We start from the raw sequence: 140,870 nt of genomic DNA, 5'->3' as shown, positions 1-140,870 counted from the left end.
GAGTTATTTTAGTTTTTTAAATGTTTATTCATTTTTATTTATTTGAAAGGCAGAGCATCAGAGAGGGCAAGAGAGAGAGAGAAATCTTCTATCTACTGGTTCACTCTCCAAATGTCTCCAACAACTGGGCCTGGACCATGCCGAAACCAGGAGCCAGAAACTCCACTCAGGTCTCCCTCACAGGTGGCAGGTATTCAGGATTCCATCCACCATTTGCTGTCTCCTAGGGCATTAGCAGGAAGCTGTCCTGGAAGTGGGCAGCCAGGACTTACATCAGGTACTCCAGTATGGAACCAAAGGTGCCCCAAGCAGTGGCTTAATCGGCTGTATCACAAGATCCATTCCTTCCAAGAGTTGGTAAAAGATCAAATGGGGGGGGGGGGCGTGCTGTTGTGCAGTGGGTTAAAGCCCCAGCCTGCAGTGCTGGCATCCCATATGGGCACTGGTTCGTGTCCTGGCTGCTCCTCTTCTGATCCAGTTCTATGCTATGGCCTGGGAAAGCAGTAGAGGATGGCCCAAGTCCTCGGGTCTCTGCACCCACGTGGAAGACCTGGAAGAAACTCTTGTCTCCTGGCTTTGGATCAGCTCAGCTCTGCCACTGCGGATTTTTGGTGAGTGAACCAATGGAAGGAATGGATTCGCTCTCTCGCTGACTCTACTTCTAACTCTTACCAAAAAAAAAAAAAAAAAAAGATCAAATGAGGAAGTATATAGAGAACATTTACCCCACAGCCTGGACATAATCAATGTTCAAAAGTAGTAGTTATTTTTATTTTTACTAAGGTAGTATCTACACTACATCTAGATAATTACAGGGGGCAGGTGTTACGGGGTACCAGGTGGAGCCACCATCTGTGAAGCCACCATCCCATTATGGGCACCGGTTCATTTCCAGGCTGCTCTACTTCCAATCCAGCTCCCTGTTGATGGCCTAGGAAAAGCAGCAGAACGTAGCCCAAGTGCTTGGGCCACTGCTACCAACATGGGAGACCCAGATGGAGCTCCCAGATTCCACCTGGCCCAGAACCAGCCATTGTGGCCATCTGGGGGTAAGCCAGTAGATAGAAGATATTTCTCTCTCTCTCTCTCTCTGTAACTCTGACTTTCAAATAAAAAACTTACAAGGATAAAGTACAATATAGCAGTTCTAAAACTATTCACATAAAAAATACTTAATGAGCTTTTCTTTTTTAACAAATATTAGATTTCTAATAAGATAAAGTCAAATAACTGAAGAGAAATATCAATCTAAAATAACAGGTAAATCAGTCTCTCTGCACACACACACAATAAACACTAAAGATACCCAACTTTGCAAGTGAAAAAATGCAAGTTAAAACAAGAGATCATGTTCACCAGGCAAACAAGCAGAAATTAAAAAGCCTAGTAACAGGGCCGGTGCTGTGGTGCAGCAGGTAAAGCCACTGCCTGCAGTGCTGGCATCACATATGTGTGTCAGTTCAAGTCCCGGCTGCTCCTCTTCCAATCCAGCTCTCTGCTATGGTCTGGGAAAGCAGTAGAAGATGGCCCAAGTCCTTGGGCCCCTGCACCCATGTGGGAAGACCTGGGGGAAGCTCCTGGCTCCTGGCTTCGGATCGGCACAGCTCTGGCCATTGCAGCCAACTGGGGAGTGAACCAGCGGGTGGAAGACCTCTTTCTCTCTGCCTCTCCTCTGTGTAACTCCTTCAAGTAGATAAATAAAATCTTTTTTTTTTTTTTAAAAAAGACTATTAATGAGGTTGCATAGGAAAAGAAACCCCAATAATGATAGTATAAATTGCTATAATCTTTCTGGAAGGATATCTGACAAATCTGTCAAAAACTGTAATACACATTAAGAAAACTATTCTTAATAACATGTGAGTGCAAAGGCATCACCTGCCAAAGATGACAATGAAAACCCAGTAAGAAAAGTTCCTCTTGGGGCCGGCACCATGGCGTGGCTGGTTAAGCTGCTGCCTGCAACGCCAGCATCCCAAATGGGTGCCCGTTTAAGTCCTGGCTGCTCCACTTCCAATCCAGTTAATGCTCCTGGGAAAGCAGTGGAAGATGGACCAAATCCTTGGGCCCTGCCACCCGTTTGGGAAACTAGATGGAGGTCCAGGCTCCGGGCTTCAGCCTGGCTCAGTCTCAACCATCACAGCCATCTAAGGAGGAAACCAGCAAATGGAAGATCTCTCCCCCTTTCTTTTCAACTCTTCAAGAAAAATCCTTGGAAATTAAAAAAAAAAAACTTACTCTTAAGTCCTCCACCTACCCCAGGGGTATCCTGAGGGTGGAAAAGACCCCAGAGTCCTGGAAAGGGGGTCAGTAGGAAGGGGGTGAGAAGGACAGGAAACGGGTTGCCCCAGGGGTAGCTGGGTAGCACAAGCTGCTGCCCAAACCACACCTGGATGGCCTGCAGCTGGCTGCTCTGCGAGAGGAACAGCACAGGGGCTGCAGAGCAGGATGCCAGAGAGCAGCCGAGCAGGACACACGGACCCAAGCAGAGACAAGCTGGCTTACTGGAGCATACTACTCTGAGGCTGGTCCCAAGAGTGATGCACTCACCTCCCAAGGGAACTGTGGTGATGGGCATGGTGGGGCGTGGAGCACGAGGTCTCCAAAGGGGCCACAGAGCAGAGGTAACTTCCGAGTTCAGGGCGCACAGTGCACCAGTACCAGCTTATGCAAATAGAGACAGGACTGGGCTGCTCCCTATACAGCCTTTCTTCTGTTAACACCACAGTCTGGGAAGTGAGAGACAGAGGAGCTCCAGGTGAGAGTGGCTGCCCCACAGACTACAGAAACAGAAATCCAGCCCTCAGTAGTGCTCCTTAAAGAGCAGAGATCACAGGCACACCGTGCAGAATACAGCCTGGTGCAGGGGCCCACTCTAGGGAACCATCACACAGTAACCACACACCAGGAAGAAGGAGCCGTGACAGGGATGTAAGTTACGTGGATGTACCCACATTCTTATGGGAACACACAGCACAAAATGGCTTGAAAATCTAGCTGGCTGTCAAGAAGAAACTGGTTAAATCCAATAACCACATCAGTCATAGTCACCCATGAAAAAGACTCAAAGTGGTTAGGAGAGGGATATGGATTGGCAAAGAACCTCCACAGCTACTCCTAAGCTAATTCTGCAAACAAGACAGCCTGTTCTCTTCCTAAGAAAGTCCATGCCCAGAGAGGTGTCTAACCTCATGGACAGAGGGTAGGATCCAGGCTCAAGGGGGTGTAAGTGCAGACAGAGGGCGGATCCAGGCTCACAGGGGTGTGTAAGTGCACCGACAGAGGGCGGGATCCAGGCTCAAGGGGGTGTAAGTGCACTAACAGAGGGCAGGATCCAGGCGCACAGGGGTGTGTAAGTGCACTGACAGAGGGCGAGATCCAGGCGCACAGGGGTGTGTAAGTGCACTGACAGAGGGCAGGACCCACGATCACATGGGTATGTAAGTGCACCAATGGAGGGTGGGAAGGTCACAGCCCACAGAGGCCTCCAGGAGGAAAGACGTGGGACAGAGGCAGGCATGTGGTCAACTTTTTTTTAATGCTCCAGCAGTTTTATTTCAAGAAAGCTTTTCTTTAGAATTACTCTACTACTTTTTATAAGTTGTTTTTTTAAGTCAAAAGGCACAGAGCTCAGGCCCGGGAGGGGGTGCCTGAGAATTCTACTCACAGCCAGTTTGACCAGCACCAACTCAGAGGCTGCCTCCTGCAGAACCCAGACCTTCAAAACCTGCTCGCGGGTAACTGATGGCACATAAATGCAGACACGAACTGAAGGCGTTTACTCATGATTCCTGTGACTTCAGAACCTGTACTTACACAATCTCGGCGCTGTCTTCACAGAAGTCAATGTGCAATGTAACAGGCTTCATGCAGTACAACCGGAACTTTTTGCTCTGTAGGGAAGCTGCATAAATGATTCCACTGCAACTCGGATGCTGACAAATGAAGCAGAGAGAGTTCCATTATAAAACACACAACACAGAACAGACTCCTTTATAGCTCACCTAGGTCAGTAACATGCTTGCCGTAAAACAAAGTAAAGGACATCCCTTTCTGATTCTAACACAGCCTCCAACAGATGCTTGGAGACATCTGGCCAAGGGGACAAAACTGCTTCTTGGAGGGTGGAAAAAATCTTTCTGTAAAAGCAGAGAGATCCTACATAGTGATTCAGTGTATCTGTGGCATCAAAATTTCATGGCACAGGGGCAGGAATTCAGGGAGAGTGTATCTGGTGAGGCTCCTCAGGTTAAGACACACTGTGCAGCTGGCACTGTGGCGCAGGTGAAGGCGCCACCCACGGCGCCAGTGTCCATGCGAGTGCCAGCTTGGGCCCAGATCCACTGCCGATCCAGCTCCTTGCTAATGCGCCTGGGACATCAGTGAAGACAATTCAAGTACTTGGGTCCCTGTGCCCACATGGGAAACTCAGATAGAGTTCTGGGTTCCTGGTTTCGGCTTGGCTGTGGTGGGTATTTGCAGGAGTAAACCAAAGGATGAAAGATACACTTCTCTTTCTTTCTCTCCTTTTCTGTCACTCTGCCTTTCATACCACAAATCAGAAGGAAGGGAGGGAAGGAGGGAGGAAGGGAGGGAAGGAGGGAAAGAAGGAACAGAAATACTGCACAGGGGCAGGCATGTGGCCTACCTGCTGGGATGCTGCTTGGGATGCCCTGATCTCGTGTCAGAACACCTGGGCTCCAGTTCTTGTTCCACACCCAATCAGCCTCCTGCTGGTGCAGGCCCTGGGAGGCAGCAGGTGGCTGGGTCTCTGCCACCCACAGGAGAGACCACATTGAGTTTCCAGTTCCTGGCTCCAGCATGGCCTACCCAGGGCTGTTGTAGGTATTTTAGAAGTGAAACAAGAAGGCACGCACGTTCTCGTGCGCGCACGCTCTCTCGTCTCTCTGTCTCTGTCTCTCTCTCTCTCATCTCTCTGCCTTTCAAATACATAAAAAGTGAAAAATAAAAGGAAACACTGAATAACAATGAATAAGCCTGTGAAATAAATTCCACTTACTACGTGACCAGAATTACTCCAACAGTGCTGTCTATGAACAGATGTTTTAATAATTAGTATTTGCCAACTTTGCACAAAACAGCTGATGGACGGCGAGGTGACAAGTAAGGCAAGCAACAGACATGTCAACATATTTCCTCACCATCAAGCAGCTCTCTTCCCTGAAGCCCTACCCTTTGTCTTAGACAGGTTAGAGCTCTACTTAATCGTTTGATTTTCTTGCCAAAAATAAACTCAAAACACCAAATACAAAAGGAAAAGCTCCCCAGATGGCTAAACACAGTAAGTACTTTAAAAAAAAAAGATTTATTTATTTGAAAGAGTTGCACAGAGGGAGAGGGGGAGGGAGAGGGGGAGGGGGAGGGGGAGGAGGAGAGGGAGGGGGAGAGGGGGAGAGAGAGAGAGAGAGAGAGAGAGAAGGAGGGAGGAAGGGAGGGAGGGAGGGAGAGGTCTTCCATCCACAGGTTCACTCTCCAATTGGTCACACTGGCTGGAGCTGTGCGGATCTGCAGCCAGGAGCCAGGAACTTCTTCCAGGTCCTCCTGCACACGGGTGCAGGGGCCCAAGGACTCGGCTTTCCCAGGCCATAGCAGAGAGCTGGGTCAGAAGTGAAGCAGCCTGGGCTTTTTAACCGGCACCTATATGGGATGCCGGCACTGCAGTTGGTGACTGTACTGCTATGCCACAGCGCTGACCCCAAGTACTTTTATAACAATTATGGTCACAGAGGTGCAGAATCTCAAGCTGGGGAGGCACCTACTTTTCCCTTGAGTATCTGCAAATCCTCCATGTCTGATGAGCCCTTCTGCCACGAAACTCCTCTACGTGAGAGACACCTCTTACTGCACCGAAGGCTAGCTGGCTCTGCTCTTTTTGCACTGGAATAAGAGTCCTTGTGTTTGCCTATTAAATGGACATCCTTTTACTCTGGGACAAACCATGGGACAATTATCACTAAACACCAACAGTGACTTGTGCTGGCTTTTTCTTAACATTTATTTATTTGAGAGGTAAAGTTATAGACAGAGAGAGGGAAAGACAGAGAGGTTGGTCTTCCATTCTCTGGCTCACTCCCCAAATAGCTACAATGGCCAGAGCTGGGCCAATCCGAAGCCAGGGGCTTCTTTGGGTCTCCCACGTGGGTGCAAGGGCCCAAGCACTTGGGTCATCTTCTGCTGTTCTCCAAGGCCATGAGTAGGGAGCTGGATTCAAAGTGGAGCAGCTGGGATCTGAACGGGTGCCCATATAGGATGCTGGCACGGCAGGCAGAGACTTAACCTACTATACCACAGCACCAGCCTCGTGTGCTGGCATGTTCCCTCCCCCCTCCCCACCCAGAAACCATTTATTAAAACTTCATGCATTTTACCAATACAACTTTAGGAACACAGTGATGTGCTAATGTTTTCTAGTGAGCTGTGACATGCAGTCCCACAGTCAATGAAGGTTACTGTCAGGACGAGCCTGAACTGTCTCCGCACCCTACGTGATAGCCACACCTTTACTCTGTGACGCAGAACAACCAGGAATACGCACTTGAGTATATAATCTGCTCTCTGCAACCTGAGGGTGGCCATCAATTTCCTCCTCTGTGGAGACACGGAGAGTTTCTCTCTACCTCCTGGTGGTGAGGCAAACCGCACTGAAGGACCCACCCCATCTCACGTGCAAACTAAGAGGACAGGCCAGAGAGCAGCTGGCACAGGGCACCCAGGAGACGAGAAGGGAACAGCCTGAACCTGCCCTGCCCCACCCTAGGCAGGCAAGTGGAGAAAGGCCACAGTCACTCTCTCTGTCCTCATTAGGACCATTTGCTCCTCTAGTCATGGATGCAGAATGGAAACCTGCAGTCTTCCTTCATCATTTATCTGAAAGTCAGAGACAGAGAGACAAACAAAGATGCCTGTCCCCTGGTTGATTCATTTCTCAAATGCGGCAACAGCCAGGCTGACACCAGGAGTCCAGAACTCAGTCTCCCGTGTGGGTGGCAGGGGTCAACTTGAGCCCTCATGTGCTGCCTCCCGGGGGTGCACTGGCAGAAAACCAGAGTGGAGAGTGGAGCTGAGATTTAAGTGCAGGCACTCTGATGTGATGCACAGGCATCCAAGTCGTGACTTCATCACCGCGTCAAATGCCTGTCCCAAGTTTTCATTTCTTAAGGCACAAAAATGCTCAATGTCTTCTTTTCACAAAAGGTAATCCCCTTACTTTAAAAACTGACATTCTCCTTTAAAATTCATCATTATCTCCTTAAAGAGAGTAAGGCAAACAGACATAAAACCACACATACGTACTTTTTAGATTTTACTGGAATGTACCTGGCGAAGTCTACAAGGAAACACTCTGCCAGGTAATGGTCTGCTGAAGACATGACTGACTTAATGACGGCCCTGCACCAGCACCGTAGCTCCGGACAATACACCACACAGACCTGCAAAACAGAAGGCAGGCTTTATTACGTTCAGCAGTAAAACCTCTAGTCACGTGATGACAGCCCTAAAGGCTCCTCTCAACATCGTCTCAGCCTGTACCCAACTTACAGGAGATGACACAGGTGTAGGAGGCTGCCCAAACTGAGCACTGTCTCCCAGGAAAAGGCCCCCCAGGAAACAGGGATCAGCTGAAAGGAAAGTGCTAAACGGGAAGAATTCCAGCTCACCAATACAGAAGGAGTGGGAGAAATCACCATATTGACAACTAATGGGCTGGCGCCGCGGCTCACTAGGCTAATCCTCCGCCTTGCAGCACCAGCACACCGGGTTCTAGTCCCGGTCAGGGCGCCGGAGTCTGTCCCGATTGCCCCTCTTCCAGGCCAGCTCTCTGCTATGGCCCGGGAAGGCAGTGGAGGATGGCCCAAGTGCTTGGGCCCTGCACCCCATGGGAGACCAGGAGAAGCACCTGGCTCCTGGCTTCGGATCAGTGCGATGCGCCAGCCACAGCGCAGTGGGAGCAGCGGCCACTGGAGGGTGAACCAACGGCAAGGAAGACCTTTCTCTCTGTCTCTCTCTCTCACACTATCCACTCTGCCTGTCAAAAAATAAAAAAAAAAAAAAGAAAAAGAAAAGAAAACAAATGAGGGGCCCATGCTTTGGCATAGTAAAACCACTACCTGCAGTGCGGGCATCCTATATTGGTGCCGGTTCGAGCCCTGGCTGCTCCACTTCCAATCCAGCTCTCTGCTATGGCCTGGGAACACCGTAGAAGATCGGCCAAGTCCCTGGACCCCTGCACCTGGCGTGGGAGACCAGGAGGAAGCTCCTGGTTCCTGGCTTCGGATCGGCACAGCTCTGGTTGTCGCGGCCAACTGGGCAGTGTACCAGGGAGTAGAAGACCTCCTCTCTCTCTCTCTGCCTCTCCTCTCTGCATAACTCTGACTTTCAAATAAATAAATCACTCTTTAAAAAAAAGAAAACAAATGAAAGTGGATTCGGGCAGTGACAGCCACTGAATGGAGAGAGCATGAAGTGAAACACTCACAGCAGTGCCACGAAGGAGGGGTCATCCTAGCATGGCTTGCAAGTGGCGCTCTCTCCCATGTTAAACCCACGTGAAGGTAACAGCACACCTGTTCTTCAAAACAAGTGACCCCGAATCTATTCACAGTGTCCTGTTTAACCACCTCTCCACAAAAGGACAGGGAGAAAGCGCTCACCTCCTGGGTAAATGCTCACTGTGAGGAGGCCATCATGCTTTCCCAAACAAGACTGCACTTAAAGGACCACTGACCCCGTTCCATCCCTCCAGTAAGTCACTGCTATGGAAAAATAACAAATTGGTCACTAAGGACATTTGTGGGCACGAGGGAAGGAATTCAGATGAGGTCTTGTCTCCCTCCTAACGAGTGTTCATGTCCTTCCCCTCCATGCTATTACCGAAGTTCACACTTGGAACATGGCTGACCCAAGAGAAAATCAGACCACAGCAATGGTGGCTGAGGCTGCACGAAAGCAAAGAAGCCCTGATGTGGAGCACAGAGCAGAAACAATCCCAAGTCAGTCAAATCCATGAGCAACCAAAGAGGGAGGCACTGGCCCAGAACCGAAAACCCCAGGTCCTCTTTGCCAAGGTCCGTATACCTGCCCTGGCTCCCACCGCCAGGAAGACGGCCCTAACACCTGGATCTGGATGGCATCTATCCCAAGGCCCCACTTGGACCTACACAAGCACCACCCCCTGCCACCATCAGCCTGAGTCTCATGCAACCCAAAAACCTAACACAAGGCAACAACCATGAACGTTAAAATACTCTAATCACATTCATCATTCTAAGCTCCTGAAATATTTTTAACAATTATCTGGTAGACAGAGCACTCCTACCCAATGATTCACTCCCCAAGGCCCACAACAGCTGGGGGGGAGAGGGTGAAGGCTATGAGCTAGGAACTCAATCCAGGTCTCTCAGGTGGGTAACAGGGACCTAATTACTGGAGCTATCTATCATCTGGTGCTTCCCAGGGTCTGTGTATTAGCAGGAAGCTAGAATCAGGAACCGAATGCAAACACTCTAACATGGTGGTGTTTCAACTACCTGGCCAAACACCCACCCCTACATCCTGATTAGTGTTTCAAGATAGGATAATTAAAGGCTGGTGCTGGTTCCAGTTCCGGCTGCTCCACTTCCAGTCTGGTTCCCTGCTAATGAGCCTGCGAAAGCAAAGCAAGATGGTCTGAGTCCTTGGGTCCCTGCACCCACGTGGGAGATCCTGATGGAACTCCTGACTCCTGGCTTCGGCCTGGCCAAGTCCTGGTCATTAAGGCCATTTGGGGATTGACCTAGAGGATGGAAGATCTATCTGTCCCTCTAACTTTGCCTTTCAACTAAATAAATCATTAAACAATAATAAAGATACAATAAATAAAGTGCATTCAGATACATACCTGTCCTTCTTCCAACATTAATGGTTTTATTTCTGTATCTTTACACATGCTGTTATAGAAGTCATTCATGGCGCTATTTAGTTTTTGATAGTCGACTTCATGATCCAAAAAGGGACTACATCCTTTTATAATAACCCAGAAGCAATCTGGATCTTCAACCTGCAGAATTTTTAGAAGATTATAAAATAATGCATGATTTCTTTTAAAACCAAATAAACCTCAGAACCATGTAACTTTCTAATTTAAGTGATCTATCATTTTTGACAACTACCTTTCTCTTAAATGGTCATACCAAAGAGCCAAAGATAAAATTTAAAACATGTAATCAATAATATGCAATTCTCAATTATGTAGTACAACTCAAAAAGCAATCAGTTCTATTTGGTCTCCTGTAGCTTAAAAATATAAATATTAAACATATTCTTCTTATTAAAATACCTATTAAAACATCCATATATACAAAAGGTTCAGAACATTTTTAGTATTCTTTTTGTGTAAGAAAAATAAGTATGAATATATATACAGCCTGCTCATATTTTTTTAAATGACAGCAGATGAACCAAAACAAATACAGATTACCTCCTACAGGAGAAAAGAATGGAGTGGAAAGAATAAGGATGAAACTTAGACTTCTCTGAATGGGTCTTATCTACTATTGTTATTAGAAACCAAGATTTTTATTGTTAGGGGAAAGAATTATAAAATGGAAAATTAAATTTTTTAAAAGATTTTATTTGTTTGAGAGGTAGAGTTACAGAGAGAGGGAGAGACAGAGAAAAAGGTCTTTCATCCGCTAGTTCGCTTCCAAAATGCCCACAATGGCCAGAGCTGGGCAGATCCAAGACCAGGAGCCAGGAGCTCCTTCTGGGACTCCCATGCAGGTGCAGGGGCCCAAATACTTGGGCCATGTTTTACTGCTTTTCCAGGCCATACAATAGAGCTGGATAGAAGAGGAGTAGCTAAGACATGAACTGGCGCCCATAAGGGATGCCGGCACCACAGGCAAAGGCTTAGCCTATTATTCCACAGCACCAGCCCCCCAAAATTAAGTTTGATTGACAACATCACTAAGAACTCATGATTTGGGGCCGATGCTGTGGTGCAGTGGGTTAAAGCCCTGGCCTGAAGCGCCAGCATTCCATATGGGTGCCGGTTCGAGTCCCGGCTGCTCCACTTCCGATCCAGCTCTCTGCTGTGGCCTGTCAAAAAAAAAAAATCGTGAGTTTTTTTTTTTTAATTTAATTGTATTTATTTGAAAGAGTTACAGAGAGAGGTAGCAGTAGAAGATGGCCCAAGTCCTTGGGCCCCTGCACCCACGTGGGAGACCTGGAGGAAGCTCCTGGCTTCGGATTGGCACAGCTCCGGCCGTTGCAGCCATCTGGGGAATGAACCAGCAGATGGAAGATCTCTCTTTCTGTCTCTACCTCTCTCTGTAACTCTTTCAAATAAATAAAATTAAATTTTAAAAAAGAACTCACGATTTTTTTCTTTTGACAGGCAGAGTTAGTGATAGAGAAAGGTCTTCCTTCTGTTGGCTCACCCCCCAAATGGCCGCTACAGCCAGCATGCTGCACCAATCTGAAGCCAGGAGCCAGGTGCTTCCTCCTGGTCTCCCATGCAGGTGCAGGGCCCAAGGACATAGGCCATCCTCCACTGCCTTCCCGGGCCACAGCAGAGAGCTAGACTGGAAGAGGAGCAACCAGGACAGAATCCAGCGCCCCAACTGGGACTAGAACCTGGGGTGCCGGCGCCACAGGCGGAGGATTAGCTAAGTGAACCATGGCACCGGCCAGAACTCATGATTTTTCAGAGGTTTTTCCTAACTCTGTCTACTGAAAAGGTATGGAAGCAGAAACACCCAGAGATATGGAGTCTAAGTTACCAGTGGCAGGAATAGAAGAGTTCACCTTAGTAATCGTATTATTTTTCTGAATGTTTGACTATTCTGATAATAAATAACTGGAAAATGAATAGCAGTCATTCTGGCAAGGGCAAAATAGTGTATAAGTTACACACACAGCACAATTATGAACCCTGAAAAAACACAAAATAAATGAAGAGCTAGCAAAAGCAACAGACACTGGAGAGCTGACCCTCGAAAGAAGGAACTTCACTGGGCACTTCCCAGAACACCTCCCAGTTGTACAGAGTGGCAACAACTCAACACAAAGTCACACTGTGGCTCGGGGAATCAGAGCTGTCGGTGCCAGTGAGGATTAGGGGGAGAAATCCTGAAACAGCCATAGAGGGAGCCCTGATGTCTGCACATCAACACCCCTCCCACCCTTGCCAAGTCCTGAACGGCAATGGGGGAGACAGCAAGGAGTACTGAGTAAGTGAGCAGTGCAGGGCTCAGAGGAGCACGCAGTTACAGCTGCTGCCCCTAGAAACAGCACTCCGGGCATGTGGCTCCATTCAGTCCTTCGCACTCAGAGACAACCAGATTCCAGCTTCCAGCAGCACAAGGCCACAACCCTGGGATGACTGCAATTATTCATTAAAGTGCTCACTTGAGTGGTGAGCATGTGGCCTAACAGTCATGACACTCACTGAATCCCCCCGCCAGAGTGCTAAAGATTCAATATTCAGTTCCAGCTCCTGACTCCAGCTTCCTGCTAATGCAGAGCCTGGGAGGCAGCAGTGATGGCCCAACTGGGTTCCTGCTACCCATGCAGGAGACCTGGAATGGGTTCCCTACTGCCAGCTTTGGCTTCAGTCCAGTCCTGGCCATGGCAGGCGTTTGGGAAGTATATCAGTAGATAAGAGCTATTTCTCTCCCCCGCCCCCTGTTACTCTTAAATAAAATGGATAAATAAATAAGCAAGCCTGCCTGCCTGCCAGCCTGAGAAAGCTCCACAATGCCAGAAGAACTGACTGTTCAGGCTATCATCTGAGGCAGGCCCCAACCTTCCGTTCTTAGAGACTTCACTCAAAAAAGCTTACAAATCTGTAAGTGTGTCCCTGCTCAGTAGCCACTCCTATGAGGCCAGGGCCGCCATGCCAGTTTCTGCAAGATGACAGCGTGCTAACTTCCATAACTTCCAGCTAGCACACACAGCTGGGATCACCGCATTTACCCTGAATGACCTCTTCTCACTCTTCCCTTGAGCTGTGCCAACCCCAGCCCTCCCTTTAAAACACCCAGGCACCTCCGCACCACTGGTGATGGAGCTCAGCTCTCCTCAGGAGGTACTGAATAAAATCTGTTTTCACTGCTTTAACTAGTCTCTGGCCAAGTCAAAACTGTGCTTCTTAGTGAAATAATAAAGAAAGGACATGGATTGTAAGATTGGAATGGAAAAGATAAAACGGTTTAGGTAAGCTGCAAAAGGTGTGTGGAAGTCTTAAATGCTTATAAAATTTTCTTGTTAGCTACAAAAGTTATCAATCTGTTTTTTTTTTTTTGACGTAAGATTAAAATCTGATCCTCTGTAAAAGCAATGAGGTTGATGAAATACATAAGTGTTAATAGATATTTGGGAAAATAGTCTTTTTGTATCCTACTGAGATAATCTTTGTCTCATTAAGTTCTACTTGTTTAAAAACAGCTGAGCTTTAAAAGTTTTAAAGTTTTAAAAGTCTGTTTAAATATGGACTTGTTTTACATGTCAAGCATAGAAAGCCAAGACACTGTGGCAAAAAATGTTTTACATGAAGGATCTCCGTGAGGCCCCAGTGAAAAGAAGCAGCCATCAAAAGAGGATGTACTTTTCTCTAAAGGGAGGAGAGAACTTCCACTTTGCTTCTGGCCTTGTCCAAATACTGAGAGTTGTGGACTCAAAGGCTTCCTTAGTCTAGGCAGCTCATGTCAAGAGCCTCGGGGGGTCACTGACATCATAGATTTAAAAAAATTAACACTCTTAAGATTTCTTTATTTGAAAGTCAGAGTTAGAGAGAGAGGTCTTCCATCTGCTGGTTCACTCTCCAATTGGCCGCAATGGCTGGAGCTGTGCCAATCTGAAGCCAGGAGCCGGCGCCCACATGAGATGTCGGCACTTCAGGCCAGGGCGTTAACCCTTTGCACCACAGCTAGCCCCATTAATTTTTTTTTCCTCTTTTCTTTTTTTTTTCTTCCGACAGGCAGAGTGGACAGTGAGAGAGAGAGAGAGAGAGAGAAAGGTCTTCCTTTTTGCTGTTGGTTCAACCTCCAATGGCTGCTGTGGCTGGCGCACCGTGCTGATCCGATGGCAGGAGCCAGGTACTTATGTGCAGATTGTATGTCTATATAAAAATTATTAAAAACGGTTTTGATTGCTTATGGATAAAAAACACTCATATAATGCCGGCGCCGCGGCTCACTAGGCTAATCCTCCGCCTAGCGGCGCTGGCACACCGGGTTCTAGTCCCGGTTGGGGTGCCGGATTCTGTCCCGGTTGCCCCTCTTCCAGGACAGCTCTCTGCTGTGGCCAGGGAGTGCAGTGGAGGATGGCCCAGGTGCTTGGGCCCTGCACCCCATGGGAGACCAGGAAAAGCACCTGGCTCCTGGCTCCTGCCATCGGATCAGCGCGGTGCGCCGGCCGCAGCGCGCCGACCGCGGCGGCCGTTGGAGGGTGAACCAACGGCAAAGGAAGACCTTTCTCTCTGTCTCTCTCTCTCACTGTCCACTCTGCCTGTCAAAAAAAAAAAAAAAAAAAAAAAACCACTCATATAATACTGCTAAATTAACACAAATTACCTTTCTGGTGCACCTGACTTAAATAAATATGATAAATAGGCTGTTCTCAATTTGTTGGTACAGAAAAACTAAAAAAAAATTTTTTTAAGTCATTGACATGTTTGCATTTGGGTCTGCTGGTCAAACAAGTTGCACTTGTGTTAGGTATTTGCAACCATAAAGGTATACTATTTATCTAAAAACAATATAGTTAGAGGTATAATACAGTGCTCATTGCTCCCTAAAGTCCAATTTAAAGTTGTTCTTTGGCAAATTAATAACAAAATTTATAGACAAATTAGGTAAATGATCTTCATGTTTTGATCGTACTTAAAGAACATAGCTCTCCTCATGGGCATTGCATTGTTTCAAAAAAAAAAAAAAAACTGTCAAAACATGCCTGTGACTACAGACTTCTAGCTCAGCCACCAAAGATTAAGGACAGAACTCAACAACCCCTTAACTGACATCCTAGAGGATGCCTCTGTGGTCTGCTTTAGCAGGAGGAATGTAAAGATAGGTGTCAAGCCAACTAATAGCTACTTTACACAGTGTTCTGCCATCAAAGAGACCCAGTGAGGCCAGTCTACCCCAAATGGCATCAGGCTTCAATTTGGAAAGCCAGGAGATGGGGCAAACAGCCATCCTGAAAAAAAGCCAGCCTCTACCAAATTCTGTCAAGAGCTGGGTGAATGGAATTGCCTTGGGGCTGAAGGGATCCCAGGTTAGAACCACAGATCCTACTGGCTCCAAGCTCAAAGAGCCCTTTACTCTGCCAGCTTCCAAGATAACTACTGCCATTGAGGGCAAGGCCTCGGGTCAGGACAGGCAGGACTGCAATCTTCCTTTCAGAAGTGCCGCCTGTTCTGTACTACCCTCCTGTTCAAGCCAGCTCTTCTCCCAGGCCGCCTAGGTAATGGAGTCAACAGGGCGTCTTCCCTCATGAGGTTCACACCTTTCTTATGATGTCTCTTCCACTATCCCATGTAAAGACAGAGAGAGGTTGGGCCTCATACGTACCTGGCCAGGCCTACATGCCTCTCTCTGTGAGAAAACCTGCTCCTGGTTTAGAGAACACATTTCCTAGGTACTCTAATAATGATTCAATCTTTTTGTTTTAGATCCTGTTGTATCTAATTTGCTTGTTAGACCTGCAAATTCCAGACTTAGAAAGCCACAAAGTGGGGAAAAAGTCCTCTATTTTAAAAAAGACTTCTCGGGGCTGGCGCTATGGTGCAGCGGGTTAACACCCTGGCCTGAAGTGCTGGCATCCCAGATGGGCGCTGGTTCGAGTCCCAGCTGCTCCACTTCCGATCCAGCTCTCTGCTATGGCCTGGGAAAGCAATAGAAGATGGCCCAAGCCCTTGGGCCCCTGTACCCACGTGGGAGACCAGGAAGAAGCTCCTGGCTCCTGGCTTCAGATCGGCGTAGCTTTGGCCATTGTGGCAAATTGGGGAGTGAAACAACGGAAGGAATACCTTTATCTCTGTCTTTCCCTCTCACTGTCTAACTCTACCTCTCAAATAAATGAAATCTTTAAATCAAATAAAAAAGCCTTCAAACAGATAAAACAAATTCTTAGAAATAAACAGACCCTTGTTCCATCCACCCCTACTACAGTCAAAGTCCTCAAGATAGCTCCCTGGACCCACCACAACACAGACAGGCAGGTGGCCTGAAACTGGAGTGCAGCTCAAATCCAGCAATACTGTACAAGCTGAGCCTCTGACACAGGAGGGTCAGCCCTAAAGAGACCAGCAGGGCCGGTGGCTGCAGAGAAACTCCGGAAGTGGACTGACTTACCCAGGGCCGAAGCTTGAGGGAACAGCTGCCCAATAAAATAAATGCAGCGATCCTTTAGTTTTTGTCTCTTTAGATTGGTTTTAAAATTTTAAGCAACTTTTGTATACAAATAGGTGATGAGGACAAGATCATAAAAACAATTACTGATCAAACGAAAAAGGTCACCCTTGGGGCAGGGGTTGCCCATCCACCTCAGCAGAGGGCCCAACTGGACCCTCAGCACCATGGGCTATGCGCCTTGAGGGGTGGCTGACAGTAATGGAGGCTGTTCATGAGATGCTGCGCAGTGCTGGGGGTGGGATGCCCCCTAGCACCTGTGGGGGCCATAATTAAGAAACGGCTGTTTTCCCCTGAAGTGCTCTAGAAACACAACGCAATTCCAACAGGTTTTACTGGTTGATTTTTGCAGGGAAGGGGTGGTTACAAATCAGCATGCTAATAATGAGCTCCTCCTTGGAAAGACAAAGGAATTAGGGACTGGTGCTGTGGCACAGCGGGTTAAAGCCACAGCCTGCAGCAATGGCAAACCATATAGGCATCAGTTTGAGTCCTGGCTGCTCCACTTCCGATCCAGCTCTCTGCTATGGCCTGGGAAAGCAGCAGAAGATGGCCCAAGTCCTTGGGGCCCTGCACCTGCGTGGGAGACCTGGAAGAAGCTCCTGGCTTCAGATCAGATAAGCTCTAGGCATTGCAGTCATTTGGGGAGTGAACCAGCAGAGGGAAGACCTCTCTCTCTGGCTCTACCTCTCTCTGTAACTCTCACTTTCAAATAAATAAAAATAAATCTTTGGTTAAATAAAATCAAAGGAATTCAAACAGCCTAAATAATCATGAGAAAGAAGAACACAACTGGAGGACTCACTATCTGACCTCAAGTCCCAGTCTCAGCTGTGAGACTACAGCCATCAGGCGAGGGTGGCGCTGGAGAAAGCACAGGTGCTGAGCTCCATAGGACACACACACACAAAGGGACACACGCGAACATGGTCAGCTCCTGTTTGATAAAGGCACACAGGAAAGCAATGTACACAGTATACTCTTTTCAACAAATGGTCCTGCAGCAATTAAATACCCACATGCAAATAAAACAAAACCTCCATCCATTCCTGACCCCAAACAAAAAATTAAGTCAGATGGATCACATAGCTAAATGTGAAACTCCTAAAAGAATAGGAGGCAACCTTTGTGGCTAAATTAGACAAAGATAACATTACCAAAAGTATAATTCATAGAAGCAAAGACTGATAAATTAAAGTCCATCCAAATTAAAACCTTCTGCTCCTTGAAAAACATAAGAGAAAGGAAACTGGGAGGAAGTATTCACACATCATACATCTAACAAAGAACTTTGTAATATATAAAGAACGTTAAGGAGTTCATAATTATTAGAAGAATGTACAAATCTTAACATATACCTCACCAAAGATGGCAAACAAGCTGGTGACAAGGAAATGCAAATTAGTACCACAATGAGATACCATTGCCCACCTACTAGAATGGCTACAATTTGGCATTTTGACTGTTGGGGTGATTTCACGATGCTATGCATTTTTCAAAATACAGAAGTCTACACAAAAAGGAATGAATTTTTCTGTAAATAAATTATACATCAATTAAAAAATAGGGGTGGGCTTTTGTCATAGCAGTGAATCCTCAGGCAGGGTCTGCGTTCCACATGGGAGTGCTTAGGTTTCCGTGCACGTTCTGATGCCGATTCCAGCTTGCTGCTAATCAGTGCACACTCTAGGAGGCCTCTTGACCATGGCTTGAGTGACTGGGTCCCTGTCCTCAGTGTGGGGGACTCAGGTTGAGTTCCCAGCTCCAAGCTTTGGCCTGGCCCCGCCTTGGCTACTGTGGGCATCTGGGGTGTGAACAAAGGGATGGGAGAGCTCTGTCTCTCCTTGTGTCTCTACCTTTCAAATAAATAAGAGTTTGGTGGGTGTCCCAATATTGATACTATTTTCCACACTTTTCTGCATCTCCAATGCATTTTCTAATAAAAAGTTAAAATTTTTAAATTAATCTGAATTTTTAAAAAAGATTTACTTATTTATTTCAAACGCAGAGTTAGAGAGGGAGGGAGGCAGAGAGGGGGGCAGAGAGAGATCTTCCACCCACCAATTCACTCACTCCCCAAATGGTTGCAATGACCAGGGCTGGACCAGGCTGAAGCCAAGAGCTTCATCTGGGTCTCCCACATGGGTGGCAGAGGCCCAAGCACTTGTGTCATCTTCTGTTGCTTTCCCAGGCACATTAGCAGGGAGCTAGATCTTAAGTGGAGCAGACGAGATTTGAACAGGTGCCCATATGGGGTCCTGACATCACAGGTGGTAGCTTACCTTGCTATACCACAATGCTGGCCCCAGCATCAATTTTTTTTTTAAAACATCTTGTCCTCTGACGTGGCATAACTTATGTAGCATTTTTACTAAAAATGTCTAACCTAAATATATTAATATAATTATAATTATTGAGGAATACTTTGCAAAGTGACTGCCCTTAGTCTTCAGAAATTTCAGTATCATCAAAGATAGACCAATGTACTGCCTGCATGAACTCTACAAGGCCATGACAATTAAATGCATGTGTAGTTCTGGGTTCTTTATCAGAAAAAACAAGCTACAGTAGACCTTATGAGGACAAAGGGAGTACAGACTGTGTATCAGGTAACAGTGTTGCACCAACATTAAATTTCTCAAGTGTGATGATTACATTATAGTTCTATAAGAGGAAGTCTTTGTTCCTAGAAAAATCACTTAAGTGCTCTGAGTTCTAGACTCATTCTCAAATGGCTCAACCAAAAAAGAAAAAGTAATTTTTACATACACATATTTCTGAAGTGCAAACGCAGCAAAGCGTTACCAACCAGTTAGTGTGGGTGTAGTACACACAGGCATTCATGATGCTGTTTTGTGTTTGAAAATTTTCCAAAGAGTAATTTAGGAAAGACGTTTACAAAGCATTCTTAGGGGTGGGCGTTTGGGGCAGCAGTCAGGTCACGGCTTGGGATACTCAGAGTGCCTGGTTCACATCAAGGCCACACAACCACCAATCCAGCTTCCTGCCAACATGCCTACTGGTCAGGCAGCAGATGATGGCTCAAGCACTGTGGCGCTGTCACCCACGTGGGAGACCAGGACTGAGCTCTAGGCTCCCAGCTTTGGCCTGGCCCAGCCCTGGCTGCTGTGGGCAGTCTGGAGTAAACCAGCAGATGGAAGAACTCTGCTGACCTGTCTTCCCAATGAAAATACATAAATAATTTTTTTTATTGTTAAATGTTGAGGCTGCTAGAATTTTTTTTTTTTTAAATGAAATCTGCTCCTAAAACCTGTAAAATGCAAGCCAGGCCCAGTTTTTGCAGACAGCAACATACAGAGTTCTAGTTGCCAGTTCCTCCAGGAGCTTCCCAGGGAAGGCCGAGGACTACTGCTTTCTGCCACTCTCCAAGGCCACGTGCCCAGCCATCAGGGTGCTACGGCCTCCCAGATTTCAAACACAGAAGTGTGTGGCCCGGGCTGCTTTCCTCATATATGCTGTGTGTACTTATGTATTTGAAAAGCAGAGTGACAGAGAGAGACGGACAGCAAGAGCAAGGTGGGGGATGGGGAGAGAGCTCTTCCATCTGCTGGTTCACTCCCCAAATGCCCACAACAGCCAAGTCTGGGAGGAGGGAAGGAACTCCACTCTGACCTCCTACACAGGGGCAGGGGTCAAAGTCCTTGGGCCATCATACGCTGCCTTCCCATGTGAGCACACAGGAAGCTGGACCAGAAGCTGAGCGGTCAGATCTGAACAGGCACCCTGAGGTGCGATGCAGACATCACACGCGGCACCTAACCAGCTGGGGCGTGCGAGCCCTCCTCCCATTCCTGGCAGCCAACAGCTCTTCTCTGCCCTCCTTAGCCAGGAGAGGTCTCGGCCCCGCCAGATGTGGCAGAGTCTCCTGCAGGCCGGACTCTTCAGGAACAGCACAGCTGCCCTGCTACAGGGCTCCTGGTGATGCGGCTCTCCAGGTACAGCTCTCGCCTCTGTCTGCGTCACCCAGGGAGGCCGCTGTCTTCTGGGTCGCTGCTTCTCTTCTCTGCCGGGTTCCTGTCTCATGACCACCAAGAACCAGTTTGAGTCCCACCTGTTCCACTTCTGATCCAGCTCCCTGGGAATGTGCCTCGGGGTCCCAGTGCTTGGTCCCCTGCCACCCACATGATAGGCCCGGATGGAGCTCCTGGTTCCTGGCTTCAGACTCTGCCAGATCTGGCTGTTGCGGCCATTTGAGGAATGAACCAGTGGATGGAAGACCTCCCTCTCTGTTGGTCTCTTGTCATTCTGTTCTTCAAATAAGTTAATCTTTTTAAAAAGTCGTGGCAAACTCCAGATAAAATTCATCCTTTTGGGCAATTTTAAGTGTACAGTTCAGTAGCATTACGTAGACTGGCACTGTTGTGCAACCATGAGCACCAGCCATCTCCAGAATTCCTCACCTTGCAAAACTGAATCTGCCCTGTACGCACAAACCCAACCTCTGGCAGCTGCCATTCAACTCGCCCACAGAATCATACAGCACGTGGGCCTTTCTGCTTGGCTCACCTCACTTCATATGACATCCTCATGTGTAAGAGGACACCTCAAAACTAAACAATGTGAAAGCTAAATAATTTCCCATCCTCCATGCACACCACCCTGAGGGTACCCCATCACCTGTTGATGGGCACAGGGTGGGAGGGGGCACCGTATCCATGGAAATGCCACATCAATCTGGATCAGGACAGCCGGAACCTGGACCTCACTGGGGCACATACTCCTATAAGGGGCAGAAGATTTGCTCCAAGGGTGAGCCAGGTCGCAGTCATAAGTGGAGGCCGGGCAGAGCTGAGGGGGGACATAAGCTGGTTCCAGGGCCCAACACACACACGGGTTCCCAAGCAGGAGGGCACGAGTCCAGCACTTCTTGCCCAAGTCCTGCACCCACGGGCGTGCACGTGGCAGGATGGGTGAGAGCCCTTTCACAGGAAGGAATTGGGACTGACATATTTAGGACTGATGGAGAACATTGACTAGTGCAGAGGAGCCTCCCAGGGAGACCTGAAATCCCTTCAAAGTCTGAGAGCCGAGGCCGACGCCATGGCTCACTTGGTTCATCCTCTGCCTGGGGCGCCAGCGAACCATATGGGCGCCGGGTTCTAGTCCCAGTTGCTCCTCTTCTAGTCTAGCTCTCTGCTGTGGCCCGGGAGGGCAGTGGAGGATGGCCCAAGTGCTTGGGCCCTGCACCCGCATGGGAGACCAGGAGGAAGCACCTGGCTCCTGGTTTCTGATCGGCGCAGCACGCCGGCCGTGGCGGCCATTTGTGGGGGGGGGGGGGGTAGTGAACCAACGGAAGGAAGACCTTTCTGTCTGTCTGTCTGTGTCTCTCACTGTCTCTAACTCTGTGAAATAAATAAAACAAATTGAAAAGTCTGAGCCAGGCCTCCTTGCAAGGAGTCAGCGGCTTCGGGGGTGTGTGACGCTCTGGTCGGGTGAACCCACAGAACACAGACACCACCCATCCCCCTCCTTCGCGGCGCCCCTCCCCATCCCACACCCTGGCTCCGGTTTGTAAACTCCCTCCTCCAGCGCCTCCCCTCCGGCTTCCTCGGGAGCCCTCCCGGCACCTCAAGTCTCCAAGGTGGCGGCCCATGCCCGCCCCGGGGACCAGGACACCCGCGTGAGGAGAGGGCGGCGGGGGGGGGGGGGTCCCGGAAGCCGAGCCCCGAGGGCGGCGGGGGAAGGGCGGGAGCCAGGTCCACGGTTCCCCGCGAGGGCCCTAACCTAGGGCGGACGTGGGCTGGGGTGTGCGGGGCACCGACACACCTGCCAACGTGCCCGAGTCAGGAACGCACACCTAGTGCGAGACAGCTCGCAGCAACCGCCCTCCGGGGTCGTCGGGAACAGCGCACGCGCCCCCTTCTGAAGCGACCCCCACCCGCACTCCAGCCTCCCGCCTGCACAGACCCGGGCCCGACCGTCCCTGCGCGGGCCGCTTGCTCACCTGGAGCACCAGGACCTCGAGCATCTTCGCCGCGCCTCTGGCCCGCTTGCCCTGGACGACGCGCCCGGCGGCGAGCATGGCGGGCGTGGCGAGCCGCGCGGCCCCTCCCGCCGCCCCGGGGGCGGCCCCTGCCGTCGCGCCGGAAGCCTCAGGCCTCTGCGGGGGCCGTGCCCACCAGCTCGACGGGGACTCCAGCTTCCTGCCCTGGACGCGCCCCCGCCTGCAGGCCGGCCGCCACGCCCCCCAGTGCCGCGCCTCGTCTTCCCACCCGACGCCGCCGCCGCGGGCGCGCTCTGGGCTCCTCGTCGGCTCCACCCCGCGCCCCCCGGCCTCTCGTAATGGCGCCCGCCCCCGCGCCGGCCTCCAGGCGTCCAGAAGCCACGTGGGCGCCCAACGGCCCCGGACAACGGCCGGCCTTGCGCAGCGCCGCCGTGCGGTGGGGAGGGGCGTGGGGGCCCCGCGGTCCTGGGCGCGCGGCTCGCTTCCTGGGCCGCGGGGCGCCCGGGGGCTTGGGGACCTGGGCTGGCCTCCCCGCCGGGAGCGCGCGGGGCCTGCTGGGCTGTCCACCCCCAGCGTCCAGCGGGCCGCGCTCCCCAGGTCTCTGTGCGGGGCTTGCTTGTCTTAGCGGAAGTGTGCACGACCCCGTCCTCTGAGTGGGCCGGGGTCTGCAGCTCCTGTGACTGAAGCAGCCACCAGAGTTCTCACTTGGAAGGCTCTGTCCCCGCACCCAGAAGAAGCTCCTGGCTTCTGATTGGCCCAGCTCTGGCCATCTGCGGAGTGAACCAGCTGATGGAAGACCTTTCTCTCTGTCTTTCCCTCTCTCTCTAACTAGCACTCAAATAAATAAATAATATTTTTTTAAAAAATGAAAGAAACCTCGACACCCCCCCCCCCCCAGGAAGCTTTTACAGCTGAATTCCTTAGTATTTCAATGGGGGGTGGGGGTGGGCGCAAGGTTTCTTAAGCTCTATGTGGAAATAACAAAATAGTGGAAGACCAGATTAGAGAGAGCATGGGAATTGTTAGGTTCTGTACTGGGAGAGCAAGATGTTCAGGTAAGCCTCCAGTTTTAAAAAAATAAGCTCGGCTCTCTCGGTAACTGACTTTCAAGTAAACCTTTAAAAAAAATAAAAATTCAAGGAAAAAAAAAAAGCTTGATTCTACAGGGCCCACAGGTGTGTGGTGTGCGCCTGCGAGTTAGGCAGGAAGCTGCTGATGGGGAGCGTGGTGTTCACCTGGTGCTGGGGGGGGGGCGAGGAAGCAGGCTACATACCTGGCAGGCCAGCACACCTGTCGACAGGTGAGACGTGGAAGGTCCCGAGCCTGAAAGGAGGTGGAGAACACGGGCAGGCGATGTGCCAGCGCGGTGGCTGGAGCCCCTGCGTGGGGTGTCCGTCTGCACTTGGGTTCAGTTTCCTGCGATGTGCATGAGAAGCAGCAGGGGAAGGCCCAGGTGCTGGGTTCCTGCCACCCACGTGGGAGATGCAGCTGTATTTCCTGCTTTCAGCCCAACTCGGCCCTGCTACTGAGGGCACTTGGGGAATGAACCAGTGGATGAAAGATCTCTCTCTCCCTCCCTGCCTCCCTCCCTCCCTCCTTCCTGCTCTCTCTCTCTCTCTCATTTTGCATTTCAAATATATAAAATTTTTTTAATGAAGAATGCAAAGGACAACCTTTGTCTTTTTTTCTTTGATTAACTCATGCTGCAAAAGGTGATCCTGAAACATTGTCACAAACCTGCTTCCAGAAAGTGGAACTATTTGTACATCACAGTGGCCTTACCAAGCCCAGGATCTTTGGCTCACTTGCAGATAGAAATTGACAAGGGGCCAATATGCAACCCAGAAGGGTTTATGGGGCGCTCATGCTCCAACACACGGACAGCACAGCAGGGTGAGCTTCCATCAACTTGCTGTCCTATGGGAGCCGAACAGGTGCTTTCATGGGGGTGGGAAGGCGTGCCTGTTCCCCCAGTGCACACGGCACTTCAATCTGGCTCAAACCCCTGGGCACAGGACACCATGTTGCACCCAGCTAGGTGATCTGCACAGGCACCGCTGATTTGGCTTTCACTGTTTTTGCACACGACACACCACAGCAATGGTGCTTGATACCATCACCCCGGAAAGTTCACATGAGGCCATTTTGGGCATGCTTGAACGTTCAGGAGTCCCTACCAGGGCAGCAGGGGTCACTGCCGGTTAGGATCTGACACTCCTCGCTCCTGATTGGTTTGGAGCTAGAAATGGACACGTGTCCAGTTGTGAGGAGCTTGATATTTTTCTAAATGAGTCCTGTTTCTCTCCTGTTGCACTGGGATGGATACTCAAAATGAGGCTGCAGCCACCCAGTCTCTTAAGACTGCAGAGTTTCAGAATCTGTACCTGTAACCTGCTCCCCCCTCCCCCAACTCTGATGCTAATGGGCAGATTTTTTGTTTGTTTTTTAAAAGACCTTGCACCATTGTTTTGGACATTTGGTGCAGCAGTGAAGACACAGCTTGGTATGCTGGTAGCCCCTATCAGAGTGCCTGGATCTGAGTCCTGGCTCCACTTTGAATTCCAGCTTCCTGCTCGCCTACACCCTGGGAGGAAGTAAGTGATAGCCCAAATATTTGGATCCCTGTCACCCACACAGGAGACCCAAATTGAGTTTGGGGCTCCTGGCTTCAGCCTGGCCCAGCCCTGGCTGTTGCAGACATTTGGGGAATGGATCAGTGGCCAGGAGATCTCTGTCTCTCTGCCTTTCAAATAAACAAATGTAAATAAAAATTCTAAAACTTTACAACATAAAAAGGTAGAAAGAGAACAAGGTTGTGGAAAAAAGGAAGACTTAGTATGGTGCTGCCATATCGTCCCCATTGGGTGTCTGGGCCACTTTGGAGCAGAGCAGCTGGGGTTCAGGCTCTGTGGTCTGTAGGAACCCCAGAAGAGCCCAGGGAAGAGTTGGCCACGTTAAGTGGAAAAAGAAAGCAATGACTGATTACAATGACTTTGCATTTTGGGTCTGGATTTGCCACTCCTTTCCTGATGCGAAGACACCTAAAGCTTAAGAAAAACATTGGGGGCAGGCCCTTGGTGCAGTGGTAAAGCCGCTGCAGCCACGTCCTATATTAGAATACCTGAGTTCAGGCCGGCATCCTGGCTCACTAGGCTATTCCTCCGCCTTGCAGTGTTGGCACACCGGGTTCTAGTCCCTGTCGGGGCACCGGATTCTGTCCCGGTTGCCCCTCTGCCAGGCCAGCTCTCTGCTGTGGCCAGGGAGTGCAGTGGAGGATGGCCCAGGTGCTTGGGCCCTGCACCCCATGGGAGACCAGGACAATTACCTGGCTCCTGCCATCGGATCAGCGTGGTACGCCAGCCGCAGCAGTCACTGGAGGGTGAACCAACGGCAAAGGAAGATCTCTCTCTCTCTCTCTCTCTCTCTCTCTCTCTCTCTCCACTCTGCCTGTCAAAAAAAAATTTTACTCTGAGATTCTTATAATAAATTTAACCCATTTTTTGTGGTTGTGGTTGGTGTGTTCTAATTTCAGTCACTCTCTTCTAAGGTTTTGGCTTACGTTTCATGGCTACTTTCAGTGCTCTCCCTTTTGCATGAGGAGTTACACTCTTGTTTCTGACTGATTTGTAACATCACACGCTGTCTTTAATTCTACCAGCTACTCTTGCACTGAAAAGCACTTGAACAGATATTTCTCTATTATCTCAGGTATTTACTCTGTCCTCTCATGTTTTTTCCTATTCTTTCTAGCACTACCCCTATATGTGAGAATATAGTCTGGAATAATTGAACAAAAACCACGTTATTTTTATCTTTAAAAGGTTGTTTTTAACAAAACAGGTTAAATTTTAATTTTTAACATTTGCAATGTCTTGTTTAAAAAAGATTTATTTATTTATTTGAGAGTCGGAGTTACACAGAGAAGAAGCAGAGGCAGGGAGAGAGAGGTCTTCCATCTGCTGGTTCGCTCCCCAGTTGGCCGCAACAGCCAGAGCTGTGCCAATCTGAAGCCAGGAGCCAAGAGCTTCTTACCAGTCTCCTGTCGCTGCCCCTCTTTGTGGAGGAACGACACAGGACCCTGCGCTGTTCTTTTGTCTGCTCGGCCCTCCCCGGGTTTGCTGCTGGTTCTTCCCGGGTTGGCTACCGTCCCTTCCACCTCTGTGGAAGGGCAGTTCCCCCTGCCACCTTCCCCACTTCCGCGGGGGAGCGGCACACCGCCGGCCGGCTCTCTCGGGGGCTGCACAGGTGTTCCTTCAGATAGATGTTCCTGGTGCATGTTGTCTCTCTCCTCCTTCATAGTCCTTTTCCGCCAATCCCAACTCTGCTACCCACACGCTGAGTACGCTGCTCTCCTCCAATCAGGAGCAGGTCCTACAGTTTATTGGTTGAACTGGAGGCAGCTGCGTAGAAGCTGTTTCTCCCTTCTCAGCGCCATATTGTGGGAGAGCAGATGCATAGAATAAGTCTTAATTCCAGTAACAGTCTAGTCCGAGTTGCTCCCCACAGTCTCCCATGCGGTGCAGTTTCTCAAGGGCTTGGGCCATCTTCTGCTTTCCCAGGCCACAGCAGAGGTGCTGGTTCCAGTCCCGGCTGCTCCACTGCCAATCCAGCTCTCTGCATGTTTCCATGTGGGAAACCCGGAGGAAGCTCCTATCTCCTGGCTTCGGATTGGAATAGCTCATTCTGTTGCGGCCAGTTGGGGAGTAAACCAGCAGATGGAAGACCTCTCTCTCTTTCTCTCTCTCTCTCTCCTTATCTTTCTATATAACTCTTTCAAATAAATAAATAAATCTTTAAAAAAAAAAAAAAGAGAGGAGCTGGATTGGAACCAGTGCCCGTATGGGAGGCCGGCACTGCAGGCAGCGGGTTTACTCAATACGCCACAGTGCCAGCCCCTGCAGTGTCTTTATCTAGAGCAATTATCCAGGCTGGCACCGCGGCTCACCAGGCTAATCCTCCACCTAGCGGTGCCGGCACACCGGGTTCTAGTCCCGGTCGGGGTACAGGATTCTGTCCCAGTTGCCCCTCTTCCAGGCCAGCTCTCTGCTGTGGCCCGGGAGTGCAGTGGAGGATGGCCCAAGTGCTTGGGCCCTGCACCCCATGGGAGACCAGGAGAAGCACCTGGCTCCTGCCATCGGATCAGCGTGGTGCGCCAGCCGCAGTGGCCATTGGAGAGTGAACCAACGGCAAAGGAAGACCTTTATCTCTCTCTCTCTCTTTCTCTCTCACTCTCACTGTCCACTCTGCCTGTCAAAGAAAAAAAAAAGAGTAATTTTGCAGACTCTCTCTCTCTCTCTCTTTCTCTTTCTATCTCTGCCTCTCTGTAACTACGCCTTTCAAATAAATAAATAAATAAATATTTAAAAAGGAAAACAAAAAAACCAATATGTGATAGTCACAGAAAGAATTCTCTGGATCATGGGCTCTGAAGATTCTCCTGCTCAAAATACTATAGATGAAAAAACAAACAAAAAAGAAATACTATAGGCTTCTAAAAATTAATCAGAATCAAATATTTTGAATGAGCAGTGCATGGTAGAAGTCCTGATAATAAGTGTCAAAGTCAATTAATTATAGGAAGTAAGTCTGGATAATTACTCTATTTTTTTTCTTTGACAGGCAGAGTGGACAGTGAGAGAGAGAGAGAGAGAGGTCTTCCATCCACTGATTCACTCCCCAGATGGCCGCAACAGGCAGAGCTGAGCCGATCTGAAGCAAGGAACCAGGAGCTTCTTCTGTGCCTTCCACACGGGTGCAGGGGCCCAAGGACTTGGGCCATCTTCTACTGCTTTCCCAGGCCATAGCAGAGAGCTAGATCATAAGAGGAGCAGCTGGGACTAGAACCGGTGCCCATATGGGACACCGGTCCCTAAGGCCAGGGCGTTAACCCACTGGGCCACTGCGCTGGCCCCAATAATTCCTTTTTAAACACAGTAAGCTGGGGCTGGTGCTGTGGCTCTGGCGTAGTGAGTTAAAGCCTCCTCCTGCAGTGCTGGCATCCCATATGGGAGCCAGCTTGAGTCCCAGCTGCTCCACTTCCCATCCAGCTCTCTGCTATGGCCTGGGAAGGCAGTAGAAGATAGCCCAAGTCCTTGGGCCCCTGCACCTGCGTGGGAGACCAGGAAGAAGCTCTGGCTCCTGGCTTCGGATCGGCACACCTGTGGCTATGGGGGCCAGTTGAGGAGTGAACCAGCAGATCGAAGACCTCTGTCTCTCTTTCTCTCTCTGCCTCTCCTCTCTGTGTGTAATTCTGACTTTCAAATAAATAAATGAATCTTAAAAAAAAAAAAAAACAGTAAGCTTATTTCAGTGCAAAAATTTCGAAAGTCACATGACTTTTTCATAAAATGCAGCTTCCACTACGTTTTTGAAGGTCTTTTGTGAATGTGTAGATATTGCCTCACATTAATTTTTTTAAAAAAAAGACTTATTTTATTTATTTGAAAGGCAGAGTTAGAGAGATAGAGAAAGAGAGAGAGAGAAATGTCTTCCATCTGCTGATTCACTCCCCAAATGACCAAAATGGCCGGAGCTGTGCTGATTAGAAGCCAGAAGCCAAGAGCTTCTTCTGGGTCCCCCACGCAGGTGCAGAGGCCCAAGGACTTGGGCCATCTTCTACTGCTTTCCCAGGCCATGGCAGGGAGCTGGATTGGAAGCAGAACAGCCAGACTTGGCCAGCATCCATATGGGATGCCAACACCACAGGCCTGGGCTTTAAACCCACTGAGCCACAAGCCAGCCCCTCACATTTTTAAAAGTGCAGGTTTTACATGTCACAATATGTCAAAATTAGGGTCCATGTTGTGGCTTAATGGGTAAAGCTGCTGCCTGCTGTGCCGGTATCCCATGTGGGCTCCAGTTCCAGTCCCGGCTGCTCCACTTCCCATCCAGCTCTCTGCTAATGGCCTGGGAAAGCAGTGGAAGATGACCCAAGTGCTTGGGCCCCTGCACCCAAATGGGAGACCCAGAGGAGGCCCAGCTGCCATTGCAGCCATTTGGGGAGTGAACCAATGGACTGAAATTCTTGCTCTCTCTCTCTCTCGCTCGCTCTCTCTCTCTCTGCCTCTCTGTGACTCTGCCTTCCAAGTGAATTCAAGATTAAGCACTTTTGTTTTGTTTTGGCTGGAGGCACTCTATCACCAACAATGACAGAATACGGTTTGCTGGGCATCAGAGCAGAAAAGACACACAATTATTTCGAGCCCAGGGAGAACCCTGTGCCAAACAGGATTCACATCCGGCAACTGCTTTTGGCAAAGAAGCACCCAGAGCTGAGCGCCAGCTGCCCGTTGTCCACCTGTCCTGGGGCTGGGAGCTTTCTCAGCCTGTCCTGGGTTTTCTGACCTTGCCACTCTAGGGGAGGCCTGGCCAGGGATGACCCAATGTCCCCTACACAGAGCTTGTCAGGGGCTCTTCTTGTAGTTTGGACTGGGGTTGGATAGTTTGGAAAGAAAACCAAAGAAATCAGGTCCCTTCTTGTCACCTGGCATCCAGGTGCATGACAGCTGTGGCTGACCACGGGTTATCACCAGAGGACTGTCCACATCTGTCAGGGAGGGGCAGTAGCTCCCCCTGCTGGAGCGGAGTCAGCCATTGACCACTTGGGTTCTCTCTCAGGAGTATTTGTCTCTTCTCCATCCGTCTGCTTATGCAGTTATCTGTTTGTATGAGGATGCACTCACATGTGGGGTTTTATTCATGGTTATAACCCGATATTAAGTTACTCCTCTTGCTGCTCACCGGGTTCCAGATAAGAGCACAAGCAGCTGTCTCGGGCTCGCTTCTGCTAGCGTTTCCATGGACACCCTTGTTTTGTTGGAGCCAACACACTGTGCTCCTGCATCGGAGGCTGGGGGAGCTCTCTGGAGGGTCTAGGCAGAGCAGCACCGCCCCTTGGTGACCTGGCGTGTGGGCCTGTAGAGCTGCAGCCCTCGGGGGCTGGAAGGGCTCAGGACAACTCAGTCTGGGGAGATGCCTCTCTCCTGATACCACCTGCTGGTGCTGATGGAGGCACAGGGCCCTTTAAACCGCCCAGGGGATTCAAGGCTCAAGTTCAGAAAAAAAACTCCATTGCTGTGCTTACGTAGGTTTGTAGGTCATACTTGCTGCTTGTTATGTGAGATTTCCCAAGGCAATGAAAAGGTCGATCATCTTATCTCCTGCAACTTGGCTGCCATCAGACACCTAGAACAAGCCCCTATTCTACACCAAAAACTTCATATGGCAGAAAGCAACACAAAATCACTTTTCCCAGAGCTAACAATGAGCCAATGCAAACACCTAGTGCACTCTTGCAAGAATTGTGCCCCCTCGCCCCGTCAGGCCCACTGCTACAAGCAGGAGTGAACCCGCGAGGCCTTGCTCCTAAGAAGCTCTGGCAAGTGGACTTCACCCACATGAACTCCTTTGGTCAACTTAAGTTTGTCCAAGTGGTGGGAGATACTTATTCAAAGGCTGTATTTGCAGCAGCCCAATCCGGAGAAAAGGCTAGAAATGTGATAAAGGCGGTTAAGTCAGCCCTGCTGGTCCTCGGTGTCCCCTGGACAATAAAGCCTGATAACGGGACAGTGTATACACCACAGGAATTTAATTCCTTCCTGAGGTCCTGGAACATACAGTCTGCCACAGGTATCCCATACAAGCCACAGGGGCAGGCAATCATTGAAAGAACTCATAGGACGATTAAAGATCTCTTACAAGGACAGAAAAACAACCGTATGCCCCCGGACCCACAGCTTGCTTTGACTGAGGTCCTTTTCACTATCAAGTTTCTTCCTTTTGATTCCAAGGGGTCAGCCTAACTTATAAACACTGGGGATCCTTTCCATCCCAGACCCCGGCTGGACGATGTGGAGTTGAACGGACCTGGTGGTAGATTGGAGCTACTTTGGAGGAGGGGGCTTAACATACAACTGGAAGCCTCATCTGCCTTATATATGACATCTTTGAATTTCCTATCAGCCCCATGATGACATTTGGTAGACCAGAGACCCATGAATGTGAGTCACATAGATGGTAAAATTGTCCTGAGCAACCACATTTTTTAAAAGTCCAGAAGAAACAGGTGAAGTTAATTTTGATAGTATGTTTTCATTAACTCAATATATTCCAATATTATCATATCAACCTGCAGTTCCTATAAAATTATTGAGGAGGTATTTTACTTTTATCCAAAAGAATTTAGTGTGTGGTTTTTTTTTTTTTTTACTTATAGCACACCTCAATTCAAACTAACCACATTTCAAATACTCAGTAGCCACACGTGGCTAGTGGCTGCCCTATTGGTAGCACAGTTAGAGATGAGAGAGAGGCTCCGAAAGTGTAAGTTACTTCCATGAGGTTAGAGAATCGAAACTTGAACCCTCGCTTGGCCTTGGCTTGGGGCACTGTGTCTACGCTCTGCGGCTAAGGCCTTCTTTATGTAAGCAAGTCTTACCAGATGTTTCATAGATTTTGCCCATACCATATATGTACAGAAACCATGTACAGGAACTAGCATTTTCATATATTTCCATTTTTGTTTCCAAAGGAGACCAACCCCAACTTCCTTCCTTACCCCGATGTTTGCTCTTTGTGGCAAACAGCAATCACTTCACTAGACAGATGTGAGCATTCTCTCTGCTGCTCCTTCCAGGCTTCCTGGTTGACTGTCCCATTCCAAGCCCCTGGGCACTTGGTCATCCCCTCTCCTTCTGTGGGTTCTAAGTAGCTCTTTGGTTCAGGGGGGTCATTCATTAATTCAGCAAGTGTTGATGGTTGAAGGGATATGAAGGAGAAGGATTAGGTGCAGGGTCTTTGGGATTGGACAACCCTGGATTTGAATCTGAGGGTCAGTGGATGAATGACCATGGGGACAAAGTTATTTGAGAGTTTCCTCATCAGCACACTGAAGGTCATCACGATGCTGACCTTTCTGGATTTACTGTGAGATGACACATGTGAAGTGTCACACAGGGAATCAGTATAGCAACAACAATAATGCATGTTGTTCATCGGAGCCCAGTGATATTAACCCTCCCTCCCTTTACTCTCATTATTTCTTTCTTTTTTTTTCTTTTTTTTTTGACAGGCAGAGTGGACAGTGATTGAGAGAGACAGAGAGAAAGGTCTTCCTTTGCCGTTGGTTCACCCTCCAATGGCCGCTGCGGCCGGTGCGCTGTGCTGATCCGAAGCCAGGAGCCAGGTGCTTCTCCTGGTCTCCCATGCAGGTGCAGGGCCGAAGCACTTGGGCCATCCTCCACTGCCCTCCCAGGCCACAGCAGAGAGCTGGTCTGGAAGAGGGGCAACCGGGACAGAATCCGGCGCCCCGACCGGGACTAGAACCTGATGTGCCGGCGCCACAAGGCGGAGGATTAGCCTATTGAGCCATGGCGCCGGCTACTCTCATTATTTCTTTTGGAGTCAAATTAACTAACCATTATGCCTTTTAGAAAATAAGATTTATTTATTTGAAAGTCAGAGTGAGAGAGAGAAAGAGAGAGAGAGAGAGAGAGAGAGAGAGGTCTTCCATGCACTGGTTTACTCCCCCAAGTGGCTGCAATGGCCAGGGCTGAGCTGGACTGAAGCCAGGAGCCAGGAGCTTCATCCGGGTCTCCCATGTGTGTGGCAGGGGCCCAAACACTTGGACCATCTTCTGCTGCTTTTCTCAGGTCATTAGCAGAGAGCTGGGTTGGAAATGGAGCAGCCGGGACATGAACCAATGCCCAGTTGAGACGCCAGTGTCGTAGGCAGTGGTTTTACCTGCTATGCCAAGTACCAGTCCTGTGCTTGTGTTTATTTTTGTTTACTAACCCAGTCAGTTCTGTGTTTTTTGTGGAGCCAGGAGATCTTGAGGCTTTCTGCCACTTTCCACAGCTGCTGCTTTTAACTCTCCCTTCTCTGTGTCCCTTCTGGTTTGCTCTCAGTTCTTATTTCTGTGTTACCCTTTCCTTCCCCACAGTGTGAATGTGTAACTGCAGTGGATTTTTTAAAAAATGTTTCTTTATCTGAGGAGGCAGAGAGAGACAGAGTGAAAGCAAGAGCAAGAGCAAGAGCAAGAGGGAGAGAGAGAGCGAGAGAGCGAGAGAGTGAGAGCGAGAGAGAGAGAGAGAGATGATCTACTGACTTACTCCCCGTATGCTTGCAGCAGCCAGGAGCCAGCAGCCAAGAACTCAGCCTTGGACTTCTATGTGGGTGGCAGAGACTCAACCATTTGAGCCATCACTTGCTGCCTCCCCAGGTGCACGTTAGTAGGAAGCTACTGGTAGGATCAAGGATGAAGCTGGGACTTGAACCTGGACACTTTGATAAGGGATACTTGCATCCCAAGTGGCCTCTTGGGGTGAGGCCAAATTCCTGCCCCTGATTTTTTTCCTTTTAAATGAGAAATGAGAGCCAATGTATTCTGGGAAATATGTGAGTATATTTAAGACACTAAGAAGCTAGTGAGGGAAATCTTTCTAGGATCCTTAAAATCCGATGAGCCACCACCAGATCGACTTGTAGTAAGGTGATCTGGTCTCTGCATTTATTTTGATTCCATCCTGGGCACCAGCGAGTCTGGGGAACCTGATACTGATAGCACTGACGGTAGCTGGCTCTCCATGTTCGATCACCATGTGCTGGAACTGTGCTACTATTGCATTTATTTTCTCTTTTCACCCTCAAGCCAACCTTTGAGGCAAGCATGTTATTGTTATCGTATTACAGTGGTGGAAGCTGAAGAGGTTGGCAGGTTTGTTTCAGGTCACAGAGGTGGGATTTGAATCCAGATTTTGTTCCTGGAGGGGTCCTCCAGCCACCGTCTTTGCTGTTGGTTGACATCAGCCAGGCTTTGCTGGGGGGCTCACTTTGACTCGCCCATGGATCAGTGCCTGCTTTTGAGAAAGACTTTTCCTGCCCAGATTTCTCCCTTGCTTCTGTGACTCTAGGGAACTCAGCTGTGCGGTGGAACAGGTTCCAGGCCCAGCCTGTGTGATGTTGCACAAAGCCTTCTGCTTCCCCTCCTAGCATCACTGTGAGGGGTGGCGTGCAGGATGCGAGGAGGGGAACAGAGACTGTGGTCCCAGTAGGCGGTCAGTAAATGGTTATCATGGTTGCTGCTGGCACCTGTCTCCCTTTGAGCCGCGTGTTCCGTGTGGTCCCTTCCTCTCTGACCGCAGCTCCCTGCAGACTGTTTCTCTCTGCATGCCTGTGCTGCCCGCAGGCCTCTCTGTAGCCTGACTCCATTCTCCACTGACCAACTTGGATGTTAGGAAAAGGAAGTCCTGTTTTCACCCTGGGGTCCCTGGGGCCGTGCACATCTTCCTACTCCATTCCCTTTCCAAGAGTAGCTCTGGGTCTCCAAACCCCCAGGCCCTGAGCATCTAGCAGGCAGTGCTTTGGGTGATCTCCCAGCTGGGAGTGCAGGACCTGAAGGCTAAGCACCTGTGTGTCCCTGATCTTTTTCTCTCCAGTGGGCTCCCAGCATACATTCCCATCTGGTCCTTACCTGGATCCTCCAGTTACTGCAAGAATCTGACTTGCTTTACTCTCGTGTCTCCCTTTCTCTTTAAAGCATCAGGCCTTTCTTCTCCTTATTCCCAGCCTGGTTATGGCAAAGCCTAACTAGAGGACATGGACAGGCAGGTCCTTTCTGCTAAGTGGGCTACTGTGTCCTTGGCCAAGAACCAATGTTCTCTCTAGATTCGTCGGCCTCCCGGGGTGGGTGCAGAGCCTGGGGGACTTTTGAGGTTAGGTGTGATTGGCTCAGGTGAGGGGAGCTCAGGAAATCTCTTTTGAGGGGGCCTGGTGGCTCCTGAGTTGTCAGAAGGGCCAGGCCAGGGGAGCAAACCGCCCTGTGCTAGAACATTCAGCACTGTGTTCCTTGCTGCCCCTCTGTGTTCTCCTTATCTAGTATGCTAACAGAGTGCTGCCAGCTAGCAAAACAGTGCTCAAGCATGTGCTGGTGCCAGAGAAGAGGAAGTCCTCAGAACCCACGGCTTCTGACTCAGGCATCACTGGGTTTGCTGGAGCCGCTAGTCTGTCCTCCGTGCCTCCACCACCCTCGCTGTGTCTGCCATCTCTACCACGGCCTGTCTGGCCCACCCGTGGTTGGCCTGGGTGTGGCTGTCTTTGTAAGGAGTCACTCCTTCCCCACCTGCCGAGAAGGTGCTTCTGTGTGGGATCTGGCAGTCCGTTTGAGATTACTGATGAGTGGAAGGGTCTCTCTGGTGCGCACCTCATGTCTGGTGCTGGTCTGTGGCCTTGTGCTGAAAGCCCTGGGACAGCTGTCCCACACTGGAGCTGTTGAGTGGTGGGTGACGCAGTTGGGGGGCTAAGGCTGCTGGGATGCATGCGAGACCTGCGAGTGTGTCAGTCCTTTCATACTGGCCGAGCAAGTCTAGCTCTCTTGTTTTTCTGATCAGTGCCATCATGACTGCTCATCCATCCATCCATCCATCCATCTGTCCATCCATCCATCCATCCATCTGTCCATCCATCCATCCGTCCATCCATGCACCCATGCATCCATCCACCCATCCATCCATCTGTCCATCCGTCCATCCATGCACCCATGCATGCATCCATCCATCCATGCACCCATGCATTCATGCATCCATCCATCCATCTGTCCATCCATCCACATTCCAGGGTTGATGGTTAAGAGAACAGATGTTGGAATGTTCACGGCTAGGCTTGAATTCCAGCTCTGCCACTCACTGAGTATGTGAGGTTGGTTACATTTTTAAACCTCTCCTTGCCTGAGACGTGAACTGAGATTGAAGTAAAAAATAACAAAGCCTATCTCATAGTGTTTATAAAGGGCTCTGTGTCTTCCAACTTTTTCCCCTATTGAGTGTGTGTTAATAAATATTATTTCTGGAAGAAAGGAGATACTTATATGAGGGTCAGTGGCTCTCTTGGGCATTTCCCAAAATATTTTGCCCAATTTCCTACATCGATGATGCCTGCAAGAAGTGTAGGAATTTGTTAGGAGTTATTATTTTTCCACAATTGCCAGTTCAACAATGACACTTGAGTTTTATTTATTTATTATTTCAGCTTTATTTATTTGAGAGGGAGGGAGGGAGATGGAAGAGAAAGGAAGAGAGAGAGAGAAAGAGAGATAGAGAGAGAGAGATAGAGATACATCTCCCATCTGCTGGTTTGCTCCCTAAACACCTGCAAGCAGCCTAGGAAGAGCCAGGCCAAAGCTAGGAGCCGAAAACTCAATCTGGGTCTCCCTGTGGGTGGCAGGTGCCCCAGTCCTTGAGCAATCACTTGCTGCCTGCATTCCAGGGTATGAATTAGCGGGAAACTGGAATCTGGAGTGGAGCTGGGACTTGAGCCCAGGCGCTCCAGCATGGGATGTGGGCATCCCCAAATGGGTGGCTTCAGCATAGCACCAAATGCCCGCCCCAAGGCATGACTTTCTAACAGAAAGAACTGGCCTTTGGTGATTTCAGCTCTAGATGCCAAGGCCAGTTTTCAAGGAGCTCTGAGAGATTGGCTAGGTGATGAGCATCTTCATGAAGCCATTTGTCAAAGAGGACACTTGAGTCTGCCTATCCCATTGACCCAGGAAAGGAGATTTTATCCGAGCCAGCCCAGACAATTTGCAGGCTCAGACCAGAAAGGGATTTGTCAGTGTTTAACTTGACTAACATCCCACAGCCTACCTTCGTGTGCTGTTAGAATCCTTTCCAGTGTAATGTGTGAAGAAACATAGGCCCCCTGCCTACGCTGTCCCAGAGCTGCAGCACCAACAGCCTCCAAGTGTGTGCAAATTGGGAGACAGCTGGATCCCACATCTCCCCATGACATTTGCTGAAGCAAATGCCTGTTAATAGGTGCGTGGTTCCCCTGGTCTCAGTGATAAAGATGTACCTGTTCCTGGGAGCCCTTGGGAGCAGATCTTTGGGGAGGGCCTTCGCACTCATTTTAATTGGTGGTAGACAGATGTGTTGGAAAAGCTTACAGTGTCCCCGCCACCATGTATCTCAGAAGAACATTGCGAAGTAACAGTCCCTTTGCCCTACTGTGCCTTATGTCCTGGACTTTAAAGACTGGCAACATGGTTTGTTATCAAAGCTCTGTCGCTTTGGGATGCAGTGTCCGCTGATTCGGTGGATGAAATGGTTTTAAGGTCATGAGCTTCACTTCAGTAATTCTCAAACCTTGCTTTGCAAAGCCTCAGAGCTTTTATCTCAAGGGATGAGGGTGTTATTTCCAAGACAACATTATTTCTACTTCATATTAATACAAATTGCAATGTACATTGTCATTGTAAAGTGACTTATACATTCAATGCACTCCCGTTCCCATTTATCTGGTCTTCATAGGAAACTCTGGGTGAGTGAGTAGGCAGGTTGTTTTGTTCATTAGTTTGTTCAACATGCGTTTGCTGAATGATTCAGAGAGGTAGGGTAAACTCTGACGTTTGACATCAACTTAGAGTTGGAGATAGACCATTGCCTGAGTCTTCTGATCTCAGCCAGGCATCTGTGTCAGGTCTTATCTGCTCAATACCCTGTGGATGGAGCCAGATTATTAACCTTAGAATGTGTCAGTGAGGGGCCGGCGCCGCGGCTCACTAGCCTAATCCTCCGCCTTGTGGCACCAGCACACCGGGTTCTAGTCTCGGTCGGGGAGCTGGATTCTGTCCCGGTTGCCCCTCTTCCAGGCCAGCTCTCTGCAGTGGCCAGGGAGTGCAGTGGAGGATGGCCCAAGTACTTGGGCCCTGCACCCCATGGGAGACCAGGATAAGTACCTGGCTCCTGCCATCAGATCAGTGCGGTGTGCTGGCCGCAGTGCGCTGGCCGCAGCGGCCATTGGAGGGTGAACCAACAGCAAAGGAAGACCTTTCTCTCTGTCTCTCTCTCTCACTGTCCACTCGGCCTGTCAAATAAATAAATAAAAAATTAAAAAAAAAAAGAATGTGTCAGTGAGCATCCTTTTAGCAGGATGGGAAATCCGCATCGTGTGGTCACTTAGTCTGCGGGGTGAAGAGGGGATGGGCTTGGTGCTTGTTCTCAGAGAGCAGGACTGGGCTGCTGGAGTCTCATGGAGACCTTGGATACTCTTCATCTTTGGACGCTCCCCAGATGGTCCCCTTCCTGGATCCTTTCTCTTCTCTAAATGATTCTGGGAATACCCACGTGGAGAGCCAGTAACAGGAAAAGAAGGAAGGGTACGTGAGAAGGAGAGGCTGGAGGCACAGCCTGAGGCTGGAGCGGAAGGCAGAAGCCAGGAGCCCCTCCTGGACTTGGAGCCCATGAATTGGCCGTGGTGTGAAGGCCTTTGCCAGCAATATGGCGGCATGTTCCAGTTCCTCTTCCTTCGGCTTTTCCCAGCTGCTCTGACGAACACCAAGCTTAGACTGGTTTAACAGTGATTATGTTAGGAGGATTTTCTAACATCCACGCCTGGATTACTCCTTCTCTGATTTCTTAGCAGTGGTCTTCTGTGGACTCCGAGGGTTCCAGGCTCAGCTTCCTGACCAGTTCAGTGACTGTTCATAAGCTCTGACTTTCAATCAATGCAGAAAATACAAAAAGCACAGGAAAGAAAGAGAAAGTAATCATCTGGCACTGAGAACACTTTTGTCATTCCAGTATTTTCCTGTGCATATAAATATGTGTGTTTCTCTTTGTTTTTGTTTTACAAAAATAGTCTCACACTGTAATATTGTTTTATAGCCTTCTCTTTTTGCACTGATACACTGTAAACATTTTATCATATCACATCTTTTTCTACAAGAGAATTTTTAATAGCAGCATAAATTTTCATTGAATATGCCAAAAACAACCCAAGCCAGCTTCTATTATTTAAACAGTGGTTATTGAATCATTGTTATAAATAACATATTTATATATTTATTTTAAAAGCTTTCAATTTATTTATTTGAAAGGGAGAGAAAGAGAAATAGATATTTTATCCTCTGGTTTACTCCTCAAATGCCCATGACAACTGGTACTTGGCCAGGCTGAAGCCCGGAGCTTGGAACTGAATCTGGGTCTCACACATGGGTGGCAGGGAACCAAGTATTTGAGACATCACCTGCTGCCCCCTAAGGTGCGCATTAGTAAGAAGCTGAAATTGGAAGGGGAGCCAGAACTCAAATCCAGGTATTTTGATATGGGATGTGGGCATTCCAAGTGGCGTCTTGCCTCTGTGTCAAATGCTATTCCTTTTTATCTTTATGGATGGCTCTTGATAAATACTTCCTTTTTAATTAAGGGTTTATTATTTTTACTTATTTGAAAGGCAGTGTGTTGAGAGAGAGGGAGAACAAGAGTGAGAGTGAGAGCAAGAGAGAAAGAGAGAGAGAGTGAGAGAGAGAGAGAGAGAGATCTTCCATCTGTTGGTTCACTCCCTAAATGGCTGCAACAGCCAGGGTTGGGCAAGGCTGAAGTCAGGAACTTGGAACTCTATCCAGCTCTTCCATGTAAGTGACAGGTACCCAAGTACTTGAATCATCATCCACTGTTTTCCCAGGTGCATTAGCAGGGAGCTGGGTTGGAAGTAGAGCAGCCAGAACTTGAACTGGTGCTCATATGGGATGCTGGCATTGTAGGTGGAAGTTTAATCTTGTACCAGAACGCCAGCCCCAATAAATATTTTCTATAGTTAACTTCATTTGTTAGTTAGCTTTTGCTGTGTAACAAAATATCCTACAGCTTAGTGGTGTCAGACACCAACTATTTATTTGGCTCTGCAGGTCTTCATGGTCTTCATGGTCTTCATTTTGGGCTCAGCAGTTCCTTTGGTCTGGGTTGAGATTAGTGGCTTTAGGTTTGGCTGGCTCATGCATTTGCAGCTGACTGGTGAATTGCTTGGGGAAATGTGTTATCTCATCTCCTAGCAGGCTTGGTTTGTTTCCACAGCAGCCATGGAGTTGCAAAAGCAGCAAAAAGCTAAGTCCTGATGTACAAATTTTTCCAAGTTTTTGCTTTCATCCAGTTTGCTTCTGTCCCTCCGGCCAGAGCATGTGACATGGTCAAGCCTGGAACAAGTTGGAGAGAGAATTGCTGAGGGGCATGGCTACAGAAGGCACGAAAATATAGAGCCCATTTTTTTTTGAAGATTTATTTATTTATTTGAAAGTAAGAGTTGCACAGTGGGAGGAGAGGCAGGGAGAGGCAGAGAGAGGGAGAAAGAGAGAAAGAGAGGGAGAGAGAGAGAGGTCTTTCCATCCCCTGGTTCACTCCCCAGTTGGCTGCAACGGCCAGAACTGTGCCGATCCGAAGCCAGGAGCCAGGAGCCTCCTCCAGGTCTTCTCAGGCGAGTGCAGGGGCCCAAGGACTTAGGCCATCTTCTACTGCTTTCCCAGGCTATGGCAGAGAGCTGGATCGGAAGTGGAGCAGCTGGGACTTGAACCAGTGTAGAGACCAGTATTGTAGTCGACACATGAAGATTTCTAAAATTGGAATTTCTGGGTGTGGCCATTGTTAAAATTTACAAATTCAGCTGGAGTACATGTATTTTCAAATCATCTTGGTCACTGGATCTAATCATTATTTCAATGATTAGATCTAATCTAATCATTATTTTAATCTACCCCACCCCCTGAAAATGACATTGTTGCTTTTGACAGATGCGTGCATTAGGAGGGAAGCCATCACGTATGTTCTAGATTTCAGGTGAAAGCCCCTGCAGGTGTGCCCCAGCTGATACCATGTAGAACCGAAGAACTGCCTGGCTGAGCTTAGCTAATTCATAGAATAGTTTTTGTTTTCCACTTACAAAGTAAAAGAACAGGGCTGGCTTTGTGGCACAGTAGGTTAAGCCATCACCTGCAAGGATGGCATCCCATATGGTGCCTGTTCATGTCCTGGCTGCTCCATTTCCTGTCCAGCTCCCTACTAATGGCCTAGGAAAAGCAGCAGATGATGGTCCAATTCCTGGGGCCCCTGCCACCCGCATGTGAGACCCAGATGAAGCTCCTGGCTTCTGGCTTTGGCCTGGCTGTTGTGGTCATTTGGCAAGTGAACCAGTGGATAGAAGATCTCTCTCTCTCTCTCTCTCTCTCTCTCCTCTGTCTCTGTAACTCTGCCTTTCAAATAAATAAATAAATAAATAAATAAATAAATCCTTAAAAAGTACAAGAACAGTACCTGCTCAATGTAAAAAACCAGAAACAATGCATGTGCCTAATCATTAATGTTTTCCCAATAGTTAATTTATTCGGGCACTTTTCTTGTTGTTGGGTTATTTGTGTATTTATAATATATGTAGAACCTGCGACTCTGCATTCATTAGTGAAATTTGTCCATAGTTAACTTTTTTGGTCTGCTATCTTTGACGAGTTTTTACTATTTTCATAGAAACATCTGTGAAATTCTCATATTTTGTTGTTTTCCAATGCTTAGAAAGAATCCAATTGGTAAATGACTTAAACAATGTTTTTTAAAAGTTTGAGCAGATTTGCCATACCTCCCAAATAAAACAACTTTTTGGACCTAGTACTTTTCCTTGGATTAGTTACTTGATGATTTTTTTTTCATTGTATTTCATAAATCGTCATGATATACTTTCAAGTATGTTTTCCTAAGAATAATCATTTAATTGAATTTCTAATTTATCATCCAAGGACTTTATACACATTTGTTACTTTGTAGTGATTTGAAAAATTGCTTTGCCATCTGTGCATCTCTTTTCTCATTCTTCGAGAGAAGATCCTATTTTTAATTCTTGAAGTTTTTCTTGATGAACTCTGCCAGAGCGTTACTGTTTCATTTTTCCCCACAAATATCCACCTCTGGGGCGAGCGTTTGGCCTGCCAGTTAAGATGCCTGAATCTCACCGCACAGTACCTGGGTTCAAGCCCTGGCTCCAGTTCCCACAGGTGCAGAACCTAAGTGGCAATGGCTTGGGTAATCGGGTGCCTGCTTCTGCCCAGATGGGAGACCTGGATTGAGTTCCTGGCTCCCAGTTTTGGCCCTGGCCTAGATCCAGCTGTGACGAGGTTTTAAGGACTGAACCAGTAGATGAGAATTCCATCTCTGCCTCTTAACAACAAACAAAAAACCCAAACAAGCAACAAATAAACAGCAACAACCAAAAGAAGCGTAAATCACCTCTTACATTTACCCTTCAATTCTGTTCATTTTGTTCTGTTTCCTGGTACATAAATTTCTACTTTATTCTTCATTTTTTCTGAGTTTAATTGATCCTTCCTAGTTTCTTGAGCTATATGCCTCTCTATATTTTTAATTTTATTTACTGGTTTGTCAAAGATTGGAAAATATGCTGGTCTACCTCTATGATGGTGATTTTTTCACCACCATTGTATGTTAAACAAATTGTGCTTTAGATTTTTTTTTTTTTTTTTTGACAGGCAGAGTTAGACAGTGAGAGAAAGAGACAGAGAGAAAGGTCTTTCTTCCATTGGTTCACCCCCTAAATGGCCGCTACGGCCGGCGTGCTGTGCTGATCCGAAGCCAGGAGCCAGGCGCTTCCTCCTGGTCTCCCATGTGGGTGCAGGGCCCAAGCACTTGGGCCATCCTCCACTGCACTCCTGGGCCACAGCAGAGAGCTGGCCTGGAAGAGGGCAACCGGGACAGAATCCTGCGCCCCAACCGGGACTCGAACCCTGGGTGCAGGCGCCACAGGTGGAGGATTAGTCTAGTGAGCCGCGGCGCCGGCCTCTGCTTTAGATTTTTAAATGTGTTTTTATGTTATAGGAATAAGTTTCATGATTCTCTTGTCTTCATTGTGAAGGCAGACAGATCTGAACTCTGCTGCTTAACTAAACAATTAAACAGTCTTAAATTCTCTTAAAAGCTTAGTGATCATAGTAATGTCAGTGTTACGTTTTTGGTATTTAATAGAAATGAGATAATCAATGCAAAGTGCTCAGCGTAATGCCAGGTGTATGGAATGGCCTTCATGATTGATTTCATTATTATTGATGTACATTTTATGAATATGAAAGGCCCATCTTTGTCCTGTGTAGTGTTTTTTTGACTTAAATTTTATCCAATATTGACATTTCCACTCGTGACAGTTCCCATTTCTTAATTTTCATTTTATGCCATTTATTTCAGCAAGTCTCTTGCAAATCACATATGTTTGAATCCTGATTTTTTTTCTTCCAAATTGTGAATCTTCATCTTTTAATGAGATAACAGTCCATTCCCATTTTTGCCAAAAAAGGCATTTGGCAAGTTTTTTTCCCTTCTTCCTTCGGCCAGCCCACTCTCCTGCCTGGGAGGATTTTAGAGCTAGAATTTATGAAAAAATGTAAATATATTTGATTTCCTATGAACTGTTATTGATGTATACATTATTTCACATGATTCCAGACTTTTTGAGATGTGACTACCAAAGTTCACTTGTTTCATTTTTCACCTCTTACTTTATGGACCCATTTTCCTCTTGTCAAATTAATTGATTAATTCATTATTCCAATCATTAAATATTAATTTTTTAATCAAATATTTATTAAACACATACTTTTGGTTAGAGTTAGAGTTCAATGCAGGCATCAGCATGTGCTGGGGGCAGAGTACGTGACAAAGAACCTGGTCTGTGTCTTCACTGGATCTACGTTTAGAGGATGAGAGAGGCAAAGAAGGAAGCAAATGCACAAACAGGGTGCCCGGTAGAACAAATACAAAGTCCATACGTAGGGATCCCAAGGGGAGAGTGGTGCATGTGTGTGGCACCTGGCTAGAACACTGAATGTGAGAGCTTCCTGTGAAGGTCATGTCTGTGCTGGCGCCGTCAGGAAGAGGTGGCATTGGCTGTGTGACCAGAGGAAGAAGGGCATGCTGGGGAAAAAGACCAGCGTGTGCAGAGACACCGAGAGCAAGTAGTTTTATTCCAAAGTTGCTTTCATATAAATTCATTTTTATGATCCACAGTTAAAAGGATTAATTTAAAAAAATAACTGCCAAGGCAGGCTAATCCAATTGGAGTGTTTGAGAATGGGTCTGAAGACCAATTGGAAGGCCCTCCATTCATTCCCTGCCCCCTCCCTCCCTCCATCCGTCCAACCGTCTGTCTGCCTTTCTGTCTGTCCGTCTATGCGTCCATCCACCCAATAAGCATCTACTGAGTGCCTATTGTGTATCAGGCCCTGGGCTGGTTGTTGACCGTGTAATAACACAAGCACATGCCCGAGTGTAGAGGCTGGCTGTGTGAACAGCCTGCCGGGGCCATGTGGGTAAAATTTAGCACTTCTCATGGAGTGGGCTGGAGCATGGGGCTGGGGGGAGCCACGTGTAATGTACTCTGCAGAGCCCAGAGCAAGGAGGAGGCTGGCGGGAAAGAGCTGAGAGCAACTCCTGCCAGATGGCTTCTCTCTTCCCCCAAGGAAGTGCAGACTTCATGCTGTGATATGATACACAGAACAGTGCTTCCTGTGGGGTGGCAAGGGCATTTTGAATCTAAAGACTACAGCTTGTTGATGTGTGAAAGAGTTCTTTTTTACTTCTTCAGACTTTGTGAAGGGATAATCAGACCCAATTTTATAAGCCAGGGAGGAGATACTTGGGGTGAATTTAAATGCACCCATCCTAGTGGCTGGACCCCTAATGAAATGAGCTGTCACCTGTTGGGGGCTTCTCGGATGCACCCACTTTGTATCCTGTAGCTGTCACAAAGTAGCTCAGGTCCTCTTCTAAGTGGCCAATTATCTGCAGTTGATCAGATTCTGATACTGAGTCTTGTTTTATTCGACCCTAACTTCCAGAAACCTTACAGTTTCCTTAAAAAAAAAATTTATTGATTGATTTGGAAGGCAGAGTTACAGAGATAGAGAGGGAGAGACAGAGAGAGAGAGAGAGAGAGAGAGAGAGAGAGAGAGATCTTCCACCTGCTGGTTCCCCAAACGGCTGCAAAGGCTAGGGCTGGGCCAGGCCAGAGCCAGGAGCCAGGAGCCAGGAGTCAGGAGCTAGGAGCTGCTTCCAGGTTTCCCACGTGGGTGCAGGGACCCAAGCACTTGGGCCGTCTTGAGCTGCTTTCCCGGGTGCATTTGCAGGAAGCTGGATTGGAAGTGGAGCAGTGCTGGTGTTGCAGGTGGCGTCTTAACTCGTTGTGCCGCAGTGCTGGTCCTAAACCTTATTGTTTTCAACAGTGAACTAAGGAGAGATTTAGACTACTTGATCTGTGTACACCTCTCAAGTTCAATCATTTGCTTATTTATTTATGCCCCTCTCTAGCCTTTTTCCCTCCCACCTTGCTTCCTTGCTGGCTCCCTTCCATCCATCCATCCTCCCGTCCACCTAGTATTTAATTGAGTACCCGCCGTGTGCCAGGCACTGTACGAGCTTCTCAATCAATGACAGCAGAAGAGACAGACTCTACACTTGGAGCTTATCATCTATGAGGGGAGACAGAACAGCAAACGATGACACAGATAATGTCATTGTCAGTATAAGTGCCGTAAGTGAGAAGATATATGGTGGGTGAGACTGTGTATCAAAACAGCCTCTCTTACTTTGAGACTCAGAGAAGTCTTTCTGGACAAACACTTGGTGAAGATGGTCAGGAAACCATTCCCAGCAGAGGGCACAGCCAGTGCAGTGGCTCTGAGATAGGCCAGGGCGTGGTGACATGAAAGAAGCTCATGAATTCGCCGTCAACTCACAATACCAGTAGGAATAGCAGCTACTGCTTCCTAAGAGCCGCTGTTTTCTGGGCGCTGTGCATCCTCAGCTGTGTGTTCTTAACTGAATTGTTTCCATCTGTGTCTCTGTAGGACAGGATGACAATGGTTGTACCTAATGTCACTGGGTTGTTGTGTGGATCCAGGGTGATGTCTAAGTCCTTAGCACTGTGTCTGGGCCATGGTATGTGCCTAGGAGAAATACCATGCAATTGCTGGAGTGTTTATGAATGGTGTTGGGTGGGAAGGCGTTCTTGTTGGGGCCCAGGGCTTGTCTGGCTCTTTGTTGGGGTCACTCTCAGAGCTTCTGCAGACCTGGAAGTCGGCCACTCAGCACAGCCAAGCAGGTGAAGCACCTGCTTCTCCATCTGCTCACACAGAACGAGGGGAGGGAGAGGCCAGCGCAGCATGGCCTTCGGGCAGCAGGCACATTGGAGGTTGGCGGCTGGTGTTTGCAACATTGGTTGGCGCTGTGGAGGACACAGAGGGTCAAGGGCAATCATTATCACAGGACGGCTTAGTGGAAACCGTGCGTTCCGTTCCTTATCTGTTTTTGAGGCCAGTGCCTTCCTTGTTCTTGAACCGTGGGGAAAACATCTCCTACAAGTCCCTCTCCTGAGAGCCAGAGCCATTTCCCTGCTACAAACAACAAATAGCAACATAGCCAGTGTGAACAGCGCCTTCTCAGCCAGGGGAAACCCTCATTTGTGATTATTTATCCGTAAGAACTCTTTGCATATTACTAGGCTTGGAGAGAGAAGGAAGCCAAGAATGCCCAGGTACTCCTGTCCAGGACCCGTATCTTTCACTTGAGTGAGTGGCCCCCTTGGGTGACTGGGATATTTGGCAATATCTGGAAACATTGTGTTTGTGACAGTCTGGGAAAACAAGGTTGCTGCTGGAATCCGGTGAGTAGAGACAAGGGATGGTGTTGAAGGAAGACTCCCAGGACAGCTGTCAAAAATGCCCCTGATGCTATGGGTGAGACACCCTCATCTACTACTGCCTGTCAAGTATTGTTTTTGTAAAGCCAGTTGTGGGGAGGGTCCTGATTCTTGTGCAAAATTGTGTGTGTGTGTGCATGCGTGTTTGTGTTCATCTAAACTGATGCGCTCTCTTGGATCATTTTCCCTAAGAAGTTTTAGTTATCTGCCATCAATTAAAATACTTTGTTTTTGAATATACAATGTGAAGTTTGAAATCCTATGGTTGTGATAAGGTACCCCGCGAGCAGTCACTCTCCCCACCTCCACTCCTGTCCTCAGGCCTTCAGTTCCCGCGTCTGGGGGAAAACCATGCTCTGGTTATTTAGGTATTCATAGAGAGAGATTCCACATCTGCTTCTTGCATCCTTCCTAGTACCTTATGCACAGTTTTTCCTTGCTGCTTGCGTTTCACTTGATGACCTGTCTTAGCGATGTGTCCATATTGTCCCATCCTGAATGGCTTCATTCATTCTGAGAGCTGCACAGTGTTCCTTTAAGGACAGGGATAGGAGATGTGTGGCCCACGGGCAGATAAGACCTGCAAGTCATTTGATCTGGTGCTTCCAAGGCAACCGCCAGGCTGGACTTGAAAGTCGATGAATCTTAGGCTCATTTTTAAAAAAAGATTTATTTATTTGAGAGGCAGAGTTGCAGAGAGAGAGAGAGAGGGAGTGAGAGAGATCTTCCATCTGCTGGTTCACTCCCCAAATGGCCACAACAGTCAGGGCTGGGCCAGGCTGAAGCCAGGAGTGAAGAGCTTCATCCGGGTCTTCCATGTGGGCAGCAGGGGTCCAAGCACTTGGACCATTTTCTGCTGCTTTCCCAGATGCATTAACAGGGAACTGGATTGGAAGTAGAGCAGCCGGGACTTGAAACGATGGTCTGATATGGGATGCTGGAATCACAGGTGGCGGTTTAAGCCGCTGCATCACAGCGCCAGCTCTAGCAGGCTACTTTTTTTTTTTTATCTTTTATTTAATGAATATAAATTTCCAAAGTACGACTCATGGGTTACAATGGCTTCCCCCCCCCATACCGTCCCTCCCACCCACAACCCTCCCCTTTCCCACTCCCTCTCCCCTTCCATTCACATCAAGATTCATTTTCGATTATCTTAATATACAGAAGATCAGCTTAGTATACCTTAAGTAAGGATTTCAACAGTTTGTTCCACACAGAAACATAAAGTGAAAAATAATAGATGATTTTTTTTTAAATGATGATGAAATCAGATCAGACCTATTGTCATGTTTAATCCCAGTGAGAGTCAAGTTGGGAATTGATAATTTCTTTTCTTTTTTTTTTTTTTTACAGAAGATCAGTTTAGTGTACATTAAGTAAAGATTTCAATCGTTTGCACCCCCATAGAAACACAAAGTGAAATATACTGTTTGAGTACTCGTTATAGCATTAAGCCTCAGTGTACAGCACATTAAGGACAGAGATCCTACATGAGGAGTAAGTGCACAGTGACTCCTGTTGTTGACTTTACAAATTGACACTCCTGTTTATGGCATCAGTAATCTCCCTATGCACCAGTCATGAGTTTCCAAGGCTATGGAAGCCCCTTGAGTTCTCCGACTCTTATCTTGTTTAGACACGGTCATAGTCAAAGTGGAGGTTCTCTCCTCCCTTCAGAGAAAGGCACCTCCCTCTTTGAAGACCTGTTCTTTCCACTGGGATCTCACTCACAGAGATCTTTTTGCCAGAGTGTCTTGGCTTTCCATGCCTGAAATACTCTCATGGGCTTTTCAGCCAGATCCGAGTGTAGCAGGCTACTTTTTAAGTTGATAATCTTGCATGGCCTGTGAATTATGCTATAAATATGCAAATCGTCTTTGCCAGGGAAAAAAAATGGGTTCCCCAGCCCAGCAGCATGGCCATACAGTCTCCTGCAGATCAGCACTAGGTCATTTCAAGTCTTTAGCTGTCCCAGACTGTGCTGCAGTGGACCTGCTGGGTCCTAACTGTGGACACACATGTGTGAGCACATCTCTAATGCAAGGTCTTGTGAGTGGAACTTCTGGGTTCAGCACACGTGCATGTTAAATGTGGGTAACGATTCTTGGCAGCAGTGGTTTGCTCCTGTGTGCTGTGCATGCTTTGTGTGCCCCACTTGATTGATTATACCCACTTTGGGTTATAGTCTTTGCAACTCACTCATGGTCCATACGGCACAGCAAGAGCCTCTGTCTGCAGCCAGTTCTTCAAGACCAGCTGCACCTGCCCCCCTTCCCCCATAGGCTTTCTCCTAAGGGAAAGTAGGAGGCATGGGTTCTCTTGCTTAAAGAAATTTGTTAACCCCCCAGGGGTGCCTGCTGCTGGATTGGGAGTGAGGTGGCATTTAGAGCCTGCTGGCTGTGGTCTCCCTGTGCAGACTGGAAGTTGTGGGGTGTCTTTATCTGCAGGAAGCAGCTCTGAGAGCGGAAGAGGAGTGAAAGTAGATGGAGAGCTGGGGGAATTAGAAGGGGAGGAAGTCGTGGGAGAAATGCCTTTTTTTTTTTTTTAAGGACAGACACGGCAGATTTCTCCTGCCCATCTCGTTGGAATGCCAAGCAGGAATTAAATGGGAAGTCGGGCTGCTTCTGCCAGACCGGCTCAGCAGCCAGCCCTACCAGGCTCCTGGAGTTGCAGGCTGTTGTCTGAGCTGGCGAGGGTCCCCTCCCTGGAGTCTCTTGCAGGAACTGGCTGGAAGCAGCATCTTCTTTGAAGGAAGATGTAAGAAGCCACAAAGACACCATGCACTGGCTGAAGCCATGCAAGTAACTCTGGCCTGGCAAATCCATCCCCTAAGTTTGTACCAGGGCTGGTGCAAAAAGCTAAGGTACCTGGATATGTGTGTCTCGCGTGCTGAGGTCTCCCAGCTCCTGGAGCAGTACCTGGTACACAGAAGGCACTCAAAGAACATTCACTGAAAATAAGGAACAATGCTTGGCAGATGTAGCTCTGTGTCTGCTAGGCTTCTTCGCCCTGGGGACAGACTTGATGTTTAACTCATAGTCAGTTGACAAACACCTTCACCAAGCAGAGCAAATGCTGGCTGAGAAAACTGGGATGTGTATGGGGTGGGGCGGGGCTCTTTTATCTGGTGTGCATGATGTTAGATCTCTGAAACTTGGATTTCTCTGCAGATCAGGGAGAAGACCCAAAGAGGCAGGGAGGAAGGATTTGCCCCTGCATTTACCAAAAGTAACCTTTTTATTTTGGAATTATCCTGGACCTTCAGAAAAGTTGTGAAGTGTGTCCAGACAGTTCCCCCTGAATACCTCTCTCCTGGTTTCCCCCAATATTAACATCTTAGGTAACCACAGTACATTTGCTCCTGCTCTTCTGGCAAACGGCGGTGAGCCTGTGCTGGAGAGAGAGAGAGCAGTCACATCTCAAACAGGAGCAAAGAAAAGAAAGGGTGGCTTGGGACCAAGCTTATTCCTTTTTCAACAGCCCTCATGCACAAACTACCAAAGAGGTGCAGAAGAACTATCACCCAGGGGTTAGCAGCCCATGAAGCTCTCACACAGCCCCAGCTCTCAGCACTACCCTGAGGTTGAAGCCTTTAATCATGGGTCTTTGGGGGACACCAAACCATGTCTAAGCTGTACCATAGGGTCATCAGAAATCCTGAGAATCCATGATGGTGATAGCAGAATGGAAATACCAGCTGTGGTAATGATAGGAGTAAGTGATTAAGGTGGTACTTATTCTGTGCTAAGTCCTTCTCCTGGAGTAACTTATTTGATGCTTTCAGCGTCCTGTGCAGTGCAGGTACAGTTGGAACAATTCCCATTTTACAGATGAGTAAGCTGAGGCAGAGCAGTTGAGGCGGAGAGGTCACACTGCTAGCCTCTAGCTCTTACTCGAGGTCCGAGTTGTCTGGCTCCAGTCTCCCACTCTTCACGACTTTCTGCACAGTGATGGTAATAGCTGTCATCCCTTGATGATAATGTGTTTTGGACACGAAGTTTTACATAGAATATTTCTAAACCTTCTCCCTGACTCAGAGAGCTGTGAAGAGCCCTGATTTTGTTGTCCTGCTTCAGGACAAAAATGCATGACCTCAAGATTTGTGAGCAAGAGCGGGAGGGGAGCGTGCGTGTGTGTGTGTGTGTGTGTGTGTGTGTTGCTGGAGGGAGCACTTCCACTGCCTTCTGTCCTAGTTCTTTTCCCGATATATCTAGCCAGGTCTGCTCTGTGCACCTGGGCATGGTACTGCTAGGTCTTTTCTCTCCCAGCAGTGGCGAAGATTCGCGAAGCTTGGTCAGAACAAGAACAATCAGGAGTGCCTTGATTCTGAGAGCCAAACAAGATAATACTTCAGTTAATCAGCAAGCACAAGCCTTGGGCTCCAAGAGGCTAAGTGGTTTCTGCCCTAGATCTTGCAGATAGCTGGCAGGCAGGGTCCATATAAAAGCAAGGTTTGAGCGGCATGTTTTGGGTTGGGAAGAGGAGGAGCATGGCAGGGCCAACACAGCCATGGAAGGGTTCTTGGAGGTGGGAAAAGCACCTCATTTTCTTTAAAAATTTGGGGCTATTTTTAATTATTTGAAAGGGGGAGGAGGAGGGAGGGAGAGAAAGAGAAAGAGAAAGAGAAAGAGAAAGAGAAAGAGAAAGAGAAAGAGAAAGAGAGAGAGAGAGAGAGAGAGAGAGAGAGAGAATATTCCATCTGCTGGTTTACTCTCCAAATATCGACAGCATCAGGGCTGGGCTGCACTGATGCTGGGAGCCAGGAACTCGATCCGGTCTCCACCGTGGGTGGCAGGGACCCAGAAGCTTGAGCCGTCATCTGCTGCCTCCCAGAGTGAGCATTAGCAGGAAGCTGGAGTCAAGAGTGGAGCCAGGACTTGAACCCGAGCCCTCTGATAGGGGCTGCTGGTGTCCCAAGTGGTGTCTTAACCACGGCACCAAACACCTGCGTCTTGAACTCATTTTCCACCCAGGGTCTCTTTCTGTGTCCTATGAGTCCTGTTGCCTGGGATGCGTCCCCCTCTCCCTTCCAATGGTGGGCTCTGGGTCTTCGGTTTAAAGGTCCCCTTGCTGACAAGGTCTACCTTGCTGGCGGCCTGCCTGAAGCCCCTCTGGAAATTTCCCAGGCTTGTGAGCTTCATGAAGTCCAGGACCTCTGCTTTGTTCACTGCTGTGTCCTCTGGGGCCTGGAACAGTGTTAGGAACACATTGTCTCTCATGAACTGTTTTGCCGAGTAATTGAATGAGCGGTTCATGTCATGTCCTGATGTGTGTCTGTCCTAGAACGTAGCATTTTTGTCGTTAGCTTGACTGCTTCCTGGTGTGTGGTCAGATTCCCTTACGAGCCATCAGCTTGGGGAGGATGGAGAGTACCTCTGTCTCATTCACCTTCCAGCAGCCAAGGGCAGGCCTGGCGTGTGGTTAAAAGGAAGTGAGTTTTGGGGCCCGATGACCAGGATTCAAATCCCAGGTCTCCTGCTCACCTGCTAAGCCTCTCTATGCCTCAGTTTCCACATATGCACAAAGGGACAATAATAGCCTCTAAGTGTTAATATTGGTTAAAATGTTTAGGAGAGGGCCCGGGTGAGAATGTACCTTGTAAATGTCAGTGTTGTTAGTGCTGGGAAAATGTTTGGGATTTCAAGCTTGGGGGAATCTGTACGTAGAATGCAGATTTTCTCTCTGAGTGGCAAAATCCTTGCTAAGGACAGGTGGAGATGATCGGAGAGGCCCAGGAGATCTTAGAACCAGGCTGCTGAAGAAACCCGACCCCTCCTTCCCCTCTCTGTTCTCTTGGAAAAGGCCAGTTGCTAGCATGCCTAGCATTTCTGCTCTTCACAGCTTTCCACCTTTCTTTCTCTGCATTGGCCCTATTTTTTTTTTTTTCCCCACAGCACGGCTTGGAATCTCGCGGGCTAACTTGCAGCTGGGGTGTGGGAGCCAGCGCTTCCATTTAGAGAAGCAGCCGGTCCTGGAATGCCGTGGCGGGGCTGCCAGGCTTGCTCCTGGGCCGAGCCAGCCAGGAATGCACTTTGCAGCTTACACAAGGCCGGGCCTTGGGTCCATGGAATTTCTCCTTGCCAAGGTTGGGTTTGCGGTACTGGTGGACAAGAGTGAGGGTGTGAGGACGGAGTGCAGAGTGACAGGGAGAGGTATCTTCTATCCACTGATTTACTTCCCCAGTGCTTGCAACAGCCAGGACTGGGCCAGGCCAAAGCCGGGCGCCTGGAACTCCATCCGGGTATCCATGGGGGTGACAGGGACTCCAGTACTTGAGCCTCAGTGTGTGCATCAGCAGGAAGCTGGATCACAAGTGGAGGTGGGACTCATCCCAGGCCCCCAGTGTGAGATATGGGGGTCTCAAGTAGCAGCTGCAACTCCACTTTTCACTTTTTTTTTTTTTAATATTTATTTATTTGAGAGAGAGGTCTTCTGTCCACTGGTTCACTCCCCAGATGGCTGCAACGGCCAGAACTGGGCCAATCCGTGGTGCAGGGGCCCAAGGACTTGGGCCATCTTCTGCTGCTTTCCCAGGCCGTAGCAGAGAGCTGGATTGGAAGTGGAGCAGCCGGGACTGGAACCCCACTTTCACTTCAGCGCCGCCACTCTGGCCGCAGTCTGGGGGCTGGGTTATCGAGGGCTGGGCCAGGGCCCAGTGAGCAGGCGCTGGGGGCATCTGTTTGCATGAGGCTGGTGTGAGGAGGGAGGGGTGAAGTCAGGATGAGGCAGCAGAGGGCAGGCTTCATGTTCCCCGGGCCCCATGCACAGAACACAGTACCCGGATGTGTGGCCGGGAGACCTCACGTAAGAGCAGCTTTGGGGGGACCTGGGGCTGTTCCCTGGGCTATCTTGGAGGTGGAGTGATTTCTCAGGATGAGACTGGCAGAGCCCAGGCGAGTGAGGGGTGGGGAGCGCCAGGCAGGGTTGGTTTGGCCTCCACATCTAAGTTAGTGCTGAATTTCAGTCTTCAAGGAGTTCACAGACGCAGCTGGGTTTCCAGCTTTTCCTGAGACATTAGGGTCTCTGGCGGTGCTCGTGGGCCCGCCTTCCTGCCCAGGAACTGTCTGCGGAGCTGAGACGTGGCCACCACCTCTGCACTCACCGGAGTGCTCACCAGGCCTCTGTGACTTTCCTGCCTGGTTGTGAGGGCATCTGAGCTGGCCCTGCCTCCCCTGTGGGAGGCCCAGGCAGTGAGGGGAGAAGACTCAGAAAGGCAGGTGCAGGTGCAGGTGGTCCCCTGGGAGCCAGAGAGGCAGGGATGCCCCGTCCAGCAAGATCAGCGTGGCAGGTGCACAGACGTGGACAGGTAGGAGACGACCAGGTGTGCAGCAGGCTGCTTGCTTCCCTGAAGAGAGGGCTGCATGGGGTTGCTAATGCCGGAGGGCTGGAGAGACAGGTTTTATGAGGAAGGAGGTCTGGGAGAAAGGGAGGGGGCGGAGTGGGCGGCAGCTCCTAGAGCAGCTGAAGATTTAGGGTCCAGAGGGCGGGTGAAGGCCACGGGGCCTGGGAGACCCAGGCTGCTCCGTGAAGGGGACCTGTGATGTCCGGGCTGGCTGCCTGCTGGCTGTGTCCCTGGGAGTGCTGGCCAGGGAACGCCCTGGAATGGAGCCAGGCCTTCCCTGGTGTTGCTAGTCACTCCGTCCCTCCCCACCCCTCCCCCGTCTGCCGAGCACCTGCTCTCCCGCTGCAGGGTCCCCGGTTTTAGTAACCCCAGATGTCTGCAAAGCAGCATTCCTCGGGTGTCTCCTTAAGGCCTTTGCTGAAATGTCAGCCTGTTTGTGGGGCCTTCCTGGCACCCCATTTAAAGATCACATACCCTACCCCAGGGGTGGGCATTTGGCCTCCTGGTTCAGTTGCCCACTTTAGACATCACAGCGCCTGGATTCAAGAACTGGCCCTGGCTCCTGACTCGAGCAATTTGCTAACGCAGACCCTGGGAGGCTCATGTAGTTTGGTTTCTGCCACCCTCCAGCCACTCCCGTGGGAGACCTGGATTGGGTTTCCGGCTCCTGGCCCCAGTCCTCGCCACTCCTCACTGGGGGAGTGAACTGGTGGGTAGGAGCGCTCACTCTCTCAAGTGAAAAAATAAAAAGTTAAAGCCACTGCACACTCTGTGCATGTTTTTTTTTTTTTTTAAATAAAGATTTACTTGAAAGTAAAGAGTTACACAGAGAAGGAAAGGCAGAGAGAGAGAGAGAGAGATTGTCTTCCATCCACTGGTTCACTTCCCAGCTGGCCGCAATGGCCGGAGCTGTGCTGATCGGCAACCAGGAGCCAGGAGCTTCTTCTGGGTCTCCCACACAGGTGCAGGGGCCCAAGCACTTGGGCCATCTTCCACTGCCTTCCCAGGCCATAGCAGGGAGCTGGATTGGAAGCAGAGCAGCTGGAACTCAAACCAGTGTCCATATGGGATGCCGGCACTGCAGGCAGTGGCCTTACCCGCTAGGCCACAGCACCGGCCCCTCGGCCCCTCGTGTGTGTGTATGTGTGTATGTATGTGTGTGTGTGTGTGTGTGTGTGTTTTGACAAGCAGAGTGGACAGTGAGAGAGAGAGACAGAGAGAAAGGTCTTTCTTTGCCGTTGGTTCACCCTCCAATGGCCGCCGTGGCCGGTGCACTGTGGCCAGCGCACTGCGGCCGGCGCATCGTGCTGATCCGAAGCCAGGAGCCAGGTGCAGGTGGTCTCCTGTGCAGGTGCAGGGACTAGGACTTGGGCCATCCTCCACTGCACTCCTGGGCCACAGCAGAGAGCTGGCCTGGAAGAAGGGCAACCGGGACAGAATCCGGCGCCCCGACCGGGACTAGAACCCGGTGTGCCGGCGCCGCAAGATGGAGGATTAGCCTAGTGAGCCGCGGTGCCGGCCTCCCTCTTGAGTGTTTTTAATCAGCCTCACCTACCTCCGAAGCACTTGTTCACACCTGACGTGGTGTGCAGCTGCCATTGGCGGAGTGTCCGGCGTGTGGGCCCCTGAGGGCAGGGACACGCGTGCGCTGTGGACTGGCCAGGCGCCAGGCATCATTGTGGGCACTGACAGCCAAGAGTGGAGGCACCTGGTGGTGACTGCTGCAGGCTGTTTGTCATTCTGTGTGTCTGGGCCAGGAAAGATGCATTTGTTTTTTCTTTTGAAGAATATAGGACTTGGTCCACAGAGAGCAAAAAGGATTTTCCTTCAGGTTGAGAGCAGATCACAGATAAAGGGGCTTAGATTACCTTTCTCGGTCTGAATACGAGAGCGCTTCAGAAAGTGTGGGAAAATGGAAGTAGCGGTAGGTCTGGGGTGAGCGTGGTGCCGTGGCTGAGGTGCCGGCTGAGACGTCCACATCCCGCGTGGACGTCGCGGTGAGTCCCAGCTCTGCTGCTGGGTCCAGCTTCCTGCTGACGCTGCGAGGCCATGGTGGTGGCTCAAGTCCCCAGCCCCCTGCTATCTGGCGCAAAACCCAGATTGAGTGCCCAGCTCCTGCTTCCGCGTGGTCCTGCCCTGGCTGCCGTGGGCACCTGGGGAGTGAGCCAGCCGAGGGGAGATCTCTGTCCGTCTGCTTTTCGGATTTAAAACGAGATCAATTTATTTTGGCACAAAAATTTTGAAGTGCACGTGTGGTGTTTCCATCTTGCACGCGTCCCATGAGCTTTCCTGCGCGTGGATTCCGAAATTGTTTTGCACCATGACAAGCTTACCTTTCCGTTTCTTTTTTCCACAAACCTTTTGTAGCACGTTGTATGTCGGAATAGCTAAGACGTAGGGCTTCCGTTAGCTCTGACTCTGTTCTCAGTGCTCCATGAAGCTCTCCACACCCTCAGACGCCAGCCAATGGCAAACCCGAAGCAGCAGGGACCCCTGAGGGCCCATGCTGGTCATTACCCACCGAGTGACGTCAGCCTGGGGGATCAGGTGGCCTGAGTCAGGCGGGGGACAGCCTCAGCCCTGGGCACGGGCTGCACGTCTGCCTCAGCATCTAGGGCACTAACCACTGCTCCCTCCTCCTCTCCTAGGCATTTGCATCAAGTGTGGGCTTGGCATCTACGGAGCGAGGCAGGCGTGCCAGGCCATGGGGAGCCTGTACCACACCGACTGCTTCACCTGTGACTCCTGTGGTAGGTGGCCTCTACCCCAGGCCCTTTGCATGCCTTGTACTGCATTCCCACGCACAGGCACCAGGAGACCCCTGGGGCCTGGAGAGGGAGCTGCCGGGCCACTGCGGAGCCCTTAGCTGGCTGCCCCGGGGACCGGCTGCCTTGCTGGTCATCAGCTTGGGCACCTGCGTCCTGTCTCTGCAGGGTGCTGATGTCACTCGGCTGCTTGGGAGGGGTGGGAGCCGGTGAGGACCTTGTGCCTGGACACGCAGAGGGCTGGGACTCCTTTTTCCTGCAATTAGTCTTTTCCTCCCAATGTTAGACACAATGTAAGCTGAAAATGTGGTCATTTAACCTGGACAAAATAATAAAAAGTAAAGAAGCAGCCACGATCCCAAATCCCCCGTGGATTTCCCCACTGTTGCTGCAGGCCCGGCGCCCCAGGGGCGTGTTTAGCTATCTGAGTGAAGCACTGTGACGTTCTGTGCCGTGGAAGGCACCGTTGCAGGTTTCTCTCCGATACCCGGCTCTCTAATCAGCAGATCCGCACTTCCTGCTGTGTGGGTTTCAGACATCTGCTTCCCTCTGGCCCTATGGAATCCCGTGTCTCACGTGGGCCGTGACGGCGACTTTGTAAACAGTGTTCCGCGCCGGGCCAGGAATCTGCGTCATTCCGCGTTTTCCGCAGTCTGCGGCTTTCCTTTGAGTTTCCCTCCTTGCACGCCTTGCTCTGTCGTATCTTCCGGCTGCTTGCCCTCAGCTGTCCGGCTGTGTCAGGTGTTCTTCCAGGCCCCTGCGTGGGGGACAGACGATGCTGACCCTCTGTGCTGCCGCGCCTGCACCTGTAGTTTTGAATGTGAAAGTCTAATTTGTTCAGGTTTATGGTGAGAATACATCTCCTAGGGGAGTGCTTTGTCTTTGTCTTTTGCTTTTCTTCTTTTTTTTATTTGAAAAGCCAAAGTTAGAGAGAGAGAGAGAGAGAGAGAGAGGTCTTCCATTTGCTGGTTCATTCCCCAGATGAGTGCAACAGCCAGGGCTGGGCCAGGCTGAAGCCAGGAGCCTGGAACTCCATCCAGGTCTCCCATGTGGGTGCAGGGGCCCAAACACTTGGGCCATCTTCCACTGCTTTCCCAGGCGCATTAGCAGGGAGCTGGATGGGAAATGGAGCAGCCAGGACTCAAAGTGGTACTCATATGGGATGCCAGTGTCACAAGCAGAGACTTAACCCCCTGTACCACCGTGCCAGCCCCTTTCTCCCCCAGCCCCTTCCACAGTCAAAGAGAGGGAGGGGCCGGTGCTGTGGCTTAGTGGGTAAAGCTACAGTGCAGTTGAGACCCGGCTGCTCCTCTTCCGATCCAGCTCTCTGCTGTGGCCTGGAAAGCACTAGAAGATGGCCCAAGTCTTGGGCCCCTGCACCCATGTGGGAGACCCGGAAGAAGCTCCTGGCTTTGGATCAGTCCAGCTCCAGCCATTGCGGCCATCTGGGGAGTGAACCAGCAGATGGAAGACTTATCTCTCTCTCTCTGCTTCTGCCTCTCTGTAACTCTACCTTTCAAATAGATAAATAAATCTTTAAAAAAAAAAAAAAGAGGGTGGGAGAGACAAGGAATACTTTAAAAATTTTAAAGAAAGTTTTAAGTTTCTCTTAATAACAGTTAAATTGTGATAATTACATATTGTATACATGTACTGGGTTATAATATTGTAGCTCCCCCGCTAAAAATACTGTAGCCCATCAGTAAGTTCAAATAAAGTATCAGTTAGAAAATCAAAATAAAAAAATTAAATTGAGGCAATTCAGACGCTGAATGGGATCCGATATCTGTGTTCTGCGGGCGCTCCTACACGCTCGGGGCCTTGTGTCCCTGCCGCGTGTGTGGTCATCGGTGTTCTGCGGGCACTCTCACACTCTCGGGGCCTTGTGTCCCTGCCGCATGTGTGGTCATTGGTGTTCTGTGTGCTGCACACCGTGTCCCAGTTTTGTCCAGGTCAGGTCCCCTCAAGTTGACTCCTGTACCCTTCTGGTTTGCCCCCTTCAGTCTTTGAGTGCTTCTGTATTCTCGGCACAAGATGTTCCTGTTCCTGATCTGTTTTCTTTCCTTCTTTTTAAAAGACTTACTTAAACTCTATCTATGTATGTATCTATCTAATCTAAGTGACAGAGAGAGAGAGAGAACTTCCATCCACTGGTTCACTCCCTAAATGGCTGTGACAGCCAGGGCTGGCCCAGGCTCCATCCAGGTCTCCCATGTGGGTGGCAGGCACCCAGGCGCTTGGACCATCTTTTGCTGCTTTCCCAGGCGCATTAGCAGGGAGCCAGCACTTGAACCAGCAGTGCAGTATGGGATCCTGGCATCGCAAATGGTGGCTTAGCCCACTCCATGGTGCTGGCGCCTCCAGTTGCTCTTTGTCTTTAAACACTCAGGTGACACCCACCTTGCCCCCGTAAGTGGACCCCCGCCATGGCTGCCCAGCTTGCGAAGTGACTTCTCACCCTGCAGGGTCGAGTTGCCGGTTCGGGAACTTGATCTGGACGTGTTCCCTAGTCTGCTCCTTGGGGCTGGTCGGCTCTGCCCCGCGCTGCTGCAGGTGTCGGCAGCTCCCCCTCGATACTGCTGACTAGAGATGCATCCGGAGAACGGGCCGTCGTCGGGCGTGGATACTCAGATCCCAGATGGGGCTGTGAGCTTTCTTGTGGAGCTCCTCTTTGGACGCGTGTTTTCATTTCTCTTGGGTAAAGCCCGAGGAGTGGAATTTCTGGGTCAGAGGGCGAATGTATGTTTTTTTACTTTCCCGATGGGAGCGAGCGGGAGTTGAGTTGTCCCACATATTTCCCAACGATCAGTATTTCAGTCTTTTTAATTTTAGCCATTCTAATGGGTAGAAGGGGGATTGTGGTTCTAATTTGCATTTCCCTGGTGACTTGCGAGGCTAAGTGTTTCTGTTTACTTCCTGACCAGGCCTCACACATCTTCCTCTGTGAAGTCAGATGGAGGCTTTTGCCCATTTTTTTTTTTTAATTGGGGTTATTTGTCTTTCAGTTACTGAGGCGGAGGAACTTACACACACCCCTATGTCCATGCATAATTTTTCATAATTGTCATTTTCCACGAACTTTTTGAAGTTCTCTTGTATATTCTGAGTACAAATTGTCTGTCAAATGTATGTTTTGTGAATATTTTTCCCTAGTCTGATTTTAAAAAGTGTTTCTAAAGGTGAGAAATATAATTTCTTCCTTTTTTTGTTTAAAGATTTATTTAATTATTTGGAAGAGTTACAGAGAGGGAGAGGCAGAGACAGAGAGGTCTTCCATCCATTGGTCCACTCCCTGAATGGCCGCAATGGCCAGGACTGGGCAAGGCCAAAACCAGGAGCCAGGAGCTTCTTCCAGGTCTCCCATGTGGGTGCAGGGGCCCAAGCACTTGAGCCATCTTCCTCTGCTTTCCCAAGCATATTAGCAGGGAGCTAGATGGGAAGTGGAGCAGCCAGGACTCGAACCGGCGTCCATAGGGGATGCTGGCACTGCAGGCAGTGGCTTTACCCACTACACCACAGTGCTAGCCCCAATTTCTTTTTTTAAGATTATTTTTATTTGATTTTAAAGACAGAGTTGCAGAGAGAGAGAAAGAGATCTTCCGTTCGCTGGGGCTGGGCCAGGCTGGCTGAAATCAGGAGGTTTTTCCGGGTCTCCTACCTGGGTGCAGGGGCCCAAGCACATGGGCCATATTCTGCTGCTTTCCCAGGCGCATTAGCAGGGAGCTGAATTGGAGGTGGAGCAGCCGGGACTGGAACTGGCGCTGAGTCACGATGCCGGCCCCTCCGTGTCCATCTGGAAGGCAGCTCCTCCTAGATGCGCTTCCTGCCATGGTTCTCCCTTGTGTTCTCTCATGGGTCGTTGCATTGTTTCTTTGAAATGTTTATTATTATAAACACATTGCATCACACAGTTTCTCTGCCGGGGAGCGGGGAGCGTGCGGAGAGAAGGGAGCCGGGCTTCTCCCCTGGCTGCAGCTCCAGGCCCCCTCTGACCCCATCCCTGCAGGGCGCCGGCTCCGCGGGAAGGCCTTCTACAGCGTGGGCGAGAAGGTGTACTGCCAGGAGGACTTCCTGGTGAGTCCGCGCCCTGCCCGCGGGAGCAGGCCGGGGGCAGGTGCTGGCCGGGCAGCGAGAGCCCCCTGGTCACACGCCACCCCGGCTCCTGTGTCCCTCCCAGTACTCCGGGTTCCAGCAAACGGCTGACAAGTGCAGCGTGTGTGGACACCTCATCATGGAGATGGTGAGACCCTCCCCGGCCTCCCAGAGCCCCTGGGCCGCGGGCAGAGCTGGGGAGCTGAGCGGAGCCTGCCTCCCAGGCTGACCTGGCAGCGCCTCCACCCCCAGATCCTGCAGGCCCTGGGCAAGTCCTACCACCCGGGCTGCTTCCGGTGCTCCGTGTGCAACGAGTGCCTGGACGGGGTGCCCTTCACGGTGGACGCGGAGAGCAACATCTACTGCGTCAGGGACTACCACACGTGAGTCGCGGGCACCACGGCCCTGCTGTCCGTCCTGGCCTCTTCCCTCCTGCCTCCCCCGGGCACTGTGCTCGGGGCGGGGCCCAGAGCCCCTGTCTCAGGTGCTTCAGCGCCAGCCTCCTTGAGGTGGGGGCCTCCTGCCTGCCCTGCCCTGCCCTGCCCGCTCCCAGGGCCGGGCCGGGCCTCTTCTGCCTGGAGGAGGGGGTGGGGGCGATGCCTCTGCAGACCCTTTCTCTTGCCTGTCTGCTGCCCAGCTAGGCAGCTGACCCACCTCCCTGGCCGTGGCTCCGGGCTCTGATCCTGGGATGCTGTCTGGTAAAGGGTTAGAGTCAGGCACACAGCCTGGTAGTCAGGGTGGAGGCAGGTCTGGCAGGCATCGGGGGCAAGGATCACGTGGGAAGCATGAGGGAGACAGGTGGCCATCCTGGAGGAGGTGAGGGGCCCAGGTCGACAGGGAGCCAGGGGGAAGGCCAGCACCAAGAAGGCCTGGTGGAAATGGCACCTGCCCACCCACACCGGGAGAGTGGGCCTGATGCTCGGCCCTTGTCCCGGGACCACTGTGGGAGGACCTGTCCCTGTGCCCTCTGTCTCTGGTCGCTCAGCCAGTCACTGCTGGTTTCCTTTTTCTTCCAGGGTTTTCGCACCAAAATGTGCCTCCTGTGCCCGTCCTATCCTCCCTGCACAGGTAGGAAGCAGTCGCCGGCCCCAGGTTTTGGGCCACGATGGGAGGGAAGAGCGGCCGCTGTGGCTCTTTAACCTTCAGAGGCATGGGGCGTCCGTTGGGCCCATGCCCGTGGGGGCAGGTGCCCCTGGCATGAGTCAGCAGGACATGGTGGCCTCTGTCACCCAGCACTCCGCCTACCGCCCTCAGCCCCATGCTCCACCACTGGGCTGATCGCTGGGTCTGCTCAGCTGTGCAGGCCGAGGGTGGGGGGCTGCAGATGAGCACGGGGCCGCCTGGGGCTCTGGGTCTCCCCACACATGCTGGTTGTGTCCAGGGAAGCAGGCGTGGACGTAACACGCAGACGCCCACCAGCTCTCACATGGTGCTGTCGGCTGTGACCAGGGAAGGTGCCCCAGGGGCAGGTGCACGCATGGTGTGCGCCTACCAATGCCCGGTCCAGGCCCATGTCAGGGCTCACCTGAGCGTGAATGCCCAGCTGCCGTGCTGGGACCCCGTTGTGCAGCCGTGTGCTCGCACACGCCGCTCACCCCGAGTCCTGCGTGCCTGTTGTGTGTGAACCCGTGTGTCCCCACAGGGCTGTGAGACGACCATCCGTGTGGTGTCCATGGACAGGGACTACCATGTGGAGTGTTACCACTGTGAGGTAAGCCTGATGGCCCTGCCCGGCCTCCTCCCTCCGTGGCCCGGGGCTGCCGCCCTCCGCCCCAATCCTCCTCCTGCTCCATGGCATCACCTCCGTCCTGCCTTTCCCTTCCCTTCCCAGCGGGCCCTGTCCCTTCTGCCCAGAGTGTGTCCTCTCAGCCCCTGTTTCCTACTCACTGACTGCCCCGTGTGTGAGGCACCGGGACACGCAGAGAACAGACAGGCCCCGTAGTCAGGGAAAGCCATGTCCACACGGTGCTGCGTGCTGTTACGGAGGGCTGATGGAGCACAGGGGGCCTTGGAAAAGCAAGGATGGCTTTCTGGAGGAGGTGACTGACTCAAGCTGAGACTGACGGCTGAATAGGAGGTAGCTGGGGAGGCGGTGAGAAGGGCCTGACTTGGCGGTGGAAGCAGCAGGTCCTGGGGAGGTGTGGTGTCCTGTTGCTGGAGGGGCGTGTAGGAGCTGAGTGGGACTTTGCCCCGGGGGCAGGGGAGCACCGTCAGAAAACACCGCAGGATTGCATGTGGATCTCAGAAAAAGGCTCTCACTCCCTGCAGGCACTGAGTCGGAGGAGAGGGCACTGCCGGGGGGGGGGGGGGGAGGGGCGTGGTTCTGGGTCAGGGGAGGGGTTGGACAGGATCTGGTGAGTGGACGTGGGAGGTGGGGGCTAGGGGTGCCCGTGGGGGGGGTGAGGGGGAGCGGAGGAGGTGCTCGAAGCTGCAGACATCCCAGTTGGGAGGTCTGGGGCTCAGAGACTCCGCTGATGGATGCGGGAGCTTGGGGGTCGTGGGCAGGTGGGCCCCTCCCCACTGGCACTGACCCCCAGCTCTCGGCAGTCCGGGAAATCCCCGCAGGCGGCAGGTCAGGGCAGCTGCACGGCTCCTCTCATTGGCTACCTTCTCTTAAAGATGTTGTTTTAAAGATTTAGTTATTTAATGTGTTTGAAAGGGAAAACAATAGATCAGTCTTCCATCTGTTGTTTCACTCCCCAAATGGCTGCAACGGCTGGGGCTGGCCCAGACAGAAGCCAGGAGCCTGGAACTTCATCCGGGTCTCCCAGTGGGTCATCCTCCACTGCTTTCCCGGGCCATAGCAGGGAGCCGGAGCAGAAGTGGAGCAGTGGGATTTGAGCTGGGGCTCGGATCCGGGATGCCGGCGTCCCAGCCGTGGCCCACCGTGTTGTGCTGTGAGGCTGACCCCACTCTGAGATGACCAGCCTGCCTCGCTTCCATTGAGCGGCTGAGAGTCACGCGGCTGGCTGTGTTCTCATCGCGGAAGGCGGGAGGTGACGTCCAGCTCCTGCGGCTCCTTCATGGCAGGGTGCAGCTGGGGGCGGGGGTCTTCCAGAGAGGGCACGCAGGGGCAGAGGGCCCGGGGTGCCCTGACAACACGGATATTTAGGGGACGGCTGGAGGCGAGGCGGCCACGGAGAGGAGGACAGGCGAGAGCTCACCAAGCCCAGGAGGGAGAGAACCGACGAGGATGCCGGGTGGGGGCAGAGGAGGAGGGTGGGGAACAGTGGGGCTACAGTCCCCCCCGACCCCGTGCAGTCACGGCCTCTGCGCCTCTGCCCATGCAGCTGTCCTGTGCACTGTCCTGTCCCCTCGGGGTGGCCAGGCACACCCCTTAGCAAAAGGTTGATGCTGAGGGCCTGGGAGCAGCTGGCTGCTGGTGGTGCTGGCGCCCCCCGGGGACCCCTGCATGGGAGCTGGGGTCTGCAGGCCGCTTTGCCCTCTCTGTCCCGTGGTCACAGTTTGCAGTCAGGAGAGCCTGGTGGACACTTGATGGGCACCCCCCTGGAGGACCCTCCTTTGGGGTGCTCCTCCCCTTCGTCTGCTGCTGCTCCAGGGCTCAGCCAGTGGTCCTTCCCTGCTGAGTTGGGGGAACGCCCTGCTTCAGTTAAGGACCTCGGCGTGGTGGCCTCTTGTCCACTTTCCCTGCCCGGCGCCGCCCGCAGATGCCTGGCCGGTGTGCACTCTGTCCAGCCGGGCGTGTGCCCCAGGGCCCTGAGCCTCCCTCGGAGGCGTGGCCGGGGGTGGTGACAGCCGCAGTCCTCGCTGTGTCCGGGGACTGTGACTGCCCAGCCCTGCGCCCACGAGCCCTCGTCCGCTCCCTCCTCACTCGGGGCCCCGGGTTGTGCTCTTCCTAGGACTGCGGGCTGCAGCTGAGCGGGGAGGACGGAGGCCACTGCTACCCCCTGGAGGGCCACCTGCTGTGCCGCCGCTGCCACCTGCGGCGCCTCCGGCCGGGCCCGCTACCCTCGCCCGCAGTGCACGTCACAGAGCTCTGAGCAGGGCTGTGGAGGAAGGGCTGGCCGGGGGCCCAGGTCCCTGTCATGGCGGGCCTGGCCACCTCCACCCCACACTGTCCCCACACCCCCAGCTGCTGTCCTGTCCGCGGGGGCCGGCCCCCCGCGATGAAGCTACTTCTATTTATTCACCGTTTGTGCCTCCTCCGGTTGCTTTCCTCTGGGACCTGCTGTCTCCCCCCGCCCCCATGGCCGGCTCTCCTGAGACCCCCGCATGCCCCCTGCACACGTGGGTGACGGGCAGCGGCCTCAGCCCAGCCCCCGTGGCCTCCCTGTTCAGAGGGAGCCTGGGGCCCTGGATGGATGGCCCTGCATTTCTGGGGTGTCTCTGAAAGCAGGGGGCGGTGGGCGGCACGTGTGTGTGCGCATGTGTGCATGTCGGCTGGCCGTGGGTGCCTTGTTTGGTACTGGGGGGGCCGGCCTGTGGGCGCTGTGGGATTCAGCCTTGTCAGCCACAGTTCCCACCCCGCTGCTCACTCCCCTGGCCCCGACTGGGGGGCTGTGCCCCCCCAACGCCTGGCCAAGACGCACCTGCCCCGCAGAGTCCCCGGCGGCCCCGGGTCTGGGTCCGGAGGGAGCTCGAGGCCGGGAAAGCCCCCGGCCGTGTGCACTGGGTCCTGGGCGCCACAACAAAAGGATAGGATCTGACTTAAATTAAGTTTTCATGCGAGGAGATTTTCATTTTCTTAAAAAGAATATAGTTTTCTTCTAAGAACTTGGGCCAAGGTTGTTGTTCCTGAAGAAAGCCACGTGCACTCATGAGCGTCCGACTTGTGGGGCCCGTGGCCGACGTGCAGACGGCAAGAACGCCGCGCTCGGTATTTTTGTATAAATGCCTCCAAAATCCCGGTGTGTGTCTGCCTCTCAGACTCCAGGCTGCGTGTGTCTGCGCGCGTCACCGCCTCACAGCCATGGCAAATACAGCGCCACTGGGTGCGGGCCCCAAGGGACTTGGCTTGTGGGCGGGCCCTGGCCGGGAGGAGCCCTCAGCGTGGTTTTCAGGGGAAATTGTGCCCGAAGTCTGCCCTGCCCCCTGTTGGTTATGGCTCTTGCCCACCCCCCCCCCCGCCCCCCGCCGAGGCTGATCTCCAGGGGTGCGCAGACACAAGAAATTCTCACCTGGAGCGGAAGCTGGGTCCTGTCCAGGAGGTGAGCAGGGCTTCAGGAGAGCCCTGGGGGAGGGGGGACTGAGCGTGCGTGCAGGAGTGGGGGTGGCGCAGCTCTGCTGTGTGGCCATGGGATCCGTGTCCGCCTTGGGAAGGGAGCGTGTGTGCACACTTGCCCTGGGGGACCGTGCAGACCGCGGGGAGCAGGCCTGGGGGGACTCCACGATGGGAGAGTGTGACCTGCTGTGGGGTCGGGGGGAAGCTCACCAAGTCCCTGGTTTCCGGAGAGACCCCAGGGAGTGTCTGGGGCCCTGGGGCCCGGCTGCTCTCCTTCCATCCATGTGGGCTGCCCTCCAGAAGCCTGGGGTGGTCACAGTGGGCTTCTGCAGCCCTGCGAAGAGGCTGGCCCTAGGGGACAGGGGTCCCCCTGCGCCTCCCGGGGCTGCAGCGCCAGGTCCTGGCACAGCTGGTGTGCGGGGGGAAGTGCTCAGCAGGGCTGTGTGCCTGGCGCATGCTCACCTGTCCCCCAGCCAATCGTCCCCACCCCGACGCCCCACCCAGTGTGTTCTCCATCTGCTGTGCAGATGTCCCTGCCCGGCCTGCTGCAGACTCGGCTGGCTCACAGGGCAGCCCGGGAGGCGGGCGGGGTCAAAGGACCCTTGGGCTCTCCCACCTGAGAGCGCTTTGGGGAGAGGAGCGGCCCGGCCCTGTGGTTTTGGGAGGATGGCGGGCACTGGTGGGAAGACGTGGGATTGCACCTTCCTCTCCGTGGGGACAGGGACTGTGACTGCAGTGGCCACAGCTGGCCCAGCCCCCTGCCCAGCATCTGGCTCCGAAGGAGCAGGTGAGTGCTGGTGAGATGACGCGGTCATAGCGGTCACTGGCGAGTGTGGATACACCGCTCAGGCAGGGTGAGCCCCTGCCCCGCCTTTGGAGAATGAGTACGGTGTGTGGTGCCTCTGTGTCCAGCTGGCGTGGGCCCTGCGTGGGACGGCGGGGCGTGCTGCAGAGGGGGACACGGGATCGACACAGGGGCCGCAGTGTGAGGTCCCCGCGGCGGGGCGAGCAGGCCAGCCTGCCTCTGAGTCGGGCCGCTGCTCGAGCTGCAGGCCGTCTCTGCCCAGGGCCCCAGGGCACGTCCACGTTGGGCGGGTGCCCAGGGCCTGGTCTTCAGCCTGCGGAAACGTGGCCTCACTCCTTGCACCTCCTCAGGCATGAGCTCGTTGGCCACGGTTGGCCTGGGCCTCCCTGCCGCCGGCACAGGGGGAGGCTCCCGCGTCACTACCCCTCCCCACACGCTGCACTCCGGAGCCGAACTCCCCCTCCCCGGCCCGTGGAGCCACCGTCTGCTTTTTCTTTTCCAATTTTACATTCACGAATGTCTATACAAGCGCCTCAGAAACCCTGTGGGAAAAAGGCGAAGTAAAAAGACATTTATTTTGATGCAAAAAAATTTGAAATCACGTAGGTTTTCATAGCACATGTTTTTTCCACAAGCTTTTTTTTTTTTTTTTTTTATTTTTTTTTATTTTTGACAGGCAGAGTGGACAGTGAGAGAGACAGAGAGAGAAAGGTCTTCCTTTACCGTTGGTTCACCCTCCAATGGCCGCCGCTGCAGCCGGCGCACTGCGCTGATCCGATGGCAGGAGCCAGGATCCAGGTGCTTTTCCTGGTCTCCCATGGGGTGCAGGGCCCAAGCACCTGGGCCATCCTCCACTGCACTCCCTGGCCATAGCAGAGAGCTGGCCTGGAAGAGGGGCAACCGGGACAGAATCCGGCGCCCCGACCGGGACTAGAACCCGGTGTGCCGGCGCCGCAAGGTGGAGGATTAGCCTATTGAGCCACGGCGCCGGCTTCCACAAGCTTTTTGAAGACCGGGTATATGCATGGATTTCAAAAACTTGTCTTTTAATTCCACTTTTTATTGTGAAAAGTATTTTAAGACAAATAGAAAACTGAGCAAGTTTCACTTAGCAAAGTACACCCCAAAGGAAGTCACAGTACAAAGAACGTTCTAAGTCAGGCCTCACCAATCCCCACAGTATTAGCATCGTGCCACAACTCTCAAAACGGACTTTTCGAAAGCTGGACTTAACCTAAAAGATTTCAGGGGCCGGCGCTGTGGCATAGTGGGTTAAGCTGCCGCCTGCCATGCTGGCGTCCCTTATGGGCGCTGGTTCGAGTCCCAGGTGCTCCACTTCCGATCCAGCTCTCTGCTGTGGCCTGGGAAAGCAGTAGAAGATGGCCCAAGTCCTTGGGCCCCTGCACCCACGTGGGAGACCCGGAAGAAGCTCCTGGCTCCTGGCTTCAGGTCGGCGCAGTTCCGGCTGTTGTGGCCAATTGGGGAGCGAACCAGCGGATGGAAGATGTCCCCCTCTCTGCCTCTCCTTCTCTCTCTCTATAACTCTGCCTTTCAAATAAATAAATCTTCAAAAAAATAAAATAAAAACCCTAAGATTTTAAATGAAAATAGAAACTAGAATGAACAAACACGAGAGATGTCTCTCTGAACTGGGAGATCCAGCACTTTGAGTTTCCCAGAAAAGTCTCCCTAAGGCGTGCGTGTGCCGTGGTGTGGCGGGGGACCTCTACATGTTACTTGGGAAAGGCGGGAAATAATTTTAGTTTACTCAGAAAAGTCTGCATAAGAAAACTCTTTAAAGAGGTCATTCTTCAATCCGGATTTCACAAACTTCTGGTGCAGAAGGGTCCCACCAGCTTCCTCGAGGGCAGTAACTGCTCCCCCCGGCTCGCTGGCTGCCCTGTGGAAATTTGAAATAACTCGAATGCTTTTACAACACTGGTCATGCCCGCCCTGCTGTTCTGACCACTGTCACCAGCGCCGTGACAGCCACTCAGCGACCAGCTCTCCCGCCGCCACGGGTGCCTGGCCTGCCTCCCCTGGCTGCCCTCGGCTGTGGGTTCAGGAAGGGTTCTGTGTGTGCGTGCTGCCCGCTGGCACCACAGTGCTGCACACTGCCGCCACAGCGCCCTCGTGGGCGGCCAGCTCCACCGTCCCTCTCCCATCCGGGCCGGCTCAGTGTGCACTCTCGGTGGGTTAAGTGCAGAGTCGTGGGTGTCGCTCTCGGTCGCTGTGTGTGGCAGCCCTCTCGCGTGGACGCCGTGGCCGGGGGTACTCTGCACCGCGACCCCACTGTCTGTGCCTGTGGTCGTACATTCCTGAGTGGTGAAGCCGTAGCGACAGCTGCAGCCGCACGGCACCAGTTTCCCTCCGGGCCGTGCCAGGCCGGCCGCTGAACAGACCTGAGCTTCCGGGAGGATCTGACGGGGACCTCGCTCCCGCCTGACTGCGCTGGTGCACCCCAGCGCGTCTGCGCCCTGCTCTCTCCCTGGGCTTCCCCAGCGCCCTCTCTGCCAGCTCCTGAGAGGCAAACTGCGCCAGGCCTCCCCTTGACCTCGCCCTGGGGAGCCACAGGCATCGTGATCCCGTTTGGCAGCATTTCCGACTGCGAGAAAACCGATTTCTTCCTTTGTGCATGGAACGCGAGTCCCCGAAGCCGCAGGAAGCCATCATGAGTGGTGTCGGCGCTGTTTGGACCGCGGTGCCTCACCCAGTCCACCTCGGCTCTGAGCCTGGGACACCTCAGTGAACCCGTGCCCCGTGCTCGCCCTGTCTCTTCAGGGCCGGTTTTACCTCATCTTCTGATTCAAGTTCAACAGACACCTCTCCACTCTGCCCGGCATCTCTAGTGCTGACAAAACCGACACCCGCGAGCGCACACACACTGTGCAGCCAGGCGTGCTCTGGGATAGGGCAGGACCAGGGCAGGCCACAGAGCCGTAATTCCACTTTCTGTGAACCTGACCGAGACAGAGCGGACTTCCACCCACTGGTTCCGCGCCCCCCCCTTTTTTTTTAGAGAGATTTATTTATTTATTTGAAAGGCAGAGTTACAGAGAAGCAGAGAGAGAGAGAGATCTTCCATCCGGTGGTTCACTTCCCTAAATGGCTGCAATGGCCAGAGCTACGAAGCCAGGAGCAGGTGCAGGGGCCCAAGAACTTGGGCCATCTTCCACAGCTTTCCCAGGCCATAGCAGAGAGCTGGATCGGAAGTGGAGCAGCCGGGTCTCGAACTGGTGCCCATATGGGATGCCAGCACTGCAGGCAGCCACTTTACCTGTTATGCCACAGCGGGGTCCCTGGTTCACTTTCCAAATGACTGCAACAGCTGGGGCTAGGCCAGACTGAAGCCAAGAGCCAGGAGCCCCACCCAAGACTCCCACACAGGTGGCCTCCCAGGCTGTGTGTTAGCAGGAAGCTGGGTGGGAGGTGGAGGTGGGTGTCCCGAGCAGCTTAAACCCACTAGGCCACAGAACCTGCCCCTCCAGGTATTCTCACCACGTGTACACATATAACTCAATTTTTCCCTAGAACTTTTGACGTATGTTTGTACATATTGGTGCAGCCAGCTTAGGCAATCCCGTGTGCTTCCTTGTTCTTTCTGGCCCGGAGAGTTCGCATTCTTTTGCCAAGACGCCGGCAGTGGGGCTGCAGGTCTGGGTTCAGGGTCTCATCATTCAGCTCCTGTGCAGATGCAGATGAGGCTTGTGGGATTCAGGACACCTGGAACTGAAGGGACATGGCCTCTGCCTTTTTTTCTTTTAAGATTTATTTATTTATTATTATTATTATTATTATTTTTACAGGCAGAGTGGACAGTGAGAGAGAGAGACAGAGAGAAAGGTCTTCCTTTGCCGTTGGTTCACCCTCCAATGGCCACTGCGGCTGGCGCGCTGCGGTCGGCACACCACGCTGATCCGAAGCCAGGAGCCAGGTGCTTCTCCTGGTCTCCCATGGGGTGCAGGGCCCAAGCACTTGGGCCGTCCTCCACTGCACTCCCTGGCCACAGCAGAGAGCTGGCCTAGAAGAGGGGCAACCGGGACAGAATCTGACGTCCAGACCGGGACTAGAACCCGGTGTGCCGGCGCCGCTAGGCGGAGGATTAGCCTAGTGAGCCGCGGCGCCGGCCTTGATTTCTTTCTAACACCTCGTAACATGTTTTGTATTTAACTGACTCCTCCAATTCTCTTATTTCTCCCTTTCTCCTTCCTTTAGAATTATTTTCTCATCCCACTTTATATTTTTAGAAATTATATACTCAAGAGGCCGATGCTATGGCATTGTGGACTAAGCTTCTGCCTGTGTCACCAACATCTTACATGTGCACTGGTTCAGGCCCTGGCTGCTCCACTTCCGATCCTGCTCTCCGCTATGGCTTGGGAAAGCAGTGGAGGATGGCCCAAGTGCTTGGGCCCTTGTACCCATGTGGGAGACCGGGAAGAAGCTCCTGGCTCCTGGCTTCAGATCAGCCCAGCTCCGGCCATTGCGGCCATTTGAGGAGTGAACCAGCAGATGGAAGACCTTTGTGTTTCTCCCTCTCTCTGAAACTCTACCTCTCAAATAAATAAAATTTAAAAAAAAGAAAGATATACTCAGTGCGTTTCCTTTTGGTGCACGTGGGCTAAGCTTCGTAAGGCGCTCCTGCTCGAGGAAGCACAGAGCGGTGCTCCACCTGCTGCCTCCGTGGAGTCTCTGCTGGCTGTGGCTCTTCCTGAGAAGCAAGCAGGCGGGGTCCCGGGCAGGGCTGCGTTCGCACCAGGAAGCCAGACCCCAGGCCTGTGCAGCCCGCGGGGTATTTGGGATTTGATCTTGAGGTGACCATGTGACAGTCCTCTCAGAACTAGAAGGCAAGGAGGCTGGGGGGCTCAGAGCTTTTTTATTATTTTTTTTTAATTTTTTTTGACAGGCAGAGTCAGACAGTGAGAGAGAGCGAGAGACAGAGACAGAGAGAGAGACAGAGAGAAAGGTCTTCCTTTCATTGGTTCACCCCCCAAGTGGCCGCTACAGCCGGCACGTTGCAGATAGCGTGCTTCGTCGATCTGAAGCTAGAAGCCAGGTGCCCCCTCCTGGTCTCCCATGGGGTGCAGGGCCCAAGCACTTGGCCATCCTCCACTGCACTCCCGGGCCACAGCAGAGAGCTGGCCTGGAAGAGGGGCAACCGGGACAGAATCTGGTGCCCCGACCGGGACTAGAACCTGGTGTGCCGGCGTTGCAAGGCGGAGGATTAGCCTAGTGAGCTGCAGCACTGGCCTATTATTATTATTTTTTAAGATTGATTTATTTGAAAGGAAGAGAGAGAGACAGGGAGCGAGAGAGAGAGTCTTCCATCTACTGGTTCACTCCCCAAATAGACACAACAGTCAGGGCTGGGCCAGGCTGCAGCCAGGAGCCTGGAACTCCATCCAGGTCTCCCATGTGGGTGGCCCTTGGCCCATCTTCCACTGCCTTCCCAGGTTCATCAGCAGGGAGCTGGATCGGAAGTGGAGCGGCCGGAGTCTAAATGGCACTCACAGGGGATGCAGGTGTCACAGGCTGTGGCTTAACCCCCTGTGCTACAGCACTGGCCTCAGGGTCTGCACTGGGTGGGCGCTGTCATGTGGGCAGTAACTCCCTGATGCTTTTGGGGTGAAGCCAGCCATGGCTCAGCAGCCTCCAGGTGCTGGGACAGCCACCAAGCAGGGCCGAGGGTGCCTGTGTTTGAGGAGGGAGACGCCTGCTTGGGGGGAGGGGTGGCAAGGGGACTGGCCACCCTAGCTTCAGGACTCAGCGAGGCTGGGACGGAAGTGAGTGGGGCTTCTGTGGTCTTGGATGGAATTCCGCATGGGGAGGGATGGAGAGCCACAGACTCCGGGCATTTGCCTCTGAGCCCTGCATCCGGAGGGCGTCTAAACCTCAGCTTATTAAAAGGTTCTCTAGGTTGGAGGAAGGCTTTGCGAGCGGAGGGGGCACATGCACGAGGTTGGGATGTCTCTTTGGTGGTCAGAAGCCCCCAGGGGTTCTGGGGTGGCCGAGCAGCAGCTAAGGGACACTCATCTTGCCCCTGTGACGCCCCCTTGCTCACTGCAGCCTGGGGGCAACTCTGATCTACAAGCCCCGGAGTTTTCAAATCTGTAGAATGGGGTGTAGTAGGACACAGCCTGAGTCCCACAGGTGGGGGGACAAGGGGTCCCTGCCCCCAAGCCCTCCCCGTTCCTTGGGCTCCCTTTCGCACCTGCAGAGGCAGGGGTCTCCCATTGCTCCCGGACTCTGGGGAGGGAGCTCAGGGGGTACAAAGCCAGGTGTCCCCTTGGGTAACAGTTTGGGCGGGGTTTGTGTGCCCTGGAAGCTGATCCCAGTGTGGCAATGAAGGGGTGTGGGACCTCTGAGAGGAGGAGCCTATGAGAGGTGGTCAGGTCTCCCAGCAGGGATGAATGCCGGCACCTGGATTCAACCAGGGCTCTGCCAGGCCAAAGGCAGGAGCCCAAAACGCATCTGGGTCTCCCATGTGGGTGACAGAGCCCAGAACTTGAGCCACCACCTGCTGCCCCCACAACACCAAGAGAGTGTACAGCAGGGAGCTAGACTGGAAGTCTGAGCCAGCAACACAGCCGAGCCGGTCTCCCTGCAGAGGGCGGGGCAGCAGAGTGGCTGCTGCTGTGCAGTGTTGGGCACGAGCCCCGGCTCTGAGCCGCAGTGTGCTCACGGTGACGCTGGGACTCACTGCTGCTCTGAAGGTGGCTGGCCGGCTACGCCTGGTTGTGATGCGTGTGTCCTGCGGATCTCGGCCATGGTGACAGAGATCGCACCCCCACCCGCCCCGCCCCACACTGCACCCCTGCAGGAACAACACGGACAGCCCTGGATCCAGCCGCCACTGGCAGTCATGGCAGCCGGCCCCGCTGCACCGCCCGCCTCCCACACCCACGCCCGGTGTCTGGTCCAGCACTGAGTAGACTCTGTGCAATGCGAGCTTTTATTGTTGCCTCCTCCAATGAGAGGCCGCCAGTGCACGGAGCTGCACCTGCTGACCACGTAGGTGCAGGGTGGCCCTGGGTTTCTGGCCGGGAGGGCTCCCTTAACAAAGAGGATCTGAGAAGATTTTATTCTGCAAAGAGAAGTCGGGACACCTGGTGAGGCCGGGGCTAAGAGACACCTGCAGGACGCAGGCACAGGGCACTTCCTGGGGAGGAGCTGCAGCCTGGCACTGGATCTGGGCAGCTAAAGGCAGATCCTCTCCTGCACCTGGGTGCCTGAGAAGCTCTCCTAAAAATCCCTCCCTTGATGAGGAATGAGGAGGAGGTTCTCTGTGGGGGGTGCAGGCGAGGCTGGGACAGGCAGGGGCTACACGGAAGGCCTGGCAAGGCGGCAGTGGCACCGGGGGCCTCCAGGAACACGCAGACCCCAGTCCGCTGGCCCCTTCTGTCTCTGCACACTTGCAGCCTAGCAGTGCCTGTCCCCGCCTGTGCTCCACCTGCAGAGTCAGGGTTTCCTCTGCTTCTCCCCAGCCGCCGCCAGGCCCCGGAGGACAGGAGGGGCTGTTGGAGGCCTGGTTCCAGGCTCGGGAGCCCCAGATGGCCCTTTGGGGTCCAGGGAAAAGGAAACATGAGGTCTGGGGGTGGAGGAGGGCACCCGAGGGGTCAGGGTGAAGAAGTGAGATTCGAAGGCAGGCAGCACCCAGCGGCCACCGCTTGAAGAAGATTCGGGCTCGGGCGCTGGAGAGGCTGCTAACAGCCCTGGAAAGCAGTGGAAGACGGCCCCAATATGTGGGCCGCTGCTCCCGCATGGGAGCCCCAGTTGGAATTCTGGTTCCTGACCTTGGCTTGGCATAGAACTGGACCTCAAGGACTTTTGGGGAATCAACCGGTAGATGAAGGATTTGTCTCTCTATCTCTTTCACTGTCACTCTACCTTTTGAATAAATAAATAATTCCTTTTTAAAAAGATTTATTTATTTATTTATTGAAAGTAAGAGTTAAACAGAGACAGGAGAGGCAGAGAGAGAGAGAGAGAGAGAGGTCTTCCATCCGCTGGTTCACTCCCAAGATGGCCACAGAGAGAGAGAGAGAGAGAGGTCTTCCATCCGCTGGTTCACTCCCAAGATGGCCAGAATGGCCGGAGCTGTGCCGATCCAAAGCCAGGAGCCAGGAGCTTCTTCTGTGCAAAGAGCTAGATCGAAACAGGAGCATCTGGGACTAGAACCGGTGCCCATATGGGATGCCAGTGCCTCAGCCAGGGCGTTAGCCCACTGGGCCGCTGTGCCAGCCCCAATAGTTCCTTTTTAAACACAGGAAGCTGGGGCCGGTGCTGCGGCTGTGGTGTAGTGAGTTAAAGCCTCCGCCTGCAGTGCTGGCATCCCATATGGGAGCCAGCTTGAGTCCCGGCTGCTCCACTTCCCATCCAGCTCTCTGCTATGGCCTGGGAAGGCAGTAGAAGATGGCCCAAGTCCTTGGGCCCCTGCACCTGCATGGGAGACCAATAAGAAGCTCCTGGTTCCTGCCTTTGGATCGGCACAGCTGTGGCTATTGGGGCCAGTTGAGGAGTGAACCAGCAGATGGAAGACCTCTCTCTCTCTCTCTCTCTCTCTCTCTCTCTCCCTCTCCTGTGTGTAATTCTGACTTTCAAATAAATAAATAAATCTTAAAAAAAAACAGTAAGCTTATTTCAGTGCAAAAATTTTGAACACATATGACTTTTTCGTAAAATGCATCTTTCATTACTTTTTTTTTTTTTTTTTTTTTTTTTTACAGGCAGAGTGGACAGTGAGAGAGAGAAACAGAGAGAAAGGTCTTCCCTTGCTGTTGGTTCACCCTCAAATGGCCGTCACGGCTGGCAGGCTACAGCTGGCACACTGCGCTGATCCGAAGGCAGGAGCCAGGTGCTTATCCTGGTCTCCCATGGGGTGCAGGGCCCAAGCACTTGGGCCATCCTCCACTGCACTCCCGGGCCATAGCAGAGAGCTGGCCTGGAAGAGGGGCAACCGGGACAGAATCTGGCGCCCCGACCGGGACTAGAACCCAATGTGCTGGTGGCGCTAGGCGGAGGATTAGCCTCAAGCCCGCTTTCACCGACTCCCGGCGTCTGTGTGGTGACTCCATGCCTCTAGCCGCCACCAGGCTCCTCCTCTCAGAAATGACTCCACTGCAACATTGTTGAGAAATCAACTGCAACAGTGCACATGTGGAAGAAGCTGGACTCAGGGGCCGAGGCAGGGGATGGACCCCGGGTGGTCCAGGAGGGGATGCACGTGCCCAGTGGTGTCTTCCCCACGTTGCCTGCCCTGGGGTTGTCATCAGGGACAGGGCCCAGTCCTCCTCCAGCCCCATCTCACTCGGGCTCCTGCTGGGGGATGCTGTCTGCCATGAGACCCTCACCAGAAGCTGGTGCCGTGCCACGCTCTCGGGCTGGTCAAGCCACAGGCAAAGTGAACTTCTTTCATTTTCTAAGCAACGCGGCTTCAGGTATTTTGCTATTGCCACACAGAGTGGCCAGGACTCCCCTCCAACTGCAGCTAAACGCCCTCCAATGAGCCTGAAGGGTTTCTGAGAAAGCCTCTTCCCGAAGCATCAGGGGTTCCCCATTCCGGATTTTAGTTGAGGTCTCCCTAAACCTGCTCTGGCTTCCTGTGCCCCCTAAACCCCCAGGTCTGAGTCCTCTGTTAGGGGTGGCTGGGGGTCCAGGCAGAGGCCAGCTCAGCAGCACTGCTCACGGCACCTGGGAGTCCGGCAGGACTTCGAGTCCCTCAGGTCAACCTCTAGAGCCATCGCGGGGCCTCATCTGTGTCCTGGGAGACAGGAGCCGGGCAGGAGCTGGGAAATGCTGAGTCTGCGAATTCACCTCTGTCCTTACAGGGCTCTGGAGCCGCCCCTACATTTCAGGTGAGCCGTGGCCCGCGTGCCCGGCTGAGAGCTGTGGCTACACGGCCACAGAGATCACCTCTGACAGTGGTGCTTGTGGGAGAGCAAGGTGACCTGCGTGCTAGGGCCCTTCCCGCCCACAGCACATGAGCTCAGCACACAGACCAGGCCCCTCCTGCGCGCTGCGGCAGCCCTTCCTGGAGAACCTCTCTGAGTCCCAGGGCCAAGGGCTCTGCTCCCGTGGTGCTCACACACAGGCACAGCCGAGAGCAAGTCCCTCTCACCTCCACCGAGAATCCATGCGATTCTATCAAATGTGCCTCCTGCCTACGCTACCAACACCTGGTCAGTTGGGCAGTAGACACACTGCTGGCCACTGGTCGCCTCCCAGCCCACAGTGCACATCCTCTCCCACGTGGGAGAGCCATGTGGGGTCAAGCCAGAGATGCTGCAGCCATGGCCGCCCAGGTCTAGGGGAGAGCACAGAGGTGACACAGGCCCTCCAACCACAGCTGTTCCTATTGTGCCGATCTGTCCCAGAGGTCACGGGCACTCACGGCTGCTGCTCTCCCACCCTGGCCCAGTCCCCACAGGGCACAGCTGAAACTCAGGCATTGCCTGCAGGGTCCTGAGTGGGTCTCTGCCTGGGGCTGGGGGCTGTGGAACCACCCATCTCCCCAGGAACACAGGGAAGCTTGCTGCCGCTGGGCGCCGGGATCACAAACTGGAGCAAACTCCTTTCCATGGAACAATTTAATACAGGCTCAGCACCACCTGAGGGTGGCGGTGGGGGAGGGGGCGGGTAGGAGAGTACAGTGGCTCCTGGCACGGCTGTTGTCTTCCAAGTGTCAGGGTGTCCTGGCCCCAGGAAGAGCCTGGGCGGTGGGGGCTCAACCAAGTGCATAGGATGCCGTGAAGACACACGGAAGGCTGCTGCCCAGCCTGGGCAGGACAGATGCTGGACTCGGCCTCTCTTCTAGGAGGCACCCATCATCCAGGTGCCCCACAGAATAAGAGGTAAGGAGGCCTCTGGCCAGGGAGGGCACGTGGGCCTGGTGTCCCAGCCCAGGGCTGGCTCTGGCCGGCTCCAGCCCGTGACTCTCCCCAGAGTGCGTGGGGCTGCCATGCCAGTAGTGGGGAGTCTTCAGCCGTGGCCCCCAGGCGGGGACAGCCTGCATGGGCCCTGGTTCCGGGGGCTCTGAGGCCCGTGGAGGAGCCCACATCCACAGGCCCTCCCGGCTGCCAGCGTCGGAGGAGTCGTCCTCCCTGTGCTCTGGCCCGCTCAGGTTAGGGAGACTGGCGCACTGGCACAGGCCTCCCCACCTCGAGCACTTTGGAGACTCCGTGGGGCTGGCCGCAGCTGGAGACTCTGCGGTCCCCACAGGGGAGCCCAGGCAGAGGGGCTCTGGGCTGCCTTCCCAGCTCTCCTCCTCCTCCATGCCTTCCCTCTTGGTGATGCGGAGGCCAAAGCTTTCTGGAGGACGGATCATCACTGCACGGGTAGCGGGACCCCTGGTCTGCTCCCACACTGCCACTGTGTCCTGAATGGTGATTTTGGCCTTCGGAGCAGTGGGGGCAGGAACGTGCATCTGGGGGACGCGTGCCTGCCCCAGGGGCCTGCTGCACTGTTCGATGGCCTTGGCTGGAAGAAGAAGAGACGCGGTTTGCTTCTCCACAGCCCCCGTCTGGCCTGCAGGGTGCCTGCCCCGACCTCACCCTGGGGTCCCCATCACCACGTGTGACGCTGAGGACTCTTCCAGGCTGCTGGCCCCAGAGGGGAGGGTGTGTGCAGCCCGGGCAAGGGGAGCCCTGGGACACCACCGGCTCCTCCTGCACAGCCCCACAGGGTGGATGGCCCTGAACTCCCCACCTCACTCTCATCTCTGGGGACCCAGGCACCAACTCAGGACCCCGTCACCTCCCCCACCTGACCTGCTGCGCCCTAACAGTGCATTGGCTGAATTTCCCGCATCTGAGTCCCTCCTACATGGCTGGAAAGGAACTGAGCCTAAGATGATGGGGTGAGAGCTGGGGCTGTGGGGCAGACATGGAGTCTGGTTCAGGACTTGGGAACAGGGAATGCAGTTTCTAAAGAGGTGGCAGGGGTGCCCTGTGTCCTCTGCCCCTGGCCCACTGTCTCTTTCCTGGTGAGACTGGGCTGTCACCGCTACTGTCCCAGGAGCACCCAAGGAGGCAGCACCTGGAGGCACAGTGGGGCCTCCCCAGTGCCTGGACAGCCTGCACCTGGGCCCCCACTTAGAGCCTCAGAGCTGGGACAAGCCCATCTCTGCTCTGCATGGGGACCCAGGCGCTCAGGTCCATGATGGCAGCAGCAGCAGGGGATGAGCACGGGGACCCCTCCCCACTAGAGCCCAGAAGCCAGCGATGCTCCGGGTCCCGCTGCCTTCTGTTGGCCCGAGGCTAGGGCTGCAGAGCCCACACTCTTGTTTTCTGCCGCGGGGCCCCCAGCCCTGCCTCTGTGCCCAGCCCTGCTCGCAGGAGTGCACTTGGCCCCCACAACTGGGCTCAGGGCACCTGGGCCTTCCAGGGGTTCTCAGATGGCTGAAGGGGATCCAGTGCCAGTAGCCTTTACATCACTGCACAGGGTCTCCCACAGCCCCACCTCCCTCTAGCCCTGCCCACATGCAGGTGGGAGCCCCGCCCACCCCTGTCCTAGGAGGGTCCTGTGTGCAGACAGCTGTGGTCATCGGGCCAGGAGCCTGTGTGGGGTCAGTTGGGGAGGGGCCCCCTGGGCAGGCAGGGCCACTTCTCATCTTGCTGGAGTGGGGGTCCAGCTGTGCTCCAGGCTCCTGGGGGCACTGAGCCAGGGCACCTGCTCCAGACCTGGGCAGGGTAGCTCAAGGCGGGGCCTCCAATCCACTCCAGAGTGGGGGTCAGCCGAGGAGCCAGAGCCACAAATGTCCTGAGGACAGCTCCACGGCCCAGCCCCAGAGTGGTGGGGGGAGAGCCGGCACCCACAGGAGGATTCTGGGAAGCTGCCCGAGGCCCTGTCAGGCCATGCTGACAGAGCTTCAGAAAGCAGAACTGCTGAGCCCGGGGAGGACAAGGAGGACCAGGAAGAGGTGAGGCCCTGGGCGGGGATGTCAGGGCCTGGCACTCCCACTACTGACTCCCCCAAGGGAGCATGGGACGGGGCCGTGTGCTGGACTCACCTTCGGGAGGCAGGAGGCACTGGAGCTTCCCCAGCTCACGCATGGAGGCCCGCAGCTGCCTGATGACCGCGTCCTCGCTCAGAGACCAGGCCTGCTTCAGGGTCACCTGCAGGAACTCCCGGAGGTGGTCCCGGGGCATCTTCAGCAGGCGCTCTAGACATGGGGGTGGGTGTCAGGCTGGGAGGGGCCCTAGGGATGGCGCAGCCACCATGGCTGCTCCAAGCCCTGTCCCAGCACCAGACATGGGCTGCAGACACCCTTGGACACCCTTGGGTGTCACGCCAAGCACTAGAGGGACTGCTCAGGGGCCAATTTCCAGTGCGATGACCCTGGCCACTTCTCCTTGTGGTCTGTGGGGGCCTGGGATTGGGGATGCAACAGGGGGATTCTCAGTGCCCTCCTGAAGGGAACCCAGGCCTCGCCAACCCCCTCACCCCTCCCTCAAGCCCTGCTCACGAGGGACAGGCAGGGGACCCCCAGCTCCTCCATCCCCAGCACCTGGGCCTCTGTGGGCCCTGAGGACTCACTGTTATGGATCTTGAGGGCCGTGTATGCCATGGCCGGGAGCACGTGCTCGCCCTCCAGGATGTATATATCCCATATTCTCAGAGCCAGGGGGAACGGCACCTGGGGACAGAGGCATTGGAGGACCCGCCCATCAGGGCCTCAGCAGGGCCCACAGGGGTGGGTGTGCAGTGTCACTCCCCTAGGACAGAGGGAGACTCCAGGAGGCTGATCACACAAGAAGGCCAGAGCTCCTCCTGGGAGGGGAGGGGAGGCCATGCCTCATGGCCACATCCCTGCCCACTCAGCGAACCAGACCCACAGAGGATGACCATGTCCTGTCCTGGACCCTGGGGGTCTGCACACTTTGGAAGCCACACTGGAGATGCCAGACACCCCAGGGACCTGGGGAGGGCTCAGCCCTTGGGCTGTGCTGCCACCAGCCTCTGCCACGGGGGGTCTATGGATCTCCTGCCTCTCACTGTAGGGCTCTGGCCTTTGCCAGGCTCTCAGGATGGGTCCTGATGGGACCTGTCCCCTCCTTGCTGGCTCTGAGGCTCAGCCTCAGCTTGGACCACCCTTAGCAGGGCTGGACAGGGCCTGCCTGGTCTGCACAGCAGGCTCCCTCCTGTGTCTGCTGGGGCTGGGGGAGCTCAGAGTCACAGGCCACCAGCACCAGAGAACCAGGCACTGGGGCAGGAGCTTCCCTGGGCAAGGGGTCCCCGGGGCACTTACCCCATCCAGGAAGCACTGGATGTACCAGTGGGTGGTGGAGTCCTCCAGGCACACACCCTCCTTCTCCTAAGAAAAGGCAGAGGCAGAGGGGGCTCAGGGCCCAGGGCCCAGGGCCCAGGCCTGACTCCCTCTAATCTGAGCCCTGGGGCAGAGCCCCTGGGTGCAGGAAGCCCAGCAGCAGGGGCATCCCCCCTCCCAGCCATGCAGGTTCCTGAAGGGACACAGGTCCCTCCTTCCACTCTGCTCTGGGGACAGCGTCTCCCTTCAATCTACGCCAACTCTGGGGGACCAAGTGCTGGACAACAAACCAACACCCAAGCTGCCGTGGACCCCCGTAACCAAGGAAAGTTTTGGTGAGGACGTGGCCTCCCCTGGCTCAGGAAGCAGTCCCATGAGCCCAGAGCCCCCAAGAGGAGAAAGGAGATGCTTAACTTACCAGGTGTTTCTCCAGGGAGGGGAGCACGCGATGCACAATGAGCCCCAGGTGTTGCTGGAATCGCTCCAGTTTGGGGGTGTTTGGTTTGTAGAAACCTGAGTAGAATCAGCCACACCCCCACGTGAGAGCCTCCTCCTAGGAAGGCTGGAGAGCCCCAGGCCTGGGTGGGGTGCTTCTGAGCACTGAGGGTCAGGGGAGGCTGGACCAGGGGCAGGTGGGGATGAACGTGGCCAGGGCAGAGGATCTGCTTGGGAGGTGGGTGCAGGTGGGTGACTGTGTGCAGCCCAGGCCTGGCTGCCCCCTGGAGCCCGCTGGGGTGGGTGCAGTCAGACTGGGTGCCTCCTGACCATTCCAAGACTCAGGAGCGAGGAGGGGTGACCCTACAGGGGATGCTGCCTTCCACAAGTTCCCTGGGTGTGGCTCTGTGCTTGAGAGTTGTGTACAGACGTGTGAGGCAGAAGAGTCAGAATCGACCTGAGTCACTGGACAAGGACAGGACCCCTTGTTCTGAAGGTTCCCACACCCAGGATGGCCATGGCCAAGCTGCAGGGCCTTTGGGTGGTGGTAAAAGAAGGGGGCTGGCTCAGTCTGGGAGGCCTCTGCCAGCCCTGGCTTCCTGGGAGCCCCCCCTCCACACTGTGACACTGTTCTGCACATTCAGGAGCCAGTGAGGGCCGTGCACGGACTTGCATGCACTGGGCCCCACACGCCATCCACCTACCGTGCATCGCGTGCTTCCTGCTTTCCATGAGCTGCACCAGGGCCCAGAAAGCGTCCTCCTCGGGCATATACATGAGCAACAGTGCCACCACATGGCTCAGACCCTGGCTGTAGCCCACCTCCTGCAAGATCCCAGAATACCTTTAGGAGACCTCCCCTGGCAAGAATGATATCCTAGGATGGCCCACCTCTCAGGCAGATCAGGGTCACCCACTGAAGGGTCCAGGAAGATTTAGGCACAGGGAGCCCCTGTGCCTGAATCCTGCCACTTGGTGTCAGCTGCCCAAGAACTGGAGCCCAGAGAAGTTCTCCAAGTTCCTGGAGGGAATCCTGCAGGGCCTGAGCTTAGGCAGCACAGGGGGAGAGCTCAAGTATGGACACCTGTTACCCCCAAGATGTCAGCATGGGCCAGGTTGCTGTGGGAATCCAGATCCATGCCCATGGAAGCTTCTGGACCCCTGAGCTCTGCAGGTGAGCCGGTGGCCCTTTCTCACATGAGGAAGAAGTAAGCCAGGAAGTGCTACCAGGACCGGAACAGGAGGAGTGCCTCTGGCATGGGTGCAGGCCTGGGCTTCCTGAGTGCCAAGCCCCCTGGGAACCAGGGCACCAGGCAGGGTTGGCCAGTGGCAGGTCAGGGGGGTGGGGATGTCCAGGCCTTGCTGGGTCACCCATGGAGCCCTGCGCCTGCTCCACTCATGGGAAAGTCTGAGTGGGTGGTTGTGGCAGTGGCGCTGTACAGAGTGGGATTCAGGCCCATGGGTCCAACCACAGGGCTGGTGGGTGTAATGGCATCAGTGGGACCCAGAGCAAAGTTGTACACCTGATCTGCCCTGCCTTTGCCCCCCGCCCCACTGCGTGGAATGCTAGTCCTGGGAGGGGCGTCCCAACACGGCCAAGCTCCTGGGGTCTGGAGACCAGCCCAGGAGAAGGCTGCCTTTCTCCTCCCAGAACTTGAGGTTGGGTCCAAGGAGGCTCAGAGCCTGGCCTCCACCGCTCTTCTTCAGAGCTGTGGATGAGCGAGGCCCCCTCAACCCAGGCTGGGATCTCTGTGACCAGGGGTGCCCTGCAGGGACTGCCGGGATAGCACCTGCGCTATGATCCCAGAATACTCACGGGATTGTAGACGGAATAGGCCATCAGTATGTGGAATAAGGCCTGTTGGCTGGAAGAGAGAGGACAGAGGCCGTGTGTCTTGTGCTGCCGAGGCTCTCAGTGCAGCTCTGCCTAACAGAGCCTGACAGCCACACGCAGGGCCCGTGACACTCTGCTCATGCGCAGTGACGTCGTCAGGGCACCTGCGTGTTGTCCACCATGTGGGTGAGCGCCGCCTGCAGGGACACGCACACCTCCCAGGGCGCAGTCACGTGCACTTTCATTTCCCAGGTGGGTGTTCAGGGCACAGGTGAGCGTCCCACTGTGGGAGTGCAGTCCCGTGTGTCCAAGCTGTGGAGAGTCAGCCTCCCATGCACGTTCAGCCTTGTAGGGAGCAGCACCCGGTGTCCTCAGTGGTTTTAGTTCCCCCCTCCCACAGCTGTGCGCTGGTGCCCCTTTGTGGTGTAGGGAATAAGTGTGTGTTCATGCGCTGAGGAGGTGAATTGTGTGTGCGTTCATGAAGGGTCCCCCCGAGCCTGTGTTCCCGGGGTACTGGGGGGCTGCCCACTGCTTCCTTGTGACTGAGTTGAAGGGCTCCTTGAATATTCTGGAAACAACACCTTTATTAGTTAGATTGCTACTATTGTCTCCCCTGGTGTTTCTTTTCATTTCAGTCTCTCCACAGTGTCTTGGGAAAGTTTGTGTACTATAGAAAAGGCAAGTTTGTTTTCTGTGCTCAATGAACTGTTTTAGGCTTGCACCCAATCTTCCCTAGGGACCCCATGTGCCCCAGGACCCTTGCTCCTCCCACCCGCGGGTCCTCCCCAGCCCAGAGGCCTCACTTCATTCCGTAACGTTCCCGGAACATGAGGTGGTTTCTGAAAGTCCATGCGATGGCGGAGTCGATGTGATGGAAGTGAGTGGCGCCCAGCCTGGCCAGCTCTTTCATCTCCTGCAGGGCAGGGACAAGGGGGAGGGGCAGCCTCAAGAACTGCACAAGCCCCATTGCCACACAAGGACCTCAAGTCCACGTCAGCTCTTCTGGCTGACATGGAGTTCCCTGCAAGCGCTCATTCCTTTCTGGGTCCCACCTTGAGGGAGGGTCATGGGCTCCCTACTTGCCTCAGTGCCCACGTAACCCTGACGGTCAGCAGCAGACAGGGGCTCTGAAAGGTCCCTGTGCACTCCCCCTGCCTGCCTCAGCTCTCAGCACAAACACGGTCTGCCCCCAGCCAGGCTTCTGAGCCTCCTAGCTGAAATCTCAGGCCCTGCCCTCCAGGAGTCAGCCACAGCCTAACCACTGCCCCATGCTGCCCCCGCTGGAGGGGCCCATCTCCATCTTGACATTGCAAGCCACCCTTGGCTTGGAGCTGAGCCTGGGCAATGACTGTCTCCAGGCCCAGCTCCCAGGGCCAGCCCCAGACTGCAGACTTGGGGGAGGCAGGGTGGGAAACACAGCTGGGCCCTGCTCCCTGATGGCAGCCAGGGGCCATGAGAGCCAGCTGCAGTTGACTGCCCTCTGCTCACACCAGTCCTCACTCCCTCCTTTCCCAGAAGCATTGAGAGCTGTCTGACCATTGGAGCGGCCTCTCCAGGCAAGGGCAATGCCAGGGGCTGCAAGTCCATGTGAAGGCAGGGCCAGCTGTGGGCAGGCCTAGGTGAGGGCCGGCCAGCTGCGGGCAGGCCATGTTAGCACAGAGCCTGTGGGGCTCCCTACCTCACACCATTGTGATCTCATCCTGGGAGACCCCCGCCCATCAGGGACCAGCAAGTCCTCTCTTTGGCCGTATGCCAAGCTGCCCAGGTGAGCTCAGCAGAGAGCAGGTTAAAGCCTCTGGCACAAAACACACCTGTCCAGTCCCAGCTGGGTCTGAGGAGACGTGGAGGAGGCACTGACTAGGATCTAGGGAGAGGAAGGCAGGATGGGGAGGAGGCTCCCGAGGGCTCAGTGAGGGACGGTCCTCCACGGAGACTCAGGCTCCTGAGCAGGCCCGAGCAGGCCGGGCCCCCTTGGGCTGAGTGCAGAGCCGTACCGCGTATTTGCCTGGGTTCTGGGCCTTCCTCTTGTCCACCTCCAGCATCACGGCCCACACCTTCCCACGCACCTGGGCAGGGATGCCTTTGTAGATTCTGCGCTGAAACTACAGGAGAGAGGAGGCTCTGGTGAGTGGTGAACGTGGCCACTCGTGGAGGCAGCGCAGGGTGAGACAGCAGAGGGAGACGCCAGGGGCTCCCTGTGTATTGGCAGAGGGAGGATCTGCCCAGAGGGGGGCCTTATGACCCACAGTGACTGGAGGGCCAAGGGCTCAGGGGCACCGGCTCTGCCGTGTACGGACTGCCCCCTACAGGGCTCCTGGAACCACGCCTGCCCTGCATCCGGGATTGTCTTCAGCAGTGACTTCAGATTTTCTACAAGGACAGTGTCCTGTGTGTATGGGGAAGGTGTGCCCATGACCTGTGTCTCTAGGGACTGGACAGTTGCCCCTGGGCATCTGAGAGGCAGGCGGTGCCTGGCACAGGAATGGGCACTGCTCAAACCCCAATTCAGCTCTCAGTGTTCCCGAGGGGCCCTCATCGCCACGGTACCTTGTCGCTGCCGCGGTATTTACTATGGTTCTTGATCATCTTTATCCACTTCTGGATCCTTCTTACCTCCTGTTTACGCTGGAAAACGAGACAGGATGGCGTGAGCCCAGCTTGGGGCTCTGAGAGGGGCCCTCGGATGCAGCTCAGGAGCTCTGTGGGTGCTCAAATAGAAGGAGCCAGAAAAGGCACAGACCGTGAGCCCCAGATCTTCTGTCTGGGGGAGCATCGGTGGCCTGGCCTCTGACCCGAGCTGCCCCGCCTTCAAGGAAGAGCCCCTGAGCTCCAGCCAGGTCACTCCCAACCATGCCAATGAGTCAGGGCGGCCGACAGCAGACGCCCCTGAGCTGCGGCTCACTTCTGGGACAGGTGAGTGTGGTAAGATGTCAGCAGGTGCCGTGTAAGTACCGCATCGCGGGACCTTATGGCGCTCCCACTCACCACTGCCGAGCCCCACCGTGCCCCTCCGCCCAGCTCTGCTTTCAGATGACTGGCCCATGGCCAAGGACTTGTCCTTACCTTTGCCCCCGGGGTGCTGTCTTGGGGCAACTTCTGCTCACTGGAAAGCAAGGGAGGCGGAGAGGTGAGGACAGGACCACAACAGGCACCGCGACCTCCCTAGTGGGCCAGGGAAGGACCAGCTTCATCCTCTCAGCCCAGGGGACTGAGATGGGGAGGGAGGGGCTGGTGACCATGAGCACAGGGAGCCTAGGGCCAGGCAGGGGCCCTTGCTGCCAGTGGGGGGCTCCAGGCCTGTCAGAGGTCCACCTTCGTGGGTGTGTGGCAGCCCCCCACAGCGGTTGTGGGGTGGCTGTCCTGAGCAGGGCCAGGCTGCCCAGGGCTGAGGCAGCTATAGCCCCACATCAGCTCTGCCCAGGACGTCACCCTGGAACTGACCGAGTCTGGGTGGCCTGCCTGAGAGATGCTCAGTGCTGTGAGTGTGCACCTGGGGCTCGAGGTACCTGAGACCCCCACACCCCTCAGGGTCCCCCACTGCCCACCCTCCCCCCGTGCCCTGGCCTCCTGAGGTCATGCGCCCCACCTCACCCCCTCCTCTGTCAGCCCAGACCCTGACCATCTCTCCACCACTCTGCTCCTACTTATTCTCCAGGTTCTGGCACAACATGGAGGCAGAAGCCCTTATCCCCGTGCTAAGGTGGGCTGCTGAGTCATGCCAGAGATGGCCCGAGATGGCTCCATCCCTCCAGGTCACCGGAGCCCACCCTCCAGCAACGGGGCCTCTCTCCCCGACATCTGTGGGAACAGCCTCCACGTCCGACTCCTGCCCCCAAATGCTGACCAGTGCCTGCCTGTGACCACAGCTGAGCTCAAGGTCGGGACCCGGGGACAGGTGTGCCGCCTCATGTTGGGGTTTCTGACCCCAGTCCCGCCCTGGGGTGAGCTGGGGTGCGGAGGACTCACTGCAGGAACCCAAGCCTGTCTGGGACGAGGCAGCCGCCCTCATCGTCCTCTTCTTCGGGCACCAACAGTGCCGCTCCTCGGCGTCCCTGCAGCCGAGAGGGGACCCGGATGAGAAGTCACTGGGGGAGCTGTCCACCTGCCCCCTCCCCCGTGTCCCCAGGGAGGCTGGGTCTGGCTCTCACAGGCACAGTCCTTGAGGCAGGGCCCCACCTCCTCCCCCAGCACCCTGGCCAGTACCTGCTCATATTTATTGATGAGCTCTGCTCGCTCCTGGGCCCTCCGGGACCTCAGGGCGTTCATATCCAATCTGTAAGACACACACACACATGGGAGCCAGCACTGGGGAGCCCACAGAAATGCTGCCCTGAGGGCTGTCCCCCTGGTCAGAGGGGGGACAGCCACACAGCCAGGCAGGCGGGCACCTGGTGTCTGGGTCCCTGGAGGATGACTTGTGCAGAGCTCAGGGACTAGGGACGGTTGGGGAAGGACAGCCCCCACCTTGCCTCCCCTGCCCTTGGAAAGGAAGCTCCTCCCCCAGGCTGGCATCCATGTGTCCTCCAGGGAGCCCAAGTCTACGGGGCTCCCTGGCCTGCTCCCAGCTCCCGCATCTCTGGGGCTCTCAGAGCCGGCCTCCCTGCCCACCTGATACCAGCTGACCCGACACCTAGTCTTGAACCCATGTCCAGACACGGACTCACACCCAGGCCCATTCAACACTGGTGACCAGCAGAGCGGGAGGAATGAGACGACTGTGTACACGCTCTGCACACAGGGGCAGCACTCAGAGCTCCACCACATCGCCCATGGAATCCGGTGTGGGAGACCAGGGCCACCCCCTGGCAGGACCTTCCCCACACCACAGCTCATGCAGAGAGCAAGTGCCACTCACCTCCATCGCGAATCCATGTGATTCTCTGAAATGCGCCTGCTGCCTACACTACCAACTGGTCAGTTGGGCAGTAGACGCACTACTGGCCTCTGGTCGCCTCCCAGCCCAGAGTGCGCATCTCAGTGACTGTGACATCACAGAAGCCTGCCAGCCAATCCCTAGTGGCTCTGCTGTGGCAGGGCTCAGGGTCCTCAGGCCTGGCTTCATTAAAGGTCACCAGAAGTGGGGCCTGTGTTCTCCCCAAGGCCCAGGTGAAGAGGGCAGGGCTCTGGCAGAACTGCCCCGGAACCAGGGGTGCCAGGGCCCTCTGCCACCTGCCGTCACGGTCTCAAGTCCCAGGCAACCGGCACCTCCCGCCAATCCTTTCTGCCTCTGCTATTGTATTACAGCCCAACTGTGAAGGCCTCTTTCTTTGAACACAAGGTCGCATAGGGAGCCCCACATAGACCTGTCCCCACACTCGGGGCTGCCCCTGCCATGACCTGAACTGAGACTCCCAGGGTGCAGCCTCCTGTCCTACCACAGGCCCCACCCCAGCACTGCCACCCTCTGCTGCCCCTCCTGCTCTGTTCCAGCCCTTCTTCCCTGGAGTTGTAGGAGGTGGACACAGGGGTCCTCTGGGATGGAGGCAGGGGAGCGTCCCGCTGAGCACCTCAAGCCAGTGTGGCCCAGCCTGTCCAGAGCGGGAACCAGGGCCCTGTCCTGGACACGGGCCAGGGCTTCAGGCACAGAGCACTGAGAACTCCTGGGCACCAGCACCTGAGCCGCATGCTGGTAACACCGGGCTGCTGCTGACCATAAGGACAGGGACAGCACCCGTCAGGCTGCAGGCAGGAGTAGCCACAGGCCCGCGGCTCCCCGGGGTGCTGATCGCAAGGTTGCTCCCCCTGGGAAAGTGGCTCAGCCCTCCCCCAGCACCTCCTTGGTCCTGGGCCCCACACTGCCCCTAAGCTGCCACCTTATGGCCACAGTCGGTTCTTTTCCCTTCAAGGGCACACTGCTCTGCCTCTCTGCCCACTTCCCTTGCCCTGGCATGGAGACCACAGGGTGCAGGGCCCTGGTCACCCACACACCTGCTGGCCTCCTCTGCGGAGTGTGAATGAGTGCACCGCTGTGTCGTGTCCAGAGATGCTGTCCAGCAACACTTGGGTTTTAACTGATTCTTATATTCCCCCCCCCCAACTCAGCTTCTCAGCTTTAAATTGCATTGTAAACTCTTTGGAAGACTCACAAAGTGCTGTAAAATAACACAGCGAGTGCTGAATGGGGACCACTCAGCTTCAGCAGTGTAATGTTCCTAATTGGGTGGAAGACGCCCATTCGTTTTCCTTTCTCTGCCTGAGTTCAAACTCCAGATGCCTAGGCTTAGTGTTCTCCACATTGCATTTTCCTTCACTGGGGGGGAGGTTTTTTCCCCAGAGTCCATGTGCAGGGAGCATGGGTGCATGGGCCCCAAACCAGCTCCTGCATGGACGGGCGCTGGCCTCCTGGGGTGGCTTAGGGTGCACAGGGGTGAGTTCCTATCGTTGTTGCTACAAATGTTTCCTTATCATCAAGGTGTTGTTACATATGTTTAATTCGTGGATCTTGGGGTGTGGTTGCTTCCATCCACTGTTCCCCTCAGCATAGGCCTGCAGTGGCCAGTGGCTGAGGCCTTAAAATAAAGAAATCTTTAAACAATAAAAATTAAAGTTCAAAATAAAAGCAAGTTCCTCTACTTCTCTCCCTCTTTCTCTCTATATCTTTGACTCTACCCGCCGCTCCCTGCACCCCCATGGGATGTTGGCCACCATGTTGGATGCAGCACGAAGGCCCTCCAGAGCCGTGAGCCAATCAGCTCGTGTGGCTTGGACATCGCCCCAGTCTGTGGGATTCTGTCACAGCAGCAGAGAGCGGACCGAGACACCTGGTGTCGCCTGTGTCCTCACTGCACATAGATTTGCATCTGTCAGACGGAGTGTGGTGGGACACAGCCCCAGGGTCCCAGAGGTGGGGTAATGAGGGGGTCTCTGCTCCCCAAGCCCTCCCGTCCCCTGGGCTCCCTTTCACTCCTGCAGAGGCAGGGGTCCCCCATTGCTCCTCTGTGGAGGGAGCTCAGTGAGCACAAAGAGCAGGTCTCCCCTGGGGTAAGTGCTTTAGACAGAGTTTGTGGCACCAAGAGGGCTGTGGGACCTTTAAGAGGTGGGCAGAGTAGGAGGTTGCTAGGTGAGATGGGGTGGGGCCCTGGGAAGGCATGAGTGCTGGGCTCCCAGAATCAGGGCTGGGCCAGCCAAAGGCAGGAAATGCATCTGGGTCTCCCTCCCTCCTGGGTGATGGAACCCCAGTGCTTGGACCACCACCTGCAGGCGCCACCTGAACCCCCGAGTGTGCATTAGCGGGGAGCTGGAATGGCAGCCAAGGAGCTGGGAGTAGAACCAGGCCCTCTGACTGGGGATGTGGGCGCCCCAATCCGGGACTTCACCGCTGCCTGGAGCGCCCACCCCGACCTCTTCTCTCTGTGAAGCCAGCCCAGGTACAAGTGTGGGAGAAACAGGAAAAGAATCAGCCCACCCTGCCCCCCTCCAGCAAGCCACCGGTGACAGGAGCGGCTGCTATCTGGGCCTCCCAGCAGCTCCTTGGTCACCAGGATGACACAGATGTTCCTCCCGAGACAGCCCTGTGCCGAGTGCCCTCAGTGAGTTGTGACAGAGCAGGGGGCAGGTAGCAGATCCAGGCCCAGAGGGCACAGACAGGAATGTGGGGGGCCTGAGACAGGCGGCAGCATCATGACCACAGGGCTGAGCCACCGCAGACACCCAGACCCTGGGCCCACTGTGCGGGAGACCCCACGCGGGGTGTGTTTGCAGGGTCACAGCTGCGTCCACAGTTGGGGGTTGGCACTGGGACCAGCTGAGGCACGAGAGAGGATTTCTGGATCATGGCCAGGGGCGTTCATGCCCCCTGACCTTTAGGTCCTTCTGTCTGGTCAGGGACCCCTTCCCACCCCTTATGTCCCTTGGGCCTGGAGGTGGGAGGTCTCATATCCATCTATAGGTGGGCACCACTGCTACTGTGCATGGCCTCACACTGAGCAGCCGAGCAGGTCTCCCTGCAGAGGGCGGGGCAGCAGAGTGGCTGTGGCTGTGCAGTTGGGCACGCGCCCCGGCTCTGAGCCGCAGTGTGCTCACGGTGACGCTGGGACTCTCCCTGCCGCTCTGAAGGAGGCTAGCTGGCTATGCCTGGTCAGTGACGCGTGTGTCCTGCGGATCTCGGCCATGGCGACAGAGACCACACACCCCCCCGCCCCGCCCCACACTGCACCCCTGCAGGAACAACACAGACAGCCCTGGATCCAGCCACCACTGGCAGTCACGGCAGCCGGCCTCGCTGCACCGCCCGCCTCCCACACCCACGCCCGGTGTCCGGTCCAGCACTGAGCAGACTCTGTGCAATGCGGGCTTTTATTGTTGCCTCCTTCTTTGAGTGGCCGCCAGTGCGCGGGGCTGCACCTGCTGAGAACGTAGGCCCAGGGTGGCCCTGGGTCTTCTGGCTGGGAGGGCTCCCTTAACAAAGAGGATCTGAGAAGATTTTACTCTGCAAAGAGAAGTTGGGACACCTGGTGAGGCCGGGGACCATAGACACCTGCAGGGCGCAGGCACAGGGCACTTCCTGGGGAGGAGCTGCAGCCTGGCACTGGATCTGGGCAGCTGAAGTCAGATCCTCTCCTACACCCTGGGTGCCTGAGAAGCTCTCCTAAAAATCCTTCCATTGATGAGGAATGAGGGGGAGGTTCTCTGTGGGGGGTGCAGGCGAGGCTGGGACAGGCAGGGGCTACACAGAAGGCCTGGCAAGGTGGCAGTGGCACCGGGGGCCTCCAGGAATGCACAGACCCCAGTCCGCTGGCCCCTTCTGTCTCTGGCACACTTGCAGCCTAGCAGTGCCCATCCCTGCCTGTGCTCCACCTGCAGTCAGGGTTTGGTCTGCTTTTTCCCCAGCTGTCGCCAGGCCCGGGAGGACAGGAAGGGCTGTTGGAGGTCTAATTCCAGGCTCCGGAGCCCCAGATGGCCGTTTGGGGTCCAGGGAGAAGGAAACATGAGGTCTGGGGGTGGAGGAGGGCACCTGAGGGGTCAGGGTGAGTTAGTGAGATTTGAAGGCAGACAGCACCCAGTGGTCACCGCTTGGAGAAGATTCGACTCGGGCGCTGGAGAGGCTGTGGCCAGGGAGGCCAGAGCTGAGATTTTACAGAGGCAGGGCTGCCGTGGGGACAGCGGCCCTGGAGGGTCTTGGGCCTGCCTGGGGGAGCTGAACAGCCATGGAGCCCAGGGCTCCGGGTCCACACAGTCTCCCTCCCTGTCCTTGCCCGCACCGTGGGGGGGGGGGCGGCCCCCAACTCTGCGTCCTCATCTGGAGGTTCTTCCCACAGAGTCCCAGGCTGGGCTGTGGTGGGCACGAGCAGTGCCCCCTCCCCAGGGCCCCGGAAGGAGCCGGTGTTGGGCCAGGCCCAGCTGGACTCACCACGGCACTGATCGCGTGCCCCTTCTCCTCTGCTGTCAGTTTCCCATCTCGCACTGCTTCAGCGCAAGGGCTGCACTAGCGGGTCACTTTGGTAATTTTGCACATAGGAAATATACTCATCGGAGGGTCCTGACAGAAATTCATAAACAGCTGTCTGCACAGCCGGCAGATGTCACAATCTGAAGAGAAATGGAAGGCATGGGTCACGGCAGGTGCGTCCCTTCACCCGCCCTGGGAGCCAGCACTGCCCTGGAAAGCTGGCCCCTGCCCCCAGAGCACCCCCAGCCCAGGCGTCCGTGGCTGGCACCCACTGGCAAGAGAGAACAGGAGCCAGGCAGCGCCGAGCAGCACCAGGCAAGCAGCAGGCTTCATGGTGCAGGGACAGCCGCTGCCATCGCGGGGCCCTTTATACCTGCTCCGTGTCCCCAGTGGGGCAGGAGGGGCCTGTCCTCCCGGGAGTGGGGGGCTCCACGCCCAACCCAAGCCACAGCTTGCATGACCTGCAGTTGCAGAGGGCGCACGTGTGTGTGTGTTGATACTGGCCAAGTCCAGCCCTGGATTAACACAGGGCTTAGCTCCTTCTCCCTCTCTCTTCCCGGGGACCTGACCATGGGCCCATGCCTGGGTGCAGGGAAGGCGCAGAACCAGTGGAAACCCTGCCTGGGCAAGGGGAGAAAGCACCACACAGGGCCTCTGGAGCCCTGGGCCAGCTCAGCCTCTCGCACCTTGGCTGGGACCCTGACGACTGGCTGCTGTGACTATGGGATCTGCAGGACACCCAGTGCCAGTGTGGCGGGCAGGCTGGAGCACAGCTCCTCTGCTTCTCTCTTGCACTCACTGCCCTGAAGGCTAGGGGACACGGGGTAGACCAGTTGTCTCTAAAGACCTACTTGGCATTTGACCGCATTCTGCTCTTTGGGGCTCGAGGGCCCTGGCTGGGCTGGGAGAGACACCCAGGTCCTTGTCTTCCCGTGGGGAGAACAGAACCAGGACACACACAGAAGTGCAGCCTTGTCAAAAGGCAGGGGTCGTGCATGACTTCTCCATCTCTTCCCGCACCTGCGCTCCCCGAAAGACGCCCCAGGGGAGCCCAGCTCCCTTCTGTCCCTGGCTTCCCCGCACACACCCTCTCCCACCCTGCTGCCTCTGCCACCTCCTGCCCAGTCTCCCTCCCTCCATGGCCTCCTTCCATTTTTTTTTTTTAGATTTATTTGAAAGCCACAGTTACAGAGAAGCATTGACAGAGTCAGAGAGCAAGAGGTCTTCCACCCGCTGGTTCACTACCCAGATGGCCACAACAGCCGGAGCTGCGTCGATCCGAAGCCAGGAGCTTCTTCAGGGTCTCCCATGTGGGTGCAGGGGCCCAAGGACCTGGGCCATCTTCTACTGCTCTCCCAGGCCATAGCAGAGAGCTAGATCAGAAGAGGAATGCCTGGGACTGGAACCAGCACCCATATGGTGAGGGAAGTCTTGCAGCTGCAAGTTCACCTCCCCCACACAGGGGAGCACAGCTGGGGCTGGCCGGAAGCTGGCCAGGAAGCAGCAGTGGGACAGGACTCTAGGCGTTCTGACCTGTGATGCCCACATCCTAAGCAGCAGTGGAACCCGCTGTGCCCCAGCACCTGCCCTGCACGTGAGTTCTTGCTGTGGCAGGACTGGGCTGGTAGAGGGAAGCTTGTGCTAAGGCGAGTTCTGCTTCCTTGGCTTGCTCTGCTCTCGTCCACCTGCACACGCTTGCCTTCTGCTGTCCACTGTGGCCAGGAGCAGCAAGAGGGCCTGGTGGGGAGCGCTGATGTGCTTGGGGCTCCCCAGGGTGCAGCCCAGCAGGAGCTGGGAGGCCAGTAGGAGTGACAGCCAGGCTCAGCCCCAGTGCACACTCACCCCTGCGCGCTTGGGCTCGCCCTCCCGTCTTCAGTTCTCCATGCTTTCCCTCCCTTGTGGAGGGACGGGAGCTCCAGGAACATGAGGGCTGTCAGAGGAGCTGAGGGCGTGGCCTGCTTCTCCGAAGTCTCTAAACAAGGACACGTTCACATGGGTAGGAGAGGACTTCAATAAGTTCATGGATATTAGCATTTAAAGTGCACGGGCCAGGGTGGTGCTAACTTGCAATGATGGCATCCCATAGTGGAGAGCTGGTTCGAGTCCCAGCTGCTCAGCTTCGGATCCAGCTCTCTGCCAACAGGCCTGGGAAAGCAGTGGAAGACGGCCCCAATATGTGGGCCGCTGCTCCCGCATGGGAGTCACAGTTGGAATTCTGGTTCCTGACCTTCGCTTGGCATAGAACTGGACCTCAAGGACTTCTGGGGAATCAACCAGTAGATGAAGGATTTGTCTCTCTTTCACTGTCACTCTACATTTTGAATACATAAATAATTCCATTTTTTAAAGATTTATTTATTTATTTGAAAGTCAGAGTTACACAGAGAGAGGAGAGGCAGAGACAGAGAGAGAGGTCTTCCATCCGCTGGTTCACTCCCCAGATGGCCACAACGGCTGGAGCTGTGCCGATCCAAAGCCAGGAGCCAGGAGTTTCTTCTGTGCCTGCAGGGTCCTGAGCGGGTCTCTGCCTGAGGATGGGGGCTGTGGAACCACCCATCTCCCCAGGAACACGGGGAAGCTTGCTGCCGCTGGGCACCGGGGTCACAAACTGGAGCAAACTCCTTTCCATGGAACAATTTAATACAGGCTCAGCACCACCTGAGGGTGGCGGTGGGGGAGGGGGGCGGGGAGGAGAGTACAGTGGCTCCTGGCATGGCTGTTGTCTTCCAGTGTCAGGGTGTCCTGGCCCCAGGAAGAGCCTGGGCGGTGGGGGCTCAACCAAGTGCATAGGATGCCGTGAAGACACACGGAAGGCTGCTGCCCAGCCTGGGCAGGACAGATGGTGGACTCGACCTCTCTTCTAGGAGGCACCCATCATCCAGGTGCCCCATGGAATAAGAGGTAAGGAGGCCTCTGGCCAGGGAGGGCACGCGGGTCTGGTCTCCCAGCCCAGGGCTGGCTCTGGCCGGCTCCAGTCCGTGACTGTCCCCAGAGTGCGTGGGGCTGCCATGCCAGTAGGGGGAAGTCTTCAGCCGTGGCCCCCAGGCGGGGACAGCCTGCATGGGCCCTGGTTCCGGGGGCTCCGAGGCCCGTGGAGGAGCCCACATCCACAGGCCCTCCTGGCTGCCAGCGTCGGAGAAGTCGTCCTCCCTGTGCTCTGGCCCGCTCAGGTTAGGGAGACTGGCGCACTGGCACAGGCCTCCCCACCTCGAGTACTCTGGAGACTCCGTGGGGCTGGCAGAACCTGGAGACTGTGGTCCCCACAGGGGAGCCCAGGCCGAGGGGCTCTGGGCTGCCTTCCCAGCTCTCCTCCTCCTCCATGCCTTCCCTCTCGGCGATGCAGAGGCCAAAGCTTTCTGGAGGACGGATCATCACTGCACGGGTAGCGGGACCCCTGGTCTGCTCCCACACTGCCACTGTGTCCTGAATGGTGATTTTGGCCTTCGGAGCAGTGGGGGCAGGAACGTGCATCTGGGGGACGCGTGCCTGCCCCAGGGGCCTGCTGCACCATTTTATAGCCTTGGCTGCAAGAAGAGACACGGTTTGTTTACCACAGCCCCCGTCTGGCCTGCTCGGTGCTTGCCCCGACCTCATCCTGGGGTCCCCATCACCACGTGTGACGCTGAGGACTCTTCCAGGCTGCTGGCCCCAGAGGGGAGGGTGTGTGCAGCCCGGGCAAGGGGAGCCCTGGGACACCACCGGCTCCTCCTGCACAGCCCCACAGGGTGGATGGCCCTGAACTCCTTGCCTCACTCTCATCTCTGGGGACCCAGGCACCAACTCAGGACCCCGTCACCTCCCCCACCTGACCTGCTGCGCCCTAACAGTGCATTCGCTGAGTTACCCACATCTGAGTCCCTCCAACATGGCTGGAAAGGAACTGAGCCTAAGATGATGGGGGTGAGAGCTGGGGCTGTAGGGCAGACATGAGGATCGGTTTAGGCCCTTGGGAACAGGGAATGCAGTTTCTAAAGAGGTGGCAGGGGTGCCCTGTGTCCTCTGCCCCTGGGCCACTGTCTCTTTCCTGGTGAGACTGGGCTGTCACCGCTACTGTCCCAGGAGCACCCAGGGAGGCAGCATCTGGAGGCGCAGTGGGGCCTCCCCAGTGACTGGACAGCCTGCACCTGGACCTCCACTTAGAGCCCCTAGAGCTGGGACAAGCCCATCTCTGCTCTGCATGGGGACCCAGGCGCTCAGGTCCTTGATGGCAGCAGCAGCAGGGGACGAGCACGGGGACCCCTCCCCACCGGAGCCCAGAGGCCAGCGATGCTCCGGGTCCCGCTGCCTTCTGTTGGCCCGAGGCTAGGGCTGCAGAGCCCACACTCAGTTGCCCTTGAGTTCTGCCGCAGGGGCCCCCAGCGCCTGCCTCTGTGCCCACCCCTGCTCACAGGAGTGCACTCAGCCCCCACAACTGGGCTCAGGGCACCTGGGCCTTCCAGGGGTTCTCAGATGGCTGAAGGGGATCCAGTGCCGGCTGGTTTCCCCTTCACTGCACAGGGTCTCCCACAGCCCCACCTCCCTCTAGCCCTGCCCACATCCAGGTGGGAACCCACCCACCTGTCCTAGGAGGGTCCTGTGTGCAGACAGTTGTGGTCATCGGGCCAGGATGTCTTGGGTGTCACGCCAAGCACTGGAGGGACTGCTCAGGGGCCAATTTCCAGTGCGATGACCCTGGCCACTTCTCCTTGTGGTCTGTGGGGGCCTGGGATTGGGGATGCAACAGGGGGATTCTCAGTGCCCTCCTGAAGGGAACCCAGGCCTCCCAAACCCCCTCATGCCTCCCTCAAGTCCTGCTCACGAGGGACAGGCAGGGGGACCCCCAGCTCCTCCGTCCCAGCACCCGGGCCTCTGTGGGCCCTGAGGACTCACTGTGATGGATCTTGAGGGCCGTGTATGCCATGGCCGGGAGCACGTGCTCGCCCTCCAGGATGTAGATGTCCCGCATCCTCAGAGCCAGGGGGAACGGCACCTGGGGACAGAGGCATTGGAGGACCCGCCGTCAGGGCCTCAGCAGGGCCCACAGGGGTGGGTGTGCAGTGTCACTACAGGGGACAGGGGGAGACTGCAGGAGCAGTGACCCAGGATATTGAGGATCTCTGTCTCTCTGCCTTTCAAAGAAATAGCAAGATCAATAGGGGCCTGTGCTCTGTACAGTAGGCTAAGCCTCCACCTGCCACACCGGCATCCTGTATGGGGCCAGTTTGCATCCCAGCTGCTCCTCTTCCAAGCCAGCTCTCTGCTTATGGCCTTGGGAAGCAGTGGGAGATAGCCCAGGTGCTTGGGCCCCTGCACCCCTGTGAGAGAGCTAGAAGAAGCTCCTGGCTTCTGACTTCTGATCAGCTCAGCTCCTGCCACTGCAACCATTTGGGGAGTGAACCAGCAGAGGAAGACCTTTCTCTACGTCTTTCTCTGTCTATAACTCTACCTCTCAAATAAATAAAATATTTTTATTGAAGGACGGGGTGGAGCCAAGATGGTGGAATAGTGAGGGCACGCACCGATAGTCCAGGAAAATTTAGTTTAATAAAAGTGGAGTTATGGTAGCCTCAGAAAAAGGATCAGGAAAAAACTGCAGAGGAAACTCTTCCGGATCTAGTGGCTGTGACTCGGAGGACCTACTGGGAGAACAAGGTCGCCCACCGCGCGGAAGCCGAGCTGCGGGAGCTGCATGGTCTGCGCGCCAGTGCAGGAAGGGGAGTGGATGTCACACAGACACCAGCAGGGAGAGCAGGGACGCCCAGGGCTCCGGGTCCACACATCGGTGCTGGAAGGGGAGGTGAGCTCAGTAACTTGAGACATTGGCGGGGAAATGGCGGTCAGAATCTAGAGGGGAGCGGGAAAGTTCACCAGACTGACTACAGGAAAGAAGGAAAAAAGGTGGGGGGGTACTGGTACAGAGGAGTTTCTCTCTCTGCCAACCTTGCAAAGGCAAGCAAGAGACAAAGAGCAGGCCTTCACTCTGGATTTAGATAACAACTAGGGAGAGCTAAGGAACTGAGTCACTACAATTCAGTAGCCTAGGCAACCCAGTGGGAGTCCAGAGGAGAAACAGAGCCTGCACAGACTCTTTGGGTAGAAGCCAGAGATCGGAAGCTAAATACCATCAATTCTGCACAGCAGTGCGGTGCGGTATTACTTACCTCCTAAATAAATAAATAAATAAAAAGGAGAGATTTACCACGCATAACCTGAGGGTGTCACCTTTGCACACCCGTAACCCAGAAGAACCAAGCAGAGCTCTCAGGCCACACCCATCTCAAGCCCCCAAGGCTCCTCCAACAGCAGGCAGTCCACTTAACACAGACATAGTATAAAAAAAAAAAAAAAGCACAGTGACGAAAGAAGAATTAACTATGCCAAGCAACAAACACAGAAATCGAGGGAACAAGATCAACGATGACACTATGATGCCTCCAAATAAACAAAACACCCCAAGCCAAGATTATGAAGATGATGAGATAGAAGAAATGCAAGATATGGATTTCAAAAAATTTATGATAAGAACATTTAGAAGTTTTCACAACACAACATATCAAAACTTATGGGATACAGCAAAAGCAGTATTGAGAGGCAAGTTAATAGCAATAGGTGCCTATATCAAGAAATTGGAAAGGTACCAAATAAATGAGCTTTCAGCACATCTCAAGGACCTAGAAAAACTGCAGCAAACCAAACCCAAATCTAGTAGGAGAATGAAATAATTAAAATCAGAGAAGAAATTAACAGGATTGAATCCAAAAAAACATTACAAAAAATCAGCCAAGCGAGAAGCTGGTTTTTTGAAAAAATAAACATAATGGACACCCCATTGGCCCAACTAACTAAAAAAAGAAGAGAAAAGACCCAAATCAATAAAATCAGAGATGAAAAAGGAAACGTAACAACAGACACCACAGAAATAAAAAGAATCATCAGAAATTACTACAAGGACCTGTATGCCAGCAAACAGGAAAATCTATCAGAAATGGATAGATTCCTGGACACATGCAATCTACCAAAATTGAACCATGAAGACATAGAAAACCTAAATAGACCGATAACTGAAACAGAAATCGAAACAGTAATAAAGGCCCTCCCAACAAAGAAGAGCCCAGGACCAGATGGATTCACTGCTGAATTCTACCAGACATTTAAAGAAGAACTAATCCCATTTCTTCTCAAACTATTCAGAACAATTGAAAAAGATGGAATCCTCCCAAATTCTTTCTATGAAGCCAGCATCACCTTAATCCCTAAGCCAGAGAAAGATGCAGCACTAAAAGAAAATTATAGACCAATATCCCTGATGAACATAGACGCAAAAATCCTCAATAAATTTCACACCAATAGAATACAACAACACATCAGAAAAATCATCCACCCAGACCAAGTGGGATTTATCCCTGGTATGCAGGGATGGTTCAACATTCGCAAATCAACCAATGTGATTCACCACATTAACAGACTGCAAAAGAAAAACCATATGATTATCTCAATTGATGCAGAGAAAGCATTCGATAAAATTCAACACCCTTTCATGATGAAAACTCTAAGCAAATTGGGTATAGAAGGAACATTCCTCAATATAATCAAAGCAATTCATGAAAAACCCATGGCCAGCATCCTATTGAATGGGGACAAGTTGGAAGCATTTCCACTGAGATCTGGCACCAGGCAGGGATGCCCACTCTCACCACTGCTATTTAACATAGTTCTGGGAGTTTTAGCCAGAGCCATCAGACAAGAAAAAGAAATTAAAGGAATACAAATTGAGAAGGAAGAAGTCAAACTATCCCTCTTTGCAGACAATATGATTCTTTACTTAGGGGATCCAAAGAACTCTACTAAGAGACTATTGGAACTCATAGAGGAGTTTGGCAAAGTGGCAGGATATAAAATCAATGCACAAAAATCAACAGCCTTTGTATACACAAGCAATGCCATGGCTGAGAAAGAACTGCTAAGATCAATCCCATTCACAATAGCTACAAAAACAATCAAATACCTTGGAATAAACTTAACCAAGGACGTTAAAGATCTCTACGATGAGAATTACGAAGTCTTAAAGAAAGAAATAGAAGAGGATACCAAAAAATGGAACAATCTTCCATGCTCATGGATTGGAAGAATCAACATCATCAAAATGTCCATTCTCCCAAAAGCAATTTATAGATTCAATGCAATTCCAATCAGGATACCAAAGACATTCTTCTCAGATCTAGAAAAAATGATGCTGAAATTCATATGGAGGCAAAAGAGACCTCAAATAGCTAAAGCAATCTTGTACAACAAAAACAAAGCTGGAGGCATCACAATACCAGATTTCAGGACACACTACAGGGCAGTTGTAATCAAAACAGCATGGTACTGGTACAGAAACAGATGGATAGACCAATGGAACAGAATAAAAACACCAGAAATCAACCCAAACATCTACAGCCAACTTATATTTGATCAAGGATCTAAAACCAATTCCTGGAGCAAGGACAGTCTATTCAATAAATGGTGCTGGGAAAACTGGATTTCCACGTGCAGAAGCATGAAGCAAGACCCCTACCTTACACCTTACACAAAAATCCACTCAACATGGATTAAAGACCTAAATCTACGACCTGACACCATCAAGTTATTAGAGAACATTGGAGAAACCCTTCAAGATATTGGCACAAGCAAAGAGTTTCTGGAAAAGACCCGGGAGGCACAGGCAGTCAAAGCCAAAATCAACTACTGGGATTGCATCAAATTGAGAAGTTTCTGTACTGCAAAAGAAACAGTCAGGAGAGTGAAGAGACAACCGACAGAATGGGAAAAAATATTTGCAAACTATGCAACAGATAAAGGGTTAATAACCAGAATCTACAAAGAGATCAAGAAACTCCACAACAACAAAACCAACAACCCACTTAAGAGATGGGCCAAGGACCTCAATAGACATTTTTCAAAAGAGGAAATCCAAATGGCCAACAGGCACATGAAAAAATGTTCAAGGTCACTAGCAAACAGGGAAATGCAAATCAAAACCACAATGAGGTTTCACCTCACCCCAGTTAAAATGGCCCACATACAGAAATCTACCAACAACAGATGCTGGCGAGGATGTGGGGAAAAAGGGACACTAACACACTGTTGGTGGGAATGCAAACTGGTCAAGCCACTATGGAAGTCAGTCTGGAGATTCCTCAGAAACCTGAAGATAACCCTACTGTTCGACCCAGCCATCCCACTCCTTGGAATTTACCCAGAGGAATTTAAATTGGCAAACACAAAAGCGGTCTGCACCCTAATGTTTATTGCAGCACAATTCACAATAGCCAAGACCTGGAACCAACCTAAATGCCCATCAACGGTAGACTGGATAAAGAAATTATGGGATATGTACTCTTTAGAATACTATACCGCAGTAAGAAACAATGAAATCCAGTCATTTGCAACAAAATGGAGGAATCTGGAACACATCATGCTGAGTGAAATAAGCCAGTCCCAAAGGGACAAATATCATATGTTCTCCCTGATCGGTGACAACTGACTGAACACCAAAAAGGAAACCTGTTGAAGTGAAATGAACACTATGAGAAACGGTGACTTGATCAGCATAGCCCCGATTGTTAATGAACAACTTAATACATTATCCCTCTTAGTATATTTTTTTTGTCTGTTCTACTTAATATGACTGGTTTAATTCTGTAATTAATACACAGTTATTCTTAAGTGTTGAAATTTAACTGAAATGTGATCCCTGTTAAACATAAGAGTGGGAATAAGAGAGGGAAGAGATGTACAATTTGGGACATGCTCAAGCTGACTTGCCCCAAATGGTAGAGTTAGAAACATACCAGGGGACTCCAATTCAATCCCATCAAGGTGGCATGTACCAATGCCATCTCACTAGTCCAAGTGATCAATTTCAGTTCACAATTGATCATAATGAAAGGACTAAGAGTCAAAGGGATCACATAAACAAGTCTAGTACCTGCTAATACTAACCGATAGAATAAAGGGGAGAGTGATCCAACATGGGAAGCGAGATACTCAGCAGACTCATAGAATGGCAGATGTCCTAAACAGCACTCTGGCCTCAGAATCAGCCCTAAAGGCATTCGGATCTGGCTGAAAAGCCCACGAGAGTATTTCAGGCATGGAAAGCCAAGACACTCTGGCAAAAAAAACAAAAACAAAAACAAAAAACCCTAAATGAAAGATCTCTGTGAGTGAGATCCCAGTGGAAAGAACAGGTCTTCAAAGAAGGAGGTACCTTTCTCTGAAGGGAGGAGAGAACCTCCACTTTGACTATGACCTTGTCTAAACAAGATAGGAGTTGGAGAACTCAAAAGGCTTCCATAGCCTTGGAAACTCATGACTGCAGCATAGGGAGATTACTGATGCCATAAACAGGAGTGTCAATTTGTAAAGTCAACAACAGGAGTCACTGTGCACTTACTCCTCATGTAGGATATCTCTGTCCTTAATGTGCTGTACAGTGAGATTTAATGCTATAACGAGTACTCACACAGTATATTTCACTTTGTGTTTCTATGGGGGTGCAAACTGTTGAAAGCTTTACTTAATGTATACTAAACTGATCTTCTGTAAAAAAAAGAAAAAAAGAAATTATCAATTCCCAACTTGACTCTCACTGGGATGAAACATGACAATAGGTCTGATCTGATTTCATCATCATTTAAAAAATCATCTATTATTTTTCACTTTATGTTTCTGTGTGGGAGCAAACTGTTGAAATCTTTACTTAATGTATGCTAAACTGATCTTCTGTACATAAAGAGGATCAAAAATGAATCTTGATGTGAATGGAAGGGGAGAGGGAGTGGGAAAGGGGAGGGCTGTGGGTGGGAGGGACATTATGGGGGGAAGCCATTGTAACCCATAAGCTGTACTTTGGAAATTTATATTCATTAAATAAAAGTTAAAAATAAATAAAATATTTTTATTTTATTTTATTTTTTTTGACAAGCAGAGTAGGAGAGAGAGAGAGAGAGAGAGAGAGAGAGAGAGAGAGAGAGAGAGAAAGGTCTTCCTTTTTCCGTTGGTTCACCCCCCAAGGGGCTGCCAGGGCCAGCACGTTGCAGCCGGCGCACTGTTCCAATCCGAAGCCAGGAGCCAGGTGCCTCCTCCTGTTCTGCCATGCAGGTGCAGGGGCCAAGCACCTGGGCCATCCTGCACTGCACTCCCAGGCCACAGCAGAGAGCTGGTCTGGCAGAGGGGCAACTGGGACAGAATCCGGCGCCCTGACTGGGACTAGAACCCAGGGTGCCGCCGCTGCAGGCAGAGGATTAGCCTAGTGAGCCACAGGGCTGGCCAATAAAACCTTTTTAAAAAAAGATAAATAAAGGACTAGTGCTGTGGTTCAACGGGTTAGGGCCTAGGCCTGTGGTGCCAGCATCCCGCATCCCATGTGGGTGCTAGTTCGGATCTTGGCTGCTCCACTTCCAATCCAGCTCTATGCTATGACCTGGGAAGGCACTGGAGAATGGCCCGGGTCCTTGGGCCCCTGTGCCCATGTGGGAGGCCCAGGGAAGGTTCCTGGCTCCTGGCTTCAGGTCAACTCAGCTCTGGCCATTTCAGCTGGTTGGGCAGTGGACCAGTAGATGAAAGACTTCTCTCTCTCTCTGTCTCTCCTTCTCTCTCTGACTTTCAAATAGATAAATAAATCTTTTTAAAAAAAGATAATTAAAGTTTTAAAACTGTAGAAGGAATGATGGAAAAAGTGAACCTCACCGTAGCAAATTCAGAATGCCTGATAGGGCCTGGCGCTGTGGTGTTGCAGGTAAAGCTGCTGCCTGCAGTGCTGGCATGGCATACAGGTGCCAGTTCTAGTCCCAGCTGCCCCACTTCCGATCCAGCTCTCTGCTATGGCCTGGGAAAGCAGAAAATGGCCCAAGTCCCTGGGCTCCTGCACCTGTGTGTGAAACCCAGAGGAAGCTCCTGGCTCCTGGCTTTGGATCGGCGTAGCTCCAGCCGTCGCAGCCAGTTGGGGAGTGAACCAGTGGATGGCAGACCTCTCTCTCTCTCTGCCAGCACGCACAACCTCAGTCTGATCATGAGAACATCAGGCCAAGTCAAACTGAACGTTCCTCTGCAGCATAACTGACCAGGACTCTTCAGAAGCGTCCAGGCCATGAAGGAAGACTGAAGAACTGTCCCCGACTCTGGGAGACTAACCAGACAGGACACTGGAGGCAAGCTGGAGGCCTGGCTCAGACCCTGGACCAGAAAAAGGAAACCAGTGGGAACACTGCAACACTCCAGTGAGGGCCAAGGACACTTTAGTTAGTACACTATCTTGCTTTGTAAACCACACACAGGGCTCTTTCTGCATGACCAATCAAGCACACGATGCACACAACAGAGCATAGCTCTGGCCCTGCTCTGGGTGGGGATAAAGACCCCAGCTACTTCCTGTGACACACCCCTCTCCACACTGCTGCTTGCACCAACACAAACTCACATCCCAGGGCCCCAGTGAGGTGACCTGTGCTCACCTGTCTGCTGCAACATCAGTTACCTGTGACAAATCAAAACACAAGCTCCCTGGGGCAGCGATTCTGAGATCTCTGCGTCTCCACAGGCTGGCACAGAGAGGGATCAGTACATGTCAGCTAAGCCAACAGTGTAGGGGCAGCTGTGGGGAAGCGGCTGCTATGGTCCTCACTCTGCCCACTAGAGCACCCATTCGCCACCTCCCATTTGATCTCTATCAACTTAACCTTTCTACATCTCGCCTATGCTTTGGAAAGAAAATCATAGGACAAGGTATAGGCAGTAGAAAATCAGGAGAAACCAGTATTTAGAAGGAATAAAAATAAAATAAAAAGTCAAGATCAGAATAAAATATTTTACATTTCTCTTGTTTGGATCTATCACATATGCTACCACCATACTTCAAGAGTTATTTTAGTTTTTTAAATGTTTATTCATTTTTATTTATTTGAAAGGCAGAGCATCAGAGAGGGCAAGAGAGAGAGAGAAATCTTCTATCTACTGGTTCACTCTCCAAATGTCTCCAACAACTGGGCCTGGACCATGCCGAAACCAGGAGCCAGAAACTCCACTCAGGTCTCCCTCACAGGTGGCAGGTATTCAGGATTCCATCCACCATTTGCTGTCTCCTAGGGCATTAGCAGGAAGCTGTCCTGGAAGTGGGCAGCCAGGACTTACATCAGGTACTCCAGTATGGAACCAAAGGTGCCCCAAGCAGTGGCTTAATCGGCTGTATCACAAGATCCATTCCTTCCAAGAGTTGGTAAAAGATCAAATGGGGGGGGGGCGTGCTGTTGTGCAGTGGGTTAAAGCCCCAGCCTGCAGTGCTGGCATCCCATATGGGCACTGGTTCGTGTCCTGGCTGCTCCTCTTCTGATCCAGTTCTATGCTATGGCCTGGGAAAGCAGTAGAGGATGGCCCAAGTCCTTGGGTCTCTGCACCCACGTGGAAGACCTGGAAGAAACTCTTGTCTCCTGGCTTTGGATCAGCTCAGCTCTGCCACTGCGGATTTTTGGTGAGTGAACCAATGGAAGGAATGGATTCGCTCTCTCGCTGACTCTACTTCTAACTCTTACCAAAAAAAAAAAAAAAAAAAAGATCAAATGAGGAAGTATATAGAGAACATTTACCCCACAGCCTGGACATAATCAATGTTCAAAAGTAGTAGTTATTTTTATTTTTACTAAGGTAGTATCTACACTACATCTAGATAATTACAGGGGGCAGGTGTTACGGGGTACCAGGTGGAGTCACCATCTGTGAAGCCACCATCCCATTATGGGCACCGGTTCATTTCCAGGCTGCTCTACTTCCAATCCAGCTCCCTGTTGATGGCCTAGGAAAAGCAGCAGAACGTAGCCCAAGTGCTTGGGCCACTGCTACCAACATGGGAGACCCAGATGGAGCTCCCAGATTCCACCTGGCCCAGAACCAGCCATTGTGGCCATCTGGGGGTAAGCCAGTAGATAGAAGATATTTCTCTCTCTCTCTCTCTCTGTAACTCTGACTTTCAAATAAAAAACTTACAAGGATAAAGTACAATATAGCAGTTCTAAAACTATTCACATAAAAAATACTTAATGAGCTTTTCTTTTTTAACAAATATTAGATTTCTAATAAGATAAAGTCAAATAACTGAAGAGAAATATCAATCTAAAATAACAGGTAAATCAGTCTCTGCACACACACACAATAAACACTAAAGATACCCAACTTTGCAAGTGAAAAAATGCAAGTTAAAACAAGAGATCATGTTCACCAGGCAAACAAGCAGAAATTAAAAAGCCTAGTAACAGGGCCGGTGCTGTGGTGCAGCAGGTAAAGCCACTGCCTGCAGTGCTGGCATCACATATGTGTGTCAGTTCAAGTCCCGGCTGCTCCTCTTCCGATCCAGCTCTCTGCTATGGTCTGGGAAAGCAGTAGAAGATGGCCCAAGTCCTTGGGCCCCTGCACCCATGTGGGAAGACCTGGGGGAAGCTCCTGGCTCCTGGCTTCGGATCGGCACAGCTCTGGCCATTGCAGCCAACTGGGGAGTGAACCAGCGGGTGGAAGACCTCTTTCTCTCTGCCTCTCCTCTGTGTAACTCCTTCAAGTAGATAAATAAAATCTTTTTTTTTTTTAAAAAGACTATTAATGAGGTTGCATAGGAAAAGAAACCCCAATAATGATAGTATAAATTGCTATAATCTTTCTGGAAGGATATCTGACAAATCTGTCAAAAACTGTAATACACATTAAGAAAACTATTCTTAATAACATGTGAGTGCAAAGGCATCACCTGCCAAAGATGACAATGAAAACCCAGTAAGAAAAGTTCCTCTTGGGGCCGGCACCATGGCGTGGCTGGTTAAGCTGCTGCCTGCAACGCCAGCATCCCAAATGGGTGCCCGTTTAAGTCCTGGCTGCTCCACTTCCAATCCAGTTAATGCTCCTGGGAAAGCAGTGGAAGATGGACCAAATCCTTGGGCCCTGCCACCCGTTTGGGAAACTAGATGGAGGTCCAGGCTCCGGGCTTCAGCCTGGCTCAGTCTCAACCATCACAGCCATCTAAGGAGGAAACCAGCAAATGGAAGATCTCTCCCCCTTTCTTTTCAACTCTTCAAGAAAAATCCTTGGAAATTAAAAAAAAAAAACTTACTCTTAAGTCCTCCACCTACCCCAGGGGTATCCTGAGGGTGGAAAAGACCCCAGAGTCCTGGAAAGGGGGTCAGTAGGAAGGGGGTGAGAAGGACAGGAAACGGGTTGCCCCAGGGGTAGCTGGGTAGCACAAGCTGCTGCCCAAACCACACCTGGATGGCCTGCAGCTGGCTGCTCTGCGAGAGGAACAGCACAGGGGCTGCAGAGCAGGATGCCAGAGAGCAGCCGAGCAGGACACACGGACCCAAGCAGAGACAAGCTGGCTTACTGGAGCATACTACTCTGAGGCTGGTCCCAAGAGTGATGCACTCACCTCCCAAGGGAACTGTGGTGATGGGCATGGTGGGGCGTGGAGCACGAGGTCTCCAAAGGGGCCACAGAGCAGAGGTAACTTCCGAGTTCAGGGCGCACAGTGCACCAGTACCAGCTTATGCAAATAGAGACAGGACTGGGCTGCTCCCTATACAGCCTTTCTTCTGTTAACACCACAGTCTGAGAAGTGAGAGACAGAGGAGCTCCAGGTGAGAGTGGCTGCCCCACAGACTACAGAAACAGAAATCCAGCCCTCAGTAGTGCTCCTTAAAGAGCAGAGATCACAGGCACACCGTGCAGAATACAGCCTGGTGCAGGGGCCCACTCTAGGGAACCATCACACAGTAACCACACACCAGGAAGAAGGAGCCGTGACAGGGATGTAAGTTACGTGGATGTACCCACATTCTTATGGGAACACACAGCACAAAATGGCTTGAAAATCTAGCTGGCTGTCAAGAAGAAACTGGTTAAATCCAATAACCATATCGGTCATAGTCACCCATGAAAAAGACTCAAAGTGGTTAGGAGAGGGATATGGATTGGCAAAGAACCTCCACAGCTACTCCTAAGCTAATTCTGCAAACAAGACAGCCTGTTCTCTTCCTAAGAAAGTCCATGCCCACAGAGGTGTCTAACCTCACGGACAGAGGGTAGGTGCCAGGCTCACAGGGGTGTGTAAGTGCACTAACAGAGGGCAGGATCCACGATCACATGGGTATGTAAGTGCACCAACGGAGGGTGGGACGGTCACAGCCTGCACAGCCCACAGAGGCCTCCAGGAGGAAAGACGTAGGACAGAGGCAGGCATGTGGTCAACTTTTTTTTAATGCTCCAGCAGTTTTATTTCATGAAAGCTTTTCTTTAGAATTACTCTACTACTTTTTTTTTTTTTTTCACAGGCAGAGTGGACAGTGAGAGAGAGAGAGAGAGAGAAAGGTCTTCCTTTGCCATTGGTTCACCCTCCAATGGCCACTGCGGCCGGCGCACTGCGCTGATTCGAAGGCAGGAGCCAGGTGCTTTTCCTGGTCTCCCATGGGGTGCAGGGCCCAAGCACTTGGGCCATCCTCCACTGCACTCCCTGGCCACAGCAGAGAGCTGGCCTGGAAGAGGGGCAACCGGGACAGAATCCAGGGCACAAACCGGGACTAGAACCCGGTGTCCCAGCGACACAAGGCGGATGATTAGCCTATTGAGCCACGGCGCCGGCCTCTACTACTTTTTATAAGTTGTTTTTTTAAGTCAAAAGACACAGAGCTCAGGCCCTGGAGTGGGTGCTTGAGAATTCTACTCACAGCCAGTTTGACCAGCACCAACTCAGAGGCTGCCTCCTGCAGAACTCAGACCTTCAAAACCTGTTCCGGGTAACTGATGGCACATAAATGCAGACATGAACTGAAGGCGTTTACTCATGATTCCTGTGACTTCAGAACCTGTACTTACACAATCTCGGCGCTGTATTCACAGAAGTCAATGTGCAATGTAACAGGCTTCATGCAGTACAACCGGAACTTTTTTGCTCTGTAGGGAAGCTGCATAAATGATTCCACTGCAACTCGGATGCTGACAAATGAAGCAGAGAGAGTTCCATTATAAAACACACAACACAGAACAGACTCCTTTATAGTTCACCTAGGTCAGTAACATGCTTGCCATAAAACAAAGTAAAGGACATCCCTTTCTGATTCTAACACAGCCTCCAACAGATGCTTGGAGACATCTGGCCAAGGGGACAAAACTGCTTCTTGGAGGGTGGAAAAAAATCTTTCTGTAAAAGCAGAGAGATCCTACATAGTGATTCAGTGTATCTGTGGCATCAAAATTTCATGGCACAGGGGCAGGAATTCAGGGAGAGTGTATCTGGTGAGGCTCCTCAGGTTAAGACACACTGTGCAGCTGGCACTGTGATGCAGGTGAAGGCGCCACCCACGGCGCCAGTGTCCATGCGAGTGCCAGCTTGGGCCCAGATCCACTGCCGATCCAGCTCCTTGCTAATGCGCCTGGGACATCAGTGAAGACAATTCAAGTACTTGGGTCCCTGTGCCCACATGGGAAACTCAGATAGAGTTCTGGGTTCCTGGTTTCAGCTTGGCTGTTGTGGGAATTTGCAGAAGTAAACCAAAGGATGAAAGATACACTCCTCTTTCTTTCTCTCCTTTTCTGTCACTCTGCCTTTCATACCACAAATCAGAAGGAAGGAGGGAAGGAGGGAGGAAGAGAGGAAGGGAGGGAAAGAAGGAACAGAAATACTGCACAGGGGCAGGCATGCGGCCTACCTGCTGGGATGCTGCTTGGGATGCCCTGACCTCGTGTCAGAACACCCGGGCTCCAGTTCTTGTTCCACACCCAATCAGCCTCCTGCTGGTGCAGGCCCTGGGAGGCAGCAGGTGGCTGGGTCTCTGCCACCCACAGGAGAGACCACATTGAGTTTCCAGTTCCTGGCTCCAGCATGGCCTACCCAGGGCTGTTGTAGGTATTTTAGAAGTGAAACAAGAAGGCACGCGCTCTCTCTCCCGCTCTCGTCTCTGTCTCTGTCTCTCTCTCTCTCATCTCTCTGCCTTTCAAATACATAAAAAGTGAAAAATAAAAGGAAACACTGAATAACAATGAATAAGCCTGTGAAATAAATTCCATTTACTACGTGACCAGAAGTACCCCAACATTGCTGTCTATGAACAGATGTTTTAAAAATTAGTATTTGCCAACTTTGCACAAAACAGCTGATGGACGGCGAGGTGACAAGGCAAGCAACAGACATGCCAACATATTTCCTCACCATCAAGCAGCTCTCTTCCCTGAAGCCCTACCCTTTGTCTTAGACAGGTTAGAGCTCTACTTAATCATTTGATTTTCTTGCCAAAAATAAACTCAAAACACCAAACACAAAAGGAAAAGCTCCCATGATGGCTAAACACAGTAAGTACTTAAAAACAAAATATTTATTTATTTGAAAGAGTTACACAGAGGGAGAGGGGGAGGGAGAGGGGGAGGGGGGGGAGAGGGGGAGAGAGAGAGAGAGAGGGAGGGAGGGAGGGGTCTTCCATCCACAGGTTCACTCTCCAATTGGTCACACTGGCTGGAGCTGTGCGGATCTACAGCCAGGAGCCAGGAACTTCTTCCAGGTCCTCCTGCACACGGGTGCAGGGCCCAAGGACTCGGCTTTCCCAGGCCATAGCAGAGAGCTGGGTCAGAAGTGAAGCAGCCTGGGCTTTTTAACCGGCACCTATATGGGATGCCGGCACTGCAGTTGGTGACTGTACCGCTATGCCACAGCGCTGACCCCAAGTACTTTTATAACAATTATGGTCACAGAGGTGCAGAATCCCAAGCTGGGGAGGCACCTACTTTTCCCTTAAGTATCTGCAAATCCTCCATGTCTGGTGAGCCCTTCTGCCACGAAACTCCTCTACGTGAGAGACACCTCTTACTGCACCGAAGGCTAGCTGGCTCTGCTCTTTTTGCACTGGAATAAGAGCCCTTGTGTTTGCCTATTAAATGGACATCCTCTGACTCTAGGACAAACCATGGGACAATTATCACTAAACACCAACAGTGACTTGTGCTAGCTTTTCCTTAACATTTATTTATTTGAGAGGTAAAGCTATAGACAGAGAGAGGGAAAGACAGAGAGCTTGGTCTTCCATTCTCTGGCTCACTCCCCAAATAGCTACAATGGCCAGAGCTGGGCCAATCCAAAGCCAGGAGCTACTTTGGGTCTCCCACATGGGTGCAAGGGCCCAAGCACTTGGGTCATCTTCTGCTGTTCTCCAAGGCCATGAGTAGGGAGCTGGATTCAAAGTGAACGGGTGCCCATAAAGGATGCTGGCACGGCAGGCAGTGACTTAACCTACTATACCACAGCACCAGCCTCGTGTGCTGGCATGTTCCCCCCACCCCCAGAAACCATTTATTAAAACTTCATGCATTTTATCAATACAACTTTAGGAACACAGTGATGTGCTAATGTTTTCTAGTGAGCTGTGACATGCAGTCCCACAGTCAATGAAGGTTACAGTCAGGACGAGCCTGAACCGTCTCCACACCCTACGTGATAGCCACACCTTTACTCTGTGACGCAGAACAACCAGGAATACACACTTGAGTATATAATCTGCTCTCTGCAACCTGAGGGTGGCCATCAATTTCCTCCTCCATGGAGACACGGAGAGTTTCTCTCTACCTCCTGGTGGTGAGGCAAACCGCACTGAAGGACCCACCCCATCCCACGTGCAAACTAAGAGGACAGGCCAGAGAGCAGCTGGCACAGGGCACCCAGGAGACGAGAAGGGAACAGCCTGAACCTGCCCTGCCCCACCCTAGGCAGGCAAGTGGAGAAAGGCCACAGTCACTCTCTCTGTCCTCATTAGGACCATTTGCTCCTCTAGTCATGCACGCAGAATGGAAACCTGCAGTCTTCCTTCATTATTTATCTGAAAGTCAGAGACAGAGAGACAAACACAGATGCCTGTCCACTGGTTGATTCATTTCTCAAATGCGGCAACAGCCAGGCTGACACCAGGAGTCCAGAACTCAGTCTCCCGTGTGGGTGGCAGGGGTCAACTTGAGCCCTCATCTGCTGCCTCCCGGGGGTGCACTGGCAGAAAACCAGAGTGGAGAGTGGAGCTGAGATTCAAGTGCAGGCACTCTGATGTGACGCACAGGCATCCAAGTCGTGACTTCATCACCGCGCCAAATGCCTGGCCCAAGTTTTCATTTCTTAAGGCACAAAAACTCTCAATGTCTTCTTTTTGCAAAAGGTAATCCCCTTACTTTAAAAACTGACATTCTCCTTTAAAATTCATCATTATCTCCTTAAACAGAGTAAGGCAAACAGACATAAAACCACACATACGTCTAAACAAATTCAGAGTTGGTGAACTCAAGGGGCTTCCATAGCCTAGACAGCTCATAGCAAGAGGCTCGGGTGATTGCTGACAGCATAAATAAGTGTGCCAATTGTTAAATCAACAACGGGAGTCACTGGGTTCATGCTCCCCATGTAGGATCTCTGTCCTTAATGTGTTTTACTATGAAACTTAAAAACAACACTACTAGTCGAACAATACCCTATACCTGGTTCGGTTGTGTGAGTGCAGCCTGTGGAAATCCCTGCTTAGTATATACTAAGTTGATCTTCAGTATATGAAGGTAATTGAAAATGAAACGTGATGAAGGGCGGGATGGGAGAGGGAGTGGGGGAGGGGAGGGCCACGGGAGGGAGGGAGGTCAGGGTTGAGGGGAAGCCACAACAATACAAAAGATGCATTTTATATTCTACTTAAAACTATTGGTTGAACTCTGTAATTAATACACAATTACTCTTAGGTGTATAATTAATGCTGTAAGTAGTACTCAAATAGTATTTTACACTTTGTGTTTCTGTGTGGGAGCAAAATGTGGAAATCTTAACATATGCTAAATTGATCTTCTATATATAAAGATAATTGAAAATTAATCGTGATGTGAAGGGGAAGGGGAGAGGGAGTGGGAGAGGGGAGCGTTGTGGGTGGGAGGGAAGTTACGGGGGGGAGAAGCTCTTGTAATCCATAAGCTGTACTTTGGAAATTTATGTTCATTAAATAAAAAAAAAAAAACACACATACGTACTTTTTAGATTTTACTGGAATGTACCTGGCGAAGTCTACAAGGAAACACTCTGCCAGGTAATGGTCTGCTGAAGACATGATTGACTTAATGACAGCCCTGCACCAGCACCGTAGCTCCGGACAATACACCACGCAGACCTGCAAAACAGAAGGCAGGCTTCATTACGTTCAGCAGTCAAACCTCTAGTCACGTGATGACAGCCCTAAAGGCTCCTCTCCACATCGTCTCAGCCTGTACCCCACTTACAGGAGATGACACAGGTGTAGGAGGCTGCCCAAACTGAGCACTGTCTCCCAGGAAAAGGCCCCCCAGGAAACAGGGATCAGCTGAAAGGAAAGTGCTAAACAGGAAGAATTCCAGCTCACCAATACAGAAGGAGTGGGAGAAATCACCATATTGAAACAAATGAGGGGCCCGTGCTGTGGCATATCCTGTAAAGCAGTGCACTACCTGCACTGCTGGCATCCTATATTGGCGCTGGTTCGAGCCCCGGCTGCTCCACTTCCAATCCAGCTCTCTGCTATGGATGGGAAAGCAGTAGAAGATCGGCCACGTCCCTGGACCCCTGCACCAGGAGCTTACTCCTGGTCCCTGGCATTGGATCGGCACAGCTCTGGTTGTCGCGGCCAACTGGGCAGTGTACCAGGGAGTAGAAGATCTCCTCTCTCTCTCTGCCTCTCCTCTCTGCGTAACTCTGACTTTCAAATAAATAAATCACTCTTTAAAAAAAAAGAAAACAAATGAAAGTGGATTCGGGCAGTGAAAGCCACTGAATGGAGAGAGCATGAAGTGAAACACTCACAGCAGTGCCACGAAGGAGGGGTCACCCTAGCATGGCTTGCAAGTGGCACTCTCTCCCATGTTAAACCCACGTGAAGGTAACAGCACGCCTGTTCTTCAAAACAAGTGACCCTGAATCTATTCACAGTGTCCTGTTTAACCACCTCTCCACAAAAGGACAGGGAGAAAGCACTAACCTCCTGGGTAAATGCTCACTGTGAGGAGCCCATCATGCCTTCCCAAACAAGACTACACTTAAAGGACCACTGACCCCGTTCCATCCCTCCAGTAAGTCACTGGTATGGAAAAATAACAAATTGGTCACTAAGGACATTTGTGGGCACGAGGGAAGGAATTCAGATGAGGTCTTGTCTCCCTCCTAACGAGTGTTCATGTCCTTCCCCTCCATGCTATTACCGAAGTTCACACTTGGAACGTGGCTGACCCAAGAGAAATCAGACCACAGCAATGGTGGCTGAGGCTGCACGAAAGCAAAGAAGCCCTGATGTGGAGCACAGAGCAGAAACAATCCCAAGTCGGTCAAAGCCATGAGCAACCAAAGAGGGAGGCACGGCCCAGAACCGAAAACCCCAGGTCCTCTTTGCCAAGGTCCGTATACCTGCCCTGGCTCCCACCGCCAGGAAGACGGCCCTAACACCTGGATCTGGATGGCATCTATCCCAAGGCCCCACTTGGACCTACACAAGCACCACCCCCTGCCACCATCAGCCTGAGTCTCATGCAACCCAAAAACCTAACACAAGGCAACAGCCATGAACGTTAAAATACTCTAATCACATTCATCATTCTAAGCTCCTGAAATATTTTTAACAATTATCTGGTAGACAGAGCACTCCCACCCAATGATTCACTCCCCAAGGCCCACAACAGCCGTGGGGGAGAGGGTGAAGGCTATGAGCTAGGAACTCAATCCAGGTCTCTCAGGTGGGTAACAGGGATCTAATTACTTGAGCTATCATCTGGTGCTTCCCAGGGTCTGTGTATTAGCAGGAAGCTAGAATCAGGAACCGAATGTAAACACTCTAACATGGTGGTGTTTCAACTACCTGGCCAAACACCCACCCCTACATCCTGATTAGTGTTTCAAGATAGGATAATTAAAGGCTGGTGCTGGTTCCAGTTCCGGCTGCTCCACTTCCAGTCTGGTTCCCTGCTAATGAGCCTGCGAAAGCAAAGGAAGATGGTCTGAGTCCTTGGGTCCCTGCACCCACGTGGGAGATCCTGATGGAACTCCTGACTCCTGGCTTCGGCCTGGCCCAGTCCTGGTCATTAAGGCCATTTGGGGATTGACCTAGAGGATGGAAGATCTATCTGTCCCTCTAACTTTGCCTTTCAACTAAATAAATCTTCAAATAATAATAAAGATACAATAAATAAAGTGCATTCAGATACATACCTGTCCTTCTTCCAACATTAATGGTTTTATTTCTATATCTTTACACATGCTGTTATAGAAGTCATTCATGGCGCTATTTAGTTTTTGATAGTCGACTTCATGATCCAAAAAGGGACTACATCCTTTTATAATAACCCAGAAGCAATCTGGATCTTCAACCTGCAGAATTTTTAAAAGATTATAAAATCATGCATGATTTCTTTTAAAACCAAATAAACCTTAGAAACATGTAACTTTCTAATTTAAGTGATCTATCATTTTTGACAACTACCTTTCTCTTAAATGGTCATACGAAAGAGCCAAAGATAAAATTTAAAACATGTGATCAATAATATGCAATTCTCAATTATGTAGTACAACTCAAAAAGCAATCAGTTCTATTTGGTCTCCTGTAGCTTAAAAATATAAATATTAAAAATATTCTTATTATTAAAATACCTATTAAAACATCCATATATATAAAAGGTTCAGAACATTTTTAGTATTCTTTTTGTGTAAGAAAAATAAGTATGAATATATATACAGCCTGCTCATATTTTTTTAAATGACAGCAGATGAACCAAAACAAATACAGATTACCTCCTACAGGAGAAAAGAATGGAGTAGAAAGAATAAGGATGAAACTTAGACTGACTTCTCTGATGGGTCTTATCTACTATTGTTATTATTACCTACTATTGTTATCTACTATTGTTATTTTTATTGTTAGGGGAAAGAATTATAAAATGGAAAATTAAATTTTTTAAAAGATTTTATTTATTTGAGAGGTAGAGTTAGAGAGAGAGGGAGAGACAGAGAAAAAGGTCTTTCATCCGCTAGTTCAATCCCCAAATGCCCACAACGGCCAGAGCTGGGCAGATCCGAGACCAGGAGCCAGGAGCTTCTTCTGGGTCTCCCATGCAGGTGAAGGGGCCCAAATACTTGGACCATCTTTTACTACTTTTCCAGCCCATACAATAGAGCTGGATAGAAGAGGAGTAGCTAAGACATGAACTGGTGCCCATAAGGGATGCCGGCACCACAGGCAAAGGCTTAGCCTATTATGCCACAGCACCAGTCACCCCCAAATTAAGTTTGATTGACAACATCACTAAAAACTCATGATTTGGGGCAGACGCTGTGGTGCAGAGGGTTAAAGCCCTGGCCTGAAGCGCCAGCATTCCATAGGGGTGCCGGTTCGGGTCCCGGCTGCTCCACTTCCAATCCAGCTCTCTGCTGTGGCCTGGGAAAGCAGCAGAAGATGGCCCAAGAACTTGGGTCCCTGCACCCATATGGGAGACCTGGAGGAAGCTCCTGGCTTCCGACTGGCACAGCTCCAGCTGTTGCAGCCATCTGGGGAGTGAACCAGCAGATGGAAGACCTCTCTTTCTGTCTCTACCTCTCTGTGTAACTCTTTCAAATAAATAAAATTAAATTTTAAAAAAGAACTCACGATTTGTTTTTTGACAGGGAGAGTTAAACAGTGAGAGAGAGAGAGAGAGAAAGGTCTTCCTTCTGCTGGCTCACCCCCCAAATGGCCGCTACAGCCAGCATGCTGCGCTGATCCGAAGCCAGGAGCCAGGTGCTTCCTCCTGGTCTCCCATGGGGTGCAGGGCCCAAGCACTTGGGCCATCCTCCACTGCACTCCCTGGCCACAGCAGGGAGCTGGCCTGGAAGAGGGGCAACCGGGACAGAATCCGGCGCCGCGACCGGGACTAGAACCTGGTGTGCCGGCACCGCAAGGCGGAGGATTACCCTAGTGAGCCGCGGCACTGGCCAATAAAATTAAATTTTAAAAAAGAACTCATGATTTTTTTCTTTTGACAGGCAGAGTTAGTGATAGAGAGAGAAAGGTCTTCCTTCTGTTGGCTCACCCCCCACATGGCCGCTACAGCCAGCGTGCTGCACTGATCTGAAGCCAGGAGCCAGGTGCTTCCTCCTGGTCTCCCATGGGGTGCAGGGCCCAAGGACATGGGCCATCCTCCACTGCCTTCCCGGGCCACAGCAGAGAGCTAGACTGGAAGAGGAGCAACCGGGACAGAATCCAGCGCCCCAACTGGGACTAGAACCTGGGGTGCCAGTGCCACAGGCGGAGGATTAGCTAAGTGAACCACAGAGCCGGCCAGAACGCACGATTTTTCAGAGGTTTTCCCTAACTCTGTCTACTGAAAAGGTATGGAAGCAGAAACACCCAGAGATATGGAGTCTAAGTTACCAGTGGCAGGAATAGAAGAGTTCATCTTAGTAATCGTATTATTTTTCTGAATGTTTGACTATTCTCATAATAAATAACTGGAAAATGAACAGCAGTCATTCTGGCAAGGACAAAATAGTGTATAAGTTACACACACAGCACAATTATGAACCCTGAAAAAACACAAAATAAATGAAGAGCTAGCAAAAGCAACAGACACTGGAGAGCTGACCCTCGAAAGAAGGAACTTCACTGGGCACTATCCCAGAACACCTCCCAGTTGTACAGAGTGGCAACAACGCAACACAAAGTCACACTGTGGCTCGGGGAATCAGAGCTGTCGGTGCCAGTGAGGATTAGGGGGAGAAATTCTGAAATAGAGCCATAGAGGGAGCCCTGATGTCTGCACATCAACACCCCCCCCCCATCCTTGCCAAGTCCTGAACGGCAATGGGCGAGACAGCAAGGAGTACGGAGTACGTGAACAGTGCAGGGCTCAGAGGAGCACGCAGTTACAGCTGCTGCCCCTAGAAACAGCACTCCGGGCATGTGGCTCCATTCAGTCCTTCGCACTCAGAGACAACCAGATTCCGGCTTCCAGCAGCACAAGGCCACAACCCTGGGATGACTGCAATTATTCATTAAAGTGCTCACTTGAGTGGTGAGCATGTGGCCTAACAGTCATGACACTCACTGAATCCCCCCGCCAGAGTGCTAAAGATTCAATATTCAGTTCCAGCTCCTGACTCCAGCTTCCTGCTAATGCAGAGCCTGGGAGGCAGCAGTGATGGCCCAACTGGGTTCCTGCTACCCATGCAGGAGACCTGGAATGGGTTCCCTACTGCCAGCTTTGGCTTCAGTCCAGTCCTGGCCATGGTAGGCGTTTGGGAAGTGTATCAGTAGATAAGAGCTATTTCTCTCCCCCGACCCCTGTCACTCTTAAATAAAATTGATAAATAAGCAAGCCTGCCTGCCTGCCTGCCTGAATAAGCTCCACAATGCCAGAAGAACTGACTGTTCAGGCTATCATCTGAGGCAGGCCCCAACCTTCCGTTCTTAGAGACTTCACTCAAAAAAGCTTGCAAATCTGGAAGTGTGTCCCTGCTCAGTAGCCACTCCTATGAGGCCAGGGCCGCCATGCCAGTTTCTGCAAGAAGACAGCGTGCTAACTTCCATAACTTCCAGCTAGCACACACAGCTGGGATCACGCATTTACCCTGAATGACCTCTTCTCACTCTTCCCTTGAGCTGTGCCAACCCCAGCCCTCCCTTTAAAACACCCAGGCACCTCTGCACCACTGGTAATGGAGCTCAGCTCTCCTCAGGAGGTACTGAATAAAATCTGTTTTCACTGCTTTAACTAGTCTCTGGCCTCCAAACAAAAAACAAACAAACAAACAAACAAACAAAAAAGCCCGGACACTCACCCCAAGGAAAGAGTGGAGCCCGCCAAGCAGAGGGCGGGAAGCAGCTCAGGGTTCAGTGCCGGAGCAGAGCCCTCCCTGCAGAACAAGAGCCTGTGCTCTCACGGCAACAGCCAAGCAGGGTGCAGGAACCGAGCCTCCCCAAGTGTGGCAGAGGCCTTTGTCTTTTACTTAAACTTGTTTCTAGCTGACACCACTGAGGTTGTGCTAGAGGCTTTCCCAAGGTCTAAAGAAGAAAGAGAAATCTGTCCTGGGAATGAAATGTGGCTGTCATCGGCTTACCTATGAAGGCTTCAACTGTAATCCCTATTGGCTTCTATGCAACCATTACAGGTTCTGCAATGATGCTAACCCTTGCCAGACAGCAGGTGACTAAATGAAAAATGGCCATTTAACAGATCTCAGGTTGATAAAACTGATTTCCAGTTTTATAAAAAATAAAATTCCATATAAATGTAGTTCTGACATTAATTCAGACAAAGTATGATACAATGCCAGTATCTTCAGTCATCTGTAAAGGGCTCATCGCCCCTTCCGCATTCCTTCTGCCCTCAGCCCACCCCCTCCCCATTTCCTCCCTTCCTTCTGACAACCAGTGCAACCTCCTCTGGTTGGGGAACCAGGTGCAACCTCCCCCAGACTCCTTGCAAAACAACTAATTAAATAGATGAGCTGCACAGGGCAGCTTTCTAATTAGATTTGAGGAAAGTTCCCAAGGCTTCCCAGAGCCCCCTAGTTCCACTTTCCACCAGCTGCAAAGTCTTCTCCCTCCCCCACAGCGACAGTGGCAAACTCCCTCCTTAACCACATAAAACCCCAGCCCCAAGTGCACTCCAGACCAGACTTTTCTAGAACAGGATGCTTCTCCCTCTTTGCCTTAATGAAGTGACCTGTCTCCGTTGATGTCAGTTCTCTCATCCCAGGGCGGCAGGGGAGGGGGGTACAAAAGGCCAGAACCCCAGCTACTCCAACCCTAACAATCTGTGTAGTTGCTAAATGTAAATTGGGTAAAGGTAAATGAGATACATGTGTCTACATGTAAACTTAGGTACTCTTAACACCTTACAGTCTATGAAAAACTCTGGATTTGTTGACAAATAGGTTTTCATAAGCTGTCTATAAATAAAAATAATTCAAGACTGCTCAGAAGTAACTAAGGTTGAAATTCGGGATATTCTTTTAAATTGTGATTTTCAATGTAAATCAAGAAAATCAACAGATGGAAAAAAGGTTGCCAAGTCAAAGCTGTGCTTCTTAGTGAAATAATAAAGAAAGGACATGGATTGTAAGATTGGAATGGAAAAGATAAAACGGTTTAGGTAGTTGCAAAAGGTGTGTGGAAGTCTTAAATGGTTATACAATTTTTTTGTTAGCTACAAAAGTTATCAATCTGTTTTTTTTTTTTTTTGATGTAAGATTAAAATCTGATCCTCTGTAAAAGCAATGAGGTTGATGAAATACTTAAGTGTTAATAGATATTTGGGAAAATAGTCTTTTTGTATCCTACTGAGATAATCGTTGTCTCATTAAGTTCTACTTGTTTAAAAACAGCTGAGTTCTAAAAGTTTCAAAGTTTTAAAAGTCTGTTTAAATATGGACTTGTTTTACATGTCAAGCATAGAAAGCTAAGACACTGTGGAAAAAATGTTCTACATGAAGGATCTCTGTGAGGCCCCAGTGGAAAGCAGCAGCCATCAAAAGAGGATGTACTTTTCTCTAAAGGGAGGAGAGAACTTCCACTTTGCTTCTGGCCTTGTCCAAATACTGAGAGTTGTGGACTCAAAAGGCTTCCTTAGTCTAGGCAGCTCATGTCAACAGCCTCGGGTGGTCACTGACATCATAGATTAAAAAAAAATTAACACTCTTAAGATTTCTTTATTTGAAAGTCAGAGTTAGAGAGGTCTTCCATCTGCTGGTTCACTCTCCAATTGGCCGCAATGGCCGGAGCTGTGCCAATCTGAAGCCAGGAGCCGGCGCCCACGTGAGATGTGGGCGCTTCAGGCCAGGGCGTTAACCTGTTGCACCAGAGCCAGCCCCATTAATTTTTTTTTTTTGTCTTTTCTTTTCTTTTCTTCCGACAGGCAGAGTGGACAGTGAGAGAGAGACAGAGAGAAAGGTGTTCCTTTTTGCCGTTGGTTCACCCTCCAATGGCCGCTGCAGCCGGCGCACCAGGCTGATCCGATGGCAGGAGCCAGATACTTATGTGCAGATTGTGTGTCTATATAAAAATTATTAAAAACTGCTAAATTAACACAAATTACCTTTCTGGTGCACCTGACTTAAATAAATATGATAAATAGGCTGTTCTCAATTTGTTGGTACAGAAAAACGAAAAAAAAAATTTTTCTTAAGTTATTGACATGTTTGCATTTGGGTCTGCTGGTCAAACAAGTTGCACTTGTGTTAGGTATTTGCAACCATAAAGGTATACTATTTATCTAAAAACAATATAGTTAGAGGTATAATACAGTGCTCATTGCTCCCTCTAAAGTCCAAGTTAAAGTTGTTCTTGGCAAATTAATAACAAAATTTATAGACAAATTAGTGAAACGATCTTCATGTTTTGATCTTACTTAAAGAACATAGCTCTCCTCATGGGCACTGCATTGTTTCAAAAAAAAAAAAAACTGTCAAAACATGCCTGTGACTACAGACTTCTAGCTCAGCCACCAAAGATTAAGGACAGAACTCAACAACCCCTTAACTGACATCTTAGAGGATGCCTCTGTGGTCTGCTTTAGCAGGAGGAATGTAAAGATAGCTGTCAAGCCAACTAATAGCTACTTTACACAGTGTTCTGCCATCAACGAGACCCAGTGAGGCCAGTCCATCCCAAATGGCATCAGGTTTCAATTTGGAAAGCCAGGAGATGGGGCAAACAGCCATCCTGAAAAAAGCCAGCCTCTACCAAATTCTGTCAAGAGCTGGGTGAATGGAATTGCCTTGGGGCTGAAGGGATCCCAGGTTAGAACCACAGATCCTACTGGCTCCAAGCTCAAAGAGCCCTTTACTCTGCCCGGCTTCCAAGATAACTACTGCCATTGAGGGCAAGGCCTCGGGTCAGGACAGGCAGGACTGCAATCTTCCTTTCAGAAGTGCCGCCTGTTCTGTACTAACCTCCTGTTCAAGCCAACTCTTCTCCCAGGCCGCCTAGGTAATGGAGTCAACAGGGGGTCTTCCCTCAAGAGGTTCACACCTTTCTTATGATGTCTCTTCCACTATCCCATGTAAAGACAGAGGTCGGGCCTCATACGTACCTGGCCAGGCCTACATGCCTCTCTCTGTGAGAAAACCTGCTCCTGGTTTAGAGAACACATTTCCTAGGTACTCTAATAACGATTCAATCTTTTTGTTTTAGATCCTGTTGTATCTAATTTGCTTGTTAGACCTGCAAATTCCAGACTTAGAAAGCCACAAAGTGGGGAAAAGTCCTCTATTGTAAAAAAGCCTTCTCGGGGCTGGCGCTATGGTGCAGCGGGTTAACACCCTGGCCTGAAGTGCTGGCATCCCAGATGGGCGCTGGTTCGAGTCCCAGCTGCTCCACTTCTGATCCAGCTCTCTGCTATGGCCTGGGAAAGCAATAGAAGATGGCCCAAGCCCTTGGGCCCCTGCACCTGCGTGGGAGACCAGGAAGAAGCTCATGGCTCCTGGCTTCAGATCGGCGTAGCTCTGGCCATTGTGGCAAATTGGGGAGTGAAACAACGGAAGGAATACCTTTATCTCTGTCTTTCCCTCTCACTGCCTAACTGTACCTCTCAAATAAATAAAATCTTTAAATCAAATAAAAAAGCCTTCAAACAGATAAAACAAACTCTTAGAAATAAACAGACCCTTGTTCCATCCACCCCTACTACAGTCAAAGTCCTCAAGATAGCTCCCTGGACCCACCACAACACAGACAGGCAGGTGGGCTGACACTGGAGTGCAGCTCAAATCCAGCAATACCGTACAAGCTGAGCCTCTGACACAGGAGGGTCAGCCCTAAAGAGACCAGCAGGGCCGGTGGCTGCAGAGAAACTCTGGAAGTGGACTGACTTACGCAGGGCCGAAGCTTGAGGGAACAGCTGCCCAGTTAAATAAATGCAGCGATCCTTTAGTTTTTGTCTCTTTAGATTGGTTTTAAAATTTTAAGCAACTTTTGTATACAAATAGGTGATGAGGGGGCCGGCGCCGTGGCTCAATAGGCTAATCCTCCACCTTGCGGCGCCGGCACACCGGGTTCTAGTCCCGGTCGGGGCGCCGGATTCTGTCCCGGTTGCCCCTCTTCCAGGCCAGCTCTCTGCTATGGCCAGGGAGTGCAGCGGAGGATGGCCCAGGTGCTTGGGCCCTGCACCCCATGGGAGACCAGGAAAAAGCACCTGGATCCTGGCTCCTGCCATCGGATCAGCGCAGTGCGCCGGCTGCAGCGGCGGCCATTGGAGGGTGAACCAACGGCAAGGGAAGACCTTTCTCTCTCTGTCTCTCTCACTGTACACTCTGCCTGTCAAAAAATGAAAAATAAAAAAAAATAAAAAAAAATAAAAAAGAAAAAAAAATTAAAAAAAAAAAAACAAATAGGTGATGAGGACAAGATCATAAAAAAATTACTGATCAAACGAAAAAGGTCACCCTTGGGGCAGGGGTTGTCCATCCACCTCAGCGGAGGGCCCGACTGGACCCTCAGCACCATGGACTATGCGCCTTGAGGGGTGGCTGACAGTAATGGAGGCCGTTCATGCGATGCTGGGCAATGCTGGGGGTGGGATGCCCCCTAGCACCTGTGGGGGCCATAATTAAGAAACGGCTGTTTTCCCCTGAAGTGATCTAGAAATACAACACAATTCCAGCAGGTTTAATGATGGATTTTTGCAGGGAAGGGGTGGTTACAAATCAGCATGCTAATAATGAGATCCTCCTTGGAAAGACAAAGGAATTAGGGGCTGGTGCTGTGGTGCAGCGGGTTAAAGCCACAGCCTGCAGCGGCGGCAAAAAATATAGGCGTCGGTTGGAGTCCTGGCTGCTCCACTTCCGATCCAGCTCTCTGCTATGGCCTGGGAAAGCAGCAGAAGATGGCCCAAGTCCTTGGGCCCGGCACCTGCGTGGGAGACCTGGAAGAAGCTCCTGGCTTCAGATCAGATAAGCTCTAGGTGTTGCAGTCATTTGGGGAGTGAACCAGCAGAGGGAAGACCTCTCTCTCTGGCTCTACCTCTCTCTGTAACTCTCACTTTCAAATAAATAAAAATAAATCTTTTATTTAAAAAAAAGACAAAGGAATTAGAACAGCCTAAATAATCATGAGAAAGAAGAACACAACTGGAGGACTCACTATCCGACCTCAAGTCCAAGTCTCAGCTGTGAGTCTACAGCCATCAGGTGAGGCTGGCGCTGGAGAAAGGGCGTGGGTTCCAGTCACAGCTGCTCTACTTCCAATCCACCTCCCTGTAATGTAATGTGCCTGGGACAGCAGTGGAGGATGGCCCAAGCGCTTGAGCCCCTGCACCCATAAAGGAGACCCAGATGGAGTCGGGGCTCCTGGCTTTGGCCTGGCCCAGCTCCCACCTTTGTGGCCAATTCAAGAGTGAACCAGCAGATGGAAGATCTCTAACTCTGTCAAAATCATCAATCTTTAAAAAACAAACAAACAAAAAACCTTACAATACTAACTGTATATAGGGATGAAGAGCAAATAGAACTCATACTTTTTTTTTTATTATTAGATAGAGTTAGTGAGAGAAACAGAGAGAAAGGTCTTCCTTTCGTTGGTTCACAACCCAGATGGCTGCTATGGCCGGCGCATTGCGCCGATCCGAAGCCAGGAGCCAGGTGCTTCTCCTGGTCTCCCATGCGGGTGCAGGGCCCAAGCACTTGGGCCATCCTCCACTGCCTTCCCGGGCCACAGCAGAGAGCTGGACTGCAAGAGGAGCAACCGGGACTAGAACCCAGAGCCCACATGGGATGCCGGCACTGCAGGTGCAGGATTAACCAAGTGAGCCACGGCGCTGCGCCCCCCCCCCCTTTTATTAGACAGGCAAAGTCAGACAGTGAGAGAGAGAAAAAGGGAACTCAGACATTTTTGACAGAAATGCAAAAAGGCAGTTATGCTGGAACACAGTCCATCAGTTTCTCATAAAGTTAAAACACAAGCAATTCCATCCTAGTTATTCTCCCAAATGAAATGAACTCGAGTCCATACAACTACCTGTAGGCAAAGATTATAGCAATGCTGTTCATCATCTCCCTAAACTGAAACAACTCCAGTGGCCTGTGAGTATAAACTGCTGTGTGTGCACACCACGGAATACTACTCTGCCACTGACCCTATGCAGCAACACAAAGCAGTATCCAATGTGTCGTCTTTGAAGAAGCCACAGTGAAAGGCCACTACTGCTCTGGGATTCTGCAGGCACCCATTTCTGTGACATTCTAGAAAAGAAAAACTAATAGCAGCAGAAAACAATCTTCTTTATAAAGCATTACAGGTAGAGAAAGATACAGCTACAAAGGAGCGTCATCATGGGAATATGGGGCAGTGAGGAAATGCTTCTGCATTTTGACTGTTGGGGTGATTTCACGATGCTATGCATTTTTCAAAATACAGAAGTCTACACAAAAAGGAATGAATTTTTCTGTAAATAAATTATACATCAATTAAAAAATAGGGGTGGGCTTTTGTCATAGCAGTGAATCCTCAGGCAGGGTCTGCATTCCACATGGGAGTGCTTAGGTTTCCGTGCACGTTCTGATGCCGATTCCAGCTTGCTGCTAATCAGTGCACACTCTAGGAGGCCTCTTGACCATGGCTTGAGTGACTGGGTCCCTGTCCTCAGTGTGGGGGACTCAGGGTGAGTTCCCAGCTCCAAGCTTTGGCCTGGCCCCCCCTTGGCTACTGTGGGCATCTGGGGTGTGAACAAAGGGATGGGAGAGCTCTGTCTCTCCTTGTGTCTCTACCTTTCAAATAAATAAGAGTTTGGTGGGTGTCCCAATATTGATACTATTTTCCACACTTTTCTGCATCTCCAATGTATTTTCTAATAAAAAGTTAAAATTTTTAAATTAATCTGAATTTTTAAAAAAGATTTACTTATTTATTTCAAACGCAGAGTTAGAGAGGGAGGGAGGCAGAGAGGGGGGCAGAGAGAGATCTTCCACCCACCAATTCACTCACTCCCCAAATGGTTGCAATGACCAGGGCTGGACCAGGATGAAGCCAAGAGCTTCATCTGGGTCTCCCACATGGGTGGCAGAGGCCCAAGCACTTGTGTCATCTTCTGTTGCTTTCCCAGGCACATTAGCAGGGAGCTAGATCTTAAGTGGAGCAGACGAGATTTGAACAGGTGCCCATATGGGGTCCTGACATCACAGGTGGTAGCTTACCTTGCTATACCACAATGCTGGCCCCAGCATCAATTTTTTTTTTAAAACATCTTGTCCTCTGACGTGGCATAACTTATGTAGCATTTTTACTAAAAGTGTCTAACCTAAATATATTAATATAGTTATAATTATTGAGGAATACTTTGCAAAGTGACTGCCCTTATTCTTCAGAAATTTCAGTATCATCAAAGGTAGACCAATGTACTGCCTGAATGAACTCTACAAGGCCATGACAATTAAATGCAGTGTGTAGTTCTGGGTTCTTTATCAGAAAAAACAAGCTACAGTAGACCTTATCAGGACAAAGGGAGTACAGACTGTGTATCAGGTAACAGACTTGCACCAACATTAAATTTCTCAAGTGTGATGATTACATTATAGTTCTATAAGAGGAAGTCTTTGTTCCTAGAAAAATCACTTAAGTGCTCTGAGTTCTAGACTCATTCTCAAATGGCTCAACCAAAAAAGAAAAAGTAATTTTTACATACACATATTTCTGAAGTGCAAACGCAACAAAGCGTTACCAACCAGTTAGTGTGGGTGTAGTACACACAGGCATTCATGATGCTGTTTTGTGTTTGAAAATTTTCCAAAGAGTAATTTAGGAAAGACGTTTACAAATCATTCTTAGGGGTGGGCGTTTGGGGCAGCAGTCAGGTCACGGCTTGGGATACTCAGAGTGCCTGGTTCACATCAAGGCCACACAACCACCAATCCAGCTTCCTGCCAACGTGCCTACTGGTCAGGCAGCAGATGATGGCTCAAGCACTGTGGCGCTGTCACCCACGTGGGAGACCAGGACTGAGCTCTAGGCTCCTAGCTTTGGCCTGGCCCAGCCCTGGCTGCTGTGGGCATTCTGGAGTAAACCAGCAGATGGAAGAACTCTGCTGACCTGTCTTCCCAATGAAAATACATAAATAATTTTTTTTATTGTTAAATGTTGAGGCTGCTAGAATTTTTTTTTTTTTAAATGAAATCTGCTCCTAAAACCTGTAAAATGCAAGCCAGGCCCAGTTTTTGCAGACAGCAACATACAGAGTTCTAGTTGCCAGTTCCTCCAGGAGCTTCCCAGGGAAGGCCGAGGACTACTGCTTTCTGCCACTCTCCAAGGCCACGTGCCCAGCCATCAGGGTGCTACGGCCTCCCAGATTTCAAACACAGAAGTGTGTGGCCCGGGCTGCTTTCCTCATATATGCTGTGTGTACTTATGTATTTGAAAAGCAGAGTGACAGAGAGAGACGGACAGCAAGAGCAAGGTGGGGGATGGGGAGAGAGCTCTTCCATCTGCTGGTTCACTCCCCAAATGCCCACAACAGCCAAGTCTGGGAGGAGGGAAGGAACTCCACTCTGACCTCCTACACAGGGGCAGGGGTCAAAGTCCTTGGGCCATCATACGCTGCCTTCCCATGTGAGCACACAGGAAGCTGGACCAGAAGCTGAGCGGTCAGATCTGAACAGGCACCCTGAGGTGCGATGCAGACATCACACGCGGCACCTAACCAGCTGGGGCGTGCGAGCCCTCCTCACGTTCCTGGCAGCCAACAGCTCTTCTCTGCCCTCCTTAGCCAGGAGAGGTCTCGGCCCCGCCAGATGTGGCAGAGTCTCCTGCAGGCCGGACTCTTCAGGAACAGCACAGCTGCCCTGCTACAGGGCTCCTGGTGATGCGGCTCTCCAGGTACAGCTCTCGCCTCTGTCTGCGTCACCCAGGGAGGCCGCTGTCTTCTGGGTCGCTGCTTCTCTTCTCTGCCGGGTTCCTGTCTCATGACCACCAAGAACCAGTTTGAGTCCCACCTGTTCCACTTCTGATCCAGCTCCCTGGGAATGTGCCTCGGGGTCCCAGTGCTTGGTCCCCTGCCACCCACATGATAGGCCCGGATGGAGCTCCTGGTTCCTGGCTTCAGACTCTGCCAGATCTGGCTGTTGCGGCCATTTGAGGAATGAACCAGTGGATGGAAGACCTCCCTCTCTGTTGGTCTCTGTCATTCTGTTCTTCAAATAAGTTAATCTTTTTAAAAAGTCGTGGCAAACTCCAGATAAAATTCATCCTTTTGGGCAATTTTAAGTGTACAGTTCAGTAGCATTACGTAGACTGGCACTGTTGTGCAACCATGAGCACCAGCCATCTCCAGAATTCCTCACCTTGCAAAACTGAATCTGCCCTGTACGCACAAACCCAACCTCTGGCAGCTGCCATTCAACTCGCTCACAGAATCATACAGCACGTGGGCCTTTCTGCTTGGCTCACCTCACTTCATATGACATCCTCATGTGTAAGAGGACACCTCAAAACTAAACAATGTGAAAGCTAAATAATTTCCCATCCTCCATGCACACCACCCTGAGGGTACCCCATCACCTGTTGATGGGCACAGGGTGGGAGGGGGCACCGTATCCATGGAAATGCCACATCAATCTGGATCAGGACAGCCGGAACCTGGACCTCACTGGGGCACATACTCCTATAAGGGGCAGAAGATTTGCTCCAAGGGTGAGCCAGGTCGCAGTCATAAGTGGAGGCCGGGCAGAGCTGAGGGGGGACATAAGCTGGTTCCAGGGCCCAACACACACACGGGTTCCCAAGCAGGAGGGCACGAGTCCAGCACTTCTTGCCCAAGTCCTGCACCCACGGGCGTGCACGTGGCAGGATGGGTGAGAGCCCTTTCACAGGAAGGAATTGGGACTGACATATTTAGGACTGATGGAGAACATTGACTAGTGCAGAGGAGCCTCCCAGGGAGACCTGAAATCCCTTCAAAGTCTGAGAGCCGAGGCCGACGCCATGGCTCACTTGGTTCATCCTCTGCCTGGGGCGCCAGCGAACCATATGGGCGCCGGGTTCTAGTCCCAGTTGCTCCTCTTCTAGTCTAGCTCTCTGCTGTGGCCCGGGAGGGCAGTGGAGGATGGCCCAAGTGCTTGGGCCCTGCACCCGCATGGGAGACCAGGAGGAAGCACCTGGCTCCTGGTTTCTGATCGGCGCAGCACGCCGGCCGTGGCGGCCATTTGTGGGGGGGGGGGGGGTAGTGAACCAACGGAAGGAAGACCTTTCTGTCTGTCTGTCTGTGTCTCTCACTGTCTCTAACTCTGTGAAATAAATAAAACAAATTGAAAAGTCTGAGCCAGGCCTCCTTGCAAGGAGTCAGCGGCTTCGGGGGTGTGTGACGCTCTGGTCGGGTGAACCCACAGAACACAGACACCACCCATCCCCCTCCTTCGCGGCGCCCCTCCCCATCCCACACCCTGGCTCCGGTTTGTAAACTCCCTCCTCCAGCGCCTCCCCTCAGTCTTCCTCGGGAGCCCTCCCGGCACCTCAAGTCTCCAAGGTGGCGGCCCATGCCCGCCCCGGGGACCAGGACACCCGCGTGAGGAGAGGGCGGCGGGGGGGGGGTCCCGGAAGCCGAGCCCCGAGGGCGGCGGGGGAAGGGCGGGAGCCAGGTCCACGGTTCCCCGCGAGGGCCCTAACCTAGGGCGGACGTGGGCTGGGGTGTGCGGGGCACCGACACACCTGCCAACGTGCCCGAGTCAGGAACGCACACCTAGTGCGAGACAGCTCGCAGCAACCGCCCTCCGGGGTCGTCGGGAACAGCGCACGCGCCCCCTTCTGAAGCGACCCCCACCCGCACTCCAGCCTCCCGCCTGCACCGACCCGGGCCCGACCGTCCCTGCGCGGGCCGCTTGCTCACCTGGAGCACCAGGACCTCGAGCATCTTCGCCGCGCCTCTGGCCCGCTTGCCCTGGACGACGCGCCCGGCGGCGAGCATGGCGGGCGTGGCGAGCCGCGCGGCCACCGCCGCCGCCCCGGGGGCGGCCCCTGCCGTCGCGCCGGAAGCCTCAGGCCTCTGCGGGGGCCGTGCCCACCAGCTCCGCGGGGACTCCAGCTTCCTGCCCTGGACGCGCCCCCGCCTGCAGGCCGGCCGCCACGCCCCCCAGTGCCGCGCCTCGTCTTCCCACCCGACGCCGCCGCCGCGGGCGCGCTCTGGGCTCCTCGTCGGCTCCACCCCGCGCCCCCCGGCCTCTCGTAATGGCGCCCGCCCCCGCGCCGGCCTCCAGGCGTCCAGAAGCCACGTGGGCGCCCAACGGCCCCGGACAACGGCCGGCCTTGCGCAGCGCCGCCGTGCGGCGGGGAGGGGCGTGGGGGCCCCGCGGTCCTGGCGCGCGGCTCGCTTCCTGGGCCGCGGGGCGCCCGGGGGCTTGGGGACCTGGGCTGGCCTCCCCGCCGGGAGCGCGCGGGGCCTGCTGGGCTGTCCACCCCCAGCGTCCAGCGGGCCGCGCTCCCCAGGTCTCTGTGCGGGGCTTGCTTGTCTTAGCGGAAGTGTGCACGACCCCGTCCTCTGAGTGGGCCGGGGTCTGCAGCTCCTGTGACTGAAGCAGCCACCAGAGTTCTCACTTGGAAGGCTCTGTCCCTGCACCCAGAAGAAGCTCCTGGCTTCTGATTGGCCCAGCTCTGGCCATCTGCGGAGTGAACCAGCTGATGGAAGACCTTTCTCTCTGTCTTTCCCTCTCTCTCTAACTAGCACTCAAATAAATAAATAATATTTTTTTAAAAAATGAAAGAAACCTCGACACCCCCCCCCCCCAGGAAGCTTTTACAGCTGAATTCCTTAGTATTTCAATGGGGGGTGGGGGTGGGCGCAAGGTTTCTTAAGCTCTATGTGGAAATAACAAAATAGTGGAAGACCAGATTAGAGAGAGCATGGGAATTGTTAGGTTCTGTACTGGGAGAGCAAGATGTTCAGGTAAGCCTCCAGTTTTAAAAAAATAAGCTCGGCTCTCTCGGTAACTGACTTTCAAGTAAACCTTTAAAAAAAATAAAAATTCAAGGAAAAAAAAAAAGCTTGATTCTACAGGGCCCACAGGTGTGTGGTGTGCGCCTGCGAGTTAGGCAGGAAGCTGCTGATGGGGAGCGTGGTGTTCACCTGGTGCTGGGGGGGGGCGAGGAAGCAGGCTACATACCTGGCAGGCCAGCACACCTGTCGACAGGTGAGACGTGGAAGGTCCCGAGCCTGAAAGGAGGTGGAGAACACGGGCAGGCGATGTGCCAGCGCGGTGGCTGGAGCCCCTGCGTGGGGTGTCCGTCTGCACTTGGGTTCAGTTTCCTGCGATGTGCATGAGAAGCAGCAGGGGAAGGCCCAGGTGCTTGGGTTCCTGCCACCCACGTGGGAGATGCAGCTGTATTTCCTGCTTTCAGCCCAACTCGGCCCTGCTACTGAGGGCACTTGGGGAATGAACCAGTGGATGAAAGATCTCTCTCTCCCTCCCTGCCTCCCTCCCTCCCTCCTTCCTGCTCTCTCTCTCTCTCTCATTTTGCATTTCAAATATATAAAATTTTTTTAATGAAGAATGCAAAGGACAACCTTTGTCTTTTTTTCTTTGATTAACTCATGCTGCAAAAGGTGATCCTGAAACATTGTCACAAACCTGCTTCCAGAAAGTGGAACTATTTGTACATCACAGTGGCCTTACCAAGCCCAGGATCTTTGGCTCACTTGCAGATAGAAATTGACAAGGGGCCAATATGCAACCCAGAAGGGTTTATGGGGCGCTCATGCTCCAACACACGGACAGCACAGCAGGGTGAGCTTCCATCAACTTGCTGTCCTATGGGAGCCGAACAGGTGCTTTCATGGGGGTGGGAAGGCGTGCCTGTTCCCCCAGTGCACACGGCACTTCAATCTGGCTCAAACCCCTGGGCACAGGACACCATGTTGCACCCAGCTAGGTGATCTGCACAGGCACCGCTGATTTGGCTTTCACTGTTTTTGCACACGACACACCACAGCAATGGTGCTTGATACCATCACCCCGGAAAGTTCACATGAGGCCATTTTGGGCATGCTTGAACGTTCAGGAGTCCCTACCAGGGCAGCAGGGGTCACTGCCGGTGAGGATCTGACACTCCTCGCTCCTGATTGGTTTGGAGCTAGAAATGGACACGTGTCCAGTTGTGAGGAGCTTGATATTTTTCTAAATGAGTCCTGTTTCTCTCCTGTTGCACTGGGATGGATACTCAAAATGAGGCTGCAGCCACCCAGTCTCTTAAGACTGCAGAGTTTCAGAATCTGTACCTGTAACCTGCTCCCCCCTCCCCCAACTCTGATGCTAATGGGAAGATTTTTTGTTTTTTAAAAGACCTTGCACCATTGTTTTGGACATTTGGTGCAGCAGTGAAGACACAGCTTGGTATGCTGGTAGCCCCTATCAGAGTGCCTGGATCTGAGTCCTGGCTCCACTTTGAATTCCAGCTTCCTGCTCGCCTACACCCTGGGAGGAAGTAAGTGATAGCCCAAATATTTGGATCCCTGTCACCCACACAGGAGACCCAAATTGAGTTTGGGGCTCCTGGCTTCAGCCTGGCCCAGCCCTGGCTGTTGCAGACATTTGGGGAATGGATCAGTGGCCAGGAGATCTCTGTCTCTCTGCCTTTCAAATAAACAAATGTAAATAAAAATTCTAAAACTTTACAACATAAAAAGGTAGAAAGAGAACAAGGTTGTGGAAAAAAGGAAGACTTAGTATGGTGCTGCCATATCGTCCCCATTGGGTGTCTGGGCCACTTTGGAGCAGAGCAGCTGGGGTTCAGGCTCTGTGGTCTGTAGGAACCCCAGAAGAGCCCAGGGAAGAGTTGGCCACGTTAAGTGGAAAAAGAAAGCAATGACTGATTACAATGACTTTGCATTTTGGGTCTGGATTTGCCACTCCTTTCCTGATGCGAAGACACCTAAAGCTTAAGAAAAACATTGGGGGCAGGCCCTTGGTGCAGTGGTAAAGCCGCTGCAGCCACGTCCTATATCAGAATCCCAGTGGAAAGAACAGGTCTTCAAAGAAGGAGGTACCTTTCTCTGAAGGGAGGAGAGAACCTCCACTTTGACTATGACCTTGTCTAAACAAGATAGGAGTTGGAGAACTCAAAAGGCTTCCATAGCCTTGGAAACTCATGACTGCAGCATAGGGAGATTACTGATGCCATAAACAGGAGTGTCAATTTGTAAAGTCAACAACAGGAGTCACTGTGCACTTACTCCTCATGTAGGATATCTCTGTCCTTAATGTGCTGTACAGTGAGATTTAATGCTATAACGAGTACTCACACAGTATATTTCACTTTGTGTTTCTATGGGGGTGCAAACTGTTGAAAGCTTTACTTAATGTATACTAAACTGATCTTCTGTAAAAAAAAGAAAAAAAGAAATTATCAATTCCCAACTTGACTCTCACTGGGATGAAACATGACAATAGGTCTGATCTGATTTCATCATCATTTAAAAAATCATCTATTATTTTTCACTTTATGTTTCTGTGTGGGAGCAAACTGTTGAAATCTTTACTTAATGTATGCTAAACTGATCTTCTGTACATAAAGAGGATCAAAAATGAATCTTGATGTGAATGGAAGGGGAGAGGGAGTGGGAAAGGGGAGGGCTGTGGGTGGGAGGGACATTATGGGGGGAAGCCATTGTAACCCATAAGCTGTACTTTGGAAATTTATATTCATTAAATAAAAGTTAAAAATAAATAAAATATTTTTATTTTATTTTATTTTTTTTGACAAGCAGAGTAGGAGAGAGAGAGAGAGAGAGAGAGAGAGAGAGAGAGAGAGAGAAAGGTCTTCCTTTTTCCGTTGGTTCACCCCCCAAGGGGCTGCCAGGGCCAGCACGTTGCAGCCGGCGCACTGTTCCAATCCGAAGCCAGGAGCCAGGTGCCTCCTCCTGTTCTGCCATGCAGGTGCAGGGGCCAAGCACCTGGGCCATCCTGCACTGCACTCCCAGGCCACAGCAGAGAGCTGGTCTGGCAGAGGGGCAACTGGGACAGAATCCGGCGCCCTGACTGGGACTAGAACCCAGGGTGCCGCCGCTGCAGGCAGAGGATTAGCCTAGTGAGCCACAGGGCTGGCCAATAAAACCTTTTTAAAAAAAGATAAATAAAGGACTAGTGCTGTGGTTCAACGGGTTAGGGCCTAGGCCTGTGGTGCCAGCATCCCGCATCCCATGTGGGTGCTAGTTCGGATCTTGGCTGCTCCACTTCCAATCCAGCTCTATGCTATGACCTGGGAAGGCACTGGAGAATGGCCCGGGTCCTTGGGCCCCTGTGCCCATGTGGGAGGCCCAGGGAAGGTTCCTGGCTCCTGGCTTCAGGTCAACTCAGCTCTGGCCATTTCAGCTGGTTGGGCAGTGGACCAGTAGATGAAAGACTTCTCTCTCTCTCTGTCTCTCCTTCTCTCTCTGACTTTCAAATAGATAAATAAATCTTTTTAAAAAAAGATAATTAAAGTTTTAAAACTGTAGAAGGAATGATGGAAAAAGTGAACCTCACCGTAGCAAATTCAGAATGCCTGATAGGGCCTGGCGCTGTGGTGTTGCAGGTAAAGCTGCTGCCTGCAGTGCTGGCATGGCATACAGGTGCCAGTTCTAGTCCCAGCTGCCCCACTTCCGATCCAGCTCTCTGCTATGGCCTGGGAAAGCAGAAAATGGCCCAAGTCCCTGGGCTCCTGCACCTGTGTGTGAAACCCAGAGGAAGCTCCTGGCTCCTGGCTTTGGATCGGCGTAGCTCCAGCCGTCGCAGCCAGTTGGGGAGTGAACCAGTGGATGGCAGACCTCTCTCTCTCTCTGCCAGCACGCACAACCTCAGTCTGATCATGAGAACATCAGGCCAAGTCAAACTGAACGTTCCTCTGCAGCATAACTGACCAGGACTCTTCAGAAGCGTCCAGGCCATGAAGGAAGACTGAAGAACTGTCCCCGACTCTGGGAGACTAACCAGACAGGACACTGGAGGCAAGCTGGAGGCCTGGCTCAGACCCTGGACCAGAAAAAGGAAACCAGTGGGAACACTGCAACACTCCAGTGAGGGCCAAGGACACTTTAGTTAGTACACTATCTTGCTTTGTAAACCACACACAGGGCTCTTTCTGCATGACCAATCAAGCACACGATGCACACAACAGAGCATAGCTCTGGCCCTGCTCTGGGTGGGGATAAAGACCCCAGCTACTTCCTGTGACACACCCCTCTCCACACTGCTGCTTGCACCAACACAAACTCACATCCCAGGGCCCCAGTGAGGTGACCTGTGCTCACCTGTCTGCTGCAACATCAGTTACCTGTGACAAATCAAAACACAAGCTCCCTGGGGCAGCGATTCTGAGATCTCTGCGTCTCCACAGGCTGGCACAGAGAGGGATCAGTACATGTCAGCTAAGCCAACAGTGTAGGGGCAGCTGTGGGGAAGCGGCTGCTATGGTCCTCACTCTGCCCACTAGAGCACCCATTCGCCACCTCCCATTTGATCTCTATCAACTTAACCTTTCTACATCTCGCCTATGCTTTGGAAAGAAAATCATAGGACAAGGTATAGGCAGTAGAAAATCAGGAGAAACCAGTATTTAGAAGGAATAAAAATAAAATAAAAAGTCAAGATCAGAATAAAATATTTTACATTTCTCTTGTTTGGATCTATCACATATGCTACCACCATACTTCAAGAGTTATTTTAGTTTTTTAAATGTTTATTCATTTTTATTTATTTGAAAGGCAGAGCATCAGAGAGGGCAAGAGAGAGAGAGAAATCTTCTATCTACTGGTTCACTCTCCAAATGTCTCCAACAACTGGGCCTGGACCATGCCGAAACCAGGAGCCAGAAACTCCACTCAGGTCTCCCTCACAGGTGGCAGGTATTCAGGATTCCATCCACCATTTGCTGTCTCCTAGGGCATTAGCAGGAAGCTGTCCTGGAAGTGGGCAGCCAGGACTTACATCAGGTACTCCAGTATGGAACCAAAGGTGCCCCAAGCAGTGGCTTAATCGGCTGTATCACAAGATCCATTCCTTCCAAGAGTTGGTAAAAGATCAAATGGGGGGGGGGCGTGCTGTTGTGCAGTGGGTTAAAGCCCCAGCCTGCAGTGCTGGCATCCCATATGGGCACTGGTTCGTGTCCTGGCTGCTCCTCTTCTGATCCAGTTCTATGCTATGGCCTGGGAAAGCAGTAGAGGATGGCCCAAGTCCTTGGGTCTCTGCACCCACGTGGAAGACCTGGAAGAAACTCTTGTCTCCTGGCTTTGGATCAGCTCAGCTCTGCCACTGCGGATTTTTGGTGAGTGAACCAATGGAAGGAATGGATTCGCTCTCTCGCTGACTCTACTTCTAACTCTTACCAAAAAAAAAAAAAAAAAAAGATCAAATGAGGAAGTATATAGAGAACATTTACCCCACAGCCTGGACATAATCAATGTTCAAAAGTAGTAGTTATTTTTATTTTTACTAAGGTAGTATCTACACTACATCTAGATAATTACAGGGGGCAGGTGTTACGGGGTACCAGGTGGAGTCACCATCTGTGAAGCCACCATCCCATTATGGGCACCGGTTCATTTCCAGGCTGCTCTACTTCCAATCCAGCTCCCTGTTGATGGCCTAGGAAAAGCAGCAGAACGTAGCCCAAGTGCTTGGGCCACTGCTACCAACATGGGAGACCCAGATGGAGCTCCCAGATTCCACCTGGCCCAGAACCAGCCATTGTGGCCATCTGGGGGTAAGCCAGTAGATAGAAGATATTTCTCTCTCTCTCTCTCTCTGTAACTCTGACTTTCAAATAAAAAACTTACAAGGATAAAGTACAATATAGCAGTTCTAAAACTATTCACATAAAAAATACTTAATGAGCTTTTCTTTTTTAACAAATATTAGATTTCTAATAAGATAAAGTCAAATAACTGAAGAGAAATATCAATCTAAAATAACAGGTAAATCAGTCTCTGCACACACACACAATAAACACTAAAGATACCCAACTTTGCAAGTGAAAAAATGCAAGTTAAAACAAGAGATCATGTTCACCAGGCAAACAAGCAGAAATTAAAAAGCCTAGTAACAGGGCCGGTGCTGTGGTGCAGCAGGTAAAGCCACTGCCTGCAGTGCTGGCATCACATATGTGTGTCAGTTCAAGTCCCGGCTGCTCCTCTTCCGATCCAGCTCTCTGCTATGGTCTGGGAAAGCAGTAGAAGATGGCCCAAGTCCTTGGGCCCCTGCACCCATGTGGGAAGACCTGGGGGAAGCTCCTGGCTCCTGGCTTCGGATCGGCACAGCTCTGGCCATTGCAGCCAACTGGGGAGTGAACCAGCGGGTGGAAGACCTCTTTCTCTCTGCCTCTCCTCTGTGTAACTCCTTCAAGTAGATAAATAAAATCTTTTTTTTTTTAAAAAGACTATTAATGAGGTTGCATAGGAAAAGAAACCCCAATAATGATAGTATAAATTGCTATAATCTTTCTGGAAGGATATCTGACAAATCTGTCAAAAACTGTAATACACATTAAGAAAACTATTCTTAATAACATGTGAGTGCAAAGGCATCACCTGCCAAAGATGACAATGAAAACCCAGTAAGAAAAGTTCCTCTTGGGGCCGGCACCATGGCGTGGCTGGTTAAGCTGCTGCCTGCAACGCCAGCATCCCAAATGGGTGCCCGTTTAAGTCCTGGCTGCTCCACTTCCAATCCAGTTAATGCTCCTGGGAAAGCAGTGGAAGATGGACCAAATCCTTGGGCCCTGCCACCCGTTTGGGAAACTAGATGGAGGTCCAGGCTCCGGGCTTCAGCCTGGCTCAGTCTCAACCATCACAGCCATCTAAGGAGGAAACCAGCAAATGGAAGATCTCTCCCCCTTTCTTTTCAACTCTTCAAGAAAAATCCTTGGAAATTAAAAAAAAAAAACTTACTCTTAAGTCCTCCACCTACCCCAGGGGTATCCTGAGGGTGGAAAAGACCCCAGAGTCCTGGAAAGGGGGTCAGTAGGAAGGGGGTGAGAAGGACAGGAAACGGGTTGCCCCAGGGGTAGCTGGGTAGCACAAGCTGCTGCCCAAACCACACCTGGATGGCCTGCAGCTGGCTGCTCTGCGAGAGGAACAGCACAGGGGCTGCAGAGCAGGATGCCAGAGAGCAGCCGAGCAGGACACACGGACCCAAGCAGAGACAAGCTGGCTTACTGGAGCATACTACTCTGAGGCTGGTCCCAAGAGTGATGCACTCACCTCCCAAGGGAACTGTGGTGATGGGCATGGTGGGGCGTGGAGCACGAGGTCTCCAAAGGGGCCACAGAGCAGAGGTAACTTCCGAGTTCAGGGCGCACAGTGCACCAGTACCAGCTTATGCAAATAGAGACAGGACTGGGCTGCTCCCTATACAGCCTTTCTTCTGTTAACACCACAGTCTGAGAAGTGAGAGACAGAGGAGCTCCAGGTGAGAGTGGCTGCCCCACAGACTACAGAAACAGAAATCCAGCCCTCAGTAGTGCTCCTTAAAGAGCAGAGATCACAGGCACACCGTGCAGAATACAGCCTGGTGCAGGGGCCCACTCTAGGGAACCATCACACAGTAACCACACACCAGGAAGAAGGAGCCGTGACAGGGATGTAAGTTACGTGGATGTACCCACATTCTTATGGGAACACACAGCACAAAATGGCTTGAAAATCTAGCTGGCTGTCAAGAAGAAACTGGTTAAATCCAATAACCATATCGGTCATAGTCACCCATGAAAAAGACTCAAAGTGGTTAGGAGAGGGATATGGATTGGCAAAGAACCTCCACAGCTACTCCTAAGCTAATTCTGCAAACAAGACAGCCTGTTCTCTTCCTAAGAAAGTCCATGCCCACAGAGGTGTCTAACCTCACGGACAGAGGGTAGGTGCCAGGCTCACAGGGGTGTGTAAGTGCACTAACAGAGGGCAGGATCCACGATCACATGGGTATGTAAGTGCACCAACGGAGGGTGGGACGGTCACAGCCTGCACAGCCCACAGAGGCCTCCAGGAGGAAAGACGTAGGACAGAGGCAGGCATGTGGTCAACTTTTTTTTAATGCTCCAGCAGTTTTATTTCATGAAAGCTTTTCTTTAGAATTACTCTACTACTTTTTTTTTTTTTTTCACAGGCAGAGTGGACAGTGAGAGAGAGAGAGAGAGAGAAAGGTCTTCCTTTGCCATTGGTTCACCCTCCAATGGCCACTGCGGCCGGCGCACTGCGCTGATTCGAAGGCAGGAGCCAGGTGCTTTTCCTGGTCTCCCATGGGGTGCAGGGCCCAAGCACTTGGGCCATCCTCCACTGCACTCCCTGGCCACAGCAGAGAGCTGGCCTGGAAGAGGGGCAACCGGGACAGAATCCAGGGCACAAACCGGGACTAGAACCCGGTGTCCCAGCGACACAAGGCGGATGATTAGCCTATTGAGCCACGGCGCCGGCCTCTACTACTTTTTATAAGTTGTTTTTTTAAGTCAAAAGACACAGAGCTCAGGCCCTGGAGTGGGTGCTTGAGAATTCTACTCACAGCCAGTTTGACCAGCACCAACTCAGAGGCTGCCTCCTGCAGAACTCAGACCTTCAAAACCTGTTCCGGGTAACTGATGGCACATAAATGCAGACATGAACTGAAGGCGTTTACTCATGATTCCTGTGACTTCAGAACCTGTACTTACACAATCTCGGCGCTGTATTCACAGAAGTCAATGTGCAATGTAACAGGCTTCATGCAGTACAACCGGAACTTTTTTGCTCTGTAGGGAAGCTGCATAAATGATTCCACTGCAACTCGGATGCTGACAAATGAAGCAGAGAGAGTTCCATTATAAAACACACAACACAGAACAGACTCCTTTATAGTTCACCTAGGTCAGTAACATGCTTGCCATAAAACAAAGTAAAGGACAT

General features: G+C 52.2%; 3 protein-coding genes across 5 annotated transcripts; 1 reads left to right on the top strand and 2 right to left on the bottom strand.

Annotated features, from left to right (window-relative positions):
* Positions 1 to 3,729: 3,729 nt before the first annotated feature.
* On the bottom strand, positions 3,730 to 22,514 carry LOC103347487 (putative ATP-dependent RNA helicase TDRD12). The gene is made up of 5 exons (XM_070062359.2): positions 22,378 to 22,514; positions 17,226 to 17,349; positions 9,899 to 10,057; positions 7,315 to 7,451; positions 3,730 to 3,935 (listed from the first exon to the last, which is right to left on the bottom strand). Exons 2-5 carry the CDS (start codon positions 17,259 to 17,261, stop codon positions 3,866 to 3,868), a joined length of 402 nt encoding a protein of 133 aa, XP_069918460.2. The 5' UTR covers positions 17,262 to 17,349; positions 22,378 to 22,514; the 3' UTR covers positions 3,730 to 3,865.
* Positions 22,515 to 56,861: 34,347 nt separating this feature from the next.
* On the top strand, positions 56,862 to 76,091 carry LOC100358827 (Wilms tumor protein 1-interacting protein). 3 transcript variants are annotated; one of them, XM_070062377.2, is made up of 7 exons: positions 56,862 to 56,988; positions 61,010 to 61,077; positions 61,181 to 61,243; positions 61,348 to 61,478; positions 62,112 to 62,163; positions 62,738 to 62,806; positions 64,956 to 65,227. In XM_070062377.2, exons 1-7 carry the CDS (start codon positions 56,943 to 56,945, stop codon positions 65,094 to 65,096), a joined length of 570 nt encoding a protein of 189 aa, XP_069918478.2. In that variant the 5' UTR covers positions 56,862 to 56,942; the 3' UTR covers positions 65,097 to 65,227. The 3 variants fall into 3 exon arrangements, with proteins under 3 accessions (XP_069918478.2, XP_089175438.1, XP_089175439.1); XM_089319312.1 differs by lacking the exons at positions 56,862 to 56,988; positions 64,956 to 65,227 and adding exons at positions 59,509 to 59,701; positions 75,809 to 76,091; XM_089319313.1 differs by lacking the exon at positions 56,862 to 56,988 and adding an exon at positions 59,520 to 59,701 and having other exon boundaries at positions 64,956 to 65,111.
* Positions 76,092 to 77,349: 1,258 nt separating this feature from the next.
* On the bottom strand, positions 77,350 to 131,074 carry LOC149120806 (putative ATP-dependent RNA helicase TDRD12). Its single transcript, XM_089319071.1, has 3 exons — positions 130,860 to 131,074; positions 116,230 to 116,388; positions 77,350 to 77,385 (listed from the first exon to the last, which is right to left on the bottom strand). The coding sequence occupies exons 1-3, from the start codon at positions 130,935 to 130,937 to the stop codon at positions 77,350 to 77,352; spliced, it is 273 nt and encodes a 90-aa protein (XP_089175197.1). The 5' UTR covers positions 130,938 to 131,074.
* Positions 131,075 to 140,870: the final 9,796 nt, after the last annotated feature.

The sequence above is a fragment of the Oryctolagus cuniculus genome, chromosome 18, assembly GCF_051225735.1.
Source record: "Oryctolagus cuniculus isolate XC-2025 breed Fujian yellow rabbit chromosome 18, ASM5122573v1, whole genome shotgun sequence".
Taxonomy (NCBI): domain Eukaryota; kingdom Metazoa; phylum Chordata; class Mammalia; order Lagomorpha; family Leporidae; genus Oryctolagus; species Oryctolagus cuniculus.
This window is presented reverse-complemented; position numbering and strand designations above follow the sequence as displayed.

Coding starts and splice junctions, on each gene's coding strand:
- LOC103347487 (XM_070062359.2), bottom strand. CDS start 17,261: ATGGCTGTAGTCTCACAGCTGAGACTGGGACTTGAG. Junction 7,452..9,898: donor TAATGTTGGAAGAAGGACAG/GTATGTATCTGA, acceptor TCTGTTTTGCAG/GTCTGTGTGGTGTATTGTCC. Junction 3,936..7,314: donor ATTCCAGTAAAATCTAAAAA/GTACGTATGTGT, acceptor TTCATTTGTCAG/CATCCGAGTTGCAGTGGAAT.
- LOC100358827 (XM_089319312.1), top strand. CDS start 59,593: ATGCATCCGGAGAACGGGCCGTCGTCGGGCGTGGATACTCAGATCCCA. Junction 61,479..62,111: donor TGCGTCAGGGACTACCACAC/GTGAGTCGCGGG, acceptor TTTTTCTTCCAG/GGTTTTCGCACCAAAATGTG. Junction 62,807..75,808: donor TGGAGTGTTACCACTGTGAG/GTAAGCCTGATG, acceptor TTTTTTTTACAG/GCAGAGTGGACAGTGAGAGA.
- LOC149120806 (XM_089319071.1), bottom strand. CDS start 130,937: ATGCTCGCCGCCGGGCGCGTCGTCCAGGGCAAGCGGGCCAGAGGCGCG. Junction 116,389..130,859: donor TCGAGGTCCTGGTGCTCCAG/GTGAGCAAGCGG, acceptor AAAATTCTGCAG/GTTGAAGATCCAGATTGCTT. Junction 77,386..116,229: donor TAATGTTGGAAGAAGGACAG/GTATGTATCTGA, acceptor GCTCTCCCCTAG/ACCTGGGCGGCCATGGCTGC.